The sequence below is a fragment of the Amyelois transitella genome, chromosome 15, assembly GCF_032362555.1.
Source record: "Amyelois transitella isolate CPQ chromosome 15, ilAmyTran1.1, whole genome shotgun sequence".
Taxonomy (NCBI): domain Eukaryota; kingdom Metazoa; phylum Arthropoda; class Insecta; order Lepidoptera; family Pyralidae; genus Amyelois; species Amyelois transitella.
In genome coordinates, this window is record NC_083518.1 from 8,891,469 (window position 1) to 9,035,647 (window position 144,179).

The 144,179-nt window shown below is 34.7% G+C and overlaps 3 protein-coding genes across 3 annotated transcripts; all 3 read left to right on the forward strand.

The window, feature by feature from the left end:
* The first annotated feature begins 42,913 nt into the window (after positions 1–42,913).
* On the forward strand, positions 42,914–48,098 carry LOC106139547 (odorant receptor 4-like). Its single transcript, XM_060948361.1, has 9 exons — positions 42,914–43,184; positions 43,757–43,909; positions 44,411–44,599; positions 45,123–45,324; positions 45,407–45,503; positions 45,962–46,063; positions 46,790–46,878; positions 47,339–47,405; positions 48,039–48,098. The coding sequence occupies exons 1-9, from the start codon at positions 42,914–42,916 to the stop codon at positions 48,096–48,098; spliced, it is 1,230 nt and encodes a 409-aa protein (XP_060804344.1).
* A 21,268-nt stretch (positions 48,099–69,366) lies between these two features.
* On the forward strand, positions 69,367–70,378 carry LOC132902584 (uncharacterized). The gene has a single exon (XM_060948362.1). It carries the CDS (start codon positions 69,566–69,568, stop codon positions 70,376–70,378), a length of 813 nt encoding a protein of 270 aa, XP_060804345.1. The 5' UTR covers positions 69,367–69,565.
* A 7,518-nt stretch (positions 70,379–77,896) lies between these two features.
* LOC106139537 (fatty acid synthase) lies at positions 77,897–104,093 on the forward strand. The gene is made up of 40 exons (XM_013341009.2): positions 77,897–78,055; positions 78,455–78,647; positions 78,874–78,994; positions 79,624–79,827; positions 80,492–80,608; positions 81,523–81,698; positions 82,046–82,182; positions 82,587–82,793; positions 83,296–83,482; positions 84,947–85,109; positions 85,525–85,694; positions 86,273–86,424; positions 87,586–87,769; positions 88,088–88,236; positions 88,607–88,788; positions 89,199–89,318; positions 89,526–89,635; positions 90,039–90,229; positions 90,454–90,614; positions 90,867–91,124; positions 91,462–91,579; positions 91,671–91,928; positions 92,012–92,306; positions 92,494–92,639; positions 93,055–93,201; positions 93,542–93,645; positions 94,345–94,495; positions 94,949–95,120; positions 95,685–95,797; positions 96,171–96,335; positions 97,041–97,228; positions 97,871–98,026; positions 98,572–98,808; positions 99,325–99,457; positions 100,186–100,351; positions 101,095–101,245; positions 101,741–101,888; positions 102,295–102,471; positions 102,957–103,059; positions 103,522–104,093. Exons 1-40 carry the CDS (start codon positions 77,897–77,899, stop codon positions 104,091–104,093), a joined length of 7,041 nt encoding a protein of 2,346 aa, XP_013196463.2.
* Positions 104,094–144,179: the final 40,086 nt, after the last annotated feature.

Genomic DNA, 144,179 nt, shown 5'->3' on the forward strand with positions numbered 1-144,179 from the left:
ATGAAAATGCTGCAGTGTAGTTTGTTCCGCCGCTTCTTCTACACATGCGCTTTGGAAGCGGTAGTAGTTATAATTAGATTTAAGTGATGTGACGTCAATAAGTGATACCTTGTATCCAATTTTGAAAATAAATCTATTCTTTTCTATTCCTAGCTTTGTTAAAAGCAAAAACCCAAAGTGAGGGAAAACATCGTGAGGAAACCTGCACATTCAGGCAACTGGGTGTGTAACCACGATACAGTATGCGTAAGGTTCCTTGAAATAGTTTCGAAGGCGAGTCATTCGCGTAACATACATGTATATAATCACGTCTATATCCATTGCGGGGTAGACAGAGCTAACAGTCTTGAAAATACTGATAGGCCACGTTCAGTTGTTTAGCTTGATGATAGATGAGATTCAAATTGAGACAGGTAGCTAGCCCATCGCGTAAAAACCAGACTTAAGCAATTTAGCGTCGTGGACATAGGCATACCTAGGATTTCTCCCCTTTAGGGAGGACGGGACAAACGCCAAGGAAGATACATACATACATATCATCACGTCTATATCCCTTACGGGGTAGACAGGGCCAACAGTCTTGAAAAGACTGAAAGGCCACGTTTAGCTATTTGGCTTAGTGATAGAATTGAGATTCAAATAGTGTCAGGTTGCTAGCCTGTCGCCTAAAAAAAATCCCAAGTTTGTAAGCCTATCCCTTAGTCGCCTTTTACGACATCCATGGGAAAGAGATGGAGTGGTCCTATTCTTTTTTGTATTGGTGCCGGGAACCACACGGCAAGGAATAAGAAGGTTGTAGGAATTTGGTTGACACTTTTTGCATAATACATAATTCAATACAACTCAGGTGAAAGTTTAGGTTTGACCCCGAATTGTTTCATCTTCATCAGATGTAAATCACTATGCAAATGAAAAGGTTAATTGGAAAACTTTTGGTTCCCGTGGGCCAGGAGTCAACGAACTAGATGTTAACATAAAAAAAAAAATCAATGCAAAAAAATAACAATGTGAGATTTATGATAAAATTATACGGTACTGAATTGTATAAGGATTACGTTTTATATTATATTCGATCCGTAATTGAATTCAGCGCTCAAGAAATTTTAGGACACAGTTTTACAAATATAAATATTCCATTCCATGTATCAAAATAAGTTTGTATGCTCTGAATTTCTTTGCACAGTTCAAAGAGGCAGTTATGTAAACAAATTCACTGAATGAAGGTATTTAAGCTTCGTGTTCTTTACATTCGAATGCATTCATGTTGAAATGCTCGTGAAATTATATTAATCGGCCATTTTGTAGTAGCTGTTATAAATTTCAATTAGTTTCCTAGTTAAAATAGTGATGAAATCTCCTGTTAAGTGATTAGTAATAATTCAATTTTCTGCGCAATAAAGTTATTTGAAAAAAGAACAAACTGTTATGTTTAATTTATTTCCAATTGATTGAAATTTATATAAGTTCGCGGGAACATGATTGAGAATTATGGGTACATAAATAGATTCGTCGAATCCTCTCTAAAGACTGCGGTGCAAGTGTAAAGAAATAAATAAGTACTTTTTATGGAACGTAGTTTCGTTTTAATTTCCAGAGCATAAAACTGGAGATTTACTGAATAAAGTTTGCAAAATGTGATTATTACAATTTAAAAACTATACTAAATTTAAAAAATCTACCTTATTAAAAAAAAGTAAAATTCCTAAACTAGAAAGTAAAAGAAAATTAATTAAATTATTTAAATTTCATGAATCCAATGTTATACTTTGGAAAATACCTAATTACTTTTCCTAACTTTTTGTGGATAACTACAATAATACATATAAATACTATTTGCATGAAGAGAGTTATGAATGTGGATGAAGCGGAAGAAGTACGCAGGGATCGGCAAAGATGTAGTCTCTGCCTACCACTGAGAACGAGGCGTGATTTATATATGTATGCACAGAAAGTATAAAACTACATTGTTTCGAAATAGGCCGCTACTGACCTCATATATTGCCTCGAGTCATGATTTGGGTAAACTTTGACGGCTGGTTATCGCAGTCGTAAAAACTTCTAGTCTCGCGCGGGAAAAGATATAGCAAAAGATATATAGCCGAATGGAAATTGAGGCGAGATTGGCACTTACATATATATCCCTAAGGATGTTTGCTTCGTTTTGATCAAAACAAAAGTACTATTAGCTTAAAGGTTAAAGTTAAGAGGTCGAACGGTGTAGATAGAGATAACGAGACGTCTATGCAAGATCTATAAAATTTAAGAATCGATTAAATATTTATTAACATTTCCATCTATTGTTCTCCATTCATTTAATAATACGGAGAGACTGGTTTAACTTCTGCCTACCCTTACCGGAAAGGGTATATGATTTTATGTACGATCGCGTTCATATCTGCAGTCATAGTTTTAAAATTCTTACGGGTTAAAATAGCGTGCACTGTGGTTCCACTAGATACACACACACATGCATATTTAAAAAGAATAAATATTCCATCAAATGAATACGGTCTTTAATACCAATGATTACTAAGTAAAACAGTTTATTATTCTATGACATATAACATAACAAAACAGAAAGGGACGGTAATCAACGATGGCCGAAGGGCCCGATAATTGTCGATCGAGATATCGTCGTCTCTCATTATTTGCATAAGATTTGCCTATAGAGGGAAGCCTGCGACTGCCAGACTTATGACATTTCAATAAGGTTGAAAGTTTATCTGCACACGACCCTAACATAGGTAGTGGTTCCTTTGAAAGTTATTGGGTAGCAATTTTATTACTTGTGTGAGCAAGTGAGATCTAAGATATATTAGATAATCTCGCTTGCTCACACTCGCTTGTTCTAGTTACTAGCGTTACTTGGATTCCGAAGTTATTCAAGGATTATTTTTGCCTATTAAAAAAAAATAATTAGTGTTACTGACAATTTTTAATGTTTCAAGGAGCCATTTGAACTAAGTAACTGACTGACTAACTAACTGATATCTAAGAATTACAAACACGGAAAGTTGTCTTCAAACACGGAAATCAGCAAGAAATATTAAACAAGAGGGAGAAAATAAAACATTCAATAATTAAAATTAGTAAATTTTATTGAAACAGTTTACCTATAGTTTTGTTTACATATTGATGATTATATAAAGCTATACATACAGCATATTACTAATTTTATCATCTACTTATCTCCTGTTATTAAGGTTACAGCTTAATTATTCGTTTTCATAAAGAAAAGATATTGAAGCTGTCCTTAAATACTATCTAAGTAATTAGTAGTTTTAATATAAACTAGCAGAAGCTTTCACGCACTATATGGACTCGATGCACAGAGCACAAATGATATTGTTGGCATATCATCAATCGGATAAATACACCGCACAGTTGGTAACATGGTTTCTTCCAGCACTTGCACATAATGAGCAGCTGTAGCGCGTCCTGCTATCCACACCTGTTCCCCAGGTCCAGTAGCACTCATCCAGCCCCACAATTTACAGATATGTGTCCAGACTCCATATTTGGCACAATATTTTTTTTCTTCATACCGAGTTGCATTTCTTCGCCATAAATGAAGCCTACCGTGTTGTGATGACATAAACGAACTTTTCGTCCGTAAATATCGCTTCTTTCCAGGCAAAATCCAAATACTGCCGAGCAAATTCTAAACGTCTTTGCTTATTTATTTCGGATAAATACGGCTTTCTTGCTGGCTGTCTGTGGTGTAGTCCCTCACGATGCAAACTCGACGAACAGTAACCGCTAATGTGTCGAACTGTTCCGCAAATATTCTGGTCGGTATGAAGCCATTATTTTCGTACTGTTCCACCATGGATCTCCGCTGTGTGGCTGTCGCTGTGTTGATTATTAGCGGACGACGGTCGCTGCGCGGTCGATTTTTTACACTACCCTCTTCTTGATGGCGCGTTACCCAACGTTTCACCGCTGTTGTTTATTGTGTTATTTGTGTGAATGTGTGAGTGATAGCAGCGGTGCAAGCTATAAAGTTTTGCGAACTATGACTGCAATTATGAACGCGACCGTACATACTAGCTGTCTCGGCAAACGTTTTTATGCATTTTGTGGGTATGAAAAATAGATATTGGCCAATTCAATATGCTCACAAAATTTCATGAGAATCGGTCATGCCGTTTCGGAGGAGTACGGGAACGACCATTGTGATATGAGAATTTTATATATAAGATAAGATGAAAAGTAAATGTTTAATTTATCTTACACACACAAGATCGAATTGCAATATACAGTATTAACAATCATAACAGGGGCCCGGGGTTCGACTTCCGACTTATCCCTATAAAAAAAAAATCAAAATTTTTATTCATAGGATACTTCATATCGCTTAATAAGTGTCAAAACGTTTCACAACATTGGTTGACGTCAAATAAATTACTTAAAACTGCAGACTGTGCAGAAGAAGCGGTAACAAACTGCACTGCAGCATTTTCTTCAACAACGTCATCTTCACAATTATAGGTACGTCAACTCAGTTTACAGGGTCCTCAGTTTTCAGCCCATTGGCATCTTCCGCGACGTCCAGTCAGGATTATCAGAGCCAGTCAGGAAACTCTACCTGGTGGAGGCGGCCTGTCGTTTATTACAACGTACGTTAGAATTTATTGGTGCCGTGTGGTTCCCGGCACCAATAAAAAAAGAATAGGACCACTCCATCTCGTTCCGATGGATGTCGTAAAAGGCGACTAAGGGATAGGTTTATAAACTTGGGATTCTTCTTTTAGGCGATGGGCTAGCAACCCGTACCTATTTGAATCTCAATTCTATCATTAAGCCAAACAGCTGAACGTGGCCTATCAGTCTTTTCAAGACTGTTGGCTCTGTCTACCCCGTAAGGGATAAAGACGTGATCATATGTATGTAGGTATGTACGTTAGAATGTGGACGTACGTACGTCATAGGTCCAAATTTGGTTTTGTTTTGTTTACTGTGTAAACACGTGTACGGTGACCGATTCATGTATCCATTTCCCTTTATTCAATCTCAAGTAAAACAAAGCCAAATGCCTTCCTATTCGAAGACCAAACCTACACCATTCAAGAGAACCACAAAACCGCCGACCTCTATGATATGCTAGATTGAACATTTTTTATAAAACTATTTTATAAAAAAATAGAAACACTTGATCTCGTTCCCATTGATGTCGTAAAAGGCAACTAAACTTTAGGCGATGGGCTAGCAACCTGTCACAATTTGAATCTCAATTCTATCATTAAGCCAAACCGCTGAACGTGGCCTATCAGTCTTTTCAAGACTGTTAGCTCTGTCTAACCCGCAACGGATATAGGCTATCCTGACGATTTGCAATTACTTATTATTTATCCAGTCTAGTAAATTTATTGTAATTTAAGTCCACAAGCTCATTTCCTATAAATTGTAGTTTGATATGCTTGTTTTCTTACACGTAGTGTATAACATTTCTATCACAATATGTATAAGGTTGAAAGTTCAATAGTTTGAACGGTGATCCAAACTGGGATCAAACGGTCGATATGTACTAGTCTACTAGTGTTGCCATCTTTTAGGGTCAATTCACAGGGTAATTGTAGAAAATTATACTTTTTTTTTTCTTTTTACAAATTTCACAGATTAAGTTAGCCTCGAAGTAAGTTCGAGACTTGCGTTACGAAATACTAACTCAACGATAATAAATAATTTTATATCAAGGCCGTCGTTAGAGCAGATGACGTAAATTCTTCATATTATGTGGAGTTCATGACTGCAAAAAGCTGCTCTTTTATCAAAGTCATAGACAAAAGAATACCTTGTTATGGAATCATAAGACGTAAGTGCTCGAGTCGGTGAGGACAAACATCGCGAGACAAACCTGCACATTCAGACAACTGAATGTGTAGCCATGATCCAATATGCACATTCAGACATTCAGTGTAGCTATGACCCAATACGGGTTTAGGTTCCCCTGCAAAGGTTCTAAAGGTCAGATGGGAGTCGCGTTGTGTAAAAACCTGACTCGGCCAATCCAGGATCCATGGTGAAGGGCGTATCCCTTGTTCCTCTCCAGAGGGTTGAAAATGTAACCCTAGTAGCATGGCACGCGTGAACCGCGCGAAAAACTATCGCTTCCCTGTTTATCTCGTCATAATAAAAAGTGAAACAACGATATGTTTATGTCGTCATAATAAAAAGTGAAACAACGATATGTTTATATCGTCATAATAAAAAGTGAAACAGCGATAGTTTATTGCGCTTTAAGAACTCGTCGTGCTACGGGGGTGGGAGAAAGAAGTAGGATGGAAAAGGCGGCCAGCAACTTACTGGTCGCCCAGAATAAGAAGATTCCTGGCACAAACGCATCAGCCAGAGGGCATCGTGGTGAAATGCCTGCTATCCCATGATGTCCTCAAAATGACAAGAAGGGCCCACGGAGGGATTTTAGTGAGTAGGCTGGGCAAATTAGTTGCCAGGAGTCCCACACTCTCCCGGGAGAAGATAGGGTGTCAGGATGACAAAAAAAAAAGAGGCAGAAATACTATACAAACCAAAACCATTTGCATCAAGAACATCCTCTCTTTATGATGGTTAAAATGGCTTCTCAAGTTGCGAAAGTGTAATATGCCAGAGTACAGTTGGCGACATTAGTCATAAGGTCTCAAATTTCACGGCCCGCGTCACGTACGCTGACGTAATAAGCGGCTCAGCACGCGTGATTTTCATTATAGAACTTTGAGAGTACACACTTGCGACACGACGACATTTCGTATACATACATACATATATATGCCGTGTGGTTCCCGGCACCATAACAAAAAAGAATAGGACCACTCCATTTCTTTCCCACGGATGTCGTAAAAGGCGACTAAGGGATAGACTTATAAACTTGGGATTCCTCTTTTAGGCAGGTCACGTCTATATTCCTTGTGGGCTAGACAGAGCCAAAGTCTTGAAAAGACTGTTTGGCCAACTTCAGCTATTTCGCTTAATGATAGAATTGAGATGCAAATAGTGACAGGTTACCAGCCCATCGTTAACAACATTTCAACGTGTAATTTTGATGCTTTATCGACTTTGAGGTAACTTAATGCTAACTTGAGGTGTTTATGTTCGTAAATAATCATACCCCACTCTATAGAAGGATACGTGATACGGTATATTAAAAGCAAATGTTTAATCAATTCAAACATATCTTTGTCTGAAAATGTACATACATACATAAAATCACGCATTTTTTCCGGAGAGGTAGGCAGAGACTACCTCTTTCCACTTGCCACGATCTCTGCATACTTCCTTCGCTTCATCCACATTCATAATTCACTTCACGACCCTTTACCAGGACGTCCTTAATTTGATCAAAATACGTTCGTCTAGGTCTTCCCACTCCGAAAATGAAAGTCTGAAAATGTTGTAGTAAAGTCTTAAGGTTTGAAATTCGCATCGCGTCATGTCGCAAGTGTGTACATTCTTTACGAGCCAAGTTAAAATCTTCGCATAATGCTGTTATGACATGCGTTTACAAGACAAATCTCAGAGGGCGTTGCAGCGTTCTTTGTTCTGTGGTAAAGCAGTTGTTTTTTATAAACATACAGTCACGTCTTTATTCCTTATGATTTTGACAGAGCCAACGGTCTCGCCACGTTTAGCTGTAGATAATAAATAAAATAATAAATAAATAATTTCTTTATTCACTTCTCACAAGGATATGGGTACATAAGTAGTTCACAATTTCAAGGTTGACATACATGTTGTGCAAAGAGAAATACCTAGTCCTTGTGAGAGTCTGGAGTCTGAACTAGGTCGAAACCTGTACTACAGATCTCCAGGCTCCCTCCCAATACATAATCAAGTGATCAACATTTTGTAAGAAAGTGAACGTTCGAATATGAAAGAAAAAAATACATGCTTTGAAAAGAAGTTAAATATTTATAATATATTTTTCTTTTTAGTTCCCATTAAATGATTACAAAAAATGAGTAGTATGTGTACAAATAACAGTCCTATGATCTTATTTTAAAACATCTAACAAGTTTTCAGTATCCTCATAAGATAAGGTAAGTAACCATGCAGAAACATTCCTTTTGCACTGGTATTTTGTATTTGTGTAAATAGAAATCTTTTTATGTATTTTACTATATAGGTAAGGTCCTAAAAAGGAGAAAAATTTATGTGCAAAAAGAGTATTACAACATTCTATTTTACAAATATTATGAGATTTGCGTTTTTTTAATAAGGCTTCATCGAAATGCATCTTTCCATGTTGTGTGAGAATCGTTGCTACAATGAACAGTTGTCGGATTGTAAGAACTTCACATTCTTGATACAGAGTTTTAGTGGTATAAAGAATGTTTTTAAATTTAGATATTTTTAAAATTCCTCTTTGTGCAACCTCAAGTGGTTTCAGAATTGTTTTAGGAGCACCACCCCATATCAAGATGCAGTATGTTGCTACGGTTTGACATAGAGCAAAGTATATTAATTTTAGAGTTTTAGGCTTCACACAGTGTCTTAGTTTCTTAAAAACCACCATGAGTTTCCGTAGTCTGTTTGTGACAGAATTTATATGTCTTTTGAAGCTAAGATTATTATCATATATTACACCTAAATATTTTAGATAAGTTGTGTTTTCTAAATGTGGACAATTACAAGAGCCAGAATCTAAAGCGCATTTATGTATTATCAAATTTAATTTTAAGTTTTGACTACTGATGGTATTTCTAATGGAAAAGCAAATGTATTTTGTTTTATTTGTATTAAGAGATAGCTCATTGTTATTTAGCATAGCTGTTATATCATTTAGTCCATTCTGAGCAGCCTCAAAAACCTCTCTCCAGGAATCAGCAGCAAACACAAGCGCTGTATCGTCTGCATATGCTACAAGTTTACCATGTGTTAATTCAGTAAGACATATATCATTTATATAAATGAGAAAGAGAGTGGGACCCAGTATGCTGCCCTGAGGGACTCCGTGAGTAATGGGCATGGCGTCACTTGAGTACGTGCCGCCATGTACCATGTAGCCAATCTACGGCCCGAGAGATAGCTTTCGAAGATCTGCAACTGGACCCCTCTAACCCCTATGTCTTGTAGTTTATTTATCAAGATGGAAACAGAGACCGTGTCAAAAGCCTTGGCCAAATCAAGAAAAATTCCTAAACATTTTTGTCCTGCATCAAGATTTTGAGTTAAAAATTCATTCAGATCTTGAACTGCGTCTGTTGTGGATTTACCTTTTCGAAATCCGTGTTGGTTCTTTGAGAATATATTGTACTTTTCCAAATAATTTACTAGTTGATTATTAATAATTTTTTCAAGTATTTTTGAAAATGCTGGCAAAAGGGAAATTGGCCTATAGTTTCCGACACAGTCTCTGTCACCATCTTTGTAAATTGGAACTACAACAGATTTTTTAAGAGCCGTAGGAAAAATTCCTCTCGTAAAACACAGGTTGATAATATACGTTAGTATCGGGACTAGGAATGGTTTACAAAGTTTTATAATTTTATTTGATATTCCATCCCATCCGACCGAACACTCATTTTTTAGTCCGTTGATTACCGTGTTAACCTCTTCCTCGTCTGTTTCTGTTAATACTAGAGAATTTAATGTATTTTTTATCTTTTTATCAGCTGTTTTATTATGTTGTTTATTTTTTGTTATCTTATCTACGAGATTTTTACCAACATTTGTAAAATATTTATTTACTAAGTTTAAAGAGTCTTGTGGGTCAGGCGCTAGTGTTAGTAGTTCTTTAGGAATAGAATTCGATTTATTTGAAATATTAGAAATAGCCTTAACAGCCTCCCACATTTTTTTATTGTCCTTACCTGCCTTTTCAACTTGATCACTGTCATACGTTTTTTTAACTGATTTTAAAAGTTCATTGCAGTAATTTCTATAACGTTTATAAGTTATTTTAAGGGTGTCGTTTGTGGGATCCTGCTTTTGCTTAAGATGCAGATTGTCCCTATTTTGTATGCAGCGGAGTAAGCCTGGCGTCAGCCAAGGTTTGATAATTCTTTTACGCCGTGAACTTTGATAAACTCTGGTATTTTTTTGGATTAGTTTACTTATTTCATCAATTAGGTAATTTATACAGAATTCCGGATCTTTTGATTGGTATATAATCTCAGCTTTTATTGTATTAATATCTTCAACTAAGGATTTTTCATCAAGGATTTTTAGATTAAAAGCCATTTCCTTAGTCTGCTTTTACAACATCCGCGGGAAATATATGGAGAAGTCCAATTTTAAAGTGCCGAGAACCACACGGCACCTGTGTTTTTAAGCAGTTGGTTTATCCTGCTGGAGTACATTTAAGGCCTCGATACATACATACATAAAAATCACGCCTCTTTCCCGGAGGGGTAGGCAGAAACTACCTCTTTCCACTTGCCACGATCTCTGCATACTTTCTTCGCTTCACCCACATTCATAACTCTGAACATGCCTCGATACAGGTAGTAAAGTCAGGTAAGGGGTACGTAAGTCAAAATTACACATAGAAACTCATTATTATCCCCCTGGGCTTTGCAGGGAACCTAACCCATATTGATGTAAGATTATGATGCGTATGATTGACGACTTCAGCTAAGATAGTTATTTTATCTACTAGCACAAAAAGTTAATATATTCATTCATTCATATAATCACGTCTATATGCCTTGCGGGGTAGACAGAGACAGCAGTCTTGAAAGACAGACAGGCCACGTTCAGCTGTTAGGCTTAATGGTAGAACAGAGATGTAAATAGTGACTGGTCGCTAGCCCATCGCCTAAAAGAAGAATCCCAAGTTTAGAAGTCTATCCCTTAGCCTCCTATTACAACATCTATGGGAAAGAGATGGAGTTCTACTCTTTTTTATACTAGTACCGGGAACCACACGGCACAAAAGTTAATTTATCCTGAAACATTTTTACAATATGAATGTAACACACAGCCTTAGCCTGAAAATGATTTTATTTTTACATGAATAAGTCGTAAACAATAGAGGAAAACAAAGGGAAAAAAAAGAAAATCATATAAAAAAGGAGTAAAATACCAATTTGAAAATTACGCAGTGCTCTGAGTACTGAGTTTTCAATACACATTTGCCAAAAATGCTCGTAAATAATTTATTTGGTTGTAAAAATATTGCAATAAAAAACAATACCGCTGTGCTATAGTCGTGCACATCTCATAAGATGAAATTACGATTTGCATAGTGATGGGGATGTATTTCATCGAAAGATTTATAACTATGTAAGTATGTCTTAAATGTTGATCTTGAATGAAATATCCTTTTAAAAGTCTCTTTTGGTAAGTGACACTTAAAATTAAATTAAATTAATATCTACTTTAATTAAAATAAAATATGACTCAGATAAGAAAAAAATCTCACAAATCTAGAAGGCCTAGTTTGGCTGCTTTGCGCCTGAGATCTTATTTCTACTATATTAAGACCTTATCTTTTAATAAAATCTTGAATGGTTGTTACAATCTACACTATATTATTTATAATATTCACTTTTTTAAAAATTTAAATTAAAAAAATATCAGTTTTATCGATATTCAACCACGTCACATCCCTATCGCAACTTGAGTTTAGTCGTGCATCAAATTGAATATATTCATAAAAACCGCCACCCGTATTATGGGGGAATTCGCTCATTGTCGACGGGTAAATAGTGTTTAAGAAATGTGTTGCCATATTTTGTTATGAAATACCATTTCACCTTAGAAGATACTTATTGTAATTTTCGTGTGTTGGCTGGAAGAAAGAGCTAGAAAGAAGCTAAAATAGCTAGTTAACAATTTGTTGTCATTATGATATACTAGCTTACGCCCACAGCTTAAAGTACTCATCTATCCTTCTCCGTACTGCAACTATATGTACATATTTATCCAAAATTTTACGGAGATCCGATCAGTATTTTTGAAAGACAAACAAACACCCATTCACATTTATAATATTACTAGATTTTACCCGGAGCTTAACCCGCACAAATTTAGCGCCATCCACAAAAAGCGACGTATGAAATATCACCTACAAAAAGCGACGAAATTTAGCGCCACCTTTACAACAATGCAGGTTTTTCGCAACTCCCACGGAAACTATATTTTATACCAGGATAAAGGTACCCTATGTCCTTCTCCGGACTCTTAATTATGTGATTTTTCATGTATATTAATTTAGTAGATAACCTGTGAAGAGGTAACGAACGAACAAATAAACTCACTATTGCAGTTGGGGTACGGATTTGGTTATGTTGGTCCCGACATTAATATATGGGAGTGAAAGTTGGTTATGGCAAAAGAAGCACGAAAGCAGAATAAATGCAGTGGAAATGAGAGCGTTAAGGAGTATGATGGGTGTAAAATTGAGTGACCGGATAAGGAACAGCGTGATAATGGAATGTTGTGATGTGAAAGAAGATGTAGTTACAGGAATAGAAAAGGGTATGTTAAGATGGTTCTGTCAAGTGAAGAGGATGAATGAAAGCAGGCTGACTACGCAGATATACAAGGAGAGTGTGGAGGGAAAGGTCGAAGTGGGAAGAGCTAGACGAACGTATCTTGATCAAATTAAGGACGTCCTGGTAAAGGGTCAGGTCAAAAGTACCCGAAACCGCCAAGCTCGCATGAAGAGAGTTATGAATGTGGATGAAGCGAAGGAAGAATGCAGAGATCGTGACAAGTGGAAAGAGGTAGTCTTTGCCTACCCCTCCGGGAAAGAGGGGTGATTTTTATGTATGTATGTATGTAGTACGGATTTAGAAACGGTTAAATATCTTATTATCCTATGAACAGATTACTCAAAACAATCAATATAGTATTTTAAGTGACCATTAGCAGCGTGCCATACAACTTGTTTCAATGTTGATTGCCAAAGCTAAAAGCATACAATCAGATATGAAGAGCACTATTTGTCGACTGGAATTTTCCAATAATTCCACGCTAACTGTATTTGCGAGCATGGATTGAAATATTTCATGAAGATCAAAGTAGCCAGGTTAATAAATAAAAAATTGTCTGTCTATAAAACTTTTTTTTTAATAGTCTATTATACATTTAGAGTCAAATATTTCATTTCATTGTTACTATTTCAATTTAGTGCCGTGTGGTTGCGGCACAAATAAAAAAAGAATAGGACCACACCGTCCTACCCATGGATGCCGTAAAAGGCGACTAAGGGATATGCTTTTAAAGTTGGGATTCTTCTCGTTGCATCCTGCCACTTTTGAATCGTAATTTTATCATTAGGCTCTGTCTACCCGGCAAGGGATTTAGACGGGATTATATATTGTATGTATGTATGTACTATTTAAATGCATATATCGAAGGAAGGGGTTCATCAGTCAATTATACCTTGAAGTTTTTATCGAAACGGTTCATCGAGTCTCTTAACAAAAGGCTGAAAACTTTTTGTGCCAGAAGATAAATATTGTCAAGATAGTCAATTTAACTGAAGAAAAAAATTATACAAACATTGACCTGGCTCTCCTGGGCTCTTCTAAACAGCAAGAAAGTTTTCGCCGTAGAATCTTTAAGGCCACGTTCAGCTATTTGGCTTTAAGATAGAATTGAGATTCAAATAGTGACAGGTTGCTAGCCCATCGCCTAAAAAAAGAATCACATGTATATAAGCCTACCCCTTAGTCGCCTTTAATGACATCCATGGGAGAGAGATGGAGCTAATAATAGTTGAACGTGGCCTATCAGTCTTTACAAGACCGTTGGCTCTGTCTACCCCGCAAGGGATATAGACGTGATTATATGTATGTATGTATCTTTAAAGTTACATTTCCGACTCTTCATATAACTGACATATCATTGAGAGACAATTATATATTTTAATTTTGTTAGTAAGTACATATATATCTTTGAAAATATTAATATATTTATAAACTCACCTGATGACTGAGGATCATTACCTACAAAGGAATGCATTAAAATTACTACTAATACATTGTTTAAGGATAAATGGAAAGGCAAAAAAAAAACACTGTGCTTTAGTAGTAGAAGTGTACCAAAGGCTATTTAGTGCTAAGTGGCGTCCGGGCGACAACTTAACGAAGTGGGTGGGGTTCCGCTCTATTTTTTTTGCATAAGCACGAAAATGGGAGGGGTTGGGAGGGGGGACAGAGGATCTCATCGACTTGTTTTATTGAACTGCTAAGCGTAGTCATTGAGTTTTATTTACAAGATATTTTTTAGAGAGACTACAGCAAATTTAACTTGAAATTAGCTTAATTTTTTGTCTAAGTTTATACGAGTATATACGTATTTTTTCCAACATCAATTATAAATATTATTTTGTAAAAAAGAACCGCCTCTCACCGATATTCTTCTGTTTTGAAGTCGGTTCGAGCTTTATAAATTTATTCTTAGTTACTTAACACTAAGAATAAATTTATATTAATATTAATAAACACTTTCCTGAAAACTGCATCAGTTCAGCGATTCGCGAGAAAATCGTGGACAAACTTAATTACCTTTTTTTGAAGGTTATTAAAAACTGACTTACTTTGGTGAAAAGGCAAGTAAGGAATAAATATATATCTATATAATATCTATTCTTCTCTTAGGCGATAGGCAAGCAACCTGTCATTATTTGAACCTCAATTCTACAGCTGAACGTGGCACATCAGAAATTTTCAAGACTTTCTACCCCGCAAGGGATACAGACGCGATTATCTATGTATGTATGTATCTAGTTTAAGAATACTAAGAAGAATAGAATAGAATAGACTAAGAAGAAATGTTCGATGGCGTCAAAAACTTTTTTACACGGCAACATTTTAATTATAAAAGCTCTTTTCGTAAGAAGACAAGCGGGACGGCTGAGCTGAGTGCAAAACTTGCTTCTCTCAATTCCAATCCGGTTCATCTTACTGAACAAAATGGAAAACAAACTTGTATTTCAATCGTGACGGATGTTGGTTCGTTACATTCACCTTTGTTTGAGCTTGTAAAGGCCATTTCTTGAGGTATTATAATAAAGGCAAACAGTCTTACAACATACATACATACATACATATAGTCACGTATATGTCCTTTCGGTGTAGACGGAGCTAACAAGTCTTCAAAAACTGAAAAGACACGTTCAGTTCAGCAGTTTGGCTTAAAGCTCATCGCCTCAAAGATCGTATTCGTCGTTTCGTTGAAAAAATAATACATTTTAATATTATTTATAACTAGCTATTGCTTGCGACTTCGTTTGCGTAAACTTCGATTTTTTCCGCGTAAACTTATTTGCAGGCAAACTCATGTCTTGAGTTCATTCAAATGATGATAACTTTTTTTAGTGAACCGATTTTGATGAAACAAACTTTAAATGTTTGTAAACAAAGCAATTGGTGAAAGTTTTAAGTAAATCGGTACTTTCGGAGATAAGCGTAATAATACATACAGACAGACAGACGAAAAATTGTCTGTCGCTTCATGAGTCATACCAGTAAATCTCATGAATTTTCTTTGCTATTAACCACTTATTCATTTTAAAAATGCAGTTTTCAACAAAAATACGAACTTATCAAGATTGTTTTTCTGAAATAACAGAGTTTAAAGTAATTTGCTATACAATAATGGTAAACGTCACTTCGCCCCGGAGATTTGTCCCTTTGTTCTAATTCCTCCCTTGATGGACGCCATTTAATCAACTTTGAAGAATAATAGGATTATCCGAGCTGCAATAATGCAACGATTTCGAACCTTTAATGAGAAAGGGGTGCTGTAATTTACAGCCATTTCGGGCGAGTAAAATATTTTTGACCCAATTTTGAAGTCAATAACGCAATGGGAATAGTTAAGTGCAATGATGGGAGTAACTAAAAACTTGGTAAGTCAAACAACCCAATTAAAGGCCAAAACTAAGTATATTATATACTAATGCTTAGTTTATTAAATACAAATACTAAGTATATTATATACGTAGTATGAGCTAGACTCAGTTTCTGAAAATAAAAATTAATAATAGTGTCATCTGTAAAAAACTTATGAGCGTTCATTAGAGATTATCTACTAACTTCAAGGCTAACTCAATGTCATTTGTCCCGTGTATAACTATCTATTTTATTTAATATTCAACACTATATGTACAAACATCTCTCTGAAATGAGTCATTGATCAGATTCGAACCTGTGTACGCGTTATGGATCGGTTTTTTTTTAAATCGGATGTTGTATCCGCCGACGACCAAAGCTAAGAAGATTATTGTGTAATAAAAACCGCATTTGAAGCCATAACAATAATTGTTTTAAAGTTTTGATTTCAATGAAGAATTTCCAAGCCATTGTGACAAGTGAATTTAAAATAAAAGCTACTGCTCACTCTTCTATCTGCACATGTGTCTTGTATTACTGTATATAAGATTTTATCTACAAGAAATCAACTTACGTTCTCATTGCACTGTTTTCACTAATTATAATTTAAATCATGACCAACATGAGCGTTTTCATGTTTTATGACATTCCAAATTACATGTCTGTTAGGCCCATGTAATTTTATTCCAAGGAAAAGAAAATATAACTTTCAGCAGAGTTACAAAAGAAAGATATGTGCAGACACGCCAATATTTACATATTTATGACGAATGTTGTATTTTATTCATAAAGGTATCATGAATTTATATGTTTTTCGTTGCTTTTTGTAACACCGTTCCATGTTTTCTCTTTGTATTAAAAATTTGGGAGTTTTGGGAAGAGTTAAGTCGTCTTAAAGGGAGCACACCTAAGGAGTTAGCAGTAACAAATTTCGTTTATTTTTTCCCTATAAATGTTTTATTAGGCGCTTGAAGTTTAAGGTATTTTCATCAACTGAAAAGTTATCCAAGTTCCCGATTGGGACCCGCCGGTTGGACAGTTTAAAACAACAGAAGTTTAAAAGGGTTCTTTTTTGTTTAAGAGTTTAGAAAATCGATGGATATTTTTGAACTGATATAAAATTTGTTTTTTGATTCATGCTGTATTGAATACGAATTGTCCATCTCTCTTTTTGACCTTTGAGTGTTTCCAGTTGCACCATCCGCCATGATGCTTCGAGGTTTTTTTAATTTTCTTTTTTATTGGTCCAGTCTGCAGCGTATTCAGTTTTAAGGCCATTCGCACACATATTTGCTTTGTCGCCGTCAAGACAGGTTTTTTTCTTTGGCTTGCCAATTTTACCTGCGCTTGGCGACATGACCTCAGATTGTTTTTCAGATAGCATGGAGGTTTCAGACGTGACGGTGTCAGCGTAGGTGACTCTTCTACATTATAGATGAATGATGAAACCACATAAATAAAACAAGAAATATTTATTAATATAAATAAAAATTTTAATCTCAATTCTATCAGTAAGCCAAACAGCTGAACGTGGCCTTTCAGTCTTTTGCCAGACTGTTGACTCTGTCTTCCCCGCAATACGTGATTATTTGAATGAATGAATAAATTACAAAGCAATGCAAGCTTACCATTAGAAAATGTAGTAATCTTTGAAGCAAGGATAAGCCTGATATTACAACCTGACATGATGTTTGTATTGATAAAATAAGTTTAAAATTTTTCTCATTAACTTCGCCACAATGTTATTAGTACTGATATCTGAGCGATACTAATCATAGCCTGCCTGATGAGACTGAAACTAGGTCACAACTGTACCGAGTGATAAATGATGCCACAGATTATTATAGCTACAACAAGCTGGATTATTATAACGTGAACCAAAAACAGTTTTCAACTATAAACAAAGTGCCTGAGAATGATAAAAGTCTGTTATAAAAAGTCGACTTTCAAATGACTTTTAAAACGGACGGGATACACGTTCCGGGTACTTTGAAATAGTATCACTCCGTCTCGTTCCCATGAAAGTTGTAAAAGGGGACTAAGGGAAAGGCTAATGAGTTTGATATTCTTCTGTTGGTGATGAGCTAGCAACCTCAGCAACCAAGGCCATGTCAGTTGTATAACTTTATGATGAAATTACATACATACATACGTATAATCAAGTCTATATCCCTTGCGGGTAGACAGAGCCAACAGTCTTGAAAAGACTGAGTGGAGCTGAACGTGGTTCAGCTGTTTGGCTTAATGATAGAATTGAGATCCAAATAGTGACAGGTTGCTAGCCCAACGCCTAAAAGAAGAATCCCAAGTTTATAAGCTTGTCTTTCGCGACATCCATGGGAACAAGACGGAGTGGTCCTATACTTTTTTATTGGTGCTGGGAACCACACGGCATGATGGAATTGAGATTATTAATTAGTCTTTCACTATCATAAAAAGAGAAGGAATAAATACTTCCGCATTTCATAATATCAGTATGTATGATAATGAGATGAAAATAACAAAATATTTTAAAAGTCGAATCTGATGGTACACAGTTGTGTATGATTGATGTGTTTGAAAGCATATTTGTGTCAATTGAAATGTTGAGTGAATAAAAAAAAACTGCGTACAAATATTACGTAGGTCGTTTGCAAATAGCACAGTGCACTGAACGACTGTTCCGCACGGCGGTGTTTGGTTTTGGTTTGGTACTGTCCAATGTTGCTCTGTGATCATTAATACGTCATTTGTTCTGAATATTTCTTTTTTTTTCTGCATACATATATACACATACATACAAATAATCACGTCTATATCCCTAGCTGGGTAGACAGAGCCAAAAGTCTTGAAAAGACTGATAGACCACGTTCAGCTATTTGGCTTTAAGATAGAATTGAGATTCAAATAGTGACAAGTTGCTACTACATCACCTAAAAGAAAAATCCCAAGTTTATAAGCATAGGCTTATACACTAGGGATTCTTCTTTTAGGCGGGTTAATATAATTGATGGCCCTTAGTCGCCTGTCATTTGGTTCCCGGCACCAATAGAAAAAAGAATAGGACCACTCCATCTCTTTCCCGTGGATGTCGTAAAAGGCTTTTCTTTCTGATTGGTAATTAAACTTGCATAACCAGAAATAATCTGCGTAATTGTATCATTAATGAGGAGATCCGAGACCGAACGAACGAAAGTGACCGACACTTTTCAAGACTGTTGGCTCTGTCTGCCCCGTAAGGGATAGATATGTGATCATATGTATATATGTATTTATGTGTATATTTATGTAAATGTATATATGTAATTGTTACTCGGGTCAGCAAACTGAAGTGGGAATGAACAGGCCACATTTCTAGAAGGGCTTATGGCCGATGGGGCCAAAGTCTTCGAGCGGAGACCACTTTTCAGATTCAAATCCGACTTTTCAGAGCGGTGAGGACGCAACTACGACTAACGTTAGGATTTATATTCATACTAGGTGTGCCTGCAACTTCGTCCGCGTGTAATAGTTATTTTGGGCATTATTGAAGCCCTTAAGGATGAATAATTTTCCCCGTTTTTTTCACATTTTCCATTATTTCTTCGCTCCTTATAGTTGCAGCGTGATGTTATAAAGCCTGAAGCCTTCCTCGATTAATGGTCTATTCAACGCAAAAAGAATTTTTCAATTCGCACCAGTTGTTTCTGAGATTAGCGCGTTCAAACAAACAAACTCTTCAGCTTTATAATATTAGTATAGATAAATACCTCTTGCTATAAATCCGTCGGTTACATGCGTGATTATTCTATCCGCGAGCTATTTCTGGGGTGGAAAACAATTTGCTTAATGGCATCCCAGCCTGCTGTTTACATGTAAAACTACACGAGCCGCCCAGCTTCCGCAAATAGCATTGACACGCAAACAAAACACCGATCTCAATTATTTACACGATGTTTGGTGCAAATTGTAGCGATCTTCTGAGGCTCGATTACAATTAGAGAAAATATGCTATAGAATAGAATAGAATATAAAATTGCCGTGTGGTTCCAGGCACTAATAAAAAAAAGAGTAGGACCCCTCCATCTCTTTCCCATGGATGTCGTAGAAGGCGACTAAGGGGTAGGCTTATAAACTTGGAATTCTTCTTTTAGGCGATGGGCTAGCAACCTGTCACTATTTGAATCTCAATTCTATATTAAAGCCAAACATCTGAACTTGGCCTATTGTTCTTTACAAGACTGTTGTCTCTGTCTACCTAGCAAGGGATATACATAGACGTGATTATATGTATGTATGTAGAATAGAATAGATTAACTTTTATAATTCGATAAAAGGTATCACTTATTGACGTCACAACACTTAAATCTAATTATAACAACAACCGCTTCCAAAGCGCATGTGTAGAAGAAGCGGCGGAACAAACTACACTGCAGTATTTTCACCGGACGTCAATATACGTATAAATATAGATCTCTTAAATCTAAATCATGAACGAATGCACATTGTCTACATTATAAAACATGAATGAATGTAGAACTAGTAATTATACTTATATAAATATTACCGCAAATTTATGTAATCCGTCATTTTATACAATTCCCAGGAAACGTATATGAATGAATGCTTCAATGATCAGGCAATATAATGTGAAATATTATTTATTTCACACTTTACCTAGAAAATTGTGTACAATGCCTAATGAGTAGCCGGCATTGAAATTCGTATAAATACTGGTACGGTAGATACATACATACATAAAATCACGCCTCTTTCCCGGAGGGGTAGGCAGAGACTACCTCTTTCCACTTGCCACGATCTCTGCATATTTCCTTCGCTTCATCCACATTCGTAACTCTCTTCATGCAAGCTCGGCGGTTTCGGGTACTTTTGACCTGACCCTTAACCAGGACGTCCTTAATTTGATCTAGATACGTTCGTCTAGGTCTTCCCACTCCGACCTTTCCCTCCACACCCTCCATGTATATCTGCTTAGTCAACCTGTTTTTATTCATGGTACGGTAGATGTTGACACAAAAATAAAATGATATTTTTTTATTTTTATAGGTGAACCACATATTGATTATATGTTTAACCAAATAATTATAAAACATTACGATACGATTAACTATGGCAAAAAAAAAAAATAAACACGTAAACTACACGTATCGCTCAGCCTCCGCAAATAACATTGACTTGGAAACAAACAATGTCGATCTCATTATTTACATTAAGTGTGGTTCCACTTATAGCGCGTTTTAATCCCGGCCAGAGAAATGTGTACGTACGATATAATCACGTCTTTTTCTCTGGCGGGGTAGACAGAGCCAAACGCCTTGAAAAGACTAATAGGCCATATTCAGTTGTGGTTCCCGGCACCAATACAAAAAAGAATAGGACAAACTTGGAATTCTTTTTTTAGGCTGTCACTATTTGAATCACAATTCTATCATTAAGCTAAATCGCTGAACGTGGCCATTCAGACTTTTCAAAACTGTTGGCTCTGTCTACCCCGCAAGGGATATAGACGTGACCGTATGTATGTATGTATATAAGTAACAAATTTATTCGCTGATATAAAGACCACACCCCCTCTTACTTTATAGAACAAAGCATCAGTTAGATTACGCCAACATGAAGCGTAGTGTTGTAAATTGTTGGAGGGGGGGGGGGGGGGGGGGATACCCCACCACCCTCGCGTAACCGTAAAAATATATATGTATGTACACAATTAAGTAATACAAAAATGTTAACAATTACGGTCTGATGAGTTTATCGAGCAAATATATCGAGTTGAGTGACTATTATTTGTGTATCGTAAATGTTATTCGAATATTGTGTGAAAATAATTACACTTTCGACTATTAATTGTAATTTGTACACAAATGGCGTTATCTTATAGGTAAATAATAAGTATTTGTATTACATATTTGTACGAACCATTTCTGAAAACGGTTCTTACGATTTTGTTGAAATTTGTAATATAGAAATACGAGTACAATTCCACGTCTTTAAAAAAAAAATTCCCACTTTTTCACGCCGAATAATTTTCCCATGTAAGCTGGATGCTAATACCACGATAATTATAGTTTTGCTGATGTCATTTGAAACAGTTAACAACAAACACTGACCTCCGCTCGGTCACCCAGGTATATTTTAAGTGAAATCTCTTAATCTGATAATTTGATTTCAATGAAATTTGGAACATAGGTAAAGTTTATAGGGTTTCCAATATATATGTAAGACTTATGCACATAGAATTAATGATATTTTTTATTGTATAATTTCGAAAATAAAAATAAAGTAAAGGTCCGCTCGCGGCAAACAACCTAACCAAATAAAATAAAAAGTATAATAAAGTATGTACAAAATGTCTAGACTTTAACGCTTTAAGGTTCGTGTTATATTCATATTTGTTTTGATTTCATAATTAAATTAACTTGTTTTATTTTATCAGAAACCCTGAAATTATGATGAAAAAGCGAAAAGAATTTTAGGTAGCCATCAGAGTTACAGAGTTAATATTTTCAGTACTGGAGTCGTCTTCAATCATAAAAAAAAACAAACAAAATTTTATTATTTATAATACACTCAATGATATCAGACAACTTTTGCTTATTCAATACTTTTACATAATCTTAGTCGCCTTTAACGACATAGATGAGTACAAGATGGAGTGGTCCTGTCCTTTTTTTATCGGCGCCGGGAATATCACGGCACAACAAAAAAAAATAAAAAACAATAAAAAATATTCTTAAAAAAACTATTCCACCAATCTGTTATTTACCGCACGAGAGTTCTATAGTGAATGGTTACTCTACCCGTTTAACCTCTCAAACGGTCATTCAGAAAGAATGTCCTTTAAGCTTAAATGCCACTTATTCGAGTACCGTTCGCGTTTCTGCAACAACTATTGCTTTGTAAGAGATCTTCTTTGAACCAGTGACTTTATTGTGGTTTAATCTGAGTATTTTTTACATACATGTAGTCACGTCTATATATCCCTTGCGGGGTGGTCAGAGCCGACAGTGTTGAAAAGACTGATAAGCCATGTTCAGCTTTTTGGCTCGATGATGGAATTTAGATTCAAACCTATGCTCTTACGGTAAGGGAAAACATCGTGAGGAAACCTGCACATTCAGGTAACTGAATGTGTAACCATGGATCAAATACGGGTTAAGTTTACCTGCAAAGGTTGCGGAGTTCAGATGGGAGTCGCTTCGTGTAAAAACCTGAATCACCCAATCTAGGATCCATAGTCGAAGGCATACCGCGGGCTTCTCTCCAGAGAGGTGAGGATGCAACCATGACCCAGGAGCCAGGAGGAAGAAAAAGTGTGAACGGCGACTGAACGGGACGACCAAATCACAAATCGAGGACATCTTGGCAAGAGGACAGATCGATTAACTTCACGATTCGACGAGTTTATATGAAGGGAGTTACGAATTGGAATGACGCAAAAGAAGTATGCAGGGATGAAATAAAAATAAATAAATATATACGGGACAAATTACACTGATTGAGTTAGCCTCGAAGTAAGTTCGAGACTTGTGATACTAACTCAATGATACTGTTTTTTACATGCCCTGGCCGGGATTCGAACCCGGGACCTCCGATGTCACAGACAAAAGGGATAAGTGGAAATATCAAGTATCTGGCTAAGAATGCGTGATTTTATGTATTAGAACGCAAAAAAACAATAATATGTAGCAGAAGCAACTGCTAAAAGCAATCTCTTCCAGTCAACCTTAGGGCGGAAGGTTACCAAACAGATGATAATACTCTCTTATTTTACTTCTCAAATTTTCAATTCCGTCTTACCCTTGTAAATATTGCCAATAAAACACTGTAAAAACAATATTAATTGCAAATTATATGAGGTCAATATTTCCAACTGACAATTAATAAAAAGTAAGAAAAAAAAAATACAATTGTGCCTCTCGTATTTACAGAATGCGTTTCGACAATTTAATTTACAAGGTAGCGATGTTTTTACACTTCAATAATAATTAATTAAACTGTCGTTATTGTCAACATTTGTGCTGGTTTCATATTGATTTTGTATAAAAAAGAAGACCAATACAGGATCGTGGTCAAAAACTCACTGTGGGCCCAAAGCAGTCAGGATACCTGTTGGCTCTGTCTGCCCCGCGAGGGATGTAGACGTGATTATAAGTATGTATGTCCTAGATAAGTCAGGTTTTTACACGAAGCGATTTCTGCCAAATCCCTCCCCGCAACCTTTGCAGAACAACTTGATTGATATTGGATCATGGTTAAATATAACTACAGTTCTATTCATAAGTAATTACAAATCCAAAATTAAACTTCCGTGTTCCATTATGTCTGAGTGTTCCCTTTGTGTCGTCAAACATTTGCATTTAATATACAAGGTTCTGTTCTGTTTCTGTGCAACCAATTATTGTTTATACAATCTAAGTGATTTGTTGCGATAGCTTTATTAATAACTAGAGGCCGCCCGCGACTCTGTCCGCGTGGAATCATTCCCGCGGGGATTCCGAGATAAAAAGTAGCCTATCTGTATTCTGGGTCTTCAGCTACCTACATACCTAATTTCATCGTAATCGATTCAGTAGTTTTTGCGTGAAAAAGTGACAAAAATTCATACTGACATACTCACAAACTTTCGCATTTATAATATAAGTAGGATTTTTTTTATAATGTAACCAGCTATGTGGCCAATATATTTGTTTTTTAAGTTTAATTTTTAAACTTAGGATTCTAATGGACTAGCAACCTCTCATTCTCTGTGAATTTCATTCATTCTATTACATCTAATAGAAGCAATGAAAATTTAAATAAGTTCTACTCGTATCTAAAAAGTTCAATTTGTAAAATAAATAGGTTTCAGAAAAAAGGTATGAACAGATTTTCCGAAATTCGTTCATTCGCATTTGGACTTAGCACCTACAGAAAAATGTGAGGGACCCATTCTATAAAATGTCTTATACTACAAAAACAAAATGTTATATTGTAAAAACAGAAGCTTTTTAGATTGAACAGGTTTTGAGAGGATTATTTGTTGGAGATTTCGTCTGGGTATATATTTTCGAAGTGACCTAATCTGCGTTTATGCTATAAACATACCAAAACATAATATAAAAATTAATAGCCAAGTACAAAAGAGTCAAAACAGAGTCTGGATCTACCAAAAATTGTTGATATACCAATTTGTGCCAAGTTGAAGTGTTGTGTCCCATGGATGTCGTAAGAAGCGACTAAGAGAAAGGCTTATAAATCTTAGATTATTCTTTAAGACGACGGGCTAGCAACCTGTCGCTTTCTTGATCTGTCTACCCCGCTAGGGATATAGACGTGATTAAAGGTATGTTCTTTGCTTGAACTTGGTTTGACCCCGCTTAAATAAACCACGTCGCTAGATTAGTCGTGTGTGCCAACTGCTTTGATACCAACCTAGATTATAATATCGTCACTTTTTATAAATTTTGTATTACTAGAGGGCAAGTTGGACTCTAAAAAATGATGATGAAATATACCGGATTCTCAATGCAATTTATGTGAGTTGCTTCTTTGATTATTTCCTCTTTATTTTGGGTGACTGGATTCCAATTTGGTTAATGCCTCCATTGTGTATATTCTTTACAATCAAATTTGTTATATGTTTTTTTTATTATGTGCAATAAAGAATTTACACACAGACAAACTCTAGTGAAACAAGAGTCTATCTTCCCATTAGGGATTAAAACATAAATGTGTGTGTGGATAAAGCTATATATCTCGCTGATATATCTAATGAACTCAATCTATTCACACGCCCACGAGCACCCTACAATGTAACAGTCCTTTATTGAAACATGGATGCAAATAACGCCCACACTTGTGGTAAACTCCCACTACTTAATTGTTTTTATTTTCCTTGTCAAAATCTTCTGCGTTACTGTATCTTATTTCATAATGTGGGTTGCAAAGAATATTGTTCAGAATTATTGTTTGACTACATACATACATATGGTCATGTCTATATCCCTTGCGGGGTAGACAGAGCCAACAATCTTGAAAAGACTGAATGGCCACGGTTAGCTATTTGGCTCAATGATAAAATTAAGATTTAAATAATGACAGGTTGCTAGCCCAACGCCTAAAAAAGAATCCCAAGTTTGTAAGCCTATCCCTTAGTCGCCTTTTACGACATCCATGGGAAAGAGATGGGGTGGTCCTATTGTTTTTTGTATTGGTGCCGCAAACCACACGATATTGTTTTACTTATTTAGTTTATTTATTTTATATGGAAGACCAATAACCGTTTCCATCCAAAGAGAGAATAGTCTAGAGTGCTGGGATTTACAAGACAGTTAAAAAATACGTAACATATTAATATGTTAATATCATCTCCAGCGCAGTTGTAGGTTGGACTAAAAGTGAATATCAGGAAGACCCAGGAAATGAGGTGCGGGACAACTGGCAGGGAGCCATTGCTTATCGGCGCGGAGGGGGTGGAGAGAATCCACAAGTTCACCTACCTCGGTAGTGTAGTGTCGGAAACTGGAGGGACCGAAGAGGACATCACTTCGAGAATCGCCAAGGCAAGAGCAACCTTCGCACAGCTCCGTCCTGTATGGCAATCACGGAAACTGACTAGGAGAGTTAAGCTCAAAATATTCCGGTCCAATGTGAAAACCGTTTTGCTGTATGGGTGTGAGACGTGGAAGGTCACTAAAGACATCTCGCACCGTCTCCAAGTCGTCATTAACCGCTGTCTTCGCCATATTCTCGGTGTTTACTGGCCTGAGAAGATCTCCAACGTAGACCTGTGGGAACGCTGCGGTGAGACTCCGATTGACCAGCAGATCAAACGCCGCAAATGGAACTGAATCGGCCACACGCTCCGAAGGGACCCCGAACACATACCGAGGCAAGCCCTAGACTGGAATCCCCAAGGAAAGCGTAAACGTGGCCGCCCTAAACAGACCTGGCGGCGGACAATCATCGCAGAGGTGAAGAATCTAGGGAAGACTTGGAGCGAAATAAAACGCGAAGCTCAAGACCGAGCGGGATGGCGACGCACTGTGGATGCCCTCTGCCCCAGCTAGGGGACATAGGACCTTAAGTCAAGTAAGTCAATAATCGCTTACGAAAAAGTAAATGTTTTTTTTTTTAAAGAAATACATAAGTATAACCCTTCCAACTTAAAAAGAAGATGCTGACTGACTGATTAACAAAAATGTCAACACAAAGCGTATCCCGCTGAATTTAGAGATTTAAAGTTTGAGATTAGATTTCTTTTGTAGTTTATTTTATTTTATTCTATTTGGAAAATATACAGTCATATAACTTGTACAAAATCTCATTTGGTTACTTTAGACCATTTACTTGTTTCCGCTTAAGTGTACCAAAATGTTTAAAAGTGATAGAAATATTGACATAATGAGAACCGTCACACCAAGACTTACGGGCGCACTTAGAAAGGATTTTCCGAAATTGCCATGGGAAAGGAAATTGATGGGATTTCTTACTTTATGCGGGCGGAATCGCTAGTGTTACTATACTTCTTGCCCTCAAACTTAAAAGTATTACAATTTTCCTAATCAAATTCATGCAACTGCATGCATAGAGTATGGACTCTCATTTACGCGGTAAATCCATATCTATTTTATACTCCCCTATTTCATCATTTCATCATTCACTTCATCATTATTTCTTTGTAGATATTTAATGTAGCAAAATATAACATTTTAAATAAATTACTAAAGGAAGACGTTGAATACCCGCCATCCATAAGACAGATTAGGAATAAGATGTTTTAGCAAATTAGCAGAAGTGAATTCCTAAAGGGTTGTCCTACCCCATTTGCTGATTAAAACTTTGCATTTATTTCAATTAGTCTCGAAAGAGAAACCTGAAATTAGGCTCATTCTGTTTAATTAATGGAGGCAACAACGCCCAGAAACTTTTTTAAACACGCCCCAAGCGGAGGTGTGGAAGATTTAAATTATAATTTTCGGCGGAATACTCCCGTTTTGGCTACTTATTTTGATCCAATGGGGGAATATATAAAAATATAAAATCAAACTTTAAAAAAGATAAAAAACTAAGAAAAAAAATGAAAGTAAAATAAACAATCCTGGGTGATTATTAGGTTAGTACTTCATTTAACTTCATCCATTTTCGGAAACACATCCAGCAATGGTTGAATAGCGATTCATATAGAACAGGTTGCTAGTGCATCCCAAGATATTAAAGACTTGCAGTATATTTAAAAGAGCAAAAGAAACCTAAGTATTTTAAGTACGTTTTATTTTTTAATGTCTCTCTCCCACCTCTGCGTGGAACACCCGCTTTCTGGCTTTTCTCGCTCCACTTGGTTCAGTTTTCAGTGTCCTTTGCATATTATCTTTTGTGACGTCTAGCCATGAACTCTTCGGCCTGCCCCTTCTACCTGGGACCAGCGGAGGCGGTATAGCCAGGCATCTGCTCCTCAAGTAGACTGCCGTTTTTCGCAAGATGTTTTAGAGGATTTTTCAACATCTCTCTTTAAAAATATGCTGCCATTACAAAATCGGTCAATTGTTAATAATGTGAAATTGTGGTCTCAGAGTCGATAAGCTAAAGGGGTAAGCGAAGCACTACGGTTCTACAATATTTTTAACTTACAAGAATCTTTTAACTGTTGTACCAGTACATCAAACTGAACTGAAGTAAAAGTTAAACTAGACGATCAACCTCTTAATCGCGAAAAACAGCAGATATTTTTATTTTGCTGTTTCATGGTCGGTCCGTTGTAAAAGTTATTCAGTTTGACATTCTGATTCGCCTAATATAAGGATTCTTCTGTTTAATAAAAAATAGCTCTGTACATAAGTGGACCAAAAGGGAACATACCTTACCCACGAGCCCTCAGGTGTGAACACAGTTTATGAATTCTGGAGTTGTTTTCAAGGAAAAACTCTGGTTTATTAAAGTGTGCCCGTTTTTTTTGCTAAATTGCTAAGATTCGTGTCAGCGGCCGCAGACAAAGTAACCGTGGCGACTTTAAATTGTATGCTATATGCGTTTGTAAATAGTTATTAACATACATACATATGGTCACGTTTATATCCCTTGCGAGGTAGACAGAGCCAACAGTCTTGAAAGGACTGAATGGCCACGTCCAGCTATTTGGCTTAATTATAGAATTGAGATTTAAATAGTGACAGGTTGCTAGCCCATCGCCTAAAAAAGAATCCCAAGTTTGTAAGCCATAGTCGCCTTTTACGACATCAATGGGAAAGAGATGGAGTGGTCCTATTCTTTTTTGTATTGTTGCCGGGAACGACACGGCGCAATAGTTATTAATAGTGGTTATTTTAAACGGATTTTATATTATAGAGGAACCTAACCCAACTTACTATAGTAATGCTTTTTTGTAACAGAAAAAGTTTAAAACTAGCCCTTTTATTGCATACCCATATTGAATGAGTCGTAATACAACTGTATTCCGACATTTAGAGCAATTTCAATCAAAAATAAGAGCAAAACCAACAAAATAAAATCTAAATCGTGTCATCCGTTTGGGAACTACGGTGACACACAAACAGTCAGGCAAACAGACACGTCATACTTATAATAGGTATACCATCCTTATTCTCGTCGGATGAATACAATCTTCCCAATAAAATCGTTATATATTGATCCTAAGTAATATTTCTGCGTAGAACGCTAGCGAGTGTCAACCGCTTTATTCCAAAATTCTTTTTTATTTATTATCCTAACAGAACTTTGTTTATTTTCATCGATGGCCACAAATTTTCTATCGCCAATATTTTTATTTAATTTATTATTTATTCAAATTCCAATTGGCATTTTGCCGATAACACTAGCTAAAGAAAGTACAGATGTGGCACATTAAAAAAATATATTTTTTTGTTGAAGGACTAAAATAGTATTTAATTTTCATTACTTAATTACTTTAATGTATTTTTATATGTTCTTCTAGCCCACCAGCCTAATGGTGATTCGTTAGTGGAATTTATTAACTTTAGCTTTGCGTGTAAGCAAACACGCTATAAATACGTTTACAATTAAATATTTTTTTTAGAAATGATGTGTGCAAAGAATAAAAATAAGATTGCCTAAAAAGATAAATTGCGAAGAAGTATGTAATTATTCTACAACTGTGAAACAAGAAACACTTTTTAGTTAGGTTTGATCACTCCCAAACTTTTGAATTTGGGTTTGTGATTCGTATTAACTTATACTTCTGTCCTACCTTTATTTCCATTCGATAACATGCTATTTATGGTAATCGACAAATTGGCCACGGGCGCCGAGCCTGTTAAGAAATATAAATTTAATTTGGGTTCCCCCGTGATTAGGTAATTTATACTAGAATTTTGCAATTTCAGCCAATGATACACTCGTGTGAGTTTATATTTAATTTTAATTTTATACGAGTCAGAATGCTGAGTAAGGTTTGCAATGGTTTAAAAGGTTCTGTAGTCGAGTGAAAAAAAAATATAGGGTACATATATATACATCAGTTTTGTAATGTCACAGTAATTACTAATTAATTAGGAATGTTTAAGTTACAGTCATTTTATTAAGAAACTATGCATACTATTAAAAGTTGGGTTAATGTATTCAACGAGCCGCTACAATGTAGAGCAATATTTTGGATTTTAAAAAATAAAATTAATGCTAGCCCCAATATTTGCCCCTGAAGTAGTTAAAAGTCTGTGCATTCTAGCTTTTAAAGATTGTAGAGGAAAAAATGTTTCCACAATATGGAATGGTTCTATTCTAAAGTGCCTGAAACCACACGGCACAAGATTTCGCACCTGTGAGAGTGTACTATGAAATCGGACAAATACTTCGTTATATTATTCCGATTAAGGCGACTAAGGGATAGGCTTATAAACTTGGGATTCTTCTTTTAGGCGATGGGCTAGCAACCTGTCACTATTTGAATCTCGATTCCATCATAAAACCAAACAGCGGAACGTGGCCTTTCAGTCTTTTCAAGAATGTTGGCTCCGTCTACCCCGCAAGGAATATAGACGTGATTATATGTATGTATGTATTATTCCGATTTCTATAGTCTATGCAGGCAAATCATTCTCATAAAACCAGCCTTAAGTTGAGTTCGAAACTTAAAAGAAAATTAAGGATCCATCTATTTATAGGTTTTTTCCTCTTTACTTCTTCTGAAAAGGAGTCTAGGGTGCACCTTTTGACTATGACCCCTGATTTTACACAAAGCGACTACTATCTGACCTCCACAACCTTTGCAAATGAATCTATATCACAATGGATTTATTAATAAAATAGACGAATAACGACTATTCTCTTAGTCACCTTTTGCGACATCAGTGGCGAAGAGATGAAGTGATCTTATAAAACGTCTGGAACCACACGGCGCAATTTTCATTTTATTACATAAATCTTAAAAGACAGTATATTGAGCTCCTATGCAATCTTTATAACCTCAAGTCACCTTGCAATTTATTGCATCGCATAATCGTTGTGCCAGCGCATTTTGAATGCAGGACGTATGCTCCAAGAGACATTTTAAAAGCTATTACAAAATACAATTATGTTAGAGTTTATACAAAATTTCAATTAAATTGTTTTGTTTTATTAAAATTAATTTCGTGTGTGAAATTGATGGGCGGAATGTAGCTTGTTTAAAGTTTTCTTCATTGGTTTAATATTTCAGATTATTTTTATTAATGACATGTAAAGTCACCTTCTTCTTTTTTTTTTAGATTTTCAGAAAAAATCGCTATTCTCATGCGCTATGTTGTCTCCCCTGTACCTGCCTCCGTTCCGAGTCACAGAACAAAGGGAGCGGAAGTTTGAAGATCTCAGTCGATTGTTCCGCCTCGACCTGCGTCTCGGAAAAACATGTTCTTCTAAAGCTTTAAACGCATTTACAGTCACGATGCGATGCGATAATTCAATTCTAACATGGTCTGATTCATTCCAATGAAGGTTTCCCTGAAAAGGTAACGGAGGTCAGTTGCTTCATGTAAAATCCTGACAGACACAATCCGGGATCATGGGAAAAGATGCACCCTAAGTTCCTCTTCAAAGAGATAATAATGTAACCAGGAGTAAAGCCACGACTAATAAGAATGCTTAAAGTCACGAAGAAACAGGCGTACAGTCAACTGTAGGGTAAAATGGCCCCCAGTTTATATAAACCGAAGCAATATTAGTCAAGTATATCTGCAGACAATTGAACGTATACCTGTGTCATCCTGCCACAAAGATAGGATGGTTGGAAAAGACTAAAAGCTTTTAAGGAACCATTTATAAAAAATGGGATCCATTCATCGATCCTTTCTCAATGAATATTTTCAACGAAACTTATTTAACAGACAAATTCATACAATCCGATCTTATTTTCTACATGGCAGCTACATATAATTTATACATTTTACATATGCCGTATGACAAAGTAAAAAGTGTACAGCTGCTGTGCTTTATATATCTTTTTAGCAAAAGTGCGAAAGCTATCTAACAGACTGAGCCTTTTTAGGCTGAGTTTGGCTTTCCTCTTTCCATTAAAACAATTGGTTACAGTAGCTTTAAATGGCTTAATTATTTTAAGGAATACTAGAAAGGTATATTATTTATAAATATAAACAAACAAAACAATTTTTTGGGAAATTCTTTGGATGATACTACAAAGTTACGAATACTCATAAAATCCAAGACCTGAGATACTGATCTCAGTTCTTCAAATTTGACTTGAATAATTTGTTCTTACCATACATACAAGTCGAGAAATGCTTCAGAAAAAATATTATAAACTGACAGAGGAACGAACCTAGGCATTAAGGTTCAGAAACAGACTATTCTTCTGTACTCTCTCTCTTCTGGTTGAGCCCACTTGCAGGCGCCACGGCGTTCCATGTATACGTAAATCTTGTCGTAGAAGTAAAAGGAAATTTTACTCAAGCGTCGGCTCAAATAAAAAGACTATTAGGTAGCGTAAATGCAACGCCACGCTGGCAGTTTTTATGTTCCAGAATTTCCTAGAGGTTTAGTAAGTGGATTCTTTTTAACTCCCAATTTTGGTGCCTTGGTATTCAGGCATATTACAATTATAATATGCCCGTGCTATCTACCCGTGTTCAACAAAATAAACTTTGTTCATTTACCGTTACCGTCGGAATTATATATGACTAATTTAGGCTCCCTAAATTTAGTATGTCTCTTTTGATTAATCAAACTCCTGTATATAATCGCGCCTTTCTTCCAAAGGGATAGGCAGAGGCTAAATCCTTTCACTTGCCACGCATACTTCTTTCGCTTTACTCACGTTGTCCCTTACATAATTATTTATTTATTTACTTATAACTCTGTTCATGCATGTACGTGCGTTAACCCTGATTAACGATAATTTAAAAACCAGTCAGTTTCTAATTTGCATCATAATTTCAACCCAACATTCTTGCAATACCACACTGAGTGAAAAAGATACACAAATAACTTCAATCTTAAAAACAGCTTTACTTTCCCATTAATACCATTTTGTACATAAATCATTATAAAATATTCACTCAAATGTCAATGAACACATTCTTCTCTTCTAAAACTATTCACAATAATACAAAAATAAAGCCACATCAATGAGTAAAATATGAAAATTATGATCAAAACGATTGCTCCACCAACTCCTGATCCCTGTAAACAATTGTTTTCAACAACGCAGTGGAAAAACATAACAACAACAACAATACAATGAAAAATTAAATGAATTACAATGTTCCACAAGTAGACTTGAACGTATTTTTCACTTTGATGAATAGCACCTAACAAAAGGAAAATACTAGTTACAAAAAATGTAGTGGACAATGCACCAATTGTAATTATGAAATTCAAGACGTCAAGCTTGTGACTGTACGTCTTTTTCCAATCCGAGTAATTGACCAACACAGAAATGATGATAAAAAGTCCGAAGATGCTGTATAAAAAGCTGAAGCCACCTATGATAGAAGTGCCAATAGTGATAGGAATGCAATGCAAGAAATGATCAAAACATTTGACATGGTCCCATAACTTGAGTATATTTCTCATTTCTCACTCGTTATTAATAGTAGTTTATAGGACTTTGATAATCTGGGCTTATTGCAGTTAGTAAACCGGTGATTCATTAAAATATTCAAATATTTATTGTTATATCACTGCATGACTCCATCATTCATGTGATAACGAAGATTTCGCTGAGGAGGATCTTGGCGCTAAAGCTTATCAATTTACTTTTGCATCCACTTTTGATAATAAAATAAGTGAACAAAGTGTATACAAACATTATTGTGACAAAACATTGAGACATTTGACTTTGACGCAACATGTCAGTTATATGTATTTTTAAATTCAATTGTGGCAATGACCACAACACAATACTTGACATAGAAATCGGAATAATTTGTGTTTAAGAAGTTACCATGTTAAAAGATTTGGAGAATCAATGTGTGGAGTGGCGTATCGACTATTATAAAATGGGTGAATCGTCCAATTATAAAATTGTACTGAGCGAATGGAATCCAACGCACACTTTCCATATGAAGCTTGTAAAAAACACTCGGATTTTCACTAGACCGCAGTGATACAAGATGTTTGAGGCCCTACAGTCTGCAAGACTGGCAAGGCATTTGAAGAAGGCTTTCGCTATTTAAAATAAAAGGCTTTGTGTACACCTAGAAACCTGCTTTAATTGCAATCGCATTATTCTAATACTTCTCATTATCGTACGTTAAGTATGCAGGAACATTAACGCGGATAATGCGCGCCAATGTCCGCTCGCAAACGGAACGTAGTTAATCAGTTTGTGGTTGGAAGCGCGACGTGTGTTGCGTGTTGCGAATTTCACCCATTCAAATTTAGAATTAGAATCAGTTTTGAATGCCGACTCTATGTGTTCGTTGTCTATGGATGTTTTAGTTCCCTCTATTCCCAATTGATGCTAGTAATTGTGCCGTGTGGTTTCTGGCAATTTCAAATAGGACCGCTCCATCCTTTTCCCAATGATGCCGTGAAAGGCGACAAAGGGAATAGGCATACATCATCTAGTGCAAACATTCATGATGGCCTCGAAGCGAGGGAAAATAAAAGTGTGTACCAGCTGCTTCTCTTCTCGTAGAGATGATAAAAGTCAATCAAGGGAAAGACTTATGAACGTGGGACTTTTCTTTTAGGCGCTGGGCTAGCAACTTGTCACTAAATTAATCTCAATTCTATCATTAAGCTATATAGCTGAACGTGACCTTTCAGTCTTTTCGAGACTGTCGGCTATGTCTACCCCCCAAGGTAAATACATGGTATGTATGTTATTTTCCTCTTTTCCCTGTTCATTCCAGAACTTTGTTTACTAACACAGCTTCACCTCAAATTATCCAGAGGTTTCTCCGGAAACACGAAGCTAGCCAAATATTTGCTTTGGCGTCGCTTTCAAAATAAAATGAGAGATAAATTATGTCGGGGAGTAGAGACAGCTAAGTATTTACATACATTAAATCACGCCATTTTACCAGAGAGGTAGGCAGAGACTACATCTTTCCACTTGTCACGATCTCAGCATACCTCTTTCGCTTCATCCACATTCATAAATCATGCAAGCTCGGCGGATTTGGGTACACTTGACCTGACCCAAGTATTTGTTTATCAGAATAGCTCATTAATAAAATTGCATCTTCTCATCTCATATTAAATAAAATATTATAGAGCTGAAGAGTTTGTTTGTTTGTTTGAACGCGCTAATTTCAGGAACTACTGGTTCGAATTTAAAAATTCTTTTTGCGTTGAATAGACCATTTATCGAGGAAGGCTTTAGGCTATATAACATCACCCTGCAACTATAAGGAGCGAAGAAATAATGAAAAATGTTAAAAACCCTTCAATAATGCCCAAAATGACTATTCCACGCGGACGGAGTCGCGGGCACAGCTAGTATTAAATAAATTTTGCTCCCCCTAAACCTCTTAGCCCCACCAGAATCCGATTGTGCAATTCCAATACACACTTTTCTACGTCTCTGACTGCGTGTTTCTGGTTGCATCCGCAACAGAAGTGTTTCGGGGCCCGGGACCCATCTTACGACTTGTCTGTCTCTTTCAGTCAGGATTTCAGTCCGTTGGCTCGCATTCATCTTTTTTATGTGAAACCGTAATGTATCTTTTTTTTTGTGTAAAAGACACGCAGACATTTGTAGAAAAATAACTTGGTATTCTTCTTTTAGGCGATGGGCTAGCAGCCTGTCACTACTTGAATCTCAATTCTATCATTAAGCCATACAGTTGAACGTGGCCTTTCAGCCTTTTCACAGCCTTTTCAAGACTGTTGGCTCTGTCTACCCCGCAAGGAATAGATGTGATGATATGTATGTATATACTTTCTACGAGCGGTGATGTGGATTGAAATCTGCGCCTCAAGATTTTAATCCGCTATCGACACGCATATACTAACTTCATTAAATAATAAGTAAAATCACTTTAAAAAATAAAGACAAAAATGTTCCAACCGTCGCGTCGATTCCTTTTCATATATCTCAATGCACTTAACGAAAGCAATGAAAAATTAACGAGAACATAAACGCACAGCAGCTGCTTCGGCTGAATGTAAACCAATTTAAATGGACCCCTAACGTTACGTGGGTTCTAACAACCCACCCTTGACTTGCGATAGATTGGAGCTGAGGGTCTACTATGGTGTTGTTACCGCTTTCGTACGCAGTTACGAATGTTTAAATAAAAAAATAATAATTGCATTTTGAATACATTGGGTTAGTATTTAAAAATCTCGCCAAGTTCACTAGTTAGAATTCCAATCCATTAATTTTCTTATTTTTGATGTTACTAATGTAGACAAACCTAAGGTATAACAACATTTACTTCACCAAGAACTCTATATAACATGGGTCAACTGGTAGACAATGAATTAATGAAAATATACTAGCATTAATTTTATCGTGTTGTCTACAGTTTTAAGATTATGTACATTAAAATTATATAAATAAGGAACATATTGTAATGACGTCAGAAAGAGAGCGTAACTTAGTGTCTCAAGCCATCACGCAGTTGCGTACGAGTGGATAGTGGTATCGGAGTAGGGTCCTGAGGTCTATTTCCTTGGCCGTCAATAGGAGAATCATGAAATATTCATCGTCGGAGCTCCCGACCACGATCTTTTATTAGCATTTAAGACAAGTTTTGTAATGTAAGGCTGATTTCTTTTATGTGGAAATGGCTGTATATATTTAGACCAATTTGTATTGGTTTTGATTATCGGTTAGTCAACGCCAAAACCAATTTTAATATACTGAAAAAAAATATATTATGTAGGTAGTAGAAGTATTTAGCTTAGTACAAAAATTCCAACGAGGGCATTTTATGGCTATAATAGCCAAGTAATCTGCAAATTTAACGAAAGGTATGGTTTTAAACCATAATTACCTATATGAGTTTTTGTTATAGTAATTATATGAATTGTTATTGTAATTTTATGTATCATTGATAATATTCTGAGGTTAGTACCAGATAGGTCCTCACCTCTCTGGAGAGGAGCCTGGGTCTCGCCGATAACCATAATCCTGAAGTGGAAAAGAGCAGTTACCTGATTTCACAGGTTTACGCCCGATTCTTGTACATGTCGTATTTCTTAATTAATGTTTTATTTCTTATTTTTATTCTTAATTTTTGAACGCTCCCTTATCTCTTTACAACTTAATACTTTTTGTTACTTTCCTACAAAATAAAGTAACAGATTTATTAACTATTCATGAAAATTTGTGAATGGCTCTTAGATATAACTTTATATAAAATACAGTAATATTCACAGTCTCAGGTTTTCCAAATAAATAAATAAAAAAAAAAATACTTTTTTGTTTCATCGACATCCAATGTTTTCATATAGGTAAGCAATTATTTTACTGATATTTCATTTCAAGTCTCTGAGTAAAACCGCGGACAGACACTATAAGGATGTACAACGGAATCCCAAAAATGGCAAAATGTGAGCTCGTGAATTCCGAAACTTTGTTTTCATAACAATTTGAAATAATATTGACCTGAATAAAATGAATAAATTAATCCTTTGAAATATGTTTTACACTTGAATAAGTATAATCAACATTAGTGTGAATTCTAAAAGTTTAAATTCAGTTATTCGAATGTTTAAAATAATTTATTCAATGAAAGTTATTTTATTCGTTTGTTTTCAATGTATGTATATTGTTTAACTTACATATGCAATGTAAATTAAGCATAATTTAGTAGTTAGTTAGTTCGTTGAAACGATAGTTAATAGTTAACGCCATATCGCTCAAATATTCATCTCTCCGCTCATGGGTCTACTGGAAGAGATTGCTATTATAATAAGCAGCACCTTTGAACTACAATTACTGTATCAAATGCATGCATTATGTATATAATTTTTTTTATACATAAATAAATAAAAATAGGTTAAAGTTTGATGATAAGTTACTGACAGTGGTATTAAAATTATGGACGGCGGAAATTGAAATTAATTAAAAAAAAAAACTAAATTTTAACACATAGGTACATATAATGGGTATACACGAGTCAACAGTTTCAAAAAGACCAATAGGCTACGTCCAGCTATTTGGCTAAATGATAGAATTGAGATTCAAATAGTTATAAGTTGCTAGCCCATCACTTTAAAGAAGAATCCCAAGTTTATACCCCTAGATTTTAATTTCGCGTTTATAGTAACTTATAGTTACGAAGAATATCTTTTTATTGTTGGATTTATTTAGATTAATAACTTATAATGACAATTAAACTTACTTTCGCATTTATAAAATTTGTTGGGACAATTAGTGTCAGCTGTTTTTCGCGCATTACGGGATTTATATTCGAATCTCTATATCATAATTGATCTTAAAATTGTGCGTTGCATTGTTATATTTATAGATAATACAAATTGGCTCTGTCTATCCCATAAGGTATACTAAATACGTTATATTTTTGCTTGTACTTTGTACAATGTTATATTAGTTTATATCTTCTTTTTTTGTATTAAATTATTTATCTTATATCAATTGTCATAAAAGTAGGGAATTATCGGTTTATTGTAGGTACTTTGGTCACCTGGGTTATCATATTCCACATTTATCTGTTCTGAAATCGCACGGTTTATATCACTTTCACCTGGGAACCTGTGTTAATGACTTGTTCTTTAGAATATACGCTGTTACAATGGAAAATGCCAAGAATTTTCACTGTAAATTCTCAGTATTACGGATCTTGGTTTCCGTGAATAATGGTAACACAAATTACTAAAGCCGAAATAGTTCCATTTTCATCAGATAGGTGCTACGTTGAGCTCTTAACATCGCTATTGAAGTATCGACCGCAGATCACGGAAATAAGTAGATATGGAAATTTCAATACAGTTCAGTGCAGTATTCGCATGGTGAAGGTGGAGAAGAGAAAATAACAAAGTTTATATTATGTCTATGCAATTAATGCAGAAGATGTAAATGTACTTACATATGGAGAAAAATATAAGTGTCTTTCTCATGTGTTTTTATATCAACAAACAATTTACATACATATATATATAGGCCGTCTTTATCCCTTGCGTGTTAGACAGAGCCAACAGTTCATAGAAAAGAGTAAAAGGTCATGTTCAGCTGTATGCCCTTATGATGGAATTGAGATTCAAATAGTGACAGTGTGCCTGTAAGAGGAACCTATCCCTTAGTCACCTTTTACGCCATTCATGGGAAAATATGGAGTGGTTCTATTCTAAAGTGCCGTCAACCACCCGGCATAAAATTCACGATATTAAAAAAATAGATTTGTTCAATTTCTGTTATTTCCCTTATCTCAGGGTATCCAATCCCCAGTCATTACTAGGAATTATTTAGAGTCTGCACCGGTCGCCAAATGGAATATCAAATAGCTTTGTCGGCCAACACAAATATCTTTGGCTTGTTTTACCATATCTATTGGGATTTGAATGTTGTGGTAACAGACTTGTCATAAGCCTTCTTGATCTTAGATTACTTGTTCCAGCTCAGTTTAATATGTATGTCGATTTGTTTTTCAATAGTTATAGGCTTACAAACTTGGGATTCTTTTTTAGGCGATGGACTAGCAACCTGTCACTATTTGAATCTCAATTCTATCATTAAGCCAAATAGATGAACGTGGCCATTCAGTCCTTTCAAGACTGTTGGCTGTCTACCCCGCTAGGGATAAAGACGTGATCATATGTATGTATGTATCTCGCACGTGCACCTTTTCTTATCATTCAAGGCTAAATTGGCTCTCAAAGAGTTATAACGGATTTCCGCGCCTTCACTCAATAACACTACTATTGACTGAGCGTCTCATTTCCGGTCGAAAGTAGATAATAAACGAGTACAAACGGCGTTAGTTCCGGTCAATTTTAAGACTCTTTGATGAAGGGTTTTGTAAGGGGATCGAAAGTACAATGGGTAAATGTACGATCGGGAATGGGTAAGAAATTTCTGATATAGAGCTGATATTTATTGAGTTTATATTGAGACCACGTTTCTTGAAGTACCAATGGGATTAAAAATAAATTAAATTTTACGTTAAAAAAAAATAAAATCATTAGTTTTACATTCGTTCGTGTTTTTTCATGTAGACAATGTGCATTCATCCGGTGAAAATGCTGCAGTGTAGTTTGTTCCGCCGTTTTTTCTACACATGCAAAGCGCATGGGCGTGGAAGCGGTAGTTAAGTTAGTTATAATTAGATTTAAGTGATGTGACGTTAATAAGTGATACCTTATATTTAAAAAAAATACGGTATCACTTATTTTGACAATTTTGAAAATAAATCTATTTTATTCTATTACTTGAGCGGAGAGAACGTATGCAAGCGTAGAACGACCTCGCTCGAGATGGACTGACTATTTGGTAAAGTCTGGGGGGAAACGTTGGGTGCAGGTTGCTTCTAAAAGTGAGGTGGAGAGCCAATGTTCTCCACCTCGTCCAGGACGTCCTCAGATAATGATGATGAGTTCAGTTAGTATTTTGTAAATACAAAATCAGACTTAGATTATTACATTTGATGCAAGTACTTAGATTCATAGGACACATTCTTATTAAATTCAGTTTATTTTTTATCAGAAGACCACCGTTGTGGTAAATATCATGACGAAATTTGGTACAAAAATTGTTATAGGTTTAATGTTTCTGTTCTTATTATCTTGTAATGTACCAAATAAACATGTTTTCTTTTATTTCTATTAACTGCTAGCCCATCGCCTACAAGAGGAATCCCAAGTTTATAATCATATCCCTTAGTCCCAAGTTTATAAAATATGAAGTTGTTTTATTCTTAACTGCCGGTAACCACACGACACATTAAAAGATGGTCAATAAAACAAATGGTATTTGCTGAAACAAATCTCCAACAGTGACGTGAAGAATAAGAACACTACATTCCGATTCTGCGAGGAAAATCTTGGTTCAATTCCTCCACGACACTGACACCTGGGTCCCGGAATAAAGAATAAATATTGATGGCCTCACGATCTTTATCACTAAGGGGATAAAGTCAAAAATCCTTTGGCAAATATCCAAACATTTCTCACTACACGTCACTACTGGTGAAATAATGGAATTCAACGGGAAAATATTATAAGTAAGTTTGTTTGTGCATTGCCAATATCTTTTCAGGGAGCCGTTTGTGTTATTCATCTAGTTACTAGAATACGCCCGTGGCTTTGTCTGGGTAAAACGAAGAACATACATACATATAATCACGTCTACACCCCTTACGGGGTAGACAGGGCCTACAGTCTTGAAAATACTGATAGGCCACGTTTAGGTGGTTGGCTTAATGATTGAATTGAGATTTAAATAGTCACAGGTTGCTAGCTCATCGCCTAATAGAAGATCCCCAAGTTTATAAGCCTTTCCCTTAGCCGATTTTTACGACATCCATGGGAACGAGATGGAGAGGTCCTATTTTTTTTTTTGATGCCGGGAGCCGCACGGCGAACGAGGAATCACCATTATAACCGTTTCTGGGAGAATTTCGGGAAATCCCCTCTTAGCACACCCCTAGACTGTATGTTCAAATTTAGAGCTTCATAATATAATTGAGATTATTAAGTACTTAAAACCACACGGCACTAGGTAAGTTACATTCTTTATTCGCAACATACACAAAGTTATTGCACAATCACACCTGCAATCAACGAAATTACAGTACTCTTTTAATACAGCTTTACAAATAATTTTAGTTCAATAGCTAATTACACATATTCTTTATTGACGTATAGCTTTGAATGTGGTATATTTTATTTGATACTAGCATTACCTGCGACTTTATACGTGTGGGTCTATCATAGCAATCCAGCAACAGTAAAAATTTAACAAAATATTTTTAAAATCTTTTGAAAAAGAGTTGGTAAGATACAGGTCATCCCGCCTTAATTTTCTAATATATAACAGTTAGGGTTAATTAGAGTAGGCGGAGGATTTTTTCAACTTGCTGTTATTCTTCTTTTAGTCTATGGGCTAGCTTCCTACCACTATTTGATTTCAATCCTATCATTAAGCCAAACAGCCAAATGTGGCATGTCAGTCTTTTCAACATTATTGGCTCTGTCTACCCCGCGAGGAATATAGACGAGACTATATATATGTATGCTGTTTAATCAGCATACTAATTTAACTCATTTACGTTCATATCAATATATATACAAAATATATCTTTTTGAAGTGGTCTTCGTTTCTTAAAATCTGCATTAGAAGAGACCTCAAAGGGATAAAACCAAGTTAAATCCAAATAGCCATTCACTGAGTTAGTAAATTTTAGCTTGAATTATTGGAGAAGAAAAGAAAATTATTCATATCTTTACTAATTCATACATGAAGAAAATAAATAGGAATGATAAACACACGAAAGACAATATAGTACAAAGGTTTTGTTTTGTTTTTTTTTAGAAATCTCTTTCTTTTCATTCTTCTTTAATTATTGACGACGATATGATATTAAGTATCTGACTTAATAACCGACGTCAATATTTTCTTTTCCATTCTTTTATAATAAACGAGTATTAGTTCAGACTGCACATGTAATAACATCTTTGCCAAATTAGCGGTTGCAAATTCAATCAATACATTCGTATAAATACTGGAAATCATTTCAGTCTGAACTACTTAATTTCGAGTATTGTTTCAAGAAAGAAATATTGAAATTATGGATATTGAATACACGCAAGGATTGTACAGTTTAGAGTTTATTAAACCTTTGACTTTTGCTTTTAGATATCTGAACAGTGTCGGCATAATTTTCTTCGATGACCATATACCGCGGTACAAAATGTATTTGATGCATTTTTTTGTATTCATTTGTATTTTGTTCCACTATATGACGCTGTTCGCGTTTGTTGTTGAAAAATCATTAGCAGAGACAAGGGATCTCGCACAATTAGTCAAAGCAGGACCAATTATAGTTGTCGTTGCCCAATGTAAGTGAATGGACTTTAATTTAAACTAAAAAAAAAGAGGAGGACTCTTTTTTGGTATAAAATAAATCATGAACGTCAAGATGGCGGAGTCACCTCGCAAAACACAAATATTGTCTCGAACTATTTTGAAGTATAGTTTTCGTTTAATACATTTTGCTATAATTATTCACAGGCACTAATGTCATTTTCTTTTTGTTAATTATTTTCTTAAAAAACTGCTTTAAAAAACGATTAAAGCGATAAGATCTTGGGAGGTACTAACCAGGTACTAAGTGTCCGTGTGGTCACCTTGACGGTATACATTTATTTTTATAAGAAACGAAGGTGGTTCCTCCATTTTGACGTCAAGATGGAGGAACCACATATCACAATCGATATTTTTGAATTCTTTGAGGTACAAACTTTTTTGATATAGGTACCAACAGGTACAAACCAGGTACTAAGGGCTGGTTCGACAATATTTGTGTTTTGCGAGGTGGCTCCGCCATCTTGACGTTCATAATAAATCGATACTGCATACTTTAGTTAGGAGTTCTAATATTATTGAATATCTTAGTGTTAATTTATTGCAGCTTTATTTAAATTTGTAATTCTCATTTCGAAAAAGGCAAAAATAAAACGTATTATTAAAGAAGTGGGCGCAATGTGGAGAACCTCGGAATTGACAAACATCCAACTGAAGAAAAAAGATGCAATTATGATTCGAATTAATTTCTATCAAAAAGGTAAGCTAGAAATAAATAAATCTCAATCGTTGACAACCTGCACATTCAGGCAACTGGATATGTAACTATGATAGATCCAACACGGCTGAGGTTCCCCTGCAAACGTTACGTAGGAGGCTTCGTGAAAAAACTCAGCTGGGAGTCGCTTCGTGTCCCGACTCACTCAATCCAGGATCCATGGTAAAGAGCTTACCGCGGGCTACACTCCAGAGTGGTAAGGATAACCGGGACTTAAGCGAAGAAGAAGATTTATGATTATCTTCATAAATAAGGAATTGAGCTTATACAAAGTAACTTGATGTTAATTTGGATATGAGTATTGAATTTGAAAAATTAAAGTACATGTCTGTATGTTGAATGATTGTACGTTGTAAATTTAGCTAGTCAGATTTCATGAGCTAAACATTATTGGGAACACTTGTGTTGTTTAAAATTTATTTACTGAACTAAAAATGTTTCGTCCTATTATGTTTATTTTAAAATACTTATTATAATTTACAGCTTTCTTCCACACCAGCATGTGTGGCTCAATTTTATACCTTTTTACGCCATTTTTTGAGTCTATACTTCGGCGATACATTCTTCATCAGGACTATGAATTGGTACTGCCATATGCCTGCACCTACCCTTTCAATCCCACCAAGACATTCTTTAGATATTGCCTCGTTTACACGTTTCAGGCCTATAGCAGTAAGTAAGGAAAAACTAATTATATTATAGTTAGGTTATGCTTTTCAGGTTTAATCACATCTGTTATATTTCTCCTTTCGATCTTTTAAAACGACCATAAGGGTATTTCAAGACCACTTGATCTATTATATTATTTTGTCTGCCAGTTATTCTTGTTTGGTAACTTTTCTTATATACCAATACTTGATACTTTATATTTTATTTATGTGTATCATTAATTGATTGGAAATTAATTTGTAATTTTGGTTGACTGGAAGACATACTAATTGGGATAAGTCCGCGAGCGTAAATTTTTTTCTGAATCCAACGACTGCTTTGTTATATTATTTTTTATATGCAATAAAGAGTTTAAAAACAAACGAACAAACTTGACGAATAACATGCGAGCATTTTGTGAGAAACCTTAATAATCATTGTGGAATTTAATGTTCAATTCGTTAGTAACATTTACATATAGGAGTAGGTTTTAATTGTATATAACGTTCATTCATTTCATTTTGTTAATGTTTAATTTAATTTTTAGTGGTAACCTGTACATTGATATTCGTTGGTTCTATGTTTCTGATTGTCGCTATATGTTCACACCTGATCACGGAATTTACTTTACTAAGGGAAGATGTGCTTCATCTTAAACCTGTAATAAATAACAACAAAGAGGAGATGGAAGGTGATCATTGTGGACTTGGGATTAACGATTTTATTAAGAGACACCAAAAATTATTAAAGTAAGTATATTTGATTTTGAATCATAACAAAATCAAATTATGGTCAGAATTATATTACAACGATTGTCATTTTTGTTCGCAGTTTGTCGCGAGATTTTGATGATATTTTCAATGTTATAAACTTCGTCATACTATTGTTTGCGACGGTAATCACTTGTTTCTTTGCATTTACTGGCAAAGTAAGTTTTGAGTTCTTTAAGATTTTCATTTGCGCACATATCTACTTTCTTGAATTTATTTTGACAATAGTACAAAAGAATATTAATCTCTTTACATTCATTCAAATAATCATGTCTATATCTCTTGTGATGTAGACAGAGCCAGCAGTCTTTCAAGACTGACAAGCCACATACAGCTGTAAAGCTTAATGATAGAATTGTGACATATGGCCACCGCTTCGTCTATAAGAAGAATCCTAAATCTATAAGACTATCCCTCCGTTGCCTTTTCCGACATCCATGGGAAAGAGATGTGTGATGTATGTATGTAAATGGAAATCTCTTAACATTTGTCTAATTCATACTTCGGGCACTGTTAGCCTTGGGATAGGTAGCAATTATTAAATCGCGACACGTAAGCAACAGGAAATACCATGCGGACCAAGTAAACTTTGTGTATATTAACAGACACATTTCAGGTTTCGACGGGCTCATCTTTAATCTCAAATATAGTGGCGGCGATGGGGATGCTGGTAGGGTTGTTTGTTATCTGTTACTTCAGTCAAATGCTGGAAGAAGAGGTAATTTCGACCGGCAATCTCTAAAATATCTGGGGGCACGGCAGTGCCTCCGCCAAGTCGAGCAAAAAAAGCGGCCGGCCGTACTTCGCTTTTCTTGAAGCAATTCAGGCTATTTTCGAACTCCCCTATGATTTTGTTGTGGATAAAACAAGAAGCCTGAATGAAAACAAATAGATCGACTTGGATATTGCATGATTTGATTATTAGTATGTATCACACTACACAGCACGATGGGCCAGCAACCGAATTCTTCACCAGAGTCCAAGTTAGAGTCCGATATCCAAGTCGATTTATTTGTTTTAAACGTAAAATATTTTTAATATTGGCATGATAAAAACACATGTAATAACTTAAGGCAGTAGTTCCTTTAAGTAGAGACTAAATAGATTAACCGACTTGGTATTACATGGATCTCACAACTTTTTACGGTAGAAAGACTTGGGTTTTTTACAAGATGATTTTGATGGTAGCTTTTACCGTGTGCAAAAAAATAAACTATTAAAAATTTGTTAACTGGTTTTAAATCACAAATCACATTTTCCATTATTTCATGGCTCCTAATAGTTGCAGCGTGATGTTATAAAGTTTAAAGCCTTCCTCGACAAATGGTCTATTCAACACAAAAATATATTTTCAATTCGAACAAGTAGTTCCTTAAATTAGCGCGTGTAAACAAACAAACTCTTCAGCTTTATAATATTAGTATGGATATTATTTTGATAACAGAGTGCAGGCATCGCGCAATCAGCGTATGAAAACCCTTGGTACAAGGGTAAAGTAGACTATCAGAAGACCATTGGATTCATCATAGCCAGGTAAGATATGTATATACATATATATAGTCACGTCTATATCCTTTTCGGGGTAGACAGAGCCAAAAGTGGTGAAAGGCCACGTTCAGCTGTATGGCTTCATGATGGTATTGATATGAAATGTAAGATGTGTATTATATTTGTTTTAACGTAAATAATATATGCCGTGTGGTTCCCGGCACCAATAAAAAAAAGAATAGGACCACTCCATCTCTTTCCCATGGATGTCGTAAAAGGCGACTAAGGGATAGGCTTACAAACTTGGGATCCTTTTTTAGGCGACAGGCTAGCAACCTGTCACTATTTGAATTTCAATTCTATCATTAAGCCAAATAGCTGAACGTGGCCATTCAGTCTTTTCAAGTCTGTTGGCTCTGTCTACCCCGTAAGGGATATAGACGTGATGATTATGTATGTATGTATGTATTAATGATTAACCTACATATATTAATTAACCTTGCAGATCCCAAAAACCGTGTTTTTTGACTTCGTTGAAATACTCGCCGATCAACTTGTCCACTTTCCGAAAGGTACGAGTAAATAAATCTTATATATATAATAGCTGTGTCCGCGACTTCGTGCGAGTGGAATATTTTGGGCATCATTGAAGTACTCAAGGATGAATAATTTTCCCCGTTTTTTTTCACATATGCCATAATTTCTTTGCTCCTTATAGTTGCAGCGTGATGTTATATAGCCTTAAGCCGTCCTCGATAAATGGTCTATTCAATGCGAAAAGAATTTTTCAATTCGATCCAGTAGTTCCTGAGATTAGCGATTTATTAGTGAATAGGTATACTTGGTTTCCGGAAATTTAGAATAGAACCATTATACATCTTTCACATGTATCTCATAAAAGGCGACTAAAGGAGAGGCTTATAAACTTGGGATTCTTCTTGTCAGCTATGTGCTAGCAACTTGACACTAGTTGAATCTCACCTTTTCAAGACTTATGGCTCTGTCTACTCCGCAAGAGATACTCCGGGTAATAAGAAAACGTGACTTAATATATGTATGTATGTGTGCTTTATATAATGTATGTATATATGTATGTATAAAGACGCGTCCATGACCTCTATTAAAAATTAAAAAATTAACGGAAAGTAATTTTCCTTCAATTCTGTTTACTTCATAAAATTATTTACTTATTATCTTATTTTCAGGTTCTTAGCACTACGTGGTCCTACTTCACATTGGTCCAAAATGTGTACGATGAAGTGTAGTAATAGACGTACATATGTAATGCCTATAAGTAGGTGTAGTAGAAAAGAATAGAATAGATTTATTTTCAAAATTGGATATCACTTATTGACGTCACATCACTTAAATCTAATTTTAACTACTACCGTTTCCAGAGCGCATGTCTAGAAGAAGCGGCGGAGCAAACTACACTGCAGCATTTTCACCGGACGTCAATTTACAAATACAGATCACTTAAATCTAAATCGTGAACTAATGCACATTGTCTACATTAAAAAACGTGAATGAATGTAGAACTAGTTATTTCAATACGAATATTTAGTTAAATAAATTAAGATACTTTCTTCGCTTCATCCACATTCTCTTCATGCAAGCTCGGCGGTTTCGGGTACTTTTGAACTGACCCTTTATTTATGTACAAGTAAATATGTACAGGAGAATTTGATACGGTAATTGTGGTACAAAGGTATTACTTATTTCAATAGAAATCTTTTCCAGTAGACCCGTGAGACGAGAGATGAATATTGGAGCGGTATGGCGGGTGCATAAAAATCGTTTAACATATTTAACTAAACATAAATCATTGTAGAACTTTCTTTAGTTTATCTGTGGTTCAAAAATAAAAAATTAATAAAAATCTTTATTAAATTGTTTTTCCGTTTCCACATTTACCCAGATGGTTTGATGACGGAATTGAGATTTTATCTCCGACAAGAAAGATCTTTGCTTCATCTGAAAGAAGAATGCATTCATACATATACACGTCTAGATCCCTTGCGATAGATCCTCTATCGATAGTTCGCAACTTTAGTCCAGACCTTTAGGTCAAACCAACAGTATTCTTATTATAAACAGCGTAAATTGCCTATAATTACAAGCATCTCTCCAACTGAGTGCTCGTGCGTTAAATAGGGTAAAAGCGACAGTTCCCGACTGATACAAATAGCGGCTTAATCCGACGATTGAGCGTGAACTATAGCTGTCGTTATGCGGAGCCGACCCTGTAATGGTCGTTTTGGTTTGTTCTCGTGTGAGCCTTTTGGAGGGACTAATGGATCATTAAAAAAAAATCGAATTTTATTCAATTGTTAACATTAAAAGTCGGGAGATCGAAAGAAAATTGATTTTGTAATATATGAAATCTGTGCCGAAAAAGTGACCTTTTTGATACAGTAGATACAGATCTTATAAAATTTACTACGTTAACTACTGTTATCATACAAGTAGTAGCTGTTATTTGATAGTACCTAGTTACATATAGATAGATAGAAAACCCTTTATATGTAAATTATAAGTGTAAATTATAACAAAATATCTTATCCCTAATTATGCTAAATTAATGTACAAACGGCCTTAATGCATATTCAATTTCTTCCAAACGATCACAAGAACATTTTATATTAAGGCATTTTAAAACTAACCAAGATTCTAATCAAGATTCATAGTAAACCCAAGTAGAGAAGTTGGTGGTAGTATTTTACAAATATTATTAGCAACTACTGGAATAGGCGACATTTAATAAAAAGGGTTTTAACGGGAACAAATCGACCTTGGTCGCTAATGTGCAATAAAAGTAACTTCGTCGAAACGCTTGATCGAGTTTGGCCCACAATGTGTCCTACTCTTTATAGCTTCGAATTTTTTAAATATCGCTGAATTGACAAGGTTTGGACACGTGAGGATTTACGGTTTACAAAATGCGATTTCTATTGACTACCAAGCAATATAGAAGTAATAAAAAGACACTGGATTTACGATATTGGTCTGAATAGCCTAATAAGAGTTAGATAACTACTTACTTAAGGCTGAATACCGTTATTCCGATAGAGTACATTAGTTTTATTACTAACCTCTTACGGTGGGACTTTCCGAACAATCTGCACATTCAGACAACTATATAAGGTACGTGTATTCATGATCAAAACTGGGTCAGGTTTCCCTTTAGAGTTGCGGAGGTCAGACGGGAGTTGCTTCGTGAAAATCTGACTGAACTACTCCAGGTGTTCATAGGTTCTTCTCCAGAAAAAGGATAATCGGTTGTTTGTTTTTAAATTTATTGCAAATAAAAGAAATTTAACAACTTAAAAAAAACATTCATATTTAGAAGACTTGAATCTTGAATCCCAATCGTTATAGGATAATCTTGACTCTTATTTCTCTGGTTTTTCCATGACTCGGAGATGAAAATAAGATCACGCCATGATTGCAGTCTATGCAGGCTAACTTGATATGCGGTTGACTGTACATAAGCTGTAGTTCGACCAGGAAACTAGCTAACAGTCGTAAATTCTGCGTTCCCGCTGTTTCGCAAGACAGACTATCATTGAAGTATTCACGAGAGAGTTGTTAGTCTGCCCCTGTAGCGTGGCACGCGCGGGGCTGTTTTTATCGCGCGATAGTATACTATGTCTATCCCTTTTCACGTCATAATAAAAAGCGAGACAGCGGCATTTTTCGCGTGATAAAGAAGGCGTCACACGTACCATACCTCGTGGGCCGCACGGGATTCTTAAACCACCTCTATCTATACTAATATTATAAAGCTGAAGAGTTTGTTTGTTTGAACGCGCTAATCTCAGGAATTACTGGTTCGAATTGAAAAATTATTTTTGCGTTAAATAGACCATTTATTGAGGAAGGATTTAGGCTGTATTACATCACGCTGTAACTATAAAGAGCAAAGAAATAAAGGAAAAGTGAAAAAAAACGGGGAAAATGATTATTCTTGAGGGCTTCAATGAAACCCAAAATAACTATTCCACGCGGAACAAGTTGCGGGCACAGCTTGTAATGTTATATTGTTCTACGAGTCTGTTCGTAAAAGGTTGTAGGTTAAAAGTACCATGTCACCTAATTACTATAACACATAGCACAATACCAAATCAGCGCAACAATTAGCATCCGACCCGAATGGAGTAGGTGCGATAATTGAATGCCCAAAGTTGATTACTAGAATCATTCGTCATTGTCACCGATGTATTGATTATCTGTACATCAATCAAACCACGCTTGCAGACTTGCTACTTTTTATTATTAATAATATTATTTATTTATTGTAATAATTACAATGTGTAAAGCACAATAGGCGGACTTTATGCTAATAGCATTATCTAATTGTCTATGAATGATACGGAAGTAAAAATGTTAAGTTATATTATGAAGGCCACATACTTGGGACTTGGAATGGAACTGACTTGGAACTTGGGTTTCTTTTTGTAGGCGATGGGCTAGCAATCTGCCTTTATTTGAATCACAATCAAATTTTGAGAAACCAGACCCGCTATGGTTTTAAGTTTTTAACTCAGTACATAAAATCAGGTTTCTACTTTTATAATAAAGAGAAAGATTTGTATATATTGTTTGGCCTCGTCTTCCTCAAAATAAAATTTGTCATAGAGATATACCATCTGCAGAAGTAAAGTTTATATAAGTACGGAGATAAGTTGACCATCACAACAAGCACAGCTAACTGAATTTCATTTTTGAACAACTTTGTAAGTGTATATGTATTTGAGTAGACATACATGCATACATATGGTCTCGTCTATATCCCTTGTGTGGAAGACAGAGCCAACAGTCTTGAAAAGACTGATAGGCCACGCTCAGCTATTTGGCTTGATAGAATTGAGATTCAAATAGTGACAGGTTGCCAGCCCATCACCTAAAAGAAGAATCCCAAGTTTATAAACCAATCCTTTAGTCGCCTTTTACGACATCCTTGGGGAAGAGATGGAGTAGTCCTATTCTTTTTTCTATTGGTGCCGGGAACCACACGGCTCATTTTCATTATTTTTTTCATTTGAGTAGACTTTAACCTAAATTGTCATTCCAGTAATAATTATTGTTCCCACTAAGCACTATCGTAATTCCCACAACACTCCGAAGTTAAGTATGTAAGAAAATTTATACAACAACTATAAAGCTGACGCCACACCACATCGCTTCGGTATTCAAATCAGCCCAAAGAAGATTACTTCGCCAAGAACTTTTCACACGAATTTGGGAATCGCACACATTGTTGTGGAATAAGCTTTACATTTTTGATGTAGCGTTATCATGTACGATGCTGTAAACATTTATGTGGTTTTATAGAAAAATTTAAGTTTTAAGAAGTAGAACACTGTCTTACCCCGAATTCGCTAATCGAAGCGGAATCTAGGCAAACCATAGCCGCGTAGGGTGTTGCGCGCCATATATCTTCATTTTTATAAAGCTTGAGAACTAATCAATAAATAGTATTACAAGACACCTCGTTGTGCTGTTTTGGCGGGCAGCATTTAGTACCCATAACTATATGGCGTTTTATACATGAAACTTGTTAAACTTGACAATTCGCCATTTCTCTTTTCCGAATATACATCAACACGCAGTACACGTTCTTTTATTTAAATTTCCAAAAACAAAATAGGAGGGGCATTAAATATAGGTAGGGTCGACTGGTAAAGAATATTTTTACCAATAAGTACACTGTTATTATTTTATAGTAGTTAGAGACTATCACTTGCCACACCTTTCAATTGTTCGCTTTATCTACATGTACAAGTCTGTAAAAATTTGAAAAAAAAAAATATTCCCAATGACACGTCAAAACTGAGAAAAATTGCACTTAACGTCGGCATTATAACGTACCTTACAGAAAAATTCAAGAAATTCACCGGTGTGAAATTAAATTTGCGGTTACATAGTGGGTCACGATTAAAAATACCTTTCTCACTTGCTTGGAAATGCGGTTTTATTTCAAGCACAAGTCACTAAGCGCTTACCATGTTTTCTAATACAATATGCTTAGTGCATTTCAGCCACCGTAGAATGGAACGCACGATGCCGTTATTATCAAATTCAAATTCAAAATTTTTATTCATTATTATAGGATACTTCATATCGCTTAATAATTGTCAAAACGTTTGGTTTCACAACATTGGTTGACGTCAAATAAGTTACTTAAAACTAAGTTTACTGCCGCTTCCAAGGCGTCAGTGCAGAAGAAGCGGTAACAAACTGCACTGCAGCATTTTTTTTAGCAACGACAACTTTAACTTATCGCGCGGATAACTCTATATCTGTCCTGTTTCACGTTATAATAAAAAGCGGGACAGCGATAGTTTATCGCGCGATAAAAATCGTTGTCGGAACATGCCATGCATCGGGGGCAGGTTGCATTTTCAAATGGTTACAGTTATTACACTCTTTGGACACCCAACTTAGTGAATGCGACCATCAAAATTTTGATAAGTACCTATTAAAATGGGCGTGAAAATGTTTTATATGGTCAGTGACAATAAATACATACATATATATAATCACGTCTATATCCTAGAGCCAACAGTCTTAAAATGCTAATATTAATAATTGAAGAAAAAAGAAAAATTTTGGTACAAAATACGAATTAAAAATATGACAGTTTACATACATAAAATGTACCAAAAAGATCTCCGCTCAGCAAATGTTACTATTTTTAGCATGGTTACTATTTTAACTGTGATTAAGGAAAAATAAAGTGTGCACCAACAGCTTCTCTTCAAAAGAAAAAACATACATACATACATCTTATACTCTTACGGGACATACAGATCCCAAGTTTTACAAAAAGCTAAAAGGCCACGTTCAGCTTCTCAGAGATTCTAAAATTCAGATAGCCAGCTTTGTATGTACGCATTAAAAAGTCACTGTATCATCTTACTATATTTGGAATCTTTAAAAGAATGTTTTAAAATATGCTTCTTAGAGCGCTTACAGTATGCAGTATTTAAATTCCAATACTAGAAAGCGTTGAACACTAAATTCTTCTGGAGTTTCACTTTGTGAAGGCCGTTTTCCAGGTCAGACGGTCGTAGTCACGGCTAACAACCAGATTGTACTGACGAAGTTCTTGCTGAATGTTTTTAGAGTTTTACCTCAAACAAATAGACAAAAAGTTTTTGTATGATCATAAATATTAAATTGGTACTAGAAAAGTGCGCGGTGTGTTACCGTAACTTTACAGTATCTAGGGTTACCCTATCTTTTTTATTAAAAGACGAAGAAGTTTTATTTAATCTAGGGAAAAATTCCATGTTGTAGGTGGGGAGCGAAAATAAACATAATGTATGCCAGTTGCTTTTCTACCCGAGCGAAATGTAAAAAGTTGCTTAGCAAAGGGTTCAGTTAAAATCTCTAAATTGTTCATGCCATGAATAACTCATTAACATCATCCTATAAACTTACAGAAGACAACAATATGCCAAACAGCTGGACGTGGTCTATCAGTCTTATCGAGACTATTGGTTTTGTCTACCCCGCAAGGGATATAGACGTGATTATATTCATGTACATTACCCGCAATTAGCAATTTACATGTTAAATTACAACAACTAGCCGACGGTAAATCATTAACAATAAACATTTATAGAAATTAGGTGAAATCTTTTTTAAACAAGATTCTTAAGTCTAACAGCAGTAGTTCAAGAGTTTTAAAAAGATCCCCGGACACAAATAAACTTATGTAAATCTTCAGGCGAGGTAATGAAACCATTCCGGGCACTTTGCCAGACCGATATGTGAGGGGGAACTTTAATCCTTGCATATGTTTAGGCAGCGCTGAATTTCTAAGCACTATCACAGAATTTACAATGGTGAAGTCTTTGAGCAGGAAGAGTTAATAATTTTAAGTTTAGTTCCTCATATGGTCATATATACAAAGTCTATATACCTCGCAGGGTAGACAGAGCCAACAATCTTGAAAATACAAAAATGCCACGTTCGGCTGTTTGGTTTAATGATGGAATTGAGTTTCAAACAGTGACAGGTTGCCAGCCCATCGCCTAAAAGAATGATCCCAATTTTAAAAGCCGATCCCTTAGTGGCCTTTTAAGATATCTGTAAACTATTTAAGCCTCATAAATTCGGGATTTTTTATGCGAGGTTTTAACAACCTACCACTATTTGTATGGTAATTCCATACATCTGAACGTGACCTTAAAGTCCAGAAAAGACTGCTGGCTCTGTCAACCCCGTAAAGGCTAAAGACGTGATCGTACGTATGTATTTGTATGTGAATTTCTAAATAATATCACAAAATTTATCGGAACCGTTCACGATTATCAATAGACAAAATGTATTTATGGTCTTAGATAAATTAAAACGCCTCATAGAATTTCATGGAAAGTGTTATAATATTATTTTGCCATCAATGAGCTCTTAATTGTTTTCAAACTAAGTTGGACTTAAATTAAAAACTTTGTTACAAAGTCCCATCAGAAGTTTCACGATATTGATCTAGTTATTTTGCTGATAAGTATTATTAAAAGTTTGTCTTGAAAACTCTGGGAAAGAGAAAATAAAGATTTTACATTAAAACATTATAATTGCATTATAATAATTTAGGATGAGTGATTTGTATTTTTACTAATTACTTTACCATACATGCATATAGTCACATCTATATACCTTGCGAGATAGACAGAGCCAACAGTCTCAGAAAGACTGAAACGTCACGTTCAGCTTAATAACGGAGTTGAGATTCAAATAGTGGCAGGTTACCAGACCATCGCCTAAAAGAAGAATCCCAAGTTATCCCTATCCCTTATTCACCTTTTACGATATCCAAGCGTAAGTTATGGTGTGTTTCTATTGTAAAGTGGCGAATATCAGGTCAAGAGTACCCGAAACCGCCGAGCTTACATGAAGAGAGTTATGAATGCGGATGAAGCGAAGGAAGTATGCAGAGATCGTGGCAAGTGGAAAGATGTAGCCTCTGCCTACCCCTCCGGGAAAGAGGCGTGATTTTATGTATGTATGTATATATTGTATATATATATTTCTATATATAAACCTACTATTTTACTCGTATAATAACCCATACGAGTATCGTAACAGTGCGAAGCCTGACCTATTTACACCATCGATTATCAGGAAACACGTTACAAAAACTGTGCAAGTCATTCATCTCAATAACGCTGGTGTATCGATATTCATATCTCGTCTATTTTAGCACGCGTTGGTTCACAAAAACCAATAAAGCGATAAATTATTCACCCCGAATTTTCTCATTGTACGTCGTGTGGTTTCCGACACTATACAAAAGGGTAAAGCACCTATTTAACTAGAAAAAAAAAGAAAGAAAATGATTTCAGTAGGAATACACAAAAAAATATTTAACCTGATATGTGAATGTGAAGCCTTCATGGGCTTACATGAAGAGAGTTATGAATGTGGATGAAGCGAAGGAAGTGTGCAGAGATCGTGGCAAGTGGAAAGAGTTAGTCTCTGCCTACCCCTCCGGGAAAGAGGCGTGATTTTATGTACGTATATATGATATGTGAATGCCATCACAAATTCAGTGATTCGCTGAACACGCTCGGCACTGATTTTTAGCCAGAACCCTGTTGTGACATCACGGACATTACGACTGTTTAGTGATACGGTATCATGCTAGAGTATTATAAACGGGGTAGTCTATGTTATGTGCCGTGTGGTTCCCGGCACCAGTACAAAAAAGAATAGGACCACTCCATCTCTTTCCCATGGGTGTCGTAAAAGGCGACTAAGGGATAGGCTTACAAACTTGGGATTCTTTTTTTAGACGATGGTCTAGCAACCTGTCACTATTTGAATCTCAATTCTACCATTAAGCCAAATAGCTGAGCGTGGCCTATCAGTCTTCAAGACTGTTGGCTCTGTCTACCCTACAAGGGATACAGACGTGACTATATGTATGTATGTATGCCAAATTTACCATGATCAAAATTCAAAATTTTTATTCATTACTATAGGATACTATATATCGCTTAATAATTGTCAAAACATATGGTTTGACAACATTGGTTGACGTCAAATAAATTACTTAAAAACTAAGTTTACTGCCGCTTCCAAGGCGTCAGTGCAGAAGAAGCGGTAACAAACTGCACTGCAGCATTTTCATCAATGCACCCATGGCTCTAAAACCTTATACGAGTTTATTATTATATTTTATTTTATTTTTTTGATTTTATTGAAAATTGTATATACGAGTAGATCTTTGTTGTGTGAAATAAATGAATTTTATTAAGACCAGCAGTTCCGCCACGCGAATTTAGCGGCACCTACAAAAGATAACAGGTTTATCTCAAATTTTACAGCAGCTTTAGTTTTTTTGGTGCAATGAAAAGAACACTATATCCTTCTTCAGACTCCTAATTACAAACGATAAATTTCTATTAAACTGATTAAGTAGACAACATAATAAATAAACTTATTTTCGCATTTATGACATTATTCGAGATAAATTAATATTATTGGTAAGATGATACGAAGACAGTATTATTTTAGTTCAGGTCATCTACTTGTACTCCTTATAAAAGGTTTACAGGCCGGTTATAAACTTTAAACGTAAATCGTGAATGGTCGATTGACTCCGGAACTGATAAGATTACGTACACCAGCAAAAACGCTTAGGTAGGCAGAGGTCAAAACAAGATAACTTGTGCCAATAGTTAAGGACAAAGAGCAATTAAACTTCGTAGATTAGTTCACTAGTGCGATGGGAATTTGTATAAATTTAAGAGAATATAATAGGTACTCCTCTTTTCCTGGTTATTTGCTTTTGAGGGCACCAATACAAAAAAGAATAGGACCACTCCATCTCTTTCCCATGGATGTCGTAAAAGGCGACTAAGGGATACGTTTACAAACTTGGCATTCTTTTTTGGGCGATGGGCTGGCAACCTGTCACTATTTGGATCTCAATTCTATTACTAGGCCAAGTAGCTGAACGTGGCCGATCAGTCTTTTCAAGACTGTTGGCTCTGTCTACCACGCAAGGGATATAGACGTGACCATATGTATGTATGTATGTATGTTTCTCGCGATGATTTTTCTCCGTTACAAGATAGATACCAACATAGAATTTAATACTCGTAATAATATGAATGTTGTTTTGAAAATGTAATAAACCCTAAACGTAAACCCAAAAGTTAGAACGTATATAAACGTTTAATTCAATTTGTTATGCGGCTACATCAGTGAAATTAAACGATATAGCATAAAATTTGTAGCAGGTAACTCGTAAACCAAAATGATAGGCAAATAATCACTTAGACATTATAATGTACAATGTTTGAAATAAGCAGAACCTGTGTAATTTTGTTTCTTGTGTCTATCATTCTCGATATTTTCTGTGTAGATAAATAAGTAAATAAATAAATAATGTAAACCATTTATAAAAAATAACTGTACTACATAATAGGTATAAAAAATATTTTCTCATAAAAATATAATTACTGAGAATAAATAAAAATATATACAATTACTGAGAAATAATGCTTACGGAATTCCAATGAGCATACAGATTAATATACATCTTAATTATTTTAGTAAAAAACCCGTTAATTCCTGTTCCCGTAGAATTTTTAGGGCAATCCTATCTTAGTGCTTCCCTTAGGCCCTATGAAACCTAAATAGCCAAGGTGGGATTCGAACCAGTGCCTTTCAGCCTATCACGCATTTTAACCGGGCACCTTAACAATTCGACCATCGACCCTTCTTAATTATACATACATACATACATATGGTCACGTCTATATCCCCTGCGGGGTAGACAGAGCCAACAGTCTTGAAAAGACTGAATGGCCACGCCGCCACGCCCTTCTTAATTATGAGATTCGTTATCTGAATGTATTAAGTTATCTGTGTCGTAAATCGAACCTATACTGGCAGAAGATATATTTAGTTTAAACGCTACTCTGAAATATTAAGTAGTGGTTTATTACTTCTTACTGAATTGCAACACTAATGCATTTTTAATTAGTCATATATTTATTGCAATATAACTTGGCTTGTTCTGGTAATTGCATGCATATTGTATTTTAAGTATTTCAACATGACGATGGGTGGCTACAAGTATTTATGATTTATCCTGTTTTTCCATAAGAAGTTTACATTTTAAACATACTTCAATACACATTTCATAAAGTAACGAGTTGTATTTTTGTTTGTAACGAATTAACTCAAAAATAACTTAACCGATTTTGATATTTATTAACTAACTTACATTTCCTACTTTGTATGTATGTGATGTCTACGCTAAAGCTGGTCTTCAAAAGAGTCTTCTTAAATAGATCGAACGCCTGCTTAGTTCCCTTGATCAATTATTATGCCAAGCCAAAAAGCTGAACGTGCTATATCAGTTTTTCAAGACTGTTGACTCTGTCTACCCGCAAGGAACATACACGTGATTATCTGTATGTATGTATGTTATACTTAATTCTTCCTTATACCTTCATTAAATTTTTCTCGATTTTTGCTGACTCTACGTGGAATACTTTATTATCTAGCAAACTTCTGGTTCGTTCGAGGGACCTCCTTTAGAAATAATAAATCATGCTGTGAGGTATTTATTTCGAGCTTTCTATCCGTTTTAAAAGCTGTGTTATTAATTAAAGTCAGCTCAGACTTCTTAAATGAAAAACTGGTATTACTTAGTGCATACATACATACATATAATTACGTCTTTAACCCTTTCCGGGACAGAGCCAACGGTCTCAAAAATAATGAAAGGCCACGTTTAGCTGTATGGCTCAATGATGGAATTAGATTCATCAGCGATCAAATAAAGAATCCCGTGTTTATAAGCCTTACCCTTTGTCCCCTTTTTAGCCAGCCATGAGAAAATGTATGGAGTGGTCCTATTCTAAAGTGGTGAAAACCACACGGCACAAATCTATATCTATTTTTGTTATAAGACATATTAATAACCTACGCGTATCCGCATTAAATAAACTCATCTCAAAAGTAACGATTCCAGCCGAATGTTGCAAGTAGTAACAAAACTGTGTAATTGATTGAATTTTAATTATCTACCTGAGTTGCCAGCGTAATGAAATGCGAAATGACGAATTGAAATAAAATATTAATTCACTTAAAGTAAAACAACGATGTTTTACCATGTAAATTCGACTGTTAATGGCATTTAAAATAAAAACAAAAAAATAACATTATTGCAGCGAATAAGGTTTTATTACTTATTATATTCTTTCTTCTGTCACCATATGAATATCAATTATATCATGAAGTCATGTACTTAACTGAACGTGGCCTTCAGTCCTTTTGGGACTGGTTGGCTCTGTCAACCCCGCAATGGATATAGACGTGACTATATGTATTTATGGTACATATCAGCTTAAATGTTTGTGTGTTACTAAAAGAGGTGTTTCGGGTCTCGGGGTCCGCCTTCTGACTTTTCTCTCTCCATTTGTTCCAGTTTTCTCTCGGTTTTTGTTTTTGTCCCTTCGAAAAAAGGCAGAGACTATTTTTTTTTTCAATTACCAAGTGCATAGATACACACTTTTCTTTTTTCATACATACATATCATCACGTCTATATCCTTTACGGGGTAGATAGAGCCAATAGTCTTGAAAAGACCGAAAGGCCACTCTCAGCTGTTTGACTTTTTGATAGAATTGAGATTCAAATAGTGACAGGTTGCTAGCCCATCGCCTAAATGAAGAATCCCAAGTTCATAAACCAATCCCTTAGTCGCCTTTTACAACATCCGTGGGGAAGAGATGGGGTAGTTCTATTCTTTTTTCTATTGGTGCCGGGAACCACACGGCACTTTTTTCATCTGTGATCATAATATGTAATCTCACATTAATTTGTTTGTACAACCAGTAAATAAGTTACAACAAGTAAGCTCACTTTTAACGTCACGTTACACTCGGTGACGTGTCAGAAACTAAGGGAAGTTACTGAACAAGACGCGAGGACGAAGTTTTGCGAGAGGAAATAATGTGCTGTTAGCTTGCTACTTTGTACACCAATAATTAAGGAGCGTAGAAAATAATGGAGGAGGAGAGAATTAAAAACATACATACATAAAGGGAGGAGGCAGAGACTACCTCTTTCCACTTGCCACGATCTCTGCATACTTCCTTCGCTTCATCCACATTCATAACTCTCTTCATGCAAGCTCGGCGATAATTAAAAACATGCGAACACATATAAGTACTGCCTGCGAACATTTGGCCTTCGGCATTTGACGGCCTCTGTGGCGCAGCGGTGGTACGCTTGCCTGTGACATTGGAGGTCCCGGTTTCGAATTCCGGCCAGGGAATGATGAGAAAATAACTTTCTCTGATTGGCCTGGGTCTTGGATGTTTATCTATATAAGTATTTATTATAAAATATAGTATCGTTGAGTTAGTATCTCGTAACACGAGTCTCGAACTTACTTCGAGGCTAACTCAATCAGTGTAATTTGTCACGTATGTATTTATTTATTATTTATTCAAAAGTATAATCTAGTTAGTAGTATCTTGGTTAGTCATTGTATCAGGCACGTAAACTGCAAAGTCAGCAATCTTACTTGGAACAATTGCGTAAAAGTTAGCGTTTAATTCAGTCCGTAATCAGTATTCATACAAATCATACATACCATTTTAACATACATCAACTTCGTGTGAATCACTACATAGTATAAAACAAAGTCGCTATTTTAGTCTGTTTGTCTGTATGCTTAAATCTTTAAAATTACGCAACGGATTTTGATGCGGTTTTTTGTAACAGGTAGAGTGATTCAAGAGGAAGGTTTTTAAGTATAATTTTTTCCGAATTTTGCACCCGTGCGAAGCCGGGGCGGGTCGCTAGTCTCTAATTAGTCGAGTATAAAGTTCGAACTACTATCATTTATTTAACATCTTAGGTTCATCGTCCTGAGCTGTACGGGCATGTAACATCTTCATCTTTATCGTCACTTACTATCAGATGAGACGGAAGACAAATGCCTTATTAAAAATTGAGTGATCCAAATTCGGAAAAAAAAATTTAAAATTTGTCCCATATTGAGAAACCAGAATTGGAATTCTGAGTGTAAGTCAGTTGGTGTGGCAGAAGAATCACGAAAGCAGAATAAACATGGTGGAAATGAGAGTACGAAGGAATATGATTGGTGTAAAATTGAGTGACAGGAATAGGAACAGCGTGATGTAAGGAAACGCTGTGATGAGAAAGAAGATATAGTGATAAGAAGAGAATGGAATGGAATGCTAAGATGATTTGATCATGGTAAAGAGATTGAATTAAAGCAAAAAGACAAAGACATTGTGAACGGGAATTTTAGTGCGGGAAGGCGTAACTTGTTCAAATGGTACTATCCGTACTGGCAAAAGGTCAGGTCAAGAGTACCCGAAACTGATGAGCCGTCTCATAAAGCCGTCTATATCTCTGCCGCTATTATTACGGTCAGCACTTTCTTGTATTAATTCTGGAGATGCACTAATAGATGTCAGCTTACTACCAGCTTGACAAAAATATTTTAGATCTGAATAATTCATCTCCACTTTAATTCTTACATCGATGATATTACTAACTCATGTCGCGCTCATCACCGTCGCCCTCACTGATGTAAAGTTGCATTGTAGCAGAAATAATTACTATATATCTACTTGCTGCCAAACTTTTTGAAAATAATTACCCAGTTTCACACCTCATGGTGCTCAGGAGTTGAGATACAAAATATACAAAGCTTCCTCTAGTATACGAACAAGAAAAATCCCCCAGATGACTTTTACTTCAACGGTTTAAATAAATATAACATATTATACTCGTATAAGGCATTTCACATGTTTTTATTATTTCCTTTGCTTTAGTCAGTGCATGGCAACCTTGCTAGTTCACTAAAGTCAGATAGTACAAAAGTTACACGTTAGAAAATAATTATAAGTTGGTATAGCTTGCTGATGACCAATATCCTACACGGCTCTAACAACCTTTCGGTCACATCGAATATATCGAAATGTACCGAATCCCGCGAGAGCAGCGCAGCTCTTGTTTTTACTTTTTCTAACAGCACACCAATTCTTAACTACTTTCAAAGCAATATTGATCGCTCAGAAAAAGAATGAGTTATATGAAACATTATTATATTAATTACTCACTCCCAATCGCTAAGCTTCGGGGTCTGAGAGACGTTACACGCAGGCAAAATCATCAAAACGGACATTTGAGGAACTTCCTATAGCAGTTCACGTCTTGAATTTTAGATGATAAAGTATTTCAATTTGCAAACAAGAAATCCTATTGTTACGTTGAACTCACGTGAATAATACCTGCGATTGGAAGCTAGGTTGGCAGAATAAATTCTAAAACATTTTAAAAAAATAGAAAAGAAAATTATTTCCAATTCACTCATTTGAGACAACGGGCCAAATTAAAATATAATGAATTAACATGAACCGCCGAATGTGATTTCAAATCATTTGTAATTTAAATCCATTCAGTGAACATGAGGATTGCGACTCCATTTGTATATATATATATATATATATATAACTAGCTTTGACCCGCAACTTCGCCTGCATATATTTAGCTTCATAAAAAAGGGACATATTTGATTTTAACGCCATCTTATAAAAAATGGGACCAAATTAGCACCACCTACAAAAGCGACGAGCGTCCCTAAAATTTCGGCAAAAAAATACAGGTTTTTAGCAAATCCCACGGGAACTACACGATTTAACCGGGATGGAAGGAACTCTGTGTTCTTCTCCAGACTTTTATATATATATTTGTGATACTTCAAGAAGATTTTTAGTAGTTAACTGTTGAAAAGGTAACAAACAAATAAACTTACTTTCGCACTTATAATATTAGTTAGAGAAAATCGTTGTAATGAATACATATTCATTCATTCAATAAAATACTTTATTGTTTTAAATGTAAATTTATGATTTCAATTCTTTTTATTGTTAAAGGACCTCAGATAAAGAGCCTCATGATTTTAACTTTTTGCTAGAACATAATAGAAATACTGTAGGTATGTTAGTATGTAAAAATTCATTGCGTTCAAATTCTACGTCAGAATATTCATAAACTTTAGTTGTACCTCGACTTCAAAAGAATACCAATTTATAAATGTTTGTTTTATATTTAAATTAGCCTTAATATTGGGTTTTTTTCTTCATCTACCTTGATCTAATGGCTAAAAGGAATTTTAAGGGTTAAATGGTTTTAACTTAATCAGTGACTCTTTTGTGACTGACATAGATCATACAGTGATGAAAAACATCACAAGGAATCTTGTATTTTAGGCAATTGGATTTGTAATCATGATCTGACATGACTTAAGACTGACTCTTCAAGGTTGCAGAGGTCAGACGGGAGTAGTTTCGTGTAAAAATGACATTACCTACTTACTGATGGTTATAGGTTAGGTACTATTGTAATTTAATTTACGGTGTTGGCTTAATTCCGTGTCTACTGCTGTTTGACTTTATGATAGAATTCAGATTCAAATAGTGACAGGTTGCTAGCCTATCGCCTTAAATAAAAATCTGAAGTTTATAAGTCTATTCCTTAGTTTCCCCTTACGACATCAAAGGGAAATGAGATGTAGTGGTCCTATTATTTTTTGTATTGGTGCCGGGAACCACACGGCACATTATATCCTCTTACGTCATATTAAATCCTCAAATATGACTGCTGTTCTACTTCTTTCTTCTCTTATCTCTCTGCTGGCTATTAAGACACCTCTTCATATAAAGGAATTATTTCGAAAACTTTTTCTCAAAAACTTCGACCAGGTCCTGTCTTTGTGTAAACCGAGGTAAAACGGAAATTATTTCTTCCTGGTTGTATAGACTCACTTCGAAATGAAAATAAGGACTTCGCCAAGTTTCGCGGGGCGCAGAACTTGTGCGCTTTTGTGGCGACTGCAAATGATAGGATATTTTGTGGGAGAAAACAAAAAGAACTCTTTATATAGTTTATTCAGAATGTAGTATTTTGCTTTCTTTTTAATACAAATAAGAAGATATTTAAGATTTATAAACCAAATACATGATTATTAGTATTTCCTGCCAGAGCTTTTTTTTGGTAAGCAAAAATTTATTATTTTACCATTGTTTTTAAAACTATTTTAAAGTATCTGCACGTAGCAGCAGTATCTTATCTTTGGAATGCATACATACATATATATAATTACGTCTATATCCCTTGCGAGATAGACAGAGCCAACAGTCTTGAAAAGACTGATAGGCCACGTTCAGCTGTTTGGCTTAATCTGTGGCATCGTAGACAATAATATAATTTATCCTATTAAAATTGCTTTATTTTAATTTGTAAGTAAGTAAGTAAGTAAATGCTTTATTGTTCACTAAAGGAGTACATTACAAATAAAAACAGTACAGTACAAAGGCGGGCTTATCCCTAAGTGGGATCTCTTCCAGCCAACCTGACAGTAAGAGGATCATAAACAAAATTGAGGCAAGGGTGAACAACAGTTCTTTTACTAGAATTATCCTTAAGACACAACAATTATATACGTAAAATACAAATAAATAAATAAAGAAAAAATATATAAACATGTATATATTCTAAATTAACTTCAAAACCAATTCAACACTCAACTTGTAGTAGCTTTGCGATAACTTTAACTTAAACAAGAACGGCTAAACTAAAACTACAATCACGAGAGGATACACCGCTATCTTGAAAACTTAAACTGGGAAAAATTTAAACTGATCCTGGCAACCCTAATCTTTCTGGTCGAGGGAACAAATCCGTATACTGCAAGTTGGAGCTACAAATGGTTAAAACATTGCGGCTTTGTTCTAAAGATCACAAAAGAAGTCTTTAAGCATTGATCCACCACCAACGGCTTGAAAATACGTGATTGAAATTAAAAAAGAAACTGTTCGAAACTTAACAGTGATTTAAAAATATTTTTGGCGGGAATTGTTCACAGCGATTGATTTTTAAAAGACCATTTTTAAAAGATTTTTAAAAGAGTGCCGTGTGTTTCCCGGCACCAATACATAAAAGAACAGGACCACTCCATCTCTTTCCCATGGATGTCGTAAAAGGCGACTAAGGGATAGGCTTACAAACTTGGAATTCTTTTTTACGCGATGGGCTAGCAACCTGTCACTATTTGAATCTCAATTCTATCATTAAGCTTAATAGCTGAACGTGGCCATTCAGTCTTTTCAAGACTGTTGGCTCTGTCTACCCCGCAAGGGATATAGACGTGACCATATGTATGTTTAAAAGAGTTTTTAAAAATGGAAATTATTTCATAGAGTTTTGGCTTCCATAAAATTATTCAAAAATAAAATGTGCCCAACTTATTTGTGGACGTAAAACTTCTCTGAACCAAATTTTGTCGAAATGTATCTAGCTTTTGTTGGCTTTGCTCACAAAGTTATATGTATGCTTCAAACCAAACTCCAAAAGTTCAAATCTTTTTACCAGGGTAATTCGTAAGGATGAAAATATCCGTATAATTTGTCAATTTTTTTAAATGTCCAAGATGATGTAAGTTCTACGTAGACCAATAAACATGTATTAAAACAGAAAACGAGGTAATGTGTCGGCCATATTTGGTCAAGTTATATTCATAGCTACACGAAGTTAATGAATTTTTTATGTTTTTTTTTTCAAACACGAAGATAAATTTTTTTTTTAATGTTGAGGAACAGCGTTTTATAATAATTTATATAGTTTATCTTAAACAGATAAAAACCCAGCTCTCGTTAATGATGATGTAATTAATAAGTAAGTTAAAAAAGGCATTATTCAAATTAAAAATGTACAGCCTACTTGATGTTAAAGCCTGAAACTTGTTTGAAAAGGTTACCTCTGCCCTGAGGTAATTTCGGTTAATGTTTGTCAGATAAAAGTCAAATTAATATTTATTTCGACCAAAAAGAAAATGTTCAGTAAAATATTTTTATTTAATGTGAAAAATATTTTTTTCCAACTATAAAAAAAGATGTGCCGTGTAGTTCTCGGCACCAATAAAAAAAAATAGTATTACTCCATCTTGTTCCCATGGATGTCGTAAAAGGCGACTAAGGCATGGGCTTGTAATCTCGGGATTCTTTTGGGCGATGGGCTGGCAACCACTGTAACTGTTTGAGTCTCGATTCTTTCATTGGGCCGGGCAGCTGCATGTGGTCTATCGGTCTTTTCAAGACTGTTGGCTCTGTCTACCCCGCAAGGGATTTAGCTGTGATTATATGTATGTATGTTACTGTATAAAAAAAGTGAAATGATGTGACGTGAGAATTGTGTGTAAACTAAATATAGATATATGTATAGTGCCGTGTGGTTTCCGGCACCAATACAAAAAAGAATAGGACCACTCCATCTCTTTCCCATGGATGTCGTAAAAGGCGACGAAGGGATAGGCTTACAAACTTCGGATTCTTTTTTAGGCAATGGGCTAGCAACGTGGCCATTCAGTCTTTTCGGGACTGTTGGCTCTGTCTACCCCGTAAGGGATATAGACGTGACTATATGTTTGTATGTATATATATAGGTATGTAGTATATATAGCTATTCTTTACTTATTTTTTCTTCACTAGGCCTTCCCTACCCACGCATTATTAACACCAGAGTGTATCTGCCTACTGTATCTTTTTTCATTAAATCTCTCAAAATTACTTTAAAATATTTTGTAAATAAGTACAATTTAATTATAAGTGCGACCTCTGATATTAAATAGAATATGACCAATCAATCTCTTTCCCAAAGATGTTGTAAAAAGCGACTAATGAAATAAAAAAAGAAACACATGCTATTATTGTACCATTTAAATTCATAAATGTATTATTTAAATTCCATATCTAACATTAATCTTAACAGTGTATTGTGTCTTTCACATTTCTATTATAAGTTTGAATAATTGTAAAGTTGACGTTGTTTAAGAAAATGCAGTACAATTTGTTATCGCTTCTTCTGCACTGACGCTTTGGTAGCGGCAGTAAACTTAGTTTAAAATAATTTACAATTAAGTGATGTTGAAATGTCCCATATTAATTAATATTTTTTTTTTATTTAAATTTGTATACACGTCTAAATTTATCAATGGTTTCAGTGTCAGGAGTAAATTTAAATTAGGGCAGTGTGCGCTTTGGAAATCTTGACACAAGTTTGCGACTGCGCCGGCCAAGCCAACTTGCTACTTGCTGCTTTTATAATATGGTAAGCCCATTGATCTATACGAAATGGATAAGGCTGAAAGGGTTAGTCTTGGTTTATAGGTACATAAGAGAAATAAGGTACTGTATCACATCGAAAATATTGGCTCTTAAGCATAAAAGGTATATAGATTAATACTGGTATCGTAGCAGCCTTAAGAAGCTTTTCTTCCCAAGCAGATTGTAAAAGTTAATCAAGGGATATTGTGAGGATTATTCTTTTCGTGTGGCGTACCTATATATTTCGCCACAGTCTTGTCACTAACTCTGATTCAGTGACATGTATAGCCATACAATTTAGTTACACAAAGTGACCATTATACATAACTTTGATCTCATAGGCGTTTCTTTATACTAGAAGGTACCTACTATTATACTAGTTACTATGACCTAGGTACTAAATTTATCACCTAGGCACTACATTTATGTCCAGGCACAACTTGCTTGTATTCATTTGCGTAAAGTTGATTTCTGAAGTTGCTAATGCGAATACTTCTTCGTGTTTATCAGCCGAGACACTGTTCTAAGATACAGTTGAGTAATGAGGAAAGTTATGCTCGTGTTTCGTCCTCAAGATTAGCAAGATTATGGTTTGTTTACACATGTAGTTACACATGACATGTGCCGCCACAGCAGTGAATATTTGAGGTAGTCAAAAAAAAAAAAAAAAAATTAATAAAATATATATCTTGAACAAAATGTGGGTAGGACGCGCTATTCGCTTGGCTGCCAACTTCTTATTTCATACTCATTCACATTCAGTGCTCCGCCACAGCACGTCGCGCTATTTATAAATTATTTCTTAATTTCTTAATTATGTCTTCTCGAAAACGTTTCAATAGTGATTCTGTCGAATTGAAAAAATTACTTAAAAAAGTGAAAAATTTAGAAAAGAAAGTCAATGATCGTAAACGTCGTCGGATAATTGAAGAAAGTTCTTCATCATGTTCATCATCATCAGAATTGGCGGTTTCTTCACCAGCTCGGAGCCGTGCGCAGTCACCGGAAAACCTAGAAGGTACCTAGGCTTCAACTTTATTGTGCTTAAAATAGCTTCCCCCGTGTTTGCGGTATAACAAATAAATCAGAGTTATACCTACACACCAACAGTAATTGCTTGACCTGCTGTTAGAAGCTATGCATTACTGGGTTTGCGATATAACAACTTATCTGAGTTATATCTACCCACAAGACAGTAATGTTTCTTAATTCCACGCTGCTATTCAAGGACCTGCGTCGGGAATCCTTCATCTGTAGGATATCGCATTACTGGGTTTTTCGGTATAACAAATAACAGAGTTATATCTACCCACTATATAGTAATGCCTTCTATTGCACATGCGGTTTTTTTTACCGTTCATTTCGGGTTTACAACATTGTTGTTACCCAAGTACCCACTTGCAATAATGCAACGTGTAATTAACGGCAGTAGCATTTAACGGCATAAAATTAATTTTTCAGGCGGAATCCAGCAAGTTCCCGTTGATGTCCATGACATCCCACGGCTTCACAGCCGTTCACCCAGCCCATGTAGGGGTAATCTCGTCGCCGAAAAAGAGATGTTACCGTTGACCTGTCCTCCTACTGCTAATACGGAGATTCTCGATGAGAATCTTATAGAACTAGATAGTTCTATTTTGGAAATTCTTGGAGAAGATCCCACGGCAGCTACCACATATGGTAAAGATATTCAAAAAGACCTGGCCATTCGACTTGAGCATATCGCAACACAAGGGTTATCAAGGGAAACCCGCAAGGAGTTGCTCGAAAAATTCCTCATACCGAGTAATTGTACTCTTATTGATGCACCAGCCATTAATCCTGAAATAAAGGGCGCTATACCTATAGTAGTTGCAAAAAGAACTAAAGCTATGGAATACAAACAAAAACAATTAGCTGGTGCTATTGCGGGTCTCAGTATAATCATAACTCAATTAATTAACAAGAAAGATTCTAACTCGGAAATACTAAAAAATTTAATGGATGTTTGTCGGTTACTGTGTGACTGTCAACACAATGATTCTGTTACAAGGAAGGGATTTATTCTGAGCACTCTTAAGAAAGATATGAAAGAACAAATAGAAAATACTAAAATAGATAAGTTTTTATTCGGTAATGACTTGGCCGAAACTTTAAAAGCCGCTAAGGCTATAAATAAATCTAGTGCTGAACTTAAGCCAGTTCCTGTCAAGCAACCTACAAGAAAAGCAGCTAATTTCTCTTCAAAAAACGTGAAAGCACCCCCGACTCGTCGGGGGACTACATCAACATCACAAAGACACCAGGAGACTGCGCCGGAGCGGCGGACGAAGCTTCAGCGCGCCAGCTCGTCGAGGACATCGCAGCGAGCGTCGAGACACAACCACCGCTAAATTCGGTAAAATATGCCGGTAGACTTTCTCATTTCTACTGCCAATGGAAATGTTTGACCAACGATCCTACCGTCTTATCATGGATAAAAGGTTATGAAATACCTTTCATTGAACCACCAGTTCAGACAGTGTTGTATCAACGAACGACATTGCCTTCTAGTACTGAGAAAAAATATTTCGCAAAAGCCGTTCATAACCTTTTATCTATTGGAGCAATATCTACTTGTGAACCCTGCGAAGGTCAATTTATTTCAAAGGTATTTTTAATACCAAAACCAAATGGAAAAATGAGATTTATACTAAACCTTAAACAACTTAATAAATATATTAATACTTGTCACTTCAAATTAGAAGATTTAAGGACAGCTGTAAAACTTATCTCGAAAGATTGTTTTATGAGTACAGTTGACATAAAAGATGCCTATTTTTTTATAAAAATCCATCAAAATTCGAGAAAGTACCTTCGATTTTCCTTAAACAATCAACTGTACGAGTTCAACGTTTTGCCTTTTGGCCTTAACACTGCTCCATTTGTTTTTACAAAAATTATGAAACCCATTGTTAAACTCCTTAGACAATGCGGGTACATTTCAATTATTTATTTAGATGATATTTTTTTAATTGGAGATACCTATGAATCTTGTTTAGAAAATGTGTCAAAAACTATAAAACTTTTAACCTCACTAGGTTGGGTAATAAACGAAGAGAAAAGTGTTCTTAAACCAAGCACATCAAGTAGATTTTTGGGATTTATATTAGACTCTAAGCAATTGGAAATTAGTATACCTTCAGAAAAAATAAATAGAATTAAAAAAGAACTAGAAAAATTCATTAAATTAAATCGTTGTAAGATAAGAGACTTCGCTAGCTTACTAGGTTTGCTGGTATCTGCCTGTCCTGCTGTCGAGTATAGCTGGCTTTACACAAAAGAGTTTGAAAGATGCAAATTCTTAAATTTACAACCTGATACAAATTACGATAAATATATGACCTTACCAAAATCATTAAATAAGGATTTTACTTGGTGGCTTAGAGCTATTAGGCACCCAAAATGTAAAATCAAGGACGAGGTCTTCGAATTAGAGATTTTTACGGATGCCTCAACTACAGGGTGGGGTGCCGCATGTGGTAAAAATACTGCCAGCGGCCCTTGGAGCGCAGATGAACAAAATAGACACATTAACTATTTAGAGATCTTAGCCGCATTCCTTGGCCTTAAGACCTTTGCAAAATATTGTTGTGATGTTCAAATTCTTTTAAGGATTGATAATACAACCGCTATTTCGTATATAAATCGAATGGGTGGAATTCAATTCCCTCATCTTACGCAAATCACAAAGGAATTATGGCAATGGTGTGAAATGCGATAAATCCATGTTTATGCATCATACATCAATTCCTCGGCTAATAACATTGCTGATGCGGAATCTAGAAAACCGCATCCTGATATAGAATGGGAACTCGCAGATTGGGCTTTTCTTCAAATAGTTGATAGTTGGGGACTCCCAGAAGTTGATATTTTTGCAAGCAGAATTAATGCTAAATGCAATAAATATATTTCTTGGCATAGAGACCCAGACGCAGTATTTGTCAACGCTTTTACAATATCTTGGTCAAATATATTTTTTTATGGATTTCCTCCATTTGCCATAATTCTTAAAACTCTTCGTAAAATTATATGTGATAAGGCCAAAGGAATCTTAATTGTTCCTCATTGGCCCACACAACCGTGGTTTCCATTATTTAGGAGCCTTCTTCAAACTGAACCAATAATATTCAGATGTGGTGATAATTTAATTTTATCTCATTCCAGCCCTCGCAACATGCATCACCAGATTACCCTGGTTGCAGGGCTATTATCCGGTCAGCGCTTCTAGGAAGAAATATTCCTGCTCCTACCATCAAAATAATGATAGCTTCACTTTCGTCAAATTCAATTAAACAATATAATACCTATATTAAAAAATGGTATTTATATTGCATGAAAAATAACTTAGATATTTACCATGCTGATATCTCGAATATCCTAAAATTCCTTACTGATTTATATGAATTAGGTGCACAATATAGCACGCTCAATAGCTGCAGATCAGCGCTAAAATTAATTTTTGGAGAAAATATCTGCGGCGATGATAGCATCCGTCGTTTCTTTAGAGGAATATTTAAATTGCGTCCTCCTCAACCCAAGTACAATCTTACTTGGGATACTTCACAAGTTTTAGACCATTTATCCACTTGGTACCCGAATGAGTCTTTGTCATTAGAGAAAATTTCTAAAAAATTAATAACTATACTTGCCCTAATCACGGCTCATAGGGCACAAACTTTGTCGAAAATTTATATTCACAATATCGATATGCGTAATAGTGAAATTTTGGTAAAAATACCCGATTTTATTAAAACTTCTCGCCCTGGCGTACTACAACCAGTATTAGTCATACCATATTTTTTAGATAGACTAGAAATTTGCCCAGCTAAAACACTTTGTTCTTATATAGAAATAACAAAGGACTTACGTGGGAATATTCAAAATTTATTTATAAGTCTGAAAAGACCATACAAACCTGTTACCTCGCAAACGTTATGCAGGTGGATAAAAGACGCACTTAAAAGTAGTGGCATTGACGTATCTTTGTTCACGGCACACAGCACTAGGCATGCTGCTACTTCTAAGGCCATGAAACTCGGAATAAATTTAGATTTAATAAGAAAGACCGCAGGTTGGAGTGGAACCTCAAATACGTTTATAAAATTTTATAATCGTTCTATCAGAGATAATATGAGTAATGATCAATTTGCTAAGAGCATTGTAAGAAATTCTTTAAATAATAGTTAAATTTATGAAAGAGTACCCACATTGATTGTTGTACTTACATTAAATGTTACTCTTTATTTAATTGTTACACTTACTGTTTTCTCTAAAAAATAATAATAAATGCCTTCATTTTGCAGTTCAGTTTATTTTATAAACATTCATTACATGTATCATAGATATATCTGTGATATGTGGATGTTCACGCTTCTTCTCTCAACGTCTACATGTGTAAACAAACCATAATCTTGCTAATCTTGAGGACGAAACACGAGCATAATTAATGATTAAACGAACTTACCTAGTGAAGTTCTATCATAATTATGCGAAGTGTTTCGTCCGAAGAGATTAGCAACCCACCCAACCCATATCCCCAAAGAATCGTGAAACATCCATGCTCCATACCTGAACTAAATGAGTATGAAATAAGAAGTTGGCAGCCAAGCGAATAGCGCGTCCTACCCACATTTTGTTCAAGATATATATTTTATTAATTTTTTTTTTTTTTTTTTGACTACCTCAAATATTCACTGCTGTGGCGGCACATGTCATGTGTAACTACATGTGTAAACAAACCATAATCTTGCTAATCTCTTCGGACGAAACACTTCGCATAATTATGATAGAACTTCACTAGGTAAGTTCGTTTAATCATTAATTATACACTGCAATGTTGCGGCCCTGCCACATTGCTCCACCATTATTAGCAGGCGCTTTGTTTAGAATATTCCGTTGTGTTTGACCGGTGAAATGGAAAAAATGGATTATGAAATAAGCGAAACAACTTTAGATGAAACAAACTCTAGAGAAATCGTAATTAAAATTTTCTGTTCCTTACGAACCTGTGTGAATTGAACAGGAAAACCAAGAATTAAATATTTTCATCAAATAAAGGAAACAGTAACAAATAAAAAGAAATTGCAGGTAAAAGAGATGCATGGAGGACGCTCCACTTTACTCCGATGACAAGAGTTATCTCTTGAATAAAGAAGAAGACGAATCTGTACGTTCATAGGTACCTTAATGTGACATAACTATTGGCCACTGGTATTAAGCTTAGTAGGTATCAAATAATCATGGTCATCATAAAGGTAGTCCTTGTTGCGTCCAGATAGAGTCAAAGGTTTCACTTGAACCCCGGTCCTGGATTGGGTAAGTCAGCTCACACGAAGCGGTTCCCGTCTGATCTCCGCAATCTTTAGGTGGAAACCGGAGCATGAAAAAAAGTACCGATTATACGTCTGTATCCCTTGTAGGGTAGACAGAGCCAACAGTCTTGAAAAGACTGATAGGCCACGTTCAGCTTTTTGGCTTGATGATAGAATTGAGATTCAAATAGTGACAGGTTACTAGCCCATCGCCTAAAAGAAGAATCCCAAGTTGATAAGTCTATCCCTTAGTCGCCTTTTACGACGTCCATTGAAACGAGATGGAGTGGTCCTATTCTTTTTTTTTATACTGGTGCCGGGAACCACACGGCACCGAAAGAAAGAGTCATGGTGTTTGTATGTATGTATTATTAAATGATAGTCAACCATTAGGATAAGTAGGAGAATATATAATTATCTCCTCGGCTTGCGAAACGAATGCGTAGAAATTGTATGAACGCACAATAGCCGGGGAGCTCGGAATGCCTTTTTTTCGTCAACGACGTTAAGATATTGGATTGCATATACCCAATGACATGCTATAATTTTCCCATGTTTATTAAATAGCTTCAGCGGTCTGTGGTCGTCGTGTGGTACTCGTATTATATCCGTGCTTCCGTGACACATAATGTGTAGAAAATTGATATTTATACCCACTTATTTATGTTTGTGACGAATAAATTCGAAAACTTTGAAAGTTTAGGCGTAATTTGGCAGAGATATCGACTGTTAAAACCATTTATCAATATAAAAATTTGTTAATAATAAACTTAATTACGCAATCCTGCCTACATTATGGCTATAAAAATCTAAAAACTACAAGTTATTGATAAATATTTTTTGTGGATAAAAATAAAAATGTTACGTCTTTATCCCTTACGGGTTAGACAGAGCAAACAATCTTGAAGGGACATAAATAATTGCGTATGTATAAATGTTCCCTATTACTGAAAAACAGTCATAAGTACTTTATAGTAATCACATAATTCATACTTTTAAAGAAAATAAAATACACTATCGTTAGAAAAAACTGAGCTAATTAAACTTGAGACTGGGTTCATTATGCATTACACCTCACGGAAGTTTTTAACGGTTTGTTGTGATTGTTTGTATGTTAATTAACAACGTTTTTGTAAACTATTCAAATTTATTGACGTAGTTTTTTTTTAGGATGGACGCTATGTTTGTCTATAAAAGAAGGAATTAACTGACTGTACGCGACTGACTGTTTAATGACTGATAGACAGCTCAAACCGTTGAGTCTTCAAATTTGAGAGAGAGAGAGAGAAAGAGGCATGTATTGCATCATGAGGTGCAACATGAGAGGATTTTTAGAAATTTTCACAGGCATGGATATTTACGGGGCTTTATATATACATATATATAATATTGGTCAAGCAAATCTTTTTCAATTTTTTTTTGTAACTGTATTAACATGAGTGTGTCCTTTCTGTGTATAGATAGCTCCAAGTGGGATAGGTAGTCAGGCAATTATATTTTATGAGCTAGAAAATAGTTCTACAACGAAAGATATAACTATGGAAGTTCCAAGTATAAATAAAGATAAGGAGGGGTAGTCAGAGACTTCATCTTTCCACTTGCCACGATCTCAGCATACTTCATTAGCTTCATCCACATTCATAACTCCCTTCATTCAAGGTCGGCGGTTTCGGGTATTCTTGACCTGACCCTTATCTAGAACGTCCTTCATTTAGTCAAGATACGTTAAATATAATTTCGTATTACGATTTATGAACATACATATGAATAAATAGTGCGAAAAGCTAATTATTCCAAAACATTATCTTAATTCTATCAAAAAGCCAAACAGCTGAATGTGGCCTTTCAGTCTTTTTAAGACAGTTTTATCTGTCTACCCCGTAAGGGATATAGGCGTGATGATATCTATGTATGTACATTATGCAGTTTCGGATATATTTTCATTTTTATTATTCTGCATTTTAACATCATTATCTGGCTACTTATGGTTCAGAAGCAAACTTAACCATACACCATGGGTTAACTGGAACTGTTAAACGGTTTCACTAATACTTAATTCAAAACATAATGAGGCACAAAAACTAACAAACAAACACTTGAACTCAAAGGTTAAAATAGAATAATTTAACTATCGCTCTATGAGCGGAATTAAAAGTACGATAGCATTGTTTTTATTCAATTAACAAATAGAGTTATGTAGGATTCCGCTGTCAGCGCAAGATTTTTAAACGATGCAATCTGGTAATTCTTTTTTCGAACCAACCAACCTCTCTATACTCTTAATCGATCTACACATGTAATGAACTTGTAACATGTAAAAGAAAAAAATGTGTCAGTTTACTCAGTACCTTAAATTCTCTACTCTAAGTACCTATCTACACACATACATATAATCTCGTCTATATCCCTTGTGGGGTAGACAGAGCCAACAGTCTTGGAAAGACTGATAGGCCACGTTCAGCTGTTTGGCTTTATGATGGAATTGAGATTCAAATAGTGACAGGTTGCTAGCCCATCGCCTAAAAGAAGAATCCCAAGTTTATAAGCCTATCCCTTAGACGCCTTTTACGACATCCATGGGAACGAGATGGAGTGGTCCTATTCTTTTTTTTTATGCCGGGAACCACACGGCACATACTCTAAGTGTCTGACTTTAATTGATTCGATGGTCACTAACTGGTAATTGGTGGAATAGTATACTTTTAGATAATGCTATTAGCATAAAGTCCGCCTATTGTACTTTACAAATTGTAATTGTTACAATCCTACCAATATTATAAATGTGAAAGTTTGTGAGTATGTCAGGATGTCAGTATGGATGTTTGTTACTCTTTCACGTAAAAACTATTGAACCGATTACGATGACATTTGGTATATATGTAGGTAGCTGAAGACCCAGAATAACATATAGGCTACTTTTTATCCCGGAGTTCCCGCGGGATTGATAGGGTTTCCATGCGGACGAAGACGCGGGCGGCCTCTAGTTAAGAATAAATAAATGAATAACATTTTGACTGATCAAGGTTTAAGTTCAATCAACTTAAATTAAATTAAACATCAAGAGGATTATGTTTAGTTCCTGGTAAGTACTTAAGGACTCAGTAGAACAACTCCATATCTTTGCCATAGATGTCGTAAAATGCGAAAGGACTTTTAAATTTGGGATTATTTTTTTAGGCGATGGGCTTACAACCTGACACTATTAGAATCTCAATTTTCAATACCATCATTGAACCATAATATAAGTAGCTGAACGCGACCTTTTAGTCTTTTCAAGACTGCTCTGTCTACCCCCGCAAGGAATATAGACGTGATTATATATGTTTGTATGTACGAGGATTACCATGATTAAAAATACACTTGTTTACTTCAATAGAGCAACACTAAGCGTTTTCTTCAGAAAAAAAAAAAACTTATTTTAAATAAAATCTACAGAACCACACCAAATAGACCATTTCCTCCAAACTAATTTTTAATCCAATGCATAATTAGCACCTCATATAAATACATCGTCAATGTACCTCAATTCGGTTGTTTCGCCCGAATCTCCAACCTACCATGGCTCCTTCTCCTCAAGAACACGTGGTCGCTGACCATGTGACCTTGGAAAAGCCGATCTCCACCCTGACAGGAGATGAGATAGTGATCAGTGGGATGTCAGGGATATTCCCTAGTTCCACTAGTGTGTTGCAGTTTAAGGAGAATCTGTTTAACAATGTGAGTTTTATTTCATTTCAATGAGAAGTTTTCTTATATAAAAGTCGAGTCGAGCCAAGTCGCGGGCGTATGCTAAGTTATAATTTTTTTAATTATAACTTAGCATAAGCCCGCGACCTTATTCGCGTTTTACTACATTCATGCGAAAGAAATGGAGTTGTCCTATACTAATTCTAATAAATGCTTTATTTATCTAGCACTGCGCCAACGCTAATCTTCTGTTTTGTTTCCTTCCACCCGAAGATTGACTTTAAGAGATTGCATTAGCGATAAGTCCTCTAACATCTCTGTCTGTATCGTGCTGTTTTGTATGTTTTACTTTTTCGTGCAATAAAGAGTTTAATCTATCTTAAGCGCCGGCAACCACACGGTATAAGAAGTATAATAAAAAAATTACAGGTTGACATGGTGACCATGGCTGAACCCCGCTGGGTGTTCAACCACCCAGAAGTATCGAAGCACCTGGGTAAAGTGGAGGGGATAGAAAAATTCGATGCCCAGTTCTTCAAAGTGCACTACAAGCAAGCCATAACTATGGAACCTATGAGCAGAGTGTTGCTGGAACACGCGTATTCTGCTGTTTATGATTCGGGTAAGAACAAAATACAATATTAATTTGGTCACAGTTTGGTAAGAACTTAATAGTTATTGATTGGGTTCAATAATAATTAAGTAATTTTCAATTATTATCACGCACAAAATTTGCCTGATTTAATTCAAAACACAAATTATATCTATGTTACAGAAATTAAAAAAAAATCAATCAAGTGTTTTGAAAAAGTGTTTTATTAGTTGAAAGATCAAGATTTTTTTTTCAGGAATCAACCCCATCGAACTTCGCGGAAAAAGAGTGGGAGTGTTCATTGGATCTGCTTTTTCTGAATCTGAGAAAACTATCATCTTCGAAATCATTCAACGCAATGGTTTCGGAATTAGTGGGTTAGTAATGAATTGAGAAAATTGATCCTTTATTTCTGGTTATGAAAAAACATGACGAAACTTTATATGACGACAATACGGAAATGATTTATAAAGTAATGAAAAGGCTCCATATGAATCTAGCTACATCTACGTTGATGTACTAGATTAAGTGCTTAACTCCTTAGTCGGCCTTAATGAAATTTTCAAAAAAGAGATGGAGTGGCCCTCATCTAAAGTGCTGGCAATTATGAATCGAATTAATTAAGCAACGTCCACATTGGTGTAGCAGGTGAAGTGCTTATTTCCTTAGTCGCCCTTTAATGTGCCGGTAAGTTTACACCTATCTACGTGGATAATCCGAAATCAACGTATTAACACAACAATAGTAAGCAAATGAAATGTTTTATTTATCTATTCACTAATCCATGTACATTTTCATGCACATACCATTTTGTAAATTGATGTTACCTAATAATATTTTTTTCTTAATGTACAGTACAGTACACAGAAAACATAGCAATGATAAACACAAGAAACCGGCCGTACAATCGCCTGCTTTATTTTGTCCATTAATTTTGGTTTGTATGAACACGGGCCGTGTTTCTCTGCAGGCGAGTGTACAAAGTTTAATAATTTCTTCATTACAGTTGCAACCGAGCTATGTACGCCAACCGTATATCCTATTGGATGGACAGCAAGGGTCCATCCTACGCGTTGGACGTAGCCTGCGCTAGTTCCATGACATGTCTAGAACACGCGTACAAGAGTATTAGTTCAGGCCAATGCGATGCTGCCATAGTTGGAGGTTGTAATTTATGCATGCACCCTAATGTGTCGCTGAATATAAGACGGTGAGTGTTCTATGAAGTGAAAACTGCTTGAGATGTCGTAAAAGGCGACTGTGGGACAGGCTTATAATTTTGGGATTCTTCTTTCGGGCGATGTGCTAGTAACCGGACACTATTTGAATCTCAATTCTATCATTAAGCCTAACAGCTGAACGTGGCCTGTCGGTCTTTCAAGACTGCTGGCTTTGTCTGCCCCGCAAGGGAAAGAGACGTGATTGTACTTTAGGTGCGTGGCGCGCTTTTTGTAATAGTTAAAAAATGTTTAACTCGCGGCAGGACACGTGACCTGATTGAACATTCGTAAGGCTATCATTCTTTAATATTCAAGCTATCACTGTTGCCGGCAAAGTTTTTATTTAAATTCATTATTTTAACTGTTTAAAATCGTCTATCCAAAAAAGGGAAGGACGAAAAAGCCACAATCCCTCCCCTTACGGAATATGTTAGCAGAAAGTAGGTTAAACCGTCTGAATGCTCCGGATTAGTATAGTTTTAGTTATACAGACAGGGCTTGTAATGGAACTAAAGGACTATTTTTAGATGTACTTAGAATAAAAAAAATATTAAAACGATTTTTCAAATGATTGTTTCTCGCGCATATTTGTATCTTCATTGGAACGTTAATTGTTGGTAATTGAAGTTTATCTATTTATTTTTTTATTTGCAGTGCTGGATTCCTTTGCACAGATGGTAAGACCAGGTGTTTTGATAACAACGCCGATGGTGCAGTAAGATCGGACGCAATTAGTGTACTTTTCGTTCAGAAGGCCAAAGATGCAAAGAGGTAAGTCTCAATAATGATGAAATGTGAACTCAAGGTATTAAAACTGCTGAAAGCAAAAAAGTGAAATAACCGAAAACAAACTCTAGGCTTCGATGCAATGTGTAACTAAAAATACATACCATAACATATAATAACGTCTATATCCCTTGCGGATTAGACAGAACCGACATTCACCAAAAGACTGAAAGGCCACGCTCAGCCGCTTGGCTTAATGATAGAATTGAGATTGAAATAGTGAGAGGTTATTAGCCAAGTTATTTTTTTCTTCTCTTCCATTTTAACTATCTTCTTTCTTCTATACTCTAAAACAAAATTAAATAATTAGAATAAAATACGTAATTTCTTACAAGAAATATCAATATGTTTACTGTCCGGCACCAAGGGACGACTTAGTGTCCGGTGCTAAGGGACACACATTTTCGTTTATTAGATGTTACCTACTAAAATTGTTTAAAAGATGTAATAATATTCTACCATTTTACGGATAACAATCGAGTACTGATTTTATCTTTGAATACCACTCAAATGTAAATGCATAAATATACTAGAATTACTTACATTGATATTTAGGTGACGCCGTGATTTCGAGCCTAAAACAGCAAATTTTACTCCTGCCGCGGCCGTGTGCGTCGCTGGCGAGGCACGGCGCGTGATCTTGTACCTGTATGCCCCAGCACCCCTTTCACTTGTATTTTGAATCGAACTGATTTGTTCTCGCTTGAATAGTACGAGTGTCCGGCGCTAGGTGCCGTCCGGCGTTACGGGACTTCCCCCTATTCATCCCTTGAACATCAACCTGTAATTATTTTGTAAAGCAACATCATATACATACAGATAGGCATTCCGGGAATGTTCCCGCTATGGAGAACTATGAGCTAATTTGCCGAGTATGTGATATGAAAAATATTTTCCAGAATTTATTCCCAAGTGTATCACGTCAAAGGGAATTATGCTACAAATCCAAGGGTGGATGACGAAGAATTCCTTCCCACACGCGAGCCGAAAGAAATTGTGGAGTTTCTTGATGCTTTTTATTCTGAGATAGGAATGGACCCGACTAACGTTGACTATGTAGAAGCGTATGGTTCAGGTGAAATTAATTATCGTAATATAGTATATAAAAAATTGGAAATAGCTTTTGAAGTATCAACATATGTATTTGCTTTTGGAGAAGTATTTTTTAATCGACAACATGATAGAACTAATATCAAAGCAAAAGTACTACGCTTTCAGAAGAAAGAAATCCCTCACAGGGATAAGTCCGCCCTTGTGCATTGTTTTTTTTTAATATCTTTTTATATACTACTAAAAATTTGTTTATACAATAAAGTATTTACAAACAAAAGATATGAGAAACTTAATTTATTTATATAAATAACAACAGGTTTATACATTTATAAATTTTATCGGTGATTTTGACAATAATTCCTTTTGCAGCTCTCAAAAGAGCCGATGGGAATGAATTAGAGGCAATTGGTAAGGTGTTCGCCAAGGACAAGCCTATTAAAATTGGTAGTGTCAAATCTAACATGGGTCACAGTGAACCAGCATCAGGCGTTTGTTCGTTGACTAAGGTAATTTATTCAATTTACCTATTTATCTTACAATTTTAACATACTTTTAAATTTATTATGTAAGTATTTGTTTGAAATTACCTAGAACATTATTTGAATTATGTTCTTGAAAATATTAAAAGTTTACTCGTAGAATAAATTAGGGAAATAATAGTACATTTAATATTGTTATTACATACATTTCATGTATAGAAAGACACAGTTGTTTAAGAAAAGTTCTAACAAAAAACAATAGAGTGAAATAATTTTTAAAACTGTGATACTTGAGCTAAATCGTCAAAAATAAAGACGGTTAAATTAATATTTTTGATTGATTAATAGTTATATAGTATAGTAAATTGTGCTTAGTAAGAAAAATATAATCATTATTAGAAACAGAGTTTTTTATGTTTACACTTTTGTAGGCATGCCTTGCTTTCCAAAAAGGCGAGATTCCAGCCAACCTGCATTACAGCGAGCCACAAAATCACATTCCTTCAGTGAGAGATGGCAAAATACAAGTTTTGACTGAGAACACGCCTTTTAACAGAGACGGATTTATAGCCCTGAATAACTTCTCATACAGCGGGGCCAATCTGCATGTGTTGTTGAAAGGACATTACAAACCAAAGGTAGTTTCTATAACTAGTTTAACACGGCTTTGCTCGGGGTACATACGTAGCTTTTAATACCCGCAGACAATATATCCTTGTAACGATGAATTTCCATGATTCATATTTTTTAAGACTGTTCAAGCCTTATTGGCTATGTCTACCCCGCAAGGGATATAGGCGTGACTATATGTATGTATCATATTTTTCAATCAAAGTCATAAACTTTATTTCTTCACAATATTGGTATACCTACTTGTAGATTGTTTTTGAACAAACGTCTTTACCAATAAGGCTACCTAGATCTGTATAACTCAATTATTTTGATGAATCATGTAAGGACTAAACCGATAGTTTACACGTAGCTAAAGCCATGGACAAAAGAAGAAATTAAAAAATACCAATAACGACAAATATTGTACATATGTTCAAGTCAATATGTTACATTGGATTTCGAAGAAATTCACTAAAAACGAGAAGGGAAAATGATATTTTGTTTCTGTAACTTAATTTTCTTTCAAAGGACCCAGAGCGCTACAAAAGCAGCATTCCCCAACTGGTTGTAATCTCTGGGAGATTAGAACCTTGCGTGCAGATCATTCTGGATGCCTTGAAGTCACACCCAATTGATCCTGAAGAAATTGGTCTCTTGAGGAGCATCCATAGTCGCGACATTCCAGGGCATTTGGCTAGGGGCTACGTCATACTGGGTAAGTTTTGAACCTTTATTAACAACAAACTATTGTCCATGATTTAGTTCCCTGACAATGTCATTAAAGATCGTTTTATCAATAAATGCGGTACAATACGTGATGGGCTCATAAAAAGACGTAGGTTTCCTACAGATCTACATCAAAATCCTACTGAATTTTATATAGGTACACATATTTATCATTATTACGCCTGTTTCCCTCGAGAGAAGGCTAATACTATTTCTTGTACCATGCGTGAAAATAACTGATATAAACTACATAATCACGTCTCTTTCCCGGAGGAGTATGTAACTTATCTGTTAGCGAAGCGCTTACTTCAGTCTTTCTTTCTAAATATAAGTTAGCATAATTTAAGGTTATACATATTTGTTGTTAGGTTTAATAAAATCTTTGTCAGTTTTAAGAGTGTGGCGCGCAATATTGTTTATAGTTTGTATAAAAAAAAATAAACTGATACTCGCGCCAATTTCAAAATTTGAACTTGCTTTTGCGTTGTTTTAACTATTAATCTATTCTGTGCAAAATAAAGTGATTTTTATAACTGAACGCGCGTGTTTACCTGGCATGACCATCTGTCGTTAATACTACCTCTCTGGGATGACTACATTCCATTTGCTACAAACTCAGCATAATTCTTTCGTATTATCCAACTTTGCATTATTAATCTTGCAAGCTCGTCGGTTTAGGGTACTCTTGACCTGACTTTTCGGTAGGTACTATTACTTACCAGAAAAAATATTGATTCATTTATTATTAAACTTCATGTATTAATATCCACCAAGACGACTATCTTTTCATCTTTCAGTAAAATTTCTAGTTCAAACTTTCCGCTGCTGAATTTCCTGTTGGAACTACGTTAAATTTCATTTTTGAACTAATCTGCAGAGTTTAATTGCTCCTTCTTCATAAGAAGATATGATACGATTTCTCGCGCCGGGCGCCAAAAAATAATTCAGTGATAAAAAATGAGTTTTTGCTACGGTTTAGTAGCACGAGTTTGTAACCAAATATATTTTTATGTATATAGTCAACTATCAACTACTATTCGTAGAACTTTCGTTTATATACGTAGGTAGGTACTTACTAATTTTTCCCTCGCTTTTGTGTGAAAAATGAATGAATGAAATCCCTATAATATATTTAAGGAACTACCTAAACTATAGTTAGACACTAAGGCGGCATTATTTCATGAGCGAACATGCGTGAGATATAAATGATCAGTCTTATTGTAAAAGTACTGAAATAAAAGTACCTTATATAAATACTTCTATTCATTACATACAGACATGGCAACCCACTTTTTCATAGAAGTAGGGATTTTTTTTCAAAATTCTCATAAAAATAAAAAATAAACGCAATTTTTCAAAAAACGAATATGCGCAGAAGGAGTATATATTATAATTAAAAACTTAGAAAACAATATTAAATAAGTATAATTTGTATTTATTTCTCTCTCATCAGACACCAATGAGAAGAACGAGACAGTAACAGTGGCCGAGAGCACAGAATACTACCCAGACACGACCCACCCAGTCTGGTTCGTGTACAGCGGCATGGGTTCCCAGTGGGCCGGAATGGGGGCAGAGTTGATGAGAATTCCAATATTTGCTGCTGCTATTGAAAAGTAAGCAATAATTTTATATATTTTGAATTTATCATCCGTCGAGCTAAGGTTTTTGGTTTTTCAATTCCACGTGTGACATTTCAAATTAAACGACATGTTATAAAAATAACGGGTCATATTACGATATACTATATTACGATAATCCTACGGGTTTCACTTCGAAACAAATTCCCTTCGCCCGCTGTAATCTAGCTGGAAAACTTAAAATACAAATCTTTGTTACAAATCCAGTCGTTTGAACTTCCAGATTTTTGTTTTCATTCATTCTATACAAATATACTTGTATAAATATTTTATGAATATATGTACTTTTTGTTTAATTTCATCAATATTATGTAATTAACAAGTATATCACATTGACCTTCACCATTTGTATTCTACAATTGACCTTTTACATTTCTATTTTTTCTTTTAGATGCCACAAAGTACTTGAACCCAAGGGCTTGGATATCGTCAAGATCCTGACTGACCCCGACAAGACCATCTACGACAACATCCTCAACTCTTTCGTCGGCATCGCAGCTGTTCAAATCGGTCTCACCGATATCTTGAAAGCTATTGGTATCGAGCCCGATAATATTATTGGTAAATATTTCAACTTCATTCATGATATAAATATAATAATCGATGATAGGCTTATAGATTTGGGTTTCTTCTTTAAGGCCATGGGTTTGCAACCTGCACTATTTGAATCTCAATTGTATCATTAAGCCAAACAGTTGAACGTGGTAAATCAGTCTTTTCAAGACTTCTTTTCTTCTTTTCTTTTCAAGCTCTGGCTTATATTATCATAAGTTAGAAGCGGAACTCCTCAATGTATTACTACAAATTAATTTTATGCTCTGAGTACATATGTGTCAATTGGGTTTTCCCGAGTTCTCTTTTTGATTGTTAAATGTTGCAAATACACGCATTTTTTAATTTTAATCCTTTCCCTATAAAATGAAATCATTCAAACGAGCTGTGGAAGTCAATTTGGAATAAAAGGCATAAGCAAAGAATAAATCACTTTTCTTTGTAGCAGAATTTGAAAAAACATACGATCAATAACAAAGTTATAATATAATAATATAACATAATAATTAATCTTATATCCTTAATAAATCCAATCCTTTCTAAAACGCAGCCAGTCTTAAGATATCTAATTCTTACTTGAATTCCAGGTCACAGCGTGGGCGAGCTCGGATGCGCGTACGCCGACGGCTGCTTCACCGCCGAAGAGATGATCTTGTCGGCTTACAGTCGTGGTCTGGTCTCCGTCCAGACTCCCTTCATCAAGGGCTCTATGGCCGCTGTTGGTCTTGGATATAAAGCTGTAATTATCGTATTTGTTTTTTTTTTATTCATCTTTACGTTTTGTGTCTTCTGAGGATTTAGCAATTTGGAGCGAGGTCTAAGAAGTTAGTTCTATTCATGTACGCTTTAATTTATTAGCTTTTGTTACCCACGTTTTTGTTTTTATTTTTGTCTGTGTTTTTGTTTTCTCTTTTAATAATGGTTATACGCTTTTTGTGTGTAATATTTAGTCCTGATATACATTCAGTCAGAAAAGTATCGGGAATGGATTATTTATTTATGGTTCCAAATTCAAATTTTTGTTTTTTTTGTTGTTGTTAGATTGGCACAACTGTTTTCCATTTTGGTAATAATGGTTATATGCTTTTTGTGTGTAATATTTAGTCCTGATATATAGTATAATAATAATAAAATATTGAATTCATTGATAAAGTACAATTATGTAGGTATACGTATTTAATATTTAACAGCAACGTATCACAATTACAAGAAGTTCAAACAAAGTTTTCTGGTAAAACTTTTAATTATACTAACTTATCAGTAACCAGACTGATCAGTGTCGAAAAACTTTAAATGAAGTACTCTACGAGAAAGTTTATAAGTATTCAAGTCCAACTTTTAAACCTAATTAAATGAAAAAGAGCTCCTTCATCATAGAATCAAAATTTTAATGCGTGAATTCTTTAATGTATTTTTCGTAAAGTAAAATATATGTTTAAGAAGACTAAGGGATAGGTTTATAAACTTGGGATTTTCCTTTGTCCATAGGAGAATCCCAAGTTTAGAAACCTGTCGCTATTTAAATCTCAATTCTATCAATGAACCTAACAGCTCAACGTGGTCTGATAGTCTTTCAAGACTGCTAGCTCTGTCTACCCCGCAAGGGATATAGACGTGATTATGTGAATGAATGAATGAGAATATTATTTTTTTTTGTTCATTCATTTATTTTTCACTTATTCATTCCACACAATCTAATAATAACAAAATAAATTTATATTTAATTAAAACATAAGCTAAAGAGTTTGTACCCCCACGCAAAAAATATAATTAACTTAATAGTGGACGAACTGTAAGAAATTTCTTTAGAAATAATTAGTGGCCTTGTACAAAGTTCTTCTTTTAGTTCTGTTGTTTTTTCTCAAAGCACATAAATAAAATACTCATTTCATTTTCTAAGGTGCTCGCACTTTGCCCACCCGAAATTGAAGTGGCCTGCCACAACAGCTCCGACTCCTCAACTATTTCTGGACCCGCTGACATCATGAAGGAGTTTGTGGCAGAGTTGACGGCCAAGGGAATCTTCGCGAAGGAAGTCCCCTGCTCCAATATTGCATACCATTCCAGATATATAGCTGAAGCTGGTGAGACCTTTTTCTTTTCTACGTTGTTTATATTCCATTCCTTTGTCTATGACTTGTGTTCTTTGTTTCAATTTTGATTAAGATTATATTCTTCCATTTCTAGTTCTTTTATTTTGCCATCTTATGAGATACTGCATTATAACATGTAGATATTTTGAACTATTAAAATAAATTAACGAAGACAATAATTTACGAAATCTCAAAATACCTTACATTAATCTTCACTTTTGGGTGAAGCATTACTGTAATAAAATAAATGAAGACTTGCTGTAGAAGAAGATTTAGGATAGTCTGATAAAAATATATGTTATTGATCAGGGCCTGGGCTTCTCAAATACCTGGGTGAGGTGATCAAAGACCCCAAGCCTCGCAGTGAGAAATGGGTGTCCACTTCGGTGCCACAGGACAGGTGGTCGGAACCCATCGCTAAATACTCATCTGCTGAGTATCACACGAACAATTTGTTGGTAAGTTAATTTATTATAATGAAACCTAGCTTTTTGTCAATAGGTTTGTTAAAATTAATAGATTTCAAGTCAAATAGATTTTTATTTTCTTCAGTCGCAATCAAAACATAATGGTGTGATGAAAACTGAATCAGATTCGTTTAGTCTGGCAATGTTCAAAGCAAGTATTGATGAAACGTTATGCGCGTGGGTCACTTAACATATTGTTTATCTATTTATCACATGATAGTCTTGTAACATCAAGAGATTAAAATTCACTCGAATGCCATCATTGTTGTCAATTATTGTATCCTGATATTATCAGTTAAACTCCTCTAAGTATATGAAAAGTGTTAACAAAGAAAGTCTTAACAAAATAATCGTGTTCCAGAATTCTGTCCTCTTCGAAGAGACGTCAAAACTGATTCCTCCAAACGCGACAGTAATTGAAATCGCTCCCCATGGTCTTTTACAAGCGATTTTAAAGAGGTCGTTGAAAGATTGCAACAACATTCCTTTGACAAGACGAGCCCATACCGACCCTGTTAAGTATTTGCTGGAAGCTATTGGAAAGTTAGTACGTTTTTATTTTATAAATTTTGTATGTTTTATTTGCATTGAGCCATGCAGCTGGGCGTGACATTTGAGTCTTTGCGAGACTATTGGTTTTGTCTATCCCCGTAAGGGATATAGACGTGATTATATGTATGTATGTTTCATGCTGAGATGAAAATAACTAGATTCCGAATGGTAGATTTGATAACCCTAAGAGAAATTGTAGAAGCTTAAATTAAGTTCAAAAATAGTCTAAATAGAGATTTTAAACTACCATAACTAATGATTTTATAACATTACATTTATTAAATTTTATTGATAGAAAGCATACAATTTTGTGACTCTTTCAAGTAAAAAATGTTGTGCCGTTTTGGAAGGATTACAGGAAGCATACAGGCTATAATTTTAAAGTGATGATTAATTTGCAGATTATTCCAAGCTGGCCTCAACCCGAAAGTCGATGTGTTGTACCCAAAAATTGAGTTCCCAGTGTCTACGGAGACTCCACTCTTATCGCACTTGGTTGGGTGGCAACATTCAGAAAATTGGTAACTTATTACTTATTTACTCATTATTTCTTTTATGACAAGTAATATCATGTGTATACTAAACATTAATAAAAAAAAATCTTTATCTCAAATTCATGATTTATATTATAACTTATATCTCATTGATAAAATAAATGATGCGCATTTTACTGTTACCATATTTTTTATTGTTTTAAACATAATAATACAATTTCCTTTCAATTCCAGGCCTATCGCCCGTTACTACAGTCAAGATAGAATTTCGTCCATTAGCCGTAATTTCGTGATGTCAATTCATGATGACGACTACCATTACATGAAGAGTTTCATTAGAGACGGTATTTCTATTGCAAACCTTTATAAATTCAAGATAATAAGCATTTCTTAAGCTAAAAAAGTCGTAATGATAAAAAAAATAACTATTTACTTAAATTTATTTTATCGTAGAAGATTTGAATGTACACTTTATCGCACCACCTACTTTTTATCTCTGGTTGGTCAGCCAGAAAAGTGGTAAAGAATATCATAAGGCACTTAGTCTGCCTTTTGTACGTTTCTGTGCAATAAAATTTTAAATAAATGACTGATAAAGTGTTGAAGGTATTTATTAGGCCATAATAAAAGTTCAAACAACTAAAGTAAGGGATGATAATCATGACAATGATCTCAAAACCTTTTCTGATCTAACATCAATAACGTTTGGTCATAAATATAACGTTTTATGCCAATTAATCATTCCAGGTGAACCAGTATTCCCTGAAACGGCATCTTTACTCCTTGTCTGGGAACTGATGGCTATGTACAAAGGCGTTGATTACAGGCAGATGTCAGTTGAATTTAATAACGTCCATATAACTGGCGAGGCTAATATTACATCCGAAATGCCTCTTAGACTTGGAATCAGTATCCATAAGGGAAACAATCATTTTGAAGTAAGTTTCTATTTACCATCGTCATCGAGTCATTTTTATTCTTTAAAGAACGGAGCATATTAACTATATCAGGTTAAAGTACATTATTATTTATGGACTCAAATTTAATAGGATTTACCATAGAAAAGATGATATTGAATGTGGTATTGGTATTTTTATATGTGACCCACTGTGAATTATCAGTTTCAAAATTTGTTTTTAGATTAAATCTTATACTTTTTCAGGTAAGTTTCAATGAGAAGAGTATTGTAAATGGATATGTTACTGTGCCATTTTCCAAAGATATTGGCCACCAAGAAATCGATGAAACTGAAACAGTGGATGATGTTATTCTCAACTCTGAGGATATTTACAAAATTATGGAACTGAGAGGGTTTACCTTCAAGTAAGTCATTGTAAAGATAGAAATCTAAATTAAAAATAAATTATTTTGGGCAGCCATACACATATATAATATTTCTATATAAATTATTATTTACAAAACATAGTTTAACTTATGTAAAATGGTAAAAGATATTTGTAGCGATTGATTAAGTATGAACCCTATATGTTATAGTAATAGCAGTGTATCTACAAATTCACCAGAATATTGATTATGTATTTTAAGTTTTATTACTAATCTAATAAAATCTTTTAGGGATATATTTAAGTCCATAGTCACATTGAATTCACAACGAAACAAGGCAACTGTAATAGCATCAGATGAATGGGTGACGTTCCTGGACTCACTCATTCAGTTCAACATGATAGCACGAGACCACGACGGTGTATCCACGCCTAAGTTCATCAAACACTTAAGTATCAATGTTGACAAACACAAGGAAGCTGAGGCGAAAATTGAAAATGGCGTGGCCACTTACGAAGCTAAACTCTACAAGAGTTATAATATCGTTCAGTAAGTCTTGTATTTGGGTTTATAATATAGGTTTTTAATCGTTTACTAAAATAGGTAGTAAATTGATAGATTTTCAAAAATGTGAACGTAAAGTAATAGATATTATCTCTCGTTTAGAATCTTCTGAGAGTAATATAAATTTCCTAGAAAGTTTATAAATTTGCGGTTTTTGTTATTTTCCGGTGACGTTTCTATTTTTTTAAAGCCTTTAATTGCTTTTGTTGTAAGTAATGAAAAGTATCATTCTCATAAAAAGAAAATAAAAAGATCAGTGTTAGAGATATGTTACTAAAATTATGTGAAATAGCTTAGTTTAATGGAAAACTTTTTTCTACAGATGTGGTGGGGTTCAGCTTAGTGGTATTACATTTACTGATATACCTAAAGTTGAAGAAGAACCTGACATGCTTGAAACACGTACTTTTGTACCCAATTTTATTACTGGAGATGTTGATGTAAGTTTTAAATGTAAAGTTCTCCTTATTATTATTTTTTTTGCCGCTGTATAATTCAATCGTGATGTAATGTTTATTATTTTGCTTGTAGGTATCAACAGCTGTCTTGGTAAATCTTCAAATCGTTGGCAACAGTAGTGTGAAAAAGACGGTCAAAGTTACCGAACTAGTTAACAAGAGCCCCATATTTACAAATGTAATTAATTTCGAATCAGACAAAATACTTGAGAATGAATTTGTTGTTCAAACTGTCGAAGTGGGAAATAGCAATTTTGATGAATTAGCATCAGAACAAAATGTTAATGATGCTGATTTGGTCATTGTCAATAATTTAGTAAGAAATGATAAGGTAAATCATACTTATTTTTCTAGAACTTTTATTAATTCAAATTTATTATCATTAGTCAAATTTAATTATTAATATCATTTCAGCGATCAAAGAATCTATTCAACATTCTTAAGAAAGACGCTTTTGTGTTATCTTTGGAGCAAGATACGAATGAAACTCATTCAATAAAGTCCAATCTGTTTGAAGCAGTCACTGCAATGTATATTAATAAACAAATTTTAATGCTACTTAAGAAAGTAGACAAGCAAAAAGAGAAGGTTTACATCAAAGTATCTCAAGACAGCAAGTTTTCTTGGGTGTCAAAGTTGGAAAGTGAACTGCTTAAGACCAAATCAATTGTGTTGGTTTCAGAAAGACAACTGTTTTGTGGATTAATCGGTAATTATTATTTTGGGGTTTTATATGCCGACATGAATTTATGATGAATATGTCCTTTTATTTTTAGTTAAAAGCTTATTAAGATTTATTGTACGTTTGCAATTAATTATTAAATCAATTATTTAATTATCTTAAATTTCTTTACCCATTAAAAAGTCTATAACAGTAAACAATAACATTCTTTTAGGTTTAGTAAAAGTATACAGAAAGAAATTTGGCGACCAAATATCCCTTCTGGTTATCGATGACTACAACGCGCCGTCGTTTGACCCGGAAAACAGTCTTTACAAAGAGCAACTTCAGAAGAATTTGCCATTCAACATTTTGAAGAAGGTATTTTATCGTTCATCCCATTTTTGTTTTTACGAGGTAGAAGGAGTCGAATAGTTTCGAAAAGACTTGGAGACGATGTTCATCTGGATGGCTTATTGATGGAATTGAGTTAATAGCCGATTGCCAAAAATAATCTCAAGTGTGAAAACCTTTACTGTGATTGGCTTTAACAAACTGCTCGAGAAGTGAAACAGCTGGCTTTTTTTGTTAATAATTATTACATTTAATAAGGATGTCACATTGATGCAACTATTAACATGACTGTATGCAAACTGCATGGAATTAACGCTAAAACATACCGTTTTGATTCCCATTTGCATACATTAATATCATGCAACGCGAAAATTTAAAAGTATTAGTAAAAATTTACAGCCAACACTTTCTTGAAACTAATAAAATGTTTTCTTTTAATAAGGGTCAATGGGGCGGATATTACTATCTGCCTAGTCCAAAGACGGTCAATCTTCAAAATGTGACCCTTGTCAATACGGTGGTTGGTGATATTGATAGTCTGACATGGGTTGAGGCACCACCTGTACCTTCTAGCAGCAATTTGGTACAGGTAAGAAAAATTCCAGCTTACTGATTATAAAATTAATTAATATACCTAGTAAATGGTTCATTGTTTTTTTTTCCTATTTTATATTGAATATTAAGATATTTTAGTCTTGATATAAATAACACGAAAACAAATTACGAGTCCGATTAGTATTACCTCTACACTGTATAAACTATAAAGTAATTTGACTCTAAATAATCAAAGATGTGCAAGATCAATTACTTTGAAACTAATTTTAAAGTCTTACTGACTTTAAATTGACTTTAAAATGCAGTTCAGAGTCTTGTTATATTAAAATCTAATTTGAAATAACAATAAAATACATAATGTATAATTTTTTTAGGTCTGTTACGCCGATGTATCGTTCAAAGACGTTAAAACTGCGATCCACGATGATACGGCAGAACAATATAGATTTGGAATGGGCTACAGTGGAATCAACAGCAAGTAAGAGTCTAAGATTATTTACTTTCATTTGAACTTTTAAGAAGATGCCCCTGTATTATTTATTTCTCTTTTTCGAGATAAAGGAACCGAGTTCTTTTGACTCCCGACTTTAATCTCAATGCTTGTTGTGCCTTTGATTTTCAAGTTGTTTTGAGAATTTTACTCCCATTATCTGATTGTGAAAATTTAAATATCCTTGCTTAAGTTAAGCGAAACGTTATAAAAAGAAATGTTTTCCCGGTATGAAAACGTTCTAAGAATTGCTACAGGAAATTTACACTTTTATAAAAAATATTTTTAATATTTAGCAGGTATTTTCCCATAATATTACCATAGTTTCAACAATATACCTCTATTTATGCCATTCTGTAGTGAAAGTTGTGCGTGTGAAAATAAATCAATGATCTTTATGCTTTCATACAAGAATGGCTGTTGATAAATTCTTAGTCTTTTTTGTCCAAATATGTCACGCTTCGGTATTACCTCTTCTTATTAGAAACATTTGAATTTGTATTTCTGTGTTTTTGCATGTAACGAATAAACTCAAAAACTTCTGAACAGATTTTGATTATGTTAAGCATAGAGACAGGTAAACTATACCAATACCAAGGGGTATTACATACCATTTTTTTAATTCCTACTGAAACTATTCACACTGAAGCTTTTTTGCCTTTTAGCTAATTATTATGTTTTTAATAGTGGTGAACGAGTTATGGGAGTTATCAAGGGCGGTGCACTATCTAGCACTGTAGAGGCTGATCCAGACCTAACTTGGCCAGTGCCAGAACACTGGAGTTTGGAAGACGCGGCTACAGTACCTCTTCCGTATCTCCTTGCTTTCTATTGTTTGGTGAGTTTGGATCAAAAACTGCCGGGATACCTTTAATTCGTTTGTTATGATGATCGATGTCATGGAATGCTTTTGTTTCATAAACATCTGGATGTTTGGCTTGTCGTTATTCATTTAGTAATTCAACTAGTTATCTCAAACTTAAGCGGTTCATCCACTTAATTGTTGGTTGTAAAATGAACATTGTGAAATTTTGCATATTGTTGTGGTACTTAATCATGATCTTAATTTGAAACATAAGATGATTTATTGCCCTTAACATTAGTACTTACTTTAAATCAATATTTATCATCAAGTTTACTAATGTTTATTATAATTTCTCTCTAGTCACATTTACTTTTGCTGGTTTTGTCTCTTTTACTCTGTCTCTGAATATTTGGCAAATCAAAAATTTTTGAAAATAATAATATTTTTATCTCAATTCTGTTGCTTTCAATTCTTACCTTTTACCAGGGTACAAAGTATGGTCTACGCAAAGGTGCGTCTATCTTCATCAACGGCGGCGCAGGCGCACTGGGCCAGGCACTTATTTCTGTGGCATTGTCTCTCAAGTGTAACGTCTTCACTAATGTCAGCTCTATTGCGAAGAAACAACTGTTGCTTAAGCTGTTTCCTGAGCTTAAAGGTAGGTATTTTTGTTTCAAAAATCAAAACAGTTTTAAGGTGATTTTTGAAAAACCTTTAACCAATAATGGAGCATCGGATAATCTGTGCAAGGTTTAATTTTGTGGCATCAGATTATCCGCTTCCTGTTAATACGTTACAGCTTGCACATTGCATAATTATGAATGTATTGAAACGTCAGGAAAAAATCCGGTATGTTTACGTTAATTATTTATTATAAACTATAGTATCGTTGAGTTAGTATCTCGTAACACGAGTATCGATCTTACTTCGAGGCTTACTAAATCTGTGTAATTTGTTCCGTGTATATTTATTTATTTATTCTCGTTTGCATACTTACTAATATGTTTTCTGGTTACTTGATAATTTTAATTCACAAAAATCACATCCAATACATTGTAGTGTTTCGGATTAACTCTTATGATATTTCGAATGTCAATGTTTATAAAATTTGGCAAACAACATTGGCCGTAGACACTCTGTTTTTTACTTGATAAACTTCTATTATAAACTACTATTGATATTATTACAATTTCTCTAAAGATAATACTTATTAAATTTGCAGAAAGCCATATTGGTGATTCAAGAATTGAAGCCTTTGCCCACATGGTTATCAATGAAACAAATGGACAGCTTTGTCAATTGGCTATCAACTGTGCTAGCGGACCTATGCGTGAGGTAAGTACAATTATTTATGGTCCATTTGAGCCATTGTTCTTGATTTCTATATCTTTTATCAGTTACATTTTTCTCAAAGTGTGAGCTGATTTTTGATTTCCCAAGTTTAAGTATGTGAAACCTACATTGTAAGTATGAGAAAGCATGCTCTAAAAAGATTTGCTCAATTTTTATGTTCCGTTATCTAACCGTCTTCTGTTCACTGCTAATTTCTGTCACTACATCTTATTAGTATTTTCCCTCTTGACAAACAAACTCTGATTTGAAAAACTGTGTCATAAAAGTCTGAAATACCACAAATGTCTGTTTGAAGATCTCATTTCAGTATGAATGTATGTTAAAACTTACCCTTATTCTATTTCTAAAATTTTAGGCTACAATGAAAGTTCTAGGCCTGAGCGGCTACTTACTGGACCTGAATGATTACGACATGGCTCTAAACAAAGACCTTGGGATGGCATTCTTGAGAAACGAGAGGAACTATAGGGCCATTCGGCTGTCGTCCATATTCATGCCGCAGTATTTGGAGGAGAAAAAGGTTCGTTTATATAAATTAGACCCGTATTAACAAATGTCGTGGCTAAAGGTCAAATAAGGAGTACCCGAAAGAGTTTGAATAAAGAGAGTTATGAATGTGGACGAAGCGAGAGAAGTATGCAGGGGTCATGGCAAGTGGAAAGATGTCTCTCAGTACCCGGGAATGAAGCGTAAAATAATTTTATGTATTTGCAATGCACAATGTTTCAGAATAATATTGGCCGTAGTACACAAATACCAACTTTAAAAAGTTATAACTACATTGTATACAATCCCTAAAGTTAAATGCTGTGTTTTGATGTGCCTCAAAATTGATAATTTACTTATGTAGGTAAAATAATGGGTTTGGGTTTATGAATTTTGTCGTTGGGGTTCCCGGCACCAATACAAAAAGGAATAATATCTCTTTCCCATGGATGTCGTAAAAGGCGACTAAGGGATAGGCTTACAAACTTGGGATTCTTTTTTAGGCGATGGGCTAATAACCTGTCACTATTTGAATCTCGGTTCTATCATTGAGCCAAATAGTTGAGCGTGGCCATTCAGTCTTTTTAAGACTGTTGGCTCTGTCTAACCCGCAAGGGACATAGACGTAACCATATGTATGTATTTAATTTTGTCGTTCAATATTGTTTAAAAAAAATTCTCTGACTACCGCGAAACAGATATAGATGTGATTTTATGTATATATTAATCGTCTTTCTAGAAACTCCAACTGCTGATAAGCGAAGGTATTGCAATCGGCAGCGTAAGGCCTGTGACCCGAGTGGTCTACTCTCCTAATGACGTCACGAGGGCATTCAGACTCATGTCCATGAACAACCACATAGGGAAAGTTTTAATTAGAATGAAGGACCCAGCGGCCATAAAGCAAGGAGTCAAGGTTGTGCCTAGGTAAAGTAATAAAAAAAACTCGTAAAAAGTTCTTTTGCGCGGGAAAATAATTAATACATGTTCAGATTGTTGTTTTCTACGTTGATTGATGTATTTTTTTTTAAATATAAATGTTACTTTTGTTTTCTATGTTGATTTTTCTTTTTTTAATAAGGTTACTTCCGTATTCATTTCTCTTAGATCACAATGTAATTTTGTAACAAAATAAAGATCTATATGGACAACATTTTTATTTATATTTATTTATTTATTATATTTAAATATTAACAGGCAAAGCCAGCTGGCAAACATATAGCAACGTTTGTCATGATTTGTCTGGTTCGCAAAAATATCGGATTTTTATTGTTAAACATTTTTATTTATTTCCTTAATTACAGGACAGTGTTTTTTGTTTTTTTAAATATAAAAATATATGCTAATATTAAAATTTAATTTTTGCTGTGTACAGTCCTTTGCAGAGAAATATAATCCCTTGTTGATTCATACCTAAACCATTAGAGAACAAAGTTAATCTGTAATTTTCTGTACTTAATACATAATCAAATAAAATTTATTTGTTACCATTTGTCATTCGTCATAATAACAATTGAGTGGTTAGTTTGAAGTATCAATAATAACAAAGGGTAATTTTATTTTATTTAGGGTCAGTTACTCTTCTACTGGAAGCTACGTAGTGATAGTCGACGACAATGGCCTGGGAATCGAACTGGCTGACCATCTCGTGAAGAGAGGTGCAAGGAACCTGGTTATACACGTGATGCCTAACTATATCACAGGATACTTTTATACCAAGTTGACGTGAGTAACTTTAATCAATAAATAAATAACATAAAATAAATCACGCCTCTCTCCCGGAGGGGTAGGCAGGGACATTTCCACTTGCCACGATCCCTGCATACTTCTTTCGCTTCATCTACATTCAGAACACTTTACATGCAAGCTCGACGGTTTCAATCAATCATTATCAATAATAAATAATATGACAGTGTTATCAATCATCAATACATTATTAGTTGAAATTAATAATATATATATATATATATATATATATATATATTTAGAGCCATTAGATAGTACTATTGGTAGGATAATAATTAGAAAGATACATGTTGAAAAATCGGTTTGTATTTTTATTTTAATGCATGTCTGGTTGCATATACTGATTTCTGGCTCTACTTACAACTGGTATATGTTATGAGCCGTTTAGGGCTCAATACCAGACCAGATGTAGTAACATGATAAGACTCTTCGAAACGTACAAAGTCACAAAGAAGAAATGGGATTGTTATTTTGCATTCCTCTTGGTTTATCTCATCGCGACATTAACCTTTTAATACTTTTAGGTCCTGGAAACAGCTGGGTGTATCGCTAAAACTTTCATCAGCCAACCTTGAAACACAAAATGGATGCGTTAACTTATTCAAGGAGGGTGCCAATTTGGGCCCGGTCCGTGGCATTTTCTTCGTTCAAGATTCCAAAATGGCGGACGAAGCTCGCGATTTCGCCACGGACTTCAATAAAAGCACCCTGATTGTCGCAAACTTGGATCTGGTTTCTAGGAGTCATTGTCCGGAGCTAAGGTATTTTTATCCACATTTCCATATTCTGCGCTTGGCATCCGAGAAATTCATATGGCATTTTGTTGAATTTAATATGCTGGATTTTCTATTGGTGTTCCCGTTTTTGATGCGGAAATAGAGGGTATTTTAAGAAACAAATGAAAAATGGTTCAGAATTATGTAAGAAATAATAAAATAAAATTAATTTCTTTTAACATAATATAGGCTTGTTGCATACGAAACTATTAAAGGATAAAACTGTTAAACAATAAGAAAATTGTATCCTAATTGAACGACTTAAGATTTGTAACGAACTTAAAAGTATCCCAAAATTTGTAATACCTTGCTGTAATATTTATTGATTTAAACTTTAATGCACCTCAAATAATTTATAAATAATTATAAAATATTCACGAAAATCTAAATCACACCCTCGTTATTTTTAAAGCTACTTTCGAACATTTTAAAACGGATCAGTATAAATTATAGAACTTTGTGTGGTTTATTAAAAGGTTTTGAAGTGAAACGCTTTTTCAGCAATTTCGTGGTATTGAGCCACGTGACAGCGAACGCCTCATCTGAATTCGCAGCGGCTGCCTCAGAAAAAGTTTGTGAGTTGAGACAAGATGTTGGTCTTCCGGCATTGGCGCTACGCCTTGGTCCTAACCAGGTTAATTTAAATTTATCTTTTATGGTTATTAACCTAAAATATGGTATTTAACTGATATGGTTTTCATCGTCTAATCTTTCTGCATCTGGCGATTCACCTTGGTACAAACCAGGTATTTAGCTTATCATTATCAGATCTTGTGGGTAAAAAATCATAAGGTTGGTTTACTTTAATGTGTAAGTAACCCGCGCGACATTTATAAATATCTTCTAATCATTTCTAGAAAGTGATTTAACAAATTGATTTGATTTTGACTATTCACATACGGCCTCTGTGGCGCAGCGGTAGTACGCTTGTCTGTGACACCAGAGGTCCCGGGTTCGCATCCCGGCCAGAGCATGATGAGAAAAGAACTTTTTCTGATTGGCCTGGGTCTTGCTTGTTTATCTATATAAGTATTTATTATAAAATATAGTATCGTTGAGTTAGTATCTCGTAACACAAGTCTCGAGCTTACTTCGTGGCTAACTCAATCTGTGTAATTTGTCCCGTATATATTTATTTATTTAATTCTAATAGCAGCAGTTCAAGAGTTTTAAGTTTCCAAACTCTTAGAATATACCTACAGAAATATTTTCGTGAAATCCTTAAAACGAATTATTTAAAATTATGGTTTTAAAAAAATACCTATACATAAATCCGATTCACAAAAATCATACAACATAATCTTTGCTCAGTCCAAAGTCCGGCATAACATTTTTCCAGCTAAATCAATCCCATGCTTTCAGCTGCAGCAATTCTCCAGCTGTTTCCAATCAAACGTCCGCCCGCAGTCCACGTTCGCAGTTTTCAACGCTCTGGATACGGGCCTCAAGTTGAAACATTCCAACATGCTCACTTTCGATGTGAAAAAACGGAACGCCGACTATTTAATCCGTATAGCAAAGATCATTGGTAAGTCTGTAATTTTACGCTAGAAATGATTAATTGAATAAGACAAAATTTACATACATACATAAAATCACGCCTCTTTCCCGGAGGGGTAGGCAGAGACTACCTCTTTCCACTTGCCACGATCTCTGGATACTTCTTTCGCTTCGTCCACATTCACAACTCTCTTCATACAAGCTCGGCGGTTTCGGGTACTTTTGACCTGACCCTTTACCAGGACGTCCTTAATTTGATCAAGATACGTTCGTCTAGGTCTTCCCACTCCGACCTTTCCCTCCACACTCTCCTTGTATATCTGCTTAGTCAACCTGCTTTCATTGCCAAGTTAATCTGCCAAACAAAATTTTACTAGAGTAAATAAAATACAGAAAAAAAGTTGGTTTTAACTTTGATGTTAATAAGTTAAGAATTGTTTAATTAATTTCATACATACATACATACAATCACGTCTATATCATTGCGGGGTAGACAGAGCCAACAGTGTTAAAAAGACTGATAGGCTACGTTCAGCTGTTTGGCTTTAAGATATAATTGAATTAGATAATTGAAATAGAGATTAAGATACAATTAATTTCATTGGACAAAATTTCATCAAAGCACCGCAAGCAAGCAAGTATCATTTGGATTTAAACTCTTATAAGTGATTGATTATTTTTATTGATCAATGAAAATTAAAAAAATGTTCACGACCATTTAGATTTCTTTTTTATATAGTTCTTTATGAAAACAATGTTGTTATTTCATAGGAAACAAGATCATGAACAGTACCAGCGATGACGTCACTATAGAAGAATTGAATCTAAACGAAGTCAACTTGGAGGAAATCAAATCTGTGATAAAGGAATTCTATAAGATAAGACATCCGACTGAAGCCATTTTGGAAATGACATTGGCCGAGTATGTTTTATTATCATTAAACTTGTTTTATCTAATGGATTTTGTTCACGGTCAGACGGTCAGGTTTTCTTTTACATGGAAATGTACTTTATCAGTCTGATCTCAACGCATCTTTAATTAAAATAATATCGTTAATGTATATTTAAAGTTCAATAGGAAATAACTGAATTTTAATTTAAAAAAAGTTCATTAATCTTTTAAAAATAAATTTACAGCTTTTACACGTATAGCTGTTTGGCTTAATGATAGAATTGAAATTCAAATAGTGACAGGTTGCTAGCCCATCGCCTAAAAGAAGAATGCAAAGTTTATAATTTATAAGCATATCCCTAACGATAACCATGAGGAAGAGATGGAGAAGTCCTATTCCTTTTTCTATTGGTGCCAGGAACCACACGGCACATATATTTTTCTCAATTCTATCAGTAAGCCAAACAGCTGAACGTGGCCTTTTCAAGAGGGCTAAAGACGGGACTTTATGTACGTTATTTTCAGGCTTAAATCTGTAGAGAACATGTTGAAAGTGCCTTCAACAAATTTCAACGCTGGTCTGGGAGCCTTCATCAGGTTTATTGACATTGACGAATGTATGGCTGCTGAGCCCATGGTATCTTTGCCTACGCAACTCAGTAATGCTACAGAGGTAAGACTATTTTTTTTTTTGATAAAATGGCAACCCAAACCTTACCTATTTTATCAGATTGTAGCAACTAATTGCTTTTGCATTCACGCAATTACAAAATCACCTTTATTTTTCAAATGTAAGTAGTGTTTCTTGTGCAGTCCAAATGTTTCAGATTTATTATTTTTGGAATTGTTTCAATTCTTAAATGTATCTAATTTGATAAACATAAGAAGAAATGGTTCTTATCTGGTTATTATCCTGGCATAATTTCCTGAATATAATATATCAAATGAATAGGACACTTATTGATTTCATGATAAGGCGTGATTTTAGTCGTACGAGTAATTTGAAGGAATGAAAATGAAACCATTTTCACGTTATGTAAACTAACTTTATTAAATTTTAACTTATTTCTCCCCTTTAGAAAGAAGAAGAATTAGACCCAAAAGCAAGTTACCTGATGCTGTTACCCGGCTTCGAAGGGCACCACGAGATCTTCAGAACAGTCTGCGAAAGAGTAAAGATCCTGACTATGGTCCTCCAATTGGGGCCGGACCAGTCCGCCGAAAGTATTCCCCAAATGGCTGCAGATCTCATGAAGGTAGGTTCATTCCCAATAAATATATAATAACTGCATTTAACGATACATTAAATTTTACAATTTTAGTGTTTTTCTGATGAATCCTTTTTAAAAGATATTTTTGCCGTAACAGGCGACTAAGGGATAGGCTTATAAACTTGGGATTTTAGGCGATGGGCTAGCAACCTGTCACTATTTGAATCTCAATTCTATCATAACGTGGTCTATCAGTCTTTTCAAGACTATTGGCTCTGTCCAACCTGCAAGGGATGTAGACGTTATTGTGCGTATGTATGTATGTAAAAGATATAAATTTATATGGTCATATGAGACATACAATAATTGAGTAGCAAAAATTATAATTTTAAAACTCTCTTGGTCTAGTTGCAATTAAGTTTTTAATATAATATTGTGACATTTGTAAAATTAATTGTGTGCAAATGAAATCAATGGTTCTTGCCCTACGTCGGCGGATTTGTTACTAATTGATCTTCAATTGTTTTCAGTTCTTGAAGAAAAGGTTCGAGTTCAAGTCGAAGTTTTACTTGTTAGGCTACTCTTTTGGAGTCAACGTGGCTCTGGAATTGGCCGCTTTGCTTGAGAGCGAAGGTGAATTTGCTTTATTTTTTTTTACAGTAACAATATTATAACTCACTATTTTGTATATTACTCTATTCAATTATTTTTTATTTTAGTCCGAAGATTTAAATGGTGGTAAGGTGTTATGAAAAGCTTAAATTAACCAACAGAAAGTAAAGTTAAAATTTTTAATTTTTATTTAAAAAATGGCTGGCTATACCGTAGAAAACTTCCTTTTTATTATTATGTGCGGTAAAACTTTTTCCGGACCTTTTAATTGAATAAAAAAATTTACTACGTTATATTATCAAAAAGTTTGTAGAGAGAAAAGCCACAAGCACTTGCTTATTTGCAATAAAATTTCAAAATTCACGCACAACCGGCCTTAATATCCAATATCCATTAACTTGCAAAATGAAATACCTATATACGGAGCGTTGCCAAAAATTTAACATTTCCACCGCTAACTTCATTTAATTCCGAATTTCCCAGGTCACGTCGGCGTCGTTTACTGCTTGGACAGCAGCCCAGACGCGTTACGGGCACAACTAGATGCCTATATCGGCAAAATGTCAGACACAGAATTGCAAAATTACATTATCGAGCACATGTATAAACTGATGTCGGGCCAAGAAAACAAGGAGTTAGCGAAAGAACTGCACAAAATAGACGATTGGCACCAAAAGATCGAACTGGCAGTGATAAAATTGAGAGACTTGGTAAACTACTCACACGAGTACAAGAGGACTTTGCTGAATTCGCTTTACAGAAGAATTTTAATGAGCAGAGAATATGAACCGAAATTCGTTTTGAATTCAGAACTTGTATTGATGAAGGGCATACCGCATCCCAATGCAGTTGAACTACCAAATGACTATAATCTATCGAAATATACTAAGCAACCTGTTAAAATCTTCGACCTTAAACACGACCATGCGTTAGCTCCACAAGACTGCAGAATTTCTAACATCATCAATAACTTCTTGGAGCCAAGCATTCTGGAAGATTTTAAATCTAAAAATCTTTGCGAAACGTACTTGGCTGATGCTCAAAAAGTGTTGTAAATTGTTAATTAGTCACTAAGTTAGAATAGTTAAGTTATAATACGGCCACTTAATAAAAATACTATCAAATTAATGACTTTTATTCTTCCATGGTACACATTCGAAGAGCGTTTAGGTTTAATTTACATACATTTTATCACGTCTTTATTCCTTGCAGGTTCTAACCTCCTTGAATAGCTTGGTAGTTCAGGCTTAGTGATGGAATTGAGATTGAAATAGTAGTAGTACAGATTGCTCGTGTCATTACCTAAAAGTTAAATCGTAAGTTTATTAGCATGAACCTGACCCTTGATTGACTTTTATTAGTTTCACGGAAATGAAAGCAGAACCAACTAAATTTTTCTTCATGCCTAAACCAGCATGAAAGACTAAATTTGCAGAAGATGTTTGTAAATCAGGTTCTGATAAAGGCCCCAATTGAATCAAAGATCACTACTATACTTAGTGGTCATAAACGGACCATGTCCAAGAAAGCATCTAGGACAAACGCCAAATTAAACATCAAAATTTTTATTCATTATCATGAGACAAGTCAACGTCACTTAATAATTGTCATATCTTTTTGTTTCACAACATCGGTTGTCGTCAAATAAATTACTTAATTAAAACTAAGTTTATTGCCGCTTCCAAAGCATCAGTGTAGAAGAAGCGGAAGCAAACTGCACTGTAGCATTTTCTTCACTAACGGCAACTTAACAATTATCCAAACTTATAACAGAAATGTGGACGAGAGAATACATTGTTATGATTATAATTGATTTATACGAAATTTTAATAATAAATGGTCCATACAAAGCGTGTTTAGTACCAATCTATTAATAATTCCTTAAAAAGCAGATATGTTAGAGCTAAGAACCCCAATTTATAGGTATTTTCTAAGTCAGTGTTACCTCTAAAGTAATATTATCTAAATGAGAGATACGTTATTATCTCGCAAACTTGAGGGGAGTAAATGAGAAATACCTAGTATTAGTAACATGATCTTGAAGACTTCAATCATTCTGAAAGTGCTGTGTATAAAGTTAACGCACATAGCGTTATAAGTAGCAGTTAGTGTGTTAAAACGGATATTTTAAACAGGCCTTAATTATTTTGCTGTGCGAGCGAAACAAACCAATCAACTTGGACAGAAAATACATTTTTGCGGTCTGACTGTGATGTTATTTATGTATGAATTTCTATGGAATCAGTCAAAAGTAAAGCAGCGATTCGCAACTTATCGCGTTTCGAACACGCAAAAGTGTATATTACTTTCGATGTTTCTATTCTGAAAAAAAGTAAAGCGGGTTGTATAAAGACAATATAAAATTTGATTCATTCTGAATTATCCCGATATCGAACCTAAAATTTAAGTTATTTAGTGAGGTGAACAAGGAACAATAATATATAATTTTACATAATATTATATACAACTAGCTGCCCCGGCAAACGTTGTTTGGAAGTAATTTCTAGTTTGGAGGTTGGACATATTGGACAACTCTTAACACTAAGCGGTATGAAAAATATATGTTGGCCGATTCTCAGATTTGCTTACCCATCGCCTAAAAAAATCCCAAATTTGTAAGCCTATCCCTTAGTCGCCTTTTACGATATCCATGGTTCAGTGATGGAGTGGTCCTATTCTTTTTTATATTGGTGCCGGAAACCACACGGCACAGACTACGACACAGACAAAGAATCTAACAGAGTTAGATTGACAAACTTTACCATTTATAAATATAAGTGGACATTTGTCAAATTTTCGCATAATGCTAGACTATCAGTGACATGAAAATTGATTGATATTAACCTTAGTCAGGATTGGGTTACCAAATATACCACCGCTACTGACGATAAGCGCTCACTTCTAGATATATCTATTGTTGAGGTTAGTATATAAAATGCGAAGATCCCTTTAAATAGAAAACTCCCTTTCCCACGGGAATTTCGGGAAATCCTTTTTTAGTGCACCCTAGATTATATATGGAACCTACATGCCAAATATCAAATATACAGGCTATGGTTTGTTATATTAGTCAAACAGTCAGTCAATGTCCTTTTTTATTCATATATGAGACTTGTACCAATAAAAATTTCAGATATTAAGTTTAACCGTGTATTTCAGTTTACTAAATTCAAACATTGTTAGTTATTCACTAGCAAATTAAAACCTATGAATTGTAATTAAGGAAGTTGTTAAATTATTTTACTTTGTTACAACAACTAGATACTAAAGTTACTGAATCATTAACCCGCCAGTACTCGCGCTTCATTTTGGGACACCAACAGTCGCGTCCGGGTCGATAAGACCCATATATTATTTAGATGATTTAAATCAAAAGACATATATTTTTTTATGAAGTAATGTATTTGTTACAAATTTAACAATAAAACAAGTAATGTAATTTGACATTTTAATTTCTTTTACTGGAACAATCAACTTTATCTATAATAATAAAAATGTGCTAAAAAAAAGTTACTTTTAACATTTCACTTCAAAAAACTTAGATATTTATTTATTTTTAGTAATAATCAACAACTATAATTATGTTTTCATTATAGTATCTGAGTATCTTCGTATAAAAAAAAACTTATAAACAATTAGACAATCTTAGTTTTATAACAATCAGCCTCAAAATCTATCACAAAAAAAATCCTATAACATTATGAATCTTAGAATTAAACTTTTTCGGTATGTTTTTTAGACTCTAATTAATCACACACAAACATTGTATGATCTCGGCAAATAAATGCCTGACAGTAATGGCACTGAGTCTTGGTCTTCCTATCCTTTTTAGGGGGACAGAGCGAACATCGACCACGAACATTACTTACTACCCCTGATGGTAGAGATCTTTCTGTGATATGCATAGGTAAAGTAGTGATAGAAGACCGTTTTGAATTTGTGGCATCACCAAACTCAAAGCTAAATCTTTGAGAAAGTTGTTTGGGCATTTTTAGCCTCATTGATCGGACCAGGACGCTCTCTGATAATGTTGTGGCTTCGCGTCCGTACTGATCTGGGAGGTTCTTCAATATTCCATTTAACAACTCCATTTTTAGAGAGGTAGTGTCCTTGACGAATGTAGCTCAATGGTACATCGTTTAGATCAGTTCTTCTTTGAAATAAATTATCTGATGTAGGTACTGGATTTGAAGATACAAACTCAGTAGATTCCTCTTCCGAACTTTGACAAGAATTATTATATATTGTTCGATTTCCGAACATTCTTCCCCTTCGATTTCATCTTCATACAATATTTTTTCAATAGTCGCGGCATCTAATCGCATACGAGACATTCTGTAAACAATAATAATAATGATTCATATTTTTAATAGTAATAAAAAACACTTACATGAACCGTCGCGTAAGGGTCTAAACGACCCATACTCACTTGACACGTCCGTCCTGTTCAAACGCTGCAGGCGAAATGGCCGAGGTGGGGGGTACGAGTTCACTATGAAGTCACTTGAAGGTACTTAGCACGGCAAACTAAAACTAATAATATTATAGAAATTACGGATCAAATTCTGTAGCTCTGGGTCTGTTCGACCCATGCGCGACTACTGGCGGGTTAAGGACTTCTCAATTTAACCAAATAGAATAAGCGTTTCAAATAAGTTTTTTTTTTAATTAATCTGATGTAATATAGTGTTTTTATCAAAGATCCTGGTCTATATGGGTGCCTTTTTTACATTTTCTATATTCGCTTTGAAAGTATCAATTCCAATGCACAATATTATATGTTTTGTTTACTCAGGCTTGCAATTATTTGCATGGACTTGCGAAAAGGTATGTAGTCTCTGCCTACCCCTCTGGGAAAGAGGCGTGATTGTATGTACATATGTGTATACGGGTGTCTATATTATAATGTACATACACTATACATTAAAACAACAATATTATTATGCTTGTAGCATTAGGATTCCCCCCACAGAGTTTCCATAAGTTTTGGTAAGCACTTGTTTATACGTAAGTAGATTAAGTCAGCAGTGGGCATTGAAGACATTAACTTAAATAGACTTCAACAGAACATAACATATAATCACGTCTATATCCCCTGCGGGGAAGACAGAGCCAGCAGTCATCCAAAGACTGAAAGGCCACGTTCAGCTGTTTTGCTTAATGATAGAATTGAGATTCAAATAGTGACAGGTTGCTAACACATTGCCTAAAAGCAGAATTCTAAGTATATACGCCTTAGTCACCTTTTACGACTTCCGAGGGGAAAGGGAGTGGTCCAATTCGATTTTTATTGGTCCCGGGAATCACACCGCATAGACTTGACATATGTATATACACACACATTTTTATATAGACCTCGCAGTGACGGAGCCTGCAGTCTCAAAAAGACTGAAAGGCTCTGTTCAGCTGTATGGCTTATTAATGGAACTGATAATTATAACAGTGACATACTTAGCCCATCGTCTAAAATAAGAAACCAAAAAATAAAATAAATAAAGACTTATCATAATTCCTATAGGACGAAACACGTTAATTTTTTTTAAACAAAAGTCTTGCTAATATTAGTTCGTAACTTATTAATAATTAATTATTGTATCCACGTTTAAAAACTAGAGTTACATCAAATAAGTCCTCATTTCCCATCTGCGTATTTTTTTTAAAATAAACATTATTTTTTTATCTATTTCTGTTATGGCTCTATGGGTGTGAGTTGGAAGCGTCCGCAAGGCAATTCGATTAGGCCAATTTGCGAAATCCGTAAACCCTGTTTAGCCAAATATTTCTGTAGGTAGATTCTAGGAGCTTGGGATAATACTTTCGGGACGGGGAATTCTAAGGATTCTTTAAAACTCTTGAACTACTGCTGTTAGAATAAAATAAATAAATACATACGGGGCAAATTACACTGATTGAGTTAGTCTCAAAGTAAGTTCGAGAGATACTAACTCAACGATACTATATTTTACAATAAATACTTATATACATATATAAACATCCAAGACTTAGGCCAATCAGAAAAAGTTATTTTTTCATCATGCCCTGGCCGGGATTCGAACCCGGGACCTCTGGTGTCACAGACAAGCGTACTACCGCTGCGCCACAGAGGCCGTATTATATTTAAAAATCTCTTTAAAAATGTTTCTTTAAATGTTGCTCTTTTGATGAGTTACGTTCGGCTATTTTGCGTCAAAATGCCGTGTTTTTCCCCAGAATAAAGAATAGAACCCACTCTATATATTTCCCTTAGATGTCGTGAAAGACTACTAAGATATAGGATAATAAACTTGGGATTGTTGTAGGCGATGGGCTAGCAACCTGTTACTATTTGAATCTCAATTCCATCTTCAGACTAAACGGCTGAACGTGGCCTAACATTTTTTAAAGAGTGTTGGCTCTGTCTAGTAAGGCAAGGGATATGAACGTGACTAGGTATACGTATGTTTTAATTTCTACTAAGAATGTTTTGTACAATAACCTTTGTTGATTCAAAGTGAGCGATAAACAAACATATGTTAATAAGGAAATATATAAGTTAAAAATAATAAACAAACAATGTTTTTGGAATTTAATGATAATTTTATATAAACTTTGTTAAACAAAATACAAGTAATACGATTCTCAAATGGTATTTCAATACTGCAAATGTAATCTTCTGTTTATATAATACGTTTTCCTTCCCGGAGACTTAAGTTCCAAATCGAATAATGTAATCGTTTCTTGTTTCCTTAGGGATCCAATTTCCATATTAATACCCTGACATTTTGCTTATCAACAATATTTGTGATAGTTAATGGTATAATAACAGTCTAGTTGGTACTATCTGCTTAAAGCAAATGTTTGAACTCAATGGAATGAATAAATTAATGTGTTTCAGATGCTATTTATAAAACATACATGATTTGAACCTAAATCAAAATTCAGTACACTACTTACATACATACATATAATCTCGTCTTTATTACTACGCTTTTTCTCTTGTAGAGACTGATAGGCCACGTTCAACTATTTGGCTTTAAGATAGAATTGAGATTCAAATAGTGACAGGTTGCTAGCCCATCGCCTAAAAGAAGAATCCTAAGTTTATAAGCCGACCCCTTCGTCGCCTTTTACGATATCCATGGGAGAGGTATGGAGTGGTCTTATTCTTGTTTCTATTGGTGCCAGGAACCACACGGCAGTGTCGGTACACTCTGTACCTTAATCTATTTAAAATTGCCAGTATTTAAAAAAAAAAAAAATTATTTTTATTTTTAAAATCCCATGTAAGTCAATTAATCTGAACAAGTTTGCATAGTTGTGAAGTTGACGTTGTTGAAGAAAATTCTGCAGTGCAGTTTGTTACCGCTTCTTCTGCACAGACGCTGGAAGCGGCCATTAACTTAGTTTTAAGTTATTTATTTGACATCAACCAATACTGTGAAACCAAAAGATATGACAATTATTAAGTGATATGAAGTAACCCATAATAATGAATAAAAATTTTGAATTTTAATTTGAATACGTCACGTGGTTTTGTTAGAGTAGCTAAGCTACTGGAGAAATGGTGTCTGACGATGTTAATTTTTATTTCTTTAATTTTAGATTTTGTGTAACCAATAGCTAATAATTAGATCGTTATTCATTATTCAACCTTAAAGTATTGGCCTTACCTATCTTTATGTTTTTAAATCTTCATGCCAATTGTATCTATACTGATATAAAGCTGAAGAGTTTGTTTGTTTGTTTGAACGCTCTAATCTCAGGAACTGCTGGTTCGAATTTAAAAATTCTTTTTGTGTTGAATAGACCATTTATTGAGGAAGGCTTAAGGCTAATATAACATCACGCTGCAACTATTAGAAGCGGAGCAATAATGGAAAATATGAAAAAAAAAAACTGGGAAAAAATTCATCCTTGAGGGCTTCAATTATGCCAAAAATAACTATTCCACGCGGACGAAATCGCGGGCTAGTTGTATTATAATGTTTAAGCGACATTGTTTCTCTTTTAAATTTTGAGATTTACACAGTAACTCTACCCCATTTCTACCTATGAATGACCTGGTTATCTGAATTGGCAAAGTTTCACATTAATCACATTCAGATCAAAGTTTTAATGGACCCCACGTGCATTCGGTTCAGTTGACCTCTATCAGTTCAAAAGGGCTCGTTTAAATAAATCCACAAATGTCGATTTAACCCAGCGAACTAATGTTAAACTCTTGTTTGTTCGAATCAAGTTAGGACGCAAACAAAGCAACAATAAAAATGATATTTCAATCGTACCTATTGGGCGTCCATAAAAAGATGCAGACCAATCGGAAAAAGAGTAGTACCACTCCATCTCTTTCCCATGGATGTCGTAAAAGGCGACTAAGGGATACGCTTATAAACTTGGGATTATTCCTTTAGGCGACAGCCTAGCCACCTGTCACTATTTGAATCTCAATTTTATCATTAAGCTAAGTAGCCGAACGTGGCCTATTAGTCTTTTTGAAACTGTCGGCTCTGTCTACCTCGCAAGAGATATAGACGTGATTACATGTATTTATATATGTATATGACATTATTAAAAATCTTACAATAAGTAGTAGGTATCTTTAAGTAAGTATTCCTATTTATTATACAAGTATTTAATATTTAATAATAAAAAATATTATAGTAATATTTATAATAATATATATTTAATAATAAGGTCGGAGTGGGAAGACCAAGACGAACGTATCTTAATCAAATTAAGGACGTCCTGGTAAAGGGTGAGGTCAAAAGTACCCGAAACCGCCGAGCTTGCATGAAGAGAGTTATGAATGTGGATGAAGCGAAGGAAATATGCAGAGATCGTGGCAAGTGGAAAGAGGTAGTCTCTGCCTACCCCTCCAGGAAAGAGGCGTGATATTATGTATGTATGTATTTTATAATTAATTAAAATAATATTTGTATAGTTACAAGTACTTACTTTAAGGTTTCGCACGTTAAGATCGAATCATCACGTCAAATTTACATACAATTTATGTAAATTTATCATGTGTTTTACCCTTACGGGGTAGACACAATCAAAGCTAGTTAGTATGTAAACTCTTCACTACCCCAAAAGCTACAACTTTCTATGATTGCTTTAAGCTTGACATTTATCAAAAGACAAATTTAATCCAACAAATTACAACATAATTCTTTTACAAATACATTTATTGGATTCTTCGAGACTTAATTTGTATATCTTATCATTGATAGACAAATCCTGTGATCCGATTATGGTGATTATCTCTTGTTCCCTGAGGGCTGAGGTGTGGAACCGTCAAACAGGAGGCTTGAGTGGAATACCTAATGCCCGGTCAGTTATCGATAAGACGTTTCGTGTTTAACCCACGACGTTGCGAGAGGTATTGTAAGTTTAATCTGTACATAAAATATATGTACAGGAGGCAACAAGGATTCGAACTTCATAAATAAATAAATATGATTTTATAAAAAGAACAGAAATGGTTTTTTTTAAAGAAATTACAATTTTAAATATAAAGTGCGTTGTTATCAGATTTCTGAATATGTAGGTTGCTAGCCCATTGACTTAAAAAAAAGAATGCCAATTTTATAAACCTATCCCTTAGTCGCCTTTTACGAGATATCAATGGGAGAGAGATGGAGTGGTCCTATTCTCCTTTTGATAGTGCTATATATATAAAACTCATCCGTTACTGAGTGACTGACGGACAACGCACAGCTCAAATTGCTGGGGATAGAGACTTGAAACTCGTTTCCTTAAGGGGTCTAGGGATGCACTAAGAGAGCATTCCTCAAAATTATCATAAAACTGAACCGGATTTTCATTTTACGTGGACAGTCGTCCTCTCAATGACATACCTATAAGTAAATCACTTACTAATAAAAAGCCTGACTTGAATGGTAGCACTATTAATAATTCTGTGCTGTAAGAGAACAATTTGTATTTCATAATCAATACACAGTGACTTGCCGCTTTTTACTGAATTATCTATTTCCTTTATTGCCGGTTGACTGGAAGAGATCCCTTCATGAGATAAGTCCGCCATTGCAAGTGATTTGTTTCTTTTATAACTATGTACTTACTATATTCTTGTTACTGTGTAAATTTCTATGCAATAAAGATATAACAAACAAACAATAATCAATAATTTTAATAAATCGTATTCACCCTCTTTGTAAGGGTCGTACCATCCTAATATTCTATCAACTACTAACAAAGCGATCGTAACAATGACCTGTATACAATACAAGATACTGTTGAATCGGAACGATTGTTTTCAAATATTGAAAGCTCTTTTAAAAATATCTTAAACAATCCTGTAATTTCGAACAATATGTTTTAAGTACTCCCTTTAATTGGGTTTTATGTTAAATGAGTAAGTCTGGCTGAAAATTTACACAATTTATAAAGATACAAGTAACCCGCCCCGGCTTTGCACCTGTGGCACTCATAGATTAACCTTTTTCAGAAATTAACAGTCTTATTGTACTAGTTTATTTAAGCAAAATAAAAATCATGTTAATTTTACTGAGATAAAATTGACATTGCATTCGTAAATCGATGAAAAAATTTTTTGAATATATTTCCCTCGACAGAGCAATTGTCGAGGATCGTCCAATTATTTCTGATTGAACTTTCAACCTGTGTATCTGAATGATAGGTTATTTTCCCACAATAATAGAGCCGAGTGCCCTGTGATATTATGAGTGCCAATTTTACTTTAAGACTTATCAAAATAACAAAATGTAATTTTGTAAATGCGAAAGTGATCATAAGTTTATTTGTTTGTTTGTCTTTCTTGTTACCGTATTCTCTTCAAATTATTTTGTTTGTCCGTATTGTCTTTTAATCTTCTTGAAATTTATATATAATTTCAAAAAGAATGTTTGTTTTGCTAAAACTAACTAGTACAATAGGTCTGACAGTAAGTTAAGACCCAAAAGATATTCTTTAAAATGAAAATTGTTTGACTGAAAGACGTTTTTTCATGTCTGCCTTAGATATTTAAAGTTAAATTTGATAGTCTGGAAAAGGACAGAAGGTATTTTTAACCCAGTACCTGTGGGTGGTGCTCAATTCGTGCGCGGGAGGTAACGCTAAATTCCCGTGGGTGAAACTGCGGGTAAAAGCTGGTCAAAATAAAAAAAATCTATGTTAAATTAACCCTTAGGACTAAAAAAAAACAAATACCAATTCTTGTGAGAGCGTCGGTATTGTGTTAAAAGAATCATACTTTAAATCACCCGTCCCAAAATATCAAGGTTCAATCCTACTGGGGTCATAATAAGATATAACACATAGAAGTTAAGTTTAATTTGAATGCTATCTTATGCTGTCACGATGAGGAATCTCTGATAGTCAAGCTATCTGAGTTTAGGGTTAGTTTAACATGCGAGAATAATTGCTTTACCGTAAAAAATTAAATAAATAGTTTTAAAACTGAAAATTGCTAATATAATTGAATCTTAAAACCCGATTTTGTTACAGGATAATTCTACAATAAATAATACCTTATCCTCGCTACAACTTCAATTTGTAACATAAGGGTATTTCTCTCGTTTGGTGCAATTCTGACAATTCTCACCTATTTTTGGAGAACTGAAATTTTGATCAATATTCTCAAAATATACGTTATCCTGAATATTATAGATAAGTTTCAAGCAATTGCCCTGATAAATCTTAAAGTTATAGAGTTTTAAAAAATTAATTGTAGCCGGTAATGATAGTCATTACCGACTGCGGATGGTATTTTTTTGTTTATATCTACTGGTAATGATTTTGAACTCTTTAATATTGATATGTCTAGAACATTAAATTAAACACGGTTTTTTTTAATATATATATTTAGTTTAGTAGTATAAGTAAGTAATTTACTTATTACACAACTAATATTGTTACATATTCGTCGATCAACGTAAATCAAACATAATTAAAATATAATAATCTTTAACAGTAATACTCAACAGTATATTAAACATCAAATAAAGAAAGTAAGTCATACATAATAATTAAACTCAGATGACTGAGACATAAAAACAAAAACTTAACTAAACTTGTAAGTAATTTAAACTCAAATCAAAATAAAAATAGTTAACATCAATCATTCTTTAGGTATTTCAGTACAAAGAGAGTTTCTTCATATTTCTTTTTCTTGTGGAGACGGGCTTGCTCCAATTTTTCTTCACGACTTTTCTTATTTACTTTAACCATGTTTGCTTCTTCTATTATTATTCTGCATAAAAAAATGAAAACTGATTAATTACAGATCTTACATACATACATATAATCACGTCTATATCCCTTGCGGGGTAGACAGAGCCAACAGTCCTGAGCGGACTGATAGGCCACGTTCAGCTATTTGGCTTTATGATAGAATTGAGATTCGAATAGTGACAAGTTGCTAGCCTATCGCCTAAAAAAAGAATCTCTAGTTTGTAAGCCTATCCCTTAGTCGCCTTTTACGACATCCATGGGAAAGAGATGGAGTGGTCCTATTCTTTTTTGTATTGGTGCCGGGAACCACACGGCACAGATTACAGATCTTATATTATCTTATTACTTAATAGGATCGTTTCCAAAAACATTTTTCATACAAAAAGCCGTGTCTGTTTTCACCCCTTAAACCTTCACCCATTTTCTCCATTTTTGGATATCTGCTAGATATAATAATGAAAATCACATCAATTTAACTATGAAGTTTAGTTAAAATCTGTCAGCGAAATGCGAGAAAATCGCTGACAAACATACATTTGTACATACAGGTACTTTTTTTAAGTCGGTTCATAGTGATAATACTTATTAAGTTACCTATAACCCCCCTTTTTATGCGATTGTTTAAAAACTTTTTGTTTATCATTACCTTCAATTTAGGATCTTTACCTTCAATTTAAATGCTGATGGTAAACGAACGTAATGATCGTGAAGGTAATGATATTATGGCATGTTTCGAATTTTAGTAACTAAATTATAAGTACAATAAATCAGAAAAATGGACTACGGCTATAAAAACTATCAAACTTCATCATAAAAAATACAATGTAATTAAAATCACAATACTCACCTTAAAAGTAAAGGGATGGTAAAGACCAAATCTCGTACCAAACTTGAAAATTCACGATTCTCATTGATTTTTTGGCGAAGCAAACGCACAGCCACCTCCCACTGCGTCTGCCTGCTGAATAGCGGGCGAGTCGGAGGCGGGGAGCGGGGAGCCGGGTTTCTAGGGTTAACGTACATGAATGGTTTTGCAGTTTTATCTATGCTGATGGTAAAGACCAAAATTAACGTGACAAAACTTAAATTTCGTTTTTTTTAATGATCTATATTATCTTTAAATTTATAAATTTAAATAATTACACCTTAATAAATATATTTTAATATTATATTGCTAAAATAGCGCTACAAACGCACATTTCTAATATCCGATGTCTTGAACTCTAGTGTTTGCCTTTGGGACACGTATGGTAGTGACATTTTGACACATAAATATGCTGTAACTATCTTTATATCTACAATTAGGGGATCACGTTGCATGGCCTCGGTAGCCCTTTTTAAAATGGATAGTTTGAAATTAATAAGACAGCTTAAATGTGAATACTTTTTTTTTAATCGTCCAAAATATACGAATTGCACGAAATTTGAGAAGTACCCATAATTTATATTAAAAATATGAATTTCCTGTAGGTGTATTTTTTTCCTTAGAATTTTCTCTTTGGAGTTTTCATGGCATACTTTTTACTATTTACGATCACATTTTACGACCCCTCTTAATCTGTGGTGTGATAATAGTCGAGTGTTTATTGTGCCATATTTTCGTACTTACAACAATAAAGAATAGTTAAGGCGAACAATAAAACAGTTTTTAGGAAACAAAACAACTGTATTGTGTGGAAAAATTGCGCGAATACTTTTATGTTTCACTTTGTACATACATACATACATATAACCACGTATATGTATATCCCTTGCGGACAGATGGGTTAAGTTCAACTATTTGGCTTAATAAAAATCTGATTGGGTACTGACGGGATTTCTATTTTTTTCTTTGTTAAGAGAACCCACGGCGTAAACATATAGTTTAATAAAAGTTTTAAGTAGCTAACTGATTACGATTTATAATTAGCTATACGGTACAATCAGTATGACTATAAACCAAATTTAAAATAGAAAATAGTTTTACCTTTCTTTCCATTCATACTCTCTTTGTATTTTTGCTTAGACAACTTGCTTTCATTCATTATATACATATATATACGATTATCTATACGACTTAACAATATTAACATACCCTTTTCTATTCCTTTTAACCAAAGCATCATGCTTTCTTAGTTCAACACCTTGGCTGTTCAATCGCCGATGCTCATTTGTTGCTTAGTAAAATTAGCTATACATAAAAAAAAATAATTCATCCTATTAATTTCATCTTCCTTGTTTACTTGTAAAAGAATTTAACTCCAAATTCAACGGATATTTATAGATAGAAACATGATATTTTACGACGAAGCTAAATCCATCAACAACAGTTTTTACGGTCAACAAACAGCTAACAAAGATATAAATATAGCTCGGGGTTTTGGACCGAATGTTGTCACGGCTATGCGGACCCATCATTTCGTGCTTAACCCTCCTGTTTACATTTTCACATTTTTTAATAAAAGCGCCATAGACTTTCATATGAAGTAGACCAGTCACAGTATCCGGTCTGGGTAACTGGTTAAAAAGACTATCTATTTTTAGAAGCAGTAATATACACTTTGTAAAATGTATACTGTGATATTGATTAAATCATAATAGATATTACTAAAGCGTTCATCGTTAAAAAGGTCAGTTTGCGCTTTCAAGGGAAAAATAGTAAGAGACACAATATCTTCATAGTCTTAAAAAAAATAAAAGTGGATATCGGTTAATTGATTGTCATTTTGATTTGATTAAAACACACATTCAAACTAACATTCAAAAAAGAACTTACATGACAAATTTCAATCAATGTGTGATTGAAATTTTCATGGAAGTTCTTATCAAAATAGTGTTTTTTTTATTTCAAATATCAGTAGTATACTGTAGTAGTAGTAGTATACTGATTTTGTTCTTATAAAACCCAGTAGCATTACCAACCTTTCACTACATCTGAATTTCAATTCCACCATTGATCTGTGTCATTTAGTTAATGTGGCCTTTGAGGCTTTCGATTGGTGCGTGCATCCCGTAGTTCCGTAGTTTGGGGTCAACCGCTGCATTTAGAGATTTGAATTTTGGCATGTAATTTTGTACGAGGTCTAAGGGTGCTGAGAGAGAATTTTCGATATTCCGGCGGTAATGAAAATCGCTTACTTTCGTATCCTTATTTCTAATGTACGTATTTTATTAGATTGTTGGCATCAAATAAAAATAAAGCGTGACGTATCTATTTACATACACGTCAGTGAACACACAGAGACATGGGCAGGCAGACACGGCGATATGTGATTTATAAAACGATTTCATTTACAACACCCGCGGGTAAAGTTGTCATCGGGTTTTATTGCCTGTGGAGACGGATTAATGTTTTTTGTGCTTTTAATGCACCATTTTCACGGTATTTCTAATAACTGATTCGGCAAAATACTGATGTAACAAACACGATGACGTAGAAAAGTGGATCAGAATTTTGTTGAAGGTTTTTTTTACAGTTAAAGCTTTTTGAATGAAATACTTGTTCGAATATAACTAATTTTATAAAAATTCCTTCTTTTTAATCTTTTTTTATAAATCGTATGTGAATCCTGTTTCTCCTATTAACATAATTTATGTGCGATTTCTATAGCATCCTTAGATGTGTTTTTTTTAACTGGGGTCCACTTCCAAGCTTTGATGATGAGGTAACTTTTTACACAGTACACAGTAGAATATGAGTAACGTTCTCCTGCAAAGGCTGCGGAGGTCAGACGGGCGTCATTCATGTAACAAAATGACTTACTTATAGGATCGTGGTCACAATGCGCTTCTCTCCAGGGAGGTAAATATGTTACCGGGATTTACGCCAGTGTACGATCTTTTTTCCTCAATACTAGTCGGAATAGAGGAACTTCAAATGGTGATAACTGAAAATCAGCGATTTTGTACTCTTTCAATGCAAAAAGATCATTGAGTTTTGACCATTTCGACTTGCTTCAGCTCACCAGCACCAGCTCACTCAGTGTTAGTTTTAAGGATAAGTTATTGTCATATTTGTTTTTAGTCTGTAGCACTGAAGAATGAATTTATCTATCTAAGTATTACGGCGTACAACTTCCACGGTAAATTATAAAGATGTTTTATTGCATTTAGCCAGAAACAACATTGCTTATTTTCCCCTTGAAGAATAAAGTCATTAGAATTAAGTAAGTCTGACAATTCACTCTTCTTAAAAAATGTATTTTTTCCGAGTGGAATAAAATAGTAAGAATAAAGCAGTTCTGAAACATAACTAACTCTACTTAAGAGACTGTAATCCGAGGTCACTTGGGTATTAATGTTTACCGTGCATTTGACGCGAAACTTTCTTCTTTTTTAATCATAACAGACTGTTGGCTGGATTTACATTTTTATGTTAGTAATAATAAAATACTGCAGTTTAAAAATTACAATAATGTAGATATTAAAGTATTTTAAATATTTAGTTGCGATAGAAACCAGTCTGTCTGAGAAAACTGTCTATTACGCTTTCATGACTATAAAGCTAGACCGATTCTGATATATAGTTAATTCCTCGTGTTCAAATTGTTTTTTTTTGTAATTCTCACTGAAATGGAGCCTCGGAGAAAAGGTTTCCGGAAATTTATTCAGATATTGCAGAAATAGCCATCATCTTAATTACTTAACTTTATTACACAGATCAAAATCAGTGCAATTGAAAGTGATAATATGTAATGATTATTACGTATGTATGTATGAGTTATTATTAAGCGTTCTTATTTAAAAATAAAATAAAACTTAGTTTTCCCCACTCAAAAAATAAGTTACATCAAAAACCTAAGTAAACACGTTTTTATACTTTATAGGGTAGACAAAATCAATACTCACAAACACATATATATGTACATACATCATGCTAAGAAAATATAAAATACATATGTTTCGTGGAAAATCTCTCTTCATTTTTTCAGTTCATGAAACTGATACAGCTGTTAACGGCCGAGAATCAGTATCACTGTATTGTAATAGGAGATTTTTCATACGCACACTTTATACTGACTCTTTAAAATTTTTTTTCCGATAAAAAGTATTGCCAGTTCGAATAATTTTACATCGATTTGCGTATTTATTCGAATACTTAGATAAGTTCTCCAACCGCACCCGATTCGAACTCGAAGGACCAAGTTTTGGGAACTTATTTACAAAAACTATTATTACTTGGTCGGGATGCAGAAAAACAACTTTGAAGTGGAGGATTCTGGGTATATCTTTCGGAACTCTTAACAATCTTCAACATTAAGTGTTCAAGAATTCGATTTGATTTTTATAAGTATATAGTTGTAAAACTTTTTGATCTTAAAAGTACTTTACACATATGTATGTGTTACACATATAATCACGTCTTTATTCGTTGTGGGGTAGACAGGGCCAACAGCCTTGAAAAAAATTATAGGTGACGTCCAGCTTAATGGTAGAGTTGAGATTCAAATATTGACAGATTGCTAGCCCATCACCTGGCTAGTAGCTATTTAGATATAAGAATCTTAAGTTTATGAGTATCCTATCCCTTAGTCACCATTGACCTATCCCTCAATCGCCATTTATGATATCCACAGGAAAAAGATGGAGTGGTCCTATTATTTTTGCTGTTGGTGCCGGGAACCACACGGCCACAAAGTATTTGAAACCTTATTTTAGTAGTAACTAGTGCAGAAGTAATGATTATTAAAAATTAATCAGTTGTTGGTATGAATTCAGATGCTATACAAGCTCAGGCGTATTGCAGATGAGTATAATCTCTAAATAGCTTCAAGCCTTCTATAATAAAATGAAACGGGACTCAATAGCAGCGCTGTTTATATGCGCACGCGCTGGTTCTAATGTACCACAAAATTTAAATAACGTTAAACCAAAATTTCACTTCTACCTTCGTATTCCTAAAGAAGTCTATAAGTATGACGCTAAATAGCAACCTAATTTATTAAAGGACGCCCAACGAAAATGAGCGTTTAACTAAGCGATTTAGCCTCAACTCCCTACATCAAAAGACACCGGCTACAATATCCTAATTGAAGTAAAAAACCTTGCTGAAGTTTCTAGCTTAATCGCATTTGGGATTTCCTTATTGACTTTGTACTCTCTTAATGAGTCTCTTATACGAATCCTCTTTTGTTCTAAGTATTTACGCGTTTTGTTAAAAATATTATAATAATGAGAGAAATAATAATAAGAGAGTAACGAAGAATTCGGGGATCCCGTTTAACTAAGCGATAAGATGTAATCTCTGTCTACCCCACCCAGGAGCGCGGTTTTGTATGTAATTATTTCATGTACGAGCGTTTGTTACATAATACATACATACATACATACATATAATCACGTCTATATCCCTTGCGGGGTAGACAGAATCAACAGTCTTGTAAAGACTGATATGCCACGTTCAGATGTTTGGCTTAACAATAGAATTGAGATTCAAATAGAGACAGGTTGCTAGTCCATCGCCTAAAAGCAGAATCCCAAGTTTTTAAGCCTATCCCTTAGTCGCCTTTTACGACATCCATGGGAGAGAGATGGAGTGGTCCTATTCTATTTTCTATTGGTGCCGGGAACCACACGGCACTTGTTACATAATAGTAACCTTTTCTTGAGCGCTTTCCCTTGGGTGGACCCGGGGTATACATATGTTTGACCACAATGCAAGTCCTTGCCATCTGACCTGCGTGACCCTGATAGAAAATTGTTTTATAAAAGCGATTATTGTCAATATTTTTACATATACATATAATCACGTCTTTATTCATACAGGGGCAGACAGAGCCAACAGTCTTGAAAAGACTGATATGCCACGTTCAGCTGTTTGGCTTAACAATAGAATTGAGATTCAAATAGAGACAGGTTGCTAGTCCATCGCCTAAAAGCAGAATCCCAACCCAAGTTTTTAAGCCTATCCCTTAGTCGCCTTTTACGACATTCATGGGAACGAGATGGAGTGGTCCTTTTCTATTTTTTATTGGTGCTGGGAGCCACACGGTACAGTATTTTTTACAAACACAGTAAAGACCGTTGAACGTGATGATATCACAATTTAAGTAGCAAAATCGCAGACGCCATTAACTTTGGAATAAATCAATTGATATATACGGGACAAATTACACTGATTGAGTTAGCCTCGAAGTAAGTTCGAGACTTGTGTTACAAGATACTAACTCAACGATACTATATCTATACATATAATAAAATTGTAGAAAAGTGCTGTCTGTACATTGAAAATAAAAATAAAAAAAATAGCAGGGGTTATTGTTATGTCGATGTCGAACCCAAAAACGTAATTAACTTTTTTTTTGTCTGTTTGTCGGTTTGTCTGTTTGTCGGTTTGTCTGTTTGTCTGTTTGTCTGTTCACGCTAATCTCAGAAACGGCTGAACCGAGTTGGATGCGGTTTTCACGAATATATTGTGGTATGCTTCAGTTATGCTTTAGTGTTTGTTTCATGTCAATCGGTTCATAAATAAAAAAGTTATGTCAAATTAAAGAATCACGTCGAACACTATTCTATGCTTATACATAGGCACCATTAATCTCCGCAACTATTTGACGGATTTGATTGAAATTTTGTACCGACATATTTTAGAGCCTGGCGCAACATAAAGACTACTTTTTACCGCGGGAAAACATCCGTTTCCCATGGGAATCGGTAGTATATTGTTTTTTTTTAACGCCTGTTCCGGTCAACGAACGACGTCGATCATTGTTACTAGATAGGTAAATTACAATCTATATCTATACATATAATAAAATTGTAGAAAAGTGCTGTCTGTACATTGAAAATAAAAATAAAAAAAATAGCAGGGGTTATTGTTATGTCGATGTCGAACCCAAAAACGTAATTAACTTTTTTTTTGTCTGTTTGTCGGTTTGTCTGTTTGTCGGTTTGTCTGTTTGTCTGTTCACGCTAATCTCAGAAACGGCTGAACCGAGTTGGATGCGGTTTTCACGAGTATATTGTGGTATGCTTCAGTTATGCTTTAGTGTTTGTTTCATGTCAATCGATTCATAAATAAAAAAGTAATGTCAAATTAAAGAATCACGTCGAACACTATTCTATGCTTATACATAGGCACCATTAATCTCCGCAACTATTTGACGGATTTGGTTGAAATTTTGTACCGACATATTTTAGAGCCTGGCGCAACATAAAGACTACTTTTTACCGCGGGAAAACATCCGTTTCCCATGGGAATCGGTAGTATATTGTTTTTTTAACGCCTGTTCCGGTCAACGAACGACGTCGATCATTGTTACTAGATAGGTAAATTACAATCATTAATAGAATATGTTATAGTTACTTATTACCTTGGAATTGACTGGATTACCATGGGAAAAAAATTAAAAGGGCTCATCTAAATTCTTTCTACTTAAGTTAGTTTAGGCTGATATCATAAACTATAAGAATAATTTACCGAGGGAAATCATAGTACTCCCATGGGAATGAAAAAACATTGTTCTTTTACGGCTGAAGGTAGTTTGTAAGCTGTTGAATTTTAAGAATAATGTCGAACAGATTCCTTCCAGTTTCCCGTGGGTCTGAGATGTTATCCCGCGGTAAAAAGTAACATAAGTGTTGTTATTTCCAAGCCTAAACTAACTGTTTGCCAAATTTCATCCATATCTGTTCAGTAGTTTTTGCGAGAAGACTAACAAATATGCGTCTATACAAAGTTTCGCGTTTATATTATTAGTAAGAGTTAATTCTATTACGAATAACTACTTTTTTTCTCTGTTAGTAGAATTTACTGAAACTTTATAATAATTTTTATCTATACATATAATAAAATTGTAGAAAAGTGCTGTCTGTACATTGAAAATAAAAATAAAAAAAATAGCAGGGGTTATTGTTATGTCGATGTCGAACCCAAAAACGTAATTAACTTTTTTTTTGTCTGTTTGTCGGTTTGTCTGTTTGTCGGTTTGTCTGTTTGTCTGTTTGTCTGTTCACGCTAATCTCAGAAACGGCTGAACCGAGTTGGATGCGGTTTTCACGAATATATTGTGGTATGCTTCAGTTATGCTTTAGTGTTTGTTTCATGTCAATCGGTTCATAAATAAAAAAGTTATGTCAAATTAAAGAATCACGTCGAACACTATTCTATGCTTATACATAGGCACCATTAATCTCCGCAACTATTTGACGGATTTGATTGAAATTTTGTACCGACATATTTTAGAGCCTGGCGCAACATAAAGACTACTTTTTACCGCGGGAAAACATCCGTTTCCCATGGGAATCGGTAGTATATTGTTTTTTTTAACGCCTGTTCCGGTCAACGAACGACGTCGATCATTGTTACTAGATAGGTAAATTACAATCTATACATATAATAAAATTGTGAAAAGTGCTGTCTGTACATTGAAAATAAAAATAAAAAAAATAGCAGGGGTTATTGTTATGTCGATGTCGAACCCAAAAACGTAATTAACTTTTTTTTTGTCTGTTTGTCGGTTTGTCTGTTTGTCGGTTTGTCTGTTTGTCTGTTCACGCTAATCTCAGAAACGGCTGAACCGAGTTGGATGCGGTTTTCACGAATATATTGTGGTATGCTTCAGTTATGCTTTAGTGTTTGTTTCATGTCAATCGGTTCATAAATAAAAAAGTTATGTCAAATTAAAGAATCACGTCGAACACTATTCTATGCTTATACATAGGCACCATTAATCTCCGCAACTATTTGACGGATTTGATTGAAATTTTGTACCAACATATTTTAGAGCCTGGCGCAACATAAAGACTACTTTTTACCGCGGGAAAACATCCGTTTCCCATGGGAATCGGTAGTATATTGTTTTTTTTAACGCCTGTTCCGGTCAACGAACGACGTCGATCATTGTTACTAGATAGGTAAATTACAATCTATATCTATACATATAATAAAATTGTAGAAAAGTGCTGTCTGTACATTGAAAATAAAAATAAAAAAAATAGCAGGGGTTATTGTTATGTCGATGTCGAACCCAAAAACGTAATTAACTTTTTTTTTGTCTGTTTGTCGGTTTGTCTGTTTGTCGGTTTGTCTGTTTGTCTGTTTGTCTGTTCACGCTAATCTCAGAAACGGCTGAACCGAGTTGGATGCGGTTTTCACGAATATATTGTGGTATGCTTCAGTTATGCTTTAGTGTTTGTTTCATGTCAATCGGTTCATAAATAAAAAAGTTATGTCAAATTAAAGAATCACGTCGAACACTATTCTATGCTTATACATAGGCACCATTAATCTCCGCAACTATTTGACGGATTTGATTGAAATTTTGTACCGACATATTTTAGAGCCTGGCGCAACATAAAGACTACTTTTTACCGCGGGAAAACATCCGTTTCCCATGGGAATCGGTAGTATATTGTTTTTTTTTAACGCCTGTTCCGGTCAACGAACGACGTCGATCATTGTTACTAGATAGGTAAATTACAATCTATATCTATACATATAATAAAATTGTAGAAAAGTGCTGTCTGTACATTGAAAATAAAAATAAAAAAAATAGCAGGGGTTATTGTTATGTCGATGTCGAACCCAAAAACGTAATTAACTTTTTTTTTGTCTGTTTGTCGGTTTGTCTGTTTGTCGGTTTGTCTGTTTGTCTGTTCACGCTAATCTCAGAAACGGCTGAACCGAGTTGGATGCGGTTTTCACGAGTATATTGTGGTATGCTTCAGTTATGCTTTAGTGTTTGTTTCATGTCAATCGATTCATAAATAAAAAAGTAATGTCAAATTAAAGAATCACGTCGAACACTATTCTATGCTTATACATAGGCACCATTAATCTCCGCAACTATTTGACGGATTTGGTTGAAATTTTGTACCGACATATTTTAGAGCCTGGCGCAACATAAAGACTACTTTTTACCGCGGGAAAACATCCGTTTCCCATGGGAATCGGTAGTATATTGTTTTTTTAACGCCTGTTCCGGTCAACGAACGACGTCGATCATTGTTACTAGATAGGTAAATTACAATCATTAATAGAATATGTTATAGTTACTTATTACCTTGGAATTGACTGGATTACCATGGGAAAAAAATTAAAAGGGCTCATCTAAATTCTTTCTACTTAAGTTAGTTTAGGCTGATATCATAAACTATAAGAATAATTTACCGAGGGAAATCATAGTACTCCCATGGGAATGAAAAAACATTGTTCTTTTACGGCTGAAGGTAGTTTGTAAGCTGTTGAATTTTAAGAATAATGTCGAACAGATTCCTTCCAGTTTCCCGTGGGTCTGAGATGTTATCCCGCGGTAAAAAGTAACATAAGTGTTGTTATTTCCAAGCCTAAACTAACTGTTTGCCAAATTTCATCCATATCTGTTCAGTAGTTTTTGCGAGAAGACTAACAAATATGCGTCTATACAAAGTTTCGCGTTTATATTATTAGTAAGAGTTAATTCTATTACGAATAACTACTTTTTTTCTCTGTTAGTAGAATTTACTGAAACTTTATAATAATTTTTATTTATAATAAATATCTTTATAGAGAAGTTAAATAAAAATTATCGGTTTAGGAATCGCGGTTCAGCTTAGGATGGACGTTTGTCGGTTGCATACGACGACTGCGCGCGCGGGTAGGTATATAAAGCGCGCCGAGAACCGCGCCGCGCCATTAAAGTAGGTTTTTTAGCTACCCAAAATGACTGTGATTATGATCCAAAATAAAAATAAGTATATATTTAAAAAAAAACGCTGCTCATAGTCACTATTCCACGCGAACGAAGTCGCGGGCACAGCTAGTGTATAATAACATTTATAATTTTGCACCCGTGCGAAGCCGGGGCGGGTCGCTAGTTTATAATAAATATCTTTATAGAGAAGTTAAATAAAAATTATCGGTTTAGGAATCGCGGTTCAGCTTAGGATGGACGTTTGTCGGTTGCATACGACGACTGCGCGCGCGGGTAGGTATATAAAGCGCGCCGAGAACCGCGCCGCGCCATTAAAGTAGGTTTTTTAGCTACCCAAAATGACTGTGATTATGATCCAAAATAAAAATAAGTATATATTTAAAAAAAAACGCTGCTCATAGTCACTATTCCACGCGAACGAAGTCGCGGGCACAGCTAGTTTTATAATAAATACTTATATAAATAAACATCCAAGAATCAGAAAACGTTATAAATTGTTAAGTATTTTTCAAATCAACATTTCCAAGGCATTCTCATCAAAATTAATTACGATAGATACGTCCCACACCACGCCCACTTGATCATTTACTCACTAATTTCAATGACTTTATTTTGTCGTTTTAAAGTCATTCGTATATCTTTCTTTTTAAGGTATATTTCTCTTTGTGCATATATCTCTTAATATACTTCTGAAAGTAGGGTTGTCAGGAGTCCATACATAATGCTATAGTCAGGCTTTTAAATGCCCGTGCGACACATTCATGAATTGTTTTACGTCTATAAGAAGAATTTCCTGTTAGAGGCGACCAAAAAACTCATTTCTTTTGAGCAAGTCAAGCAATGTCAGTCTCAGTCTCAAAAACAGGATATCCGGCCTTTTTTAACCAAATTTTAGGCTGACTTAATTCTAAAATTCAATAAAGAAAAAGGGTTTAAAACTTGGGAATCTTCCTTGGCTGAGGGCTAGCAACCTATTTGTAACCACCATCAAAGCTAGACAGCCTTCTAGTTTGGCCTTTCAGTCTTTTCGAGACTGTTGGCTCTGTCTATTCCTTGTGGGATAAAGTCATCATTATTTGTATTTACAGCACAACGTCGCCTTTCAGTCTTTTCAAGACTGTTGTCTCTGTCTACCCCGCAAGGGACATAGACGTGATGATATGAATGTATGTATTATATATCTCTAACGTGTCAACCCTATCTAAAGCGAAGACAGTGGTATCGAACGTCTTATAATATAATCCAGGCGTTCACGCCGCTCAAAATCTTATTCGATTCAGAATTACTCGCAATGGAATTTTGAATGGGCACATTTGGATCTGTAATCGAATAGCGTGGATTCGATTTCGACAATTTCACGAACATCCCGCGTTACTTTACCTAGTGTTATTTCTGAGAAATACTAAGTAGTGATAGAGAAATACACATACACGTTAAAGTCACATCTTTTTAACGCCCCTCGTTAAAAAGATGTGACTTTAACGTGTATGTGTAAGTAGAGACTACATCTTTTCACTCATCACTATCTCTGCATTCTATCGCTTCATTCAAGTTCATAAGTCCCTTCACGCAAGCTAATACAACACAATATAATAATATATATTCCAAAATCCATTTTACCGAGAAAAAAAAAATCTCGAAAAGTTTTAAAGAGTAATAAATTTTACATTACCATAAGTAAAGACAAAGCGAACGGCAATCCCAAATATTTTTGTTTTTTCATTTGTGCGTAAAACGCGCAGATTATTTTCCCCAAAAACAGAAAACAATCAAATAAAAAAAAACAAAACACAACACTCAATTACATCTTTTCAAAACACGACCGTTGACATCTATATTTTATTCCGAACGCTCATACCCCGAAAGTTTGAAACCGTAATATTCGACTTTAAGGACTCAGGGCTGAAAAAGGTCCACAAAGCTTAGTTACACCCGTCAGCAACATTTACATTTTTAGGGATCCGCACGTATTAAGAAAATAACTGACCAAATGCATGTCAAGGTTGAAGAGAAATGTTGGCTTTTTTTAATGGTACCTTTTTTAGGTCAAGATTAAATTTACGTGAAAAGGTTGCTAAATGTGAGTGATGCAAAAGAAGTATGAAAAAGGGAGATGTGGATTTGTAAACTTTGCCTTTTCTTTCGGAATATATGCGTGATGTATGATGCATCTATCAAAGATGACTCGTCGACGATTACACGAAACTTCAAATACTTTAATAAACTAGAGACCGCCCGCGACTTCATCCGCATGGAAACCCTATCAATCCCGCGGGAACTCCGGCATAAAAAGTAGCCTATATGTTATTCTGGGTCTTCAGCTACCTACATACCAAATTTCATCGTAATCGGTTCAGAAGTTTTTGCGTGAAAGAGTAACAAACATCCATACTGACATCCTGACATACTCACAAACTTTCGCATTTATAATATTAGTAGGATTCATTATATTTGCTAATAGCATAATCATTTTTATCCTTTGAGCTAGGCAGTACCTATAGACATGGCAAAAACTAAATCGGCTTTGGATCCAAGGTTACTATTGTCGACCAAATAATTTGGTATCTTATGACTTTTTGTAAAACGGTTAACATGGGTATCAGAAAATTGGTAAAGCGGACCTCAGGCTGTGAAGTGTAATAATTTTAAAAACCTAATTTTATGGAATCGTTTACCCAGCAGCTCTCCTTGTTTTCAAAAATGCCCCTAAATAGCGGGAGGAATCACTACAAAGTATAAAACAAAGTCGCTATTTTAGTCTGTTTGTCTGTATGCTTAAATCTTTAAAATAACGCAACGGATTTTGATGCGGTTTTTTGTAACAGGTAGAGTGATTCAAGAGGAAGGTTTTTATGTATAATAACATTTATAATTTTGCAAATAATAAAATACGATCTTCACTTTTCCACTGACAAACGAGAACACACAAAAACACTATTAAAAAAATTACATTAAAAATAAAGAAATATTCCGAAACCCAACCTTTTTGGTCATCCCCAACACCCAAAGGTCAAGAATGAATAGGAGTGGTACGGGGCCAAAAAGACAACGCAAAAACTATTATATTCCTCTGAAAAAGTGTGCCGTGTGGTTTACGCCACTCTAGAACGAAACAACTCCATCTCCAACTCTTTCTCATGGATGACGTAATAGGCGACTAAAGGATAGGCCGGAACCACTCCATATCTTTCTCATGGATGACGTAATAGGCGACTTAGGGATATGCATATAAACTTGGTATTTCTCTTGTAGGCGATGGGCTAGCAACCTATCACTGTTTGAATCTCAACGACATTATGAATCCATTCAGCTGAACGTGGCCAATATTTTCGAGACTGTTGACTCTGTCTACCCCGCATATATAAGCGTAACTGAGTTTATGTTTTCCATGGAAAACAAACATAGTTTCATACATACTAATATAATTAGTTACATTAACATACAAATTATACTAGGCCTACTCTGACCATCAATCTCCCACGTCATTGCCACAAATGCTCCCATGTCGGTTGGAAAAAGTGTAATGTGCCTTTTGTTCCCCTGGTCACGTTAGCACCGTTAATTTAGTTGGTCCCGACATAAAATAAGGAGAGTATGGAAATGAATCCTCTTAATAAAATATATGGCAATTAATATTATAAATGCAAAAGGGTTAGTTTATTTGTTCGCTTGTTTGTAACCTCTTAATGGGTTATCTACTGAATTAATCTTCTTGAAATATCACGTATCATGTAATTGTGGGTCTGCTTTCGTCCGCTGAGAAGAACTTTCGCCCAGTAAAAGCTGTACTCACTATGGGATTTATGACAATGAATCAAATCAATTTAAATGACCGCCTTCTTTTATACTTGACGAATTATATATTAAAGTATCTAATAACCTAACCAATAAAGCAATATATATATTTTGCAACAACTGATGTCTGAAAAAATTGATAAAAGTTATTCTAAAATAGCGTTTTACGTTTAAAGTTTAAATAAATAAATAATAATATTATTAATCTGAAGAGTTTGTTTGTTTATACGCGCTCATCTCAGGAACTACTGGTTCGAATTGAAAAGTTATTTCTGCGTTGAATAGACCATTAATAGAGGAAGGCTTTAGGTTATATAACGTCACATTACAACTACAAGGAGCATAGAAATAATGGAAACTGTGAAAAAGACGGGAAAAAATATTCATCCTTGAGGGCTTCAATGATGCCAAAAATAACTATTCCACGCGGACGCAGGCACAGCTAGTAATAAAATATAAATTACTGCCTTGACAAAGTTGTTTTTCTGTAATTTCTATAATTAGTTGGTCCTGGGGCACTGATAAGCGTGGGATTGTTAAAATTCTCTTTTTCTTTCACTTGAGTTGGGACCAAAATGTATAAAAGTCCCTTTTGATTGAAATTAATCCTTAATTAGGGGAGAAAGATAAGTTTTTTAAAGCCTATTCTGTCGTAACCTACTAATATGATAAGTGCGAAAGTTTGTAAGGATGTGTGTGTGTTTGTTACTCTTTTAGCCAGAAACCACTAAAAGGGTCTCCATGAAAGTTCGTAGTAAATACAGCGTAAACATTGGAGTACCTACATAATACTAAGTTAAAATTTATAGAGACTGAAAGCGAACAAAGTTGCAGCAAGATAAAGGATATAATCATAATATTTTGCTGCCAAAAAGCTAAACGTGGCCTATCAGTCTTTTCAAGATTTTGGGCTCTGTCTACTCCGCAAGCGGTATAGACGTGATCATAATGTATGTATGTATTTTGCTTCGCTGGTTTTGCAAAGAGGTTTATAAAGGCTCAATAGTCACGTTGTATAGCGTAATTATTGAGATTCTAATATTGACAGGTTGCTTTCGCACCATCTAAAAGACGAATTCTAAGTTAACAAACCCTATAAAGGTACCAAAGTAACATTTTTGTAACTAGCTATTACCCGACGCCGCCATAGCGACAATCTTTCCAAATTAGATCTTCAAATATTCATACGAATCGCTGTTTTCAGTGGCGTACTCCAAGATTGCTCTACTGGTTCATAATTAGTTTTGCTGAATAAGGAAAAATTGTGGTTGTAGATTCTCTGCTCTCCCTTTTAACCTATAAAGCTTTTGTAGGTTCAAAAGTATAGTAGATTGTGATATTTCGTCTTTGTCATTATGCTAATTCGCATGTCCAATTAAATGTGACATTAAAAAAATAAAGGGTAGTGATGCATTATGATATTTAGAACGGTCTTTAAAAAACCGCAAGGCCACGTTCAGCTGTATGACTTCATAATCGAATTGAGATGTAAAATAGTACATACATACGTTACATACATATGGTCACGTCTATATCCCTTGCGGGGTAGACAGAGCCAACAGTCTTGAAAAGACTGAATGGCCACGTTCAGCTATTTGGCTTAATGATAGAATTGAGATTCAAATAGTGACAGGTTGCTAGCCCATCGCTTAAAAAAGAATCCCAAGTTTGTAAGCCAATCCCTTAGTCGCCTTTTACGACATCCATGGGAAAGAAATGGAGTGGTTCTATTTTTTATTGGTACCGGGAGCCACACGGATGGATTCAAAATAGTAACAAGAAGAATCTCAAGTTTATAACGGCAATACATAAGTGCTCCTATTCTTTAGTGTCTTACTCTTTACAACCACACGGCACTTCTTCACGGCCCTTCACTCGAAATCCTACTAATATTGTAAATGCGAAAGTTTGTGAGTATGTCAGGATGTCAGTATGGATGGTTGTTACTCTTTCACGCAAAAACTACTGAACCGATTACGATGAAATTTCGTATGTAGGTAGCTGAAGACCCAGAATAACATATAGGCTACCTTTTATCCCGGAGTCCCCGCGGGAATAATTCCACGCTGACGAAGTCGCGGGCGGCCTCTAGTATCTTCACAATAGATAGATTGATAGATAGATAGATAAACTATTTATTGCACCACAAGAAAAGAAAGACAGAAAAAAAACAAAGGTAATGAGGTACAAAGGCGGACTTATCGCTAAAGCAATCTCTTCCAGACAACCTTAAATATAGCAGCAATAGTTTCATTTTATACCGTTTAATTTTTAATATCCCGCATTATAAATAACTGAAAAATACCAACGTTCTTGTAACGTTGCAGCCAACCATCCCGAGACGCCCCAGTTCGCCAGTCTACTGTAGCGTCACAGTGCCACAGTAAAATTGAATGACCGTACTATAATTCTAACAGAAAACGGCAAAATTGGAGATAAGTAGCGGAAATCTGGTCTGATTTGATGGAAGACATTTTGAAGAATACGATTATAAGAACACAACATAGAAAAGTAATTCATAAAAATCACGGCACCGCGGTGTTGAAAAATTAAGTTAAAATTTTATTAATCGGTATTAAAAATATGTGTGCATCGTTACGGTTATATCGCTACTCATTTCAGTGTGAAACAAGCCTAAGATGCAGTCCTCGTTGTAAAGCAAGCGCGACGTGCTATTTCGCTTTTAATAATGGTGTAAAACAGGACAGGAAAAGTTTTTCGCGCGATAAAAATGACGTCGCGCGTGCCACACGGCGAGGGCAGGAACTAGCAGTTTTCTAATGACGATTTAACAGCTGTCAAATCTCCGATTTCAAGCAATATTTCCGTTGCACCATTAAAATTATCTGTTATCATATGGATTAGTAATAGAATAGAACAGATTCCACATTACTTAAATCTAATTATAACTGCTACCGCTTCCAAAGAGCATGTGTAGAAGAAGCGGCGGAACAAACTACTCTGCAGCATTTTTACCGGACGTCAATTTACAATAGTGGTGTATACTTACGATAGTATATTTATGATAGTGTTGCAACACCGCAATATTATTTCAACTACGAAAAACATTTATTGCAATGATAACTAAGGACTCTTTTGTTTTTTATTAAATTATCGATAGACCATCGAGTGGAAACACGTCATCTAACCTTCTCTTATTATTCTACTGTAACCAAGGTATGCGCACTCTAAAGAATGACGTACGCATATATAATATGTAAAGTGACACCCCAAGCATTTTCTCGGGAGCGTTAGCCATCTGCTTTCCCCTCAATTATTCAAAGAATCTTTCTTCTGCATTTAGGATAATGAAATTTTAATAATTTCCTCTCTTAAGACGGCACTTATCTTTGCCTTGAGCTGGTTTTATATTTCTACTTCAATGTCCTTTGATAAATATATGTTAGATCCATTACACATGGCGATTTTTTATTTTTATTTCCCTTTTTTTATAACTCGTAAAGAAAATTAACCTTTACTTAATTCCACTGTTTTTCTGCCTTACTTATTTTACAAAAGTACAAATTAATGACGCGTAAATATTTTTAGGTGATAAAAAAAATACGTTAATTTTGTACATAACAGAAAAGGTCTTATTGAAAGCAATGTTTATAATAGATAATGTTAACTAGTAGTTTCTAATTGATCGTACGAATTATAATTTCTGCAATTTACATACATCATGAAAAATAAATCTTTTTATTTGGACACAGCATTGAAACAAACACCACGTGATGTGAGCTGATGGGCTCAAACTATTGATGCAGAAGACTATCAACTTTGACATGGAGCAAATAAAAACAAACAACGGGTCGCACTCCGGGAGAAGTGAAAACTTTAATATCAAATGAAACAGACACTCATAAACATATTTTTTTCTATAGGTATTGACAACGGATGACAGATGAATAGATATTTTACTTTTTTTTTATTCTAAACACCTAATAGTGCCGTCACAATTATGTTTGGCTGGACCGTAATTTAATTATCTATATATATGTATATATCTACGAATACTAAATAATACTCAAATTTATAATAAAAAATTAGGTCGACAGAGAAAATATATTTCATCTCCAATAACGTATCAATATAATACATTATCATATTAAACTAATACATCAAATAATTATACTAATATTTCAGGCTGTCAGGGAATAGCGAATTATATCAAAATGGCGTAGTTTAAATACGGGTTTGGCGTAAGGGAATTCGTATTGAAAATAGTTTATGATGATTATCAAAATGTTCAGTAGATTAGCGGCAAAATTGCTTGAATAACCATAAAGCGTGAGTTATTCACAGTTTATAATGTAGATAAATACAGTATATCGATTACGGGAATATATAAATTCCATCATTAAGTCATCTAGCTGAACGTGGCCTTTGAGTCTTTTTAAACTGTTGGCGACATTTATTTAAGGTAAAGTGCATTTCTTAAAAATTCTGTTCCATTAGCATTGCGCGAAGACGGTTATATAGCGCGAAAAACTATCACTGTTTCGCTTTTCATTATAACGTAAAACGGGACAGTGATAGTTTCTCGCGTGATAAAAAAGGCGTTGTGCGTGTCATGCTACGGTGACTAGGATGATGTTTTTTTAATCAAAAAGAAAACGTTAAACGTGCACGTGGCGTGTGGTTCCCGGCACCAACACAAAAAAGAATAGGACCACTCCATCTCTTTCCCATGGATGTCGTAAAAGGCGACTAAGGGATAGGCTTACAAACTTGGGATTCTTTTTTAGGCGTTGGGTTAGCAACCTGTCACTATTTGAATCTCAATTCTATCATTAAGCCAAATAGCTGAACGTGGCCATTCAGTCTTTTCAAGTCTGTTGGCTCTGTCTACCCCGCAAGGGATATAGACGTGACCATATGTATGTAGAAAACGTTAAAGTTTGTTTGAAAGCTTAAGGCATGTAAAATACTTTGAACGCTTATATTAAAAGCTAGTAAGTAAATATATAAACTTCTTCCTCCTGGCTTTAGTCCCGATTGCATCCTCACCACTCTGGATTACCTTTGACCCTGGAATGGGTGAGTCAGTTTTTAAGCAAGTATATAGACTTTCCGCAACAATACATCTTACGAAATTATTAAATTGAACGATATCGGAATCCAATTGTAGGTCTTTTCAATCAGTCGTAATCCTATAGATTGTCGGCCGGCCTATCGGAAGATAACCGTGGATTGATTATGACTCTCCCTTTGAGGGCGCCGTTATCCCACGTCGGGGTGAGCGAAGCGAAATTTTGAGGGTTAAGTTTTTACTGTGCATTTTTATGTAGGCAGTAATTATATTTATTGTTATTTTATCATAATACTTTTTTATCTTAACGTGATTTCTTTTTTTAAATCATTGCTGTGAAGAGTGTTGTTTGGATTTGATATTCTTAAGTATAGTAAAATTCTATTTGATTTTGATAAGAGTTCAAAAGGTGTAGCATAAGATATATTTCCTCCTGTTCAGCCATTAATTATAGCACGCAAATATTATAATACATACTTGCGGGGTAGACAGAGCTAACAGTCTCGAAACGACTGATAGGCCACGTTCAGCTGTTTGGCTTAATGGTAGAATTGAGATTCAAATAGTGACAGGTTGCTAGCCCATCGCCTAAAAGAAGAATCCCAAGTTTATATGCCCCATCCCTTAGTCGCCTTTTACGACATCCATGGGAAAAGAGAAAGGCCCTATTCTTTTGTATATTGGTGCCGGGAACCACACGGCACATATACATATTATAATATTACACATAATTCACATAAGTCAAATTAATTTACTATGAGTAAAAAGATGCTTTTGTTATGTCATATTGATGTACATACAAGTAAATAATATAAATAAACATATACAGACATATGAGCTGAACAATGTCTTTTATCATTCACGACTTCTTGCTCTACTTGCGTGGTCTCCCTCGAGAGAAGTCTGGGATCCTTCTAAGACCACAATTATGAAGTAGATTAGAAGACATATCAAGTTGATGACAATGAGAGAGAGAAAGATGCAGACATTATATGAATTCCCTGAGACATAAATCCATCCCTGAAACCATTCGGTCACCTGATCGATATTATCAATCAGTGGCATGTCAACGCAATCTATTGTATCTTGGCTAAGTATTGTACAAGATGTATCAAGATCTTTTTGGGGCTTTTGTTAAGATTTCCGTCATGAAAAATTGTTAGCTTGAAACAAAGGATGATTATTTCCTAGCTTAGGCTCAGCATTTTTATATTCGCAATGTATTCATATTTCGCAATGTATTATTAGCTGTGTGGTTCCCGGCACCAATAAAAAAAGAATAGGACCACTCCATGGATGTCGTAAAAGGCGACTAAGGGATAGACTTTTTAACTTGGGATTCTTCTTTTAGGCGATGGGCTAGCAACCTGTCACTATTTGGATCTCAATTCTATCATCAAGCCAAAAAGCTGAACGTGGCCTATAAGTCTTTTTGGGACTGTTTACTCTGTCTACACCGCAAGGGATATAGACGTGACTCTATATATGTAAGTATGTATTCATACTACAATAAACTTAATAATACATACATTTTGGTTATCTGGAAAAAATCCCAATTTGGATAGGTCCGCCATTGTACATATTCATCTATATCCAATGACTGTTTTGTAATTTGTTATCATTCTTTTTTTGTGCAGTAGTTTATATAAACAAACAGTTGAATGTGGCCTTTAGTCTTTTCTAGACTTTAGGCTCTATTTACCCCGCGGGGGATATGGACGTGATTATATGGAGTATGTATGTTTAAAGAATAAAAATAGATTTATTTTCAAAACAAGATATTACATATTGACGGCACATCACTTAAATTAAATTATAACTACTACCGCTTCCAAAGCGCATACACTGCAGCATTTTCACCGGACGTCAATTTTCAGATAGATAGATAGATCTCTTAAATCTTATAAACAAACAAACAATGTTATATGTGGAGCTTTTATCATTCGTACCAGTCTCGCAATTAAGAGTTACAAATGTATCTGCCTACCCCTTCGGGAACATACTTATATAAAATCACCTATTCCATAATTTAATTATTATCTCATATATATCAACTTATTATTAAATGAGAACATGTTTCCTTATGTTTCACTCGAACATTCGAATCGTGAAATCTTACCAAGGATTTTTGTACATATTTCTTTCACCGCTACGGAACGAAAAATTAGATACATTGATATAAAGATATAATAGATACGACATTATTCATTTGTGTTTAAAAAATCATCCATATCCCATAGGCCAAGAGCTTAAAAGGTCAAAGAGTCGTGGTTATCACACATACAGCAAAGTTGAGAGTTGTTTGAGATATATTTATTGCACGTTTCGAAAGCAAGTCATATTGTCAAATTTATTCGTTTGACATGAATCAGTTCATATCAAATTTTAAAATTAGACTTTGATATGTACTTTAAGGTCACTATATTTCGGTATTATAATTATTTATTAAAAGATTTAAATAGGTTGACGAGGTTAGATAAAAAAAATCAAATGACCATTATGCTTGTACATTAGGTAATTTAGGTCTAAATGTCGAATCTTTACGATGTTGCTATTTATAAACCATCATGTTTAATTGCCTTGTATTATACACTGAGATAAAAAAAATAGAAAGGCTGTTTCTAGTCTAAAAAACACACCGCGTCTTGGATTACACAAATATTATTTTTTCGGAAATACGAAGACCTTACATGTCGCATCTAGTAAATATATATCTTTGTCGTATATCAGTAATCGACATTCTATGTTCCTCTCGCATAAATATTTTATGAGTATATTGCGGCTAAGATGTAGCCAGTACTATTTTATTTTACCGAACAAGCTTGCTAGAATACCTAGTGTTACTAATGGCGACGTGTCACGACACGGCAGCATTTGATTAAATAGTTTTCCTCTTAGAACATAGAGCGTAAATAAGAAATACTAGTTTCTTTAGTTAGTTCTTTTCGTTTTGCAGAAGAAGCTTGAAAAAAAAAACTAAAAAAATTAAAAAAAGTTTTTTTTTTAACAATTTTTCCAACAATGGGGTTGACTCTTCGTTAGGGTTTCATAACTTAAAGTTAAAAACCTTTTACTAAGCCTATGTGATAGTTATAAAACTGATTTTTTTACAAATTATATATTTTCGTTGGCGATATAACAATATTACACAAAAATATTTAAATATATATATTAAGGGCCCCGTACAATAAACGTAAATTGTAAGCAATTTTATGTTCGGTTTTAACAAACAGGTTATTAGAAACGTGAATATAAAAAATAAATATTTAAGTAACAAATATGATGATGGTACGGAATCCTTCGTAAACGTATCCGACTCGCACTTGGCCAGTTTTTTAAATATAAGTAATTATTAACCCAAAATTGCATTGTCAGCCAAAACACATATTTTTCGTCTGTATAACGTTAAGTCTTCATGTGTACGAAAACTTTTCATCCTAATTTGAAATGAACAATAAGCAAGTATAACACTGTAACTTTATAAAGTAACAAAACTTATTGTGCTTTCCTCAGATGCCGGAAGTTTTGAGAATATTTCCCTCAAAAATTGCAGTTTACAATGACTTTCTTGCGACACCTGCCTTCATGTATCACCCATGTGTTACATCTTATCTTTATGAGTAAAGCTGTTTTTATTTTATGCAAAGACAGGAAATTTCTTTGTAGTGCAATATGGCGCTTTTTAGTTTACGTGATATGTAAGGGCGCGTCCACATAGACTGAAATTATGTGTTATACATAATTATGTATTTCTGGCGAACGTAAACTTATTAGCATTGGTGCTAAAGACTACGCGAAGATGTCGTGATGGAATTGAGAATCAAAAATTTGCAGTAAACAAGTTATTTTTTTATCTCTAAAATAAAAATTGTATGTAATAAGTCCGCCACAAATAGCGACTTGTGAAAATCCTATCGGCTACATGAAAAAAAAAATTACAAACATTTTAAAAACAAGCTTTTGATTGAAGCAAAATGATGTTGTCCATTTCCATTATTTTGTAGCATTAAAATATTATTCTTATTTTTTATATTTGTTATTTCCATTACCTACTGTGGCGAAATCTACAAAAGTTACAAAAAAAAAAATAGAATCACGCGACGCTATCAGTCATAAACAGCGAAACACCTAAATCGCGGAAGCAAAGATTTCACGGATTTGAGCTATATATACAACCTCCGACAAAACATCGTCGGAGCCGCGGTTCCCCAGGCATAACACCTAGCCTGGCGGAAGATCTTCCCTTTGGTGGCGGTCGAGCCGAATCATCGCTCCCGCTACACCTACAATATTCTAAGAAGCTTGCTAAGGAGTTTCATGGACATTATTAAGATGTAAATTTTAGGAACGTCTTTGCACGTATATTAAAAAAAAAAAAAAAGGTTCCTTTTCTTGCCACTAATGGCGCTATATGTACTCACCTATCAAAAATGTCTGATTAAGTTTTCTCAATAAAAGTGTATAGTAAATCAAAAGAATTCTTATTCAAATTACGTTATCCATACCTAAAAAAAACAACAGGTTATGGTGCCCAGTTACGTTTTAGAACGAATTGAGTTTGAATAAAGAGCAGTACAAGCTAACTTGTGAGTTGTGAATTGCCGGCATCGTGTTTTTTTTTTTTTTTTCTAACCTATTAGCCTCGACATGGAAGTCACAAATTCAATGCGAGTGGAGAAGTTTAATGGCAAGGACTTCAGGCAATGGAAGTTCCAAATAAATTGTGCCTTAAAAGCGAAAGGTTTGAATATTCACGCAGCGAGACCCACGTCGGGTGATACGAACCAGTGGGAGAAAAACGATGGTATGGCTATGTTCATAATAACCTCATCTATGGAGCTAAATCAAATCTCGCTAATTGAAAACTGTGAAACGGCAAAAGAAGTGATGAATAAACTAGAATCTATTTATGAACAAAAGTCAGAACTTAACAAAATGATGGTGCATGAGAAATTTTATCAATATAAAATGTTACCTACCGACAATATCGCACAACATGTTTCCAAAGTAGAGAATTTGGCGAAACAATTAAAAGAAAGTGGAGAAAAGATAAGTGATACAGCCATCATGACTAAAATATTAAGCACATTACCATCAAAATATCGTTATTTACGTCAAGCATGGTTGTCATTAGATCCAGATTCACAAACAATTCAGAATTTAACTGCGAGATTGTTAGATGAAGAAGCTAGCTTAACAAATGAAGAAGAATCTGAGAATGCTTTAGTAGCTGTGAAACATATTAAAAAGCAAAAATTCCAAAATAAAAATATACAAAATAATTCAACGCCTGGCCAACATAATCAGCATAGATTTGTGTGTTACAATTGCAATAAGAGAGGGCATTTTGCAAGAGATTGTCGAGCCCCTAAGAAGTCTGAGAAGAAACCTCAAGAGCAAAAGATGTTAGCATTTAGTGCTGAACAATGTTTACAATCTGAAACCAATACAGATGTATGGATACTTGACAGTGGTGCATCAGCGCACATGTCATACAGGCAAGATTATTTTTGTGAATTACAAGAATACAACCAAAGTAATAATGATAAAACTGTGAGATTGGGAAATAAAAAATTACTCTCAGTGCAAGGTCATGGAAATATATTAATCAATAGATGTGTGAATGGAAAGTGGGAGCAGAGCATTATAGAAGATGTACTTTATGTACCAGAGTTACGCAGAAATTTATTTTCAGAAGGTATGGCGACAAGGAAAGGTTATGTTATTATAAAAAAATTAAATGATGCCATGATATTGAAAGATGATGTTGTTGTTATGACTGCCACACTAAAGGAAAATAACCTATATGAAGTAAATGTTAAAACTATAGTGCAAATAAATTGCAACTTAGTGCAATCAAATTTGAAAATTTGGCATGAACGCTTAGGTCATTTGAACTTGAAAGAAATACAAAATATGAGCAAAAATGGTGCAATTCCAGTAGGTTTGAGTGATGATAACAACTTTATTTGCGAAGCATGTCAATATGGCAAACAGAGCCGTCTGCCATTTCAAAAGTCTTGCAGAGGACAATGTCAAGCCGGTGAATTAACCTACAGTGATGTGTGTGGACCCATGGAACATTCTTCAATATCTGGCGCAAGATATTTCATTTTATTTAAAGATGGAGCCACTAGTTATAGACATGTATTTATAATTAAGCACAAAAGTGATGCTCTAGATTGCTTTAAAAGGTATAATGCCATAGTGAAAAATAAATTGGGTCATGGTGTTCGCATATTGCATACAGACAATGGTCGTGAGTATATAAATAATGAATTTAAAACTTATTTGGACAATGAAGGAATAGCTCACGAACGGACAGCACCATACACTCCTGAGCAAAATGGCCGAGCGGAAAGAGAGATGCGAACAATTATGGAGAGTGCAAGATCTATGTTATATTCTCGTGATATCTCATTGAATCTATGGGCTGAAGCAGTGAACTGTTCAGTTTATTTACTAAATAGAAGTTCTTCTACACAAACAAGAAATGTGTCTCCATATGAGCTGTGGAATGGAGTAAAACCTAACCTTGAACATATAAGAGTTTTTGGTTCAGAAGGATATGTCCATATACCTGATGAAAGAAGAAGAAAATTAGATAAAAAAAGTGTAAAACTAATATTAGTGGGATATGATAATGACAATTATAGAATGTTTGATATTGAAACTGGGAAGATAACAGTGAGTAGAAATGTACGCTTTAATGAGAACAATTTACCAACACAGAGAAGAAATATCACTCCGATTTGCATTACTAATGAGAAAGAACACTGTGAAGAAGTAGAGGATATTCCAGTTTCACCAGGAGAGCAGAATACTTCAGAACCTAGCTTTGAAAGTATAGAGTCAATAGAGGATCCCAATGATGTGACTTATGAGCCTTCACAAATAATTTTTGAATCTGATAGAAGAAATATGACATTAAGACCTAGGAGAAATAGAAATGAAGAAGCAAATTTTATAGAATATGATATACCTACTACATATGAAGAAGCTATTAATTCTAAAAATAGTAGTAAATGGAAGGAAGCTATCAGAGAAGAATTGCAGTCACTAGAAGAAAATGAAACATGGAAATTAATAGATTATAAAAATGAGAAGACGGTGACATCAAAATGGGTATTTTGTTTGAAGAGAAACTCAGATGGTAATATAGAAAGATACAAAGCTCGTCTCTGTGCACGTGGATTTACACAAATAAAGGATGTTGATTATAAGGAAACATTCTCACCGACAACTCGGTATGACTCCATAAGAATTGTACTATCTATTGCAGCTCGGGAAAATTATGAACTTCAACAATTTGATGTAAAGACAGCATTCTTAAATGGTGAGTTATTAGAAGATGTCTATATGGAGGTGCCTGAGGGAGTCCATGCTGAGCCAGGAAAAATCTGTAAGCTATTAAAATCATTATATGGTCTGAAGCAGTCATCACGCTGTTGGAATAGAAAATTTTCTTCTTTCTTAACTACATATGGTTTTAAGATATGTCCCTCAGACAATTGTATTTTTGTTGGTCATTTTAATGGGTACAAAGTTATTTTAATCTTGTACGTAGATGACGCCTTATTACTATCGAAAAGTAAAGATACTTTGTTGCACATTATTAATGATTTAAAAAGTAGTTTTAAGATAAAACTGTTGAATTCAAATATTTTTGTTGGCATTGAGATAACTAAAGTTAATGGTTCAATTATTTTAAGCCAGAAACAATATATAGAGCAAATAATAAATAGATTTAACATGTCAGAAGCTAACGCTTGTAATACCCCTGCTGATAATAATGTAATTTTAAAGAAAAATGTTGATGAGTTTAATATTGATTTTCCATACAGGGAAGCAGTGGGAGCCCTGATGTTTTTGTCAACAGTATCTAGGCCTGATATTTCTTACTCGTTGAATATAGTTAGTAGGTATTTAAATAATCCTAGTAAAGATCATGTGAATGCTGTTAAAAGAGTTATTCGGTATTTGTTGAATACAAAAGACCTTTGTATCACTTATAACTGTAATGGAGATTTAATAGGCTATTCTGATTCTGATTTTGCCTCAGATATTGATACTAGAAAATCTAATACTGGGTATATTTTTATGATGAACGGTGGGCCCGTCACTTGGGCTAGCAGAAAGCAAAATACTGTAGCACTATCAACTACAGAGTCTGAATATATGGCTGCAAGTGAAGCTGCCAAAGAAATTTTATGGATTAGACAGTTATTAATTGATATTGGTGAACCACAGTTAATGATAACTCTATGTGTCGATAATCAAAGTGCTATTAAACTCATTCGTAATCCTATTTACCATAGAAGGACAAAACATATAGATATAAGGTATAATTTCATAAGAGAAAATGTAGAACAGAATATTGTTAGCATAAAATATGTAGAAAGTTCAAATCAAATTGCAGACTTTTTAACAAAAGCTTTACCTTCTAGTAAATTTATTTATAATAGAGATCAAGTGTTAAATAGATATTAACTTTGGTCAAGTTAGTTAAA

Coding starts and splice junctions, on each gene's coding strand:
- LOC106139547 (XM_060948361.1), top strand. CDS start 42,914: ATGGATATTGAATACACGCAAGGATTGTACAGTTTAGAGTTTATTAAA. Junction 44,600..45,122: donor CACGTTTCAGGCCTATAGCA/GTAAGTAAGGAA, acceptor TTTAATTTTTAG/TGGTAACCTGTACATTGATA. Junction 45,325..45,406: donor AGACACCAAAAATTATTAAA/GTAAGTATATTT, acceptor TTTTGTTCGCAG/TTTGTCGCGAGATTTTGATG.
- LOC106139537 (XM_013341009.2), top strand. CDS start 77,897: ATGGCTCCTTCTCCTCAAGAACACGTGGTCGCTGACCATGTGACCTTG. Junction 78,648..78,873: donor TTCTGCTGTTTATGATTCGG/GTAAGAACAAAA, acceptor TTTTTTTTTCAG/GAATCAACCCCATCGAACTT. Junction 79,828..80,491: donor GTGTCGCTGAATATAAGACG/GTGAGTGTTCTA, acceptor TTTTATTTGCAG/TGCTGGATTCCTTTGCACAG.
- LOC132902584 (XM_060948362.1), top strand. CDS start 69,566: ATGTTACCGTTGACCTGTCCTCCTACTGCTAATACGGAGATTCTCGAT.